Genomic DNA, 111,178 nt, shown 5'->3' on the forward strand with positions numbered 1-111,178 from the left:
CAGATATTCCTGAATCAGTTTGGCATCATTGTACTTGGTGGTGCGTGCAATGTTGAGGCTTCTGGGGCTCTGGTTTCGTAAAGATGCAGACGACATTTCGTTTCTCTGCATATTTTTGTTGCTGCTTTTTCTTTCCCAGGGGCGGGCTGAGCTGTGGATCTCAATGAGGCAGATAACCAATGCAAAATGATAGTGAGTAGAATGGGCTGCAGAAAACTTTCAGTTTATAAGACTTATTCTATAAGGGATTGTATATTCATTAAAGCATTCATGATTTGGGCAATGGTCTTTCGATCCTGCTCTGCTACCTCTATGTATGTGGTTGTGGAGGCTAAATGTATTTTTGTATCTAGTCTTTTCCAATATTCTCTCAGATTTGAACTTGGCTGTAGTAGTATATCTCAGGGCCATTATATAGTGCTGTTACTTACTGCATCACATATGTGGGAAATGCTTCTAGGAGTGTTTGATTGACTCTATATGTGGCCAGATAAAGCTCTAAAATAATGTGAATACATTCTACCGGTACTATTTGCTAATTAGGGTATTCAGTAAATATTACTTGTTTGCCATAATTTTCTACAAGGCTTTTGTGGTGCTTTTCTATGTTCTATGAATGTTACAGTGCAAAATATGCCTGCCTTAAACTAGAAAGTATGTATAGGCTTCTCACTTGGTCCAGCACTCATTTCATGCTGCTAATTCTGTATTTCAAGGCTACTGGATGGCTTGGGGCAGTCATTAGCAAGTCCTGCATCTTATTATCTGCAGTAACACTAGCAATTTGCTGGACATCCTGAGTTGACGGTCACTGGAGGCAGTAGTGCGAAGGCCAACGCCTGATGCAATACCCTATATTTTTCAGTTTGCATATCTCTACCAGGCTAAGTTGTTAAACTTTGGGGCACATCATAAGTCTTTTTCTTGAGGAAGTAGTGTGGAGAGGATTTCAGATAACCTCATATCTTGTATTGACAACTAAGGAACTTAGAGGATGCAAATAGATATGATTAATACTGAAATGAGCAGCCTAGAGCTTCCGGAAAGTGGTTATTAAGCCTCCACACATGCATATTACTCTAGTTAGTTTATTCAGAGAGATTCCCAGGTAAGAGCCAAAGGTCATGAAATGGCCCTTTGCTCTCCCTGGTTAATGATAGGCTATGGCCAATAGAACTCCCTGGTTCATCAGAAATATCAGTATTCCCATGTCCTGAAATACGGAAGGTACTGAGGCGTTAAACAATTACGCACAGTGGTAGGTGATAATGCAAGAAGAGAGGTGCGTTCCCGATGGGTTAATATCCATGCACTAGTCTATTACAGCGGCTGGAGAGCAATTTCCTATTCTTTTGTCTTGGCTATGGTTACTAATATCCCCATTTTTTCTGGTCTGTCTCACTTCGATGTCAAAAAAATTATTAAACAACTAAGTACCCCCATTTGGCAAATACGTTTTATAGGAAGTCTGTCCACAAATATATAAGGCTGAGAGTGAACGACAAATAAGTATACCTTGTACCAGTTTGTGCAGATTTGCTAAAATGCCAGCAGAAGCCCCCACAAAAAGAAACTGTTAATTGTCTGTTAATGGTCCTGTCCTGTCACAAGGAAGAATGTGTGTGTGTCTACAAAGTGTGAGTAATTTTTTAAAAGTGACCCACTCCACAAGAGCCTTCGTAACAGTTAAATGTGGTTTAACAACAAAGACACTATGGTTTAATGCCCAATTGCTAACATGGACTGCAAGAACAAATTGCACCTGCCAATCTTTATTCCGCAGTCTGGGTACTAACTTTAAGAAATGCAGTTATGTGCTTTGTCTGGTTTCTCTGTATTTTTGTTTCTGTAGAAATAATGCACTGAAGTATTTTTCCTCCTGGGCATAGTACAAAGACAACCACATACGTTCCGTACAAGTGATTCCCACTAGCTTGTTAATGAAGGGTTCACAGGAGCAAGACTCATGGGCACTGGAGGTGGAAGGTAGCACAGGGCCCGCGTGAATAGAGCCTCCGCTTGTACTGCTGTCTGCCCCAAACACTGCTGGAGGCAGTGCAGGGACACAGTGAGAATTTGGAATGCCTTTAGTTGATCTTGTCTGTTTGGCCATGGAAGGCAAAAAGCGGTGGCAGCGGCAGCCCTTGGGCAGCGCAAGGTGAAGACTTAGGGTGAGAAACTGATCTCACTGAAACAGCGGCAGATTTTTCCAAGTGACGCAAGCAGGCTCAGAAACCACCGCCTGAAGGTGAGCTGACTGTTACACGGTGTTCCAAAGCAAGCAGTCGTGTGTCTTGTCTGTCTGACAGCACCTTTTTTTTTTTTTTTTTTCCTTTTTCTTTTTGCAAATGTATAGGAGAAGCACTCACTGGTATTCCTGTGTATCTGTTCTACAGTTTGAGAAAATGCTTCCCCCTCCTAACTGCAGATTCCCCAGTACACCTACGTATGTCAAGACACTTTTACGCTATTACTTTTAGGTAAAGGTTTGAGTGTACCTGAACACTGAGATCAATGTGCTTTAAGTCGTCTAGGCTTATCAGAGCCAAAAGACTTCATCTGAAGTTGTTTCAGTCAAAATCTCAGTCCAATTAGAATATATCCATAACATCCACCTGAAGTTATTTTAAAAGATATATTGACTTAGACTGTGGCCATTTGAGCTCTGACTGTGTTAAAGCAGCAGGGGGGAAACATGACCACTGAAAAGGGTTTAAGCGCATGATTCTTAGTGCTCTTTCGTTTCTGTTGTAGCAGACCACGTATGCACCCCCGCTCTCTTCAGTGGCAGTAATTTCTTCATCTACTGTTATGGTTTGAAATTCTGATTTGGCTATTCCCTCGGATGAGAGGGAGGCATCAGAGTTTCAGAGGCAATAAAGTTTGCCTCTGGAAAAGCAAAAACATACTACAGGTTTTGCCTCAGGAAATGTAAGCTAGTTTTAAAAGGAAAAGCCAGTAGACTGAAATGAATAGGTGAACAGTGACGAGCATGTATCTGTACTTAGCATGGTTCATTATATAATACCCCTTTTTATTTGATCAATGAGTAATGGAAGGAAAGATAATTTCCTAATGTTACTGTTTTCATTGCAATTTTAAGTTTTAAAAATTTAATGATCGTATAACATTCTTCCTTTTGTTGCCTCAATCCTGTTGTTATTGATGCTGTCCTGTTGTTCAAGAAAACAGGACTGTTCTTGTCTAGAAACGCTTTACTCATGTTATTTTTTCTGTTAAAAAATGTCTACCTGACAAGATCAGATCGTTGGACGGCTGTGATACTCAGGTATGCAATTTGAACTATTCTGGGAGTGGCAGCTAAAAGGAGTTTGAACAACAAAGTCTATTAAAGACAAGTCCTCGTGGCTATGAGGACTAAACCAGCTGAGAAATCCAAAATAAAAGTAAACTCTTCACAAAATTCAATGAAGTGTGCTAATGGGACAGCTAAATTATCTTGCTTTCACTAACAGCTGCTCTTAATGGGCTGGGCTCCTGAGCACCCTACATGTGAACCACAGCTGTAGAAGACGTAGTCAGCAGAGCCTAATTGCCTAATGCAAACAAAAGCAATTCAATTCCAGCTTCTGACACAGATGTGAATTCCTTTTCGGTGTATATCGTAGGGGAAGTAGAAGTTCTGCGGTGTCACTCCAGAACTGTGGGAGGATGTAAAATAGAGGACAAAGACAGGATGGCAATGGTATAATAGCTGGCAAGAAATTAAGGACTGGAAAATTCAGTAAGAAGCCATTTTCCTATAGCATACAACAGCATGAAGATCCACTCTCTTGAAACTAACGGAGTTATAGTAAGTTAAAATTAATATAAATAAGAAAGAATCAAAGCTGTATGTATTGACTTTGGAAGCAGACTTTCCCTGCAGTAGAATACTGGTAGTAGTATAGTAGTTTTCCTACTAGTAGAATACTTAATGAATCTTGCCTTCACCTTAAAAAGAAAGTGTGATTTCTTGGGTCCTAAGAGAGTTTGCTGTGATGGCATGATCCATCAAATCTGCAAAGATACACACCTCCTCTTTTACATGCATGAGAAAGTAAAAATCCACCAAAAAAGAGAATTTTGGTTATTTCTCTCCCCCATCAATGTCCGATAATGTTATGTGCTCCTTCAGCTGCAGAACAACACTAAATGGATAACACTATCACAAATCTTACAGTGAAAGGGAAGGAATGGCAAAAAAAGATTCCTTCCCGTTGTGCCTTCCTCTGTTCTTAACTTCAGCCCCTTGCATTACAGACTCTACCATCACTGACCTACAGCGAGACAAGAGATTCATTCCAGACAGAAGAATCAGTACAGATCTGAGAAAGAAGAGTGCTGGTTCCAAGTAAGATAAAATTAGGAAGAGTCATCGTGACATGAAGTGTGTGCCAGAACCATGGCCCTAGGCCCAGTTTGCTGCACACATCTCTTTCTAATTTGGGGCATTTCCTTGCCATTCCACATAAAAATAACTCATCCAGAGTCTCACTGTGCTATTCTTTTGCCCTGTACACACCATGTCCCTGTTTTTCACCTTGGGCGTTTCCAGTTTTCTTCATTACTCTCACTGCTTCTACTGTGGCTTCGCTTAACACCTAAAACCAGGGTCTCTGACTTTCCCTCATCCATATCTTCTCTCACTGTTGGAAGTTTTGTAAGTGAGCATCCTGTGGTTACACCTTGACAGTGAAAGCTGGGGCCATTCGTGCCAAGAACTTTATCTAAAATTTGGGAAGTCAGAAAGTAAGAATAATTATATTCAGTTAGTCACATATATCCAAGCTGACAAAACCAGAAATGCCAGCAAGACCTTAGGACGGCTTGCCAGCTCTTCCCATACGCACTGTGTAGTTATTTCATTGTTAAATAATGACATTGTGATCATGTCTGCCCCCGTATCTCAGAGGCACAGTCACCATTCACAGGGGGTGCCCTGTGGTTGTTCAGTGTTTGCGGAGATGCAAAAGAAGAATAAGCTCACCTCCCCGCTGCCCGTGGTTGAGAGGAACAAGCGGTCTTCTCTCTTTCGTAGCGGCGGAGGAGCGTGCTGCCGTAGCATGCAGTTCCTGGGATCTCTCAGGGAAATTTCACACATTTCTCACTCCCTGGTACATCCTCTTCACGCTACAGTTAGGAACAAACCTTTCAACGAAACAAGCTCTTGTCAGAAAATGTTGACTTCTTGACCCAGGCCATCAAGACTTTTCTGTTTCTTTGCCACGGGAAGTCCTGGGAGTCCAACCTCCCTGCCCACCCCGGGGATCCTGAAGTGTTAGTATAGGTTTCACGGGTCTGCGGCAACTGGGTCTGTCCCCGAGGAGAGGGCTTGATTCCCACCCAGGTTGCTGCGGTTGCCCAGAGAAATTGTCATTCCTGACAATTCCGATTAATAATTTGTGAGAGGAAGACTGATAGCTACAGGAACTTGAAAGTCCCTGAGCAGCTGCAGGGCACCTGGGGCACTTTCCTTAGAATTTCAGGTTCTGGAAATACAACTAACTAAATAAAATGTCAGACCTTTTCAGACCAAATGTAAACAAGAGTAAGCAAACCCTGCTTTTCAGTGAACTTGACAACTCCTTGTGCTTCACACCTCCTTCAGCACGGACTGCGTTTTAGTAGACATAGTCTAGACACCAACTTTTTGAAATTAGCTCAGTCTCCGATACGCTAAACCTTAGCTCACTTCTTTCTTCATATGTTACTGTACCAGAATATTGAATTGTACTTGAATAGAGACCTACTGTAAATTGGAAGAATTACGGGATGTGTGTTAGGGGATTAACATTCTGAATTAATACAATGTAAGTTTGTTTTCCAAATATTTCTATTCCTAGTGATCAGTGTTATTTCATTTATTGTCCTGTGTATTACAATTCATAATAGGAAAACATTAGTTTCTACTATACCCAGTGGAATGATACTGGAACAATTTGATTCTTAATCAATTATGATTGCCAAACATGAACTCAGTACAGAGCAATCAGCATCAGACCAATTTATCCCATTCATCCAACGGTTACAAACAAACTAGTGAAAACAGAAATGGAACCTGGGTCCCAGTCAGGTGTTGCTTTGTATCAGAATCGACCTTATTAATAGATCAGTACTGAAAAGCCAACACTCATGGCAGGAAAAAAAAAAAAGCAAGCAATTAGTTGTGCTTTCAGATTCTTTTTTAGGGCAAATTATTTCAGCACTAATAATAAATCAACTCAGAGAGCAAAGACAATGATTACTTTGCATATGATGACCATTTCCATCTTTCCTATTTATAGTTAAATACAACATGAATTATTTTTAAAGCAAGTTCAATGATAACCATAATTCCAAGAGGGCTGAACTGCTTACTAGAAAATGTTTTACTTGAAAAAAATTGTTGAGTGATTAAAATATTAAAATGTCTGAACTATTGATTTGGAGAGATTCAGAATGAAATTATTTGTTTTCAACAGTAATTTTCATTTTGCATTTGTTTTACCATATGCAAAAAGCTGAGGCTAAGGAACCTGGAAAATAAAATTTTAAGGTAATTTTTTCCTAGAGTGAAGAATTTCAGGTTTATCAGAAATTACTATGGCTTTCTTTTTAAAAATTTTTTATGATCTTTTATTGGTATTTTGCCCAAACCAATACTTTTTTTGCTTCAATTCTAATGAGGTAGCCCCTTAATTAAAAAAAAAAAAAAAAAAAAAAAAAAATTTGCTCTGTTCTAAGTACATCCTTTCAGAAGCCAGTAGAAAATAAAAATATGAGCCATGAGTGTGTTTGCTGCACTTGAATTTCATAAGTTTTATCAGGCCACAAACAGCAAGTCAGGCTGAGAAAAAAGTAGCACTTTTGAGTTTGAACACGGGACATAATAAATGTTATGAATGTGCAGTTTGGCATTACTCCTCTCTACCGTGATGGCAGCCCTTAAGTCCTAAAGAAAATCATTTTACAAGCCAGTATGGGTGCCAGAGTGTCTGGCCAGAAGGGGTATCTACTTCAAGATCAAATTAGGCGTCTAAACGCACCTCACGCTTACAGTTTTGGATTAGGATGATCACTAAATTGTTACGAATTTAGGAAAATCCTGATCAGAGTGGGTTAAGAATTGCTGTGAGTTATGAAGATCTGGGCTTGAAATTATGCTGATGACAGTAATATCGAATGTGGCTAATGAAATCATCAGACAGGTAACGTGCCTACGGCAAACAGTGCTTTGCATCTACCGAAGTTGTGACCAGGTAATATGAAATGGAGACTTCCAAGCTGGTAGCTGGGTGTTGTGGTGCTGTGTTGCATTAGAGAACCTAGAAAATGTCTTCTGTCACTCCCAGTAAGTCTCTGACAGATTCAATTAAATGAGCCAATAAGTCTGTTCCTTATACTCAAGATCTTATATGCAAATTACTTACCGTGAACACGCCCAAGTGCAGACACATAAACAAATACAAAACATTGCTCAGTGATGTGCATCCTATGGTAATAATGTCATTTTGCTTATCCAAACATCATAATGTTTGTACTGTAACCTCTAGTTCATATTTTGAAAATAAGTTAAAAACTCTCATTTTGGCTCAGCTTTTGAGGTTATTTCCTTCATTGTGCTAGATCAATTGATTTCACGTAGCCCACTTGGGGATTTCAAAGAATTCCTGTAACTTACACTCATTCCTTCATGTATGATTTTAAAATGTTGGATCTTTCCCTTGTTTTGTTGTGGGTTTTTAAAATTTTCTTTAGCTATTGGAATTAAATAACTGCAAGCAAAAGCAAAACATTTCTTAGCAGTTGGATTAAAATAATTATTTTTCTTTTTTCAGTTTTCAATTTCTTGTTATGTCATTTCATTTGTTCTGTACTCCTTATAGAATCTTCCCAGGCATAGCTATACGCTATGTTAAAAAACCCAGAAGCATAGAAAACCCCTCTTGAGTGTGTTCAATGCCAATAAAAAAAAGGAAAAAAAAGCCCTAATTTCTAGATATCCTTATGATCCCAAGCAAAAGATTAATTACCTAATTCCACAAGTGAAAAATACTTCCCAGAATCCCAGGTGCAGAATAACCATTTGCTTTTCTGCCATGAGCTATCAATCTGCTTTAAAAACATTTTTTCCTATAGGAAGTATTTTAATGGTCATATTGGAATGTACATATATTTTCAATGCAAAATCACATGAAATGAAGCAAGTTTTCTGGGGAAAAAGACGTACCAGTAAAGTCAAAGTCTGTAGTAGTTTTTTCTTTTGAATGGAATCTTGTGGTTTCTGCTAAAACATTTCAAATATCCAGATAAAAATGTGACTTCTAAATGATAACATGCAGCAGGCAAAAAAAAAAATCTACAAGTAAACAGATCTTTTTGCTCAGTGTGTATTCTCCACTCCTCTGCAATATCGTTGGTGAGGTAGTCACTGTGCTCAATTTCCTAAAGCAATACAATTTACAAAGACCCCCAAGAGGGAAAAGAATGACCGAGATTATATTAAGCTTTGTGTTTGATATATGGGAAGTTACTCATAGCTGTAAGGAAGAACAACAGGTAGAAGTGGCTTTGTTGTTGTTGCATTTGTTACATTGCCAAGATTAGAGTTTACTGAGGATTATAGTTCAGTTTGCAAACTAAAGCAATGTCTTATTTGATCTAAAATAAGATCATACTCTCATCAGTTCAAAAGAAAATACCCGTCAGTTTTATATAACTGTGAAACTGCAAAGAGATTTTAGCCTTTGCAAGTAGTGCTTCTGAAAACAAGTTTTCAGCTGATATTGTTTTCTTGGTAGCGATTGACTGAAAACCTTTGAATCAGTAGAAATCAAGCCTTAATCTCCATCCTTAAGAGAAGTAAATGTGTATACCACTCTCTGGTTAAAAGATGCTTTAATTTCAAATGTATTTAAACTTAAATTATAATCACTTCCAATTTAATACACTTAAAAATATGCAGGTGATATTATGTTACATAAACTAGTCAGGGAAAGATAAAACTGTGAGGAATTTTAGAAGAACTGACTTAGCAATGATGAAAGTCAGTGTTGATTAAAGCAAAGTGTTTGACTGGGGATGGGGGGATCTGAACTAGCACTTATAAAACTCTGAGTAACTCCTATCATCTTCAGGACAGATTGTATGTAAATAATTTTTGTCCGCTCAAAAAAAACCCCAAAAAACCAAAACAAACCTAAACAAACAACCCTGGCAAGCATGTAGCAGTAATAAGGAAGTTAGAATTAAAAAAAACAAAAACAAAAAAACAAAAACAAAAAAAGAGAGATGCGGTATAGAAAAGAATGAGAAAATGACACAAGTTGAAATTACAATCTTATTTAGAATATTTTGTTCACTATCTGTAACTTCGGTCCATATTCTTCTTGCTTAATTGGAAGAGTATCATTGAGATAGCCAGATTATGAAAGTAGACCTCCTTAACCCTACTTTCAAAATAAAAAGCACAAGCAGGCAGCTCCAGAAGGTAATTCATTTTTATTTTAAACTGTCCAGAGTTTCCCTATGGACAGTCTCTGTGTCTTTCCATTGAATACAGAATGCTGAAGCAAATATGGTCCTAACTTCAGTGAGGTATGTAATGTAAAGTTAAATGAACCTGTATCTGAATCTGAAATACCGAAGTGGTAGTTCAGAATGAGGCAACACTGACGAAGCTAGGAAGCACGTGAAAAAATCTCGCACCTAAAGAACTTATATGGCTCAAGTGGAAAGAATTATATGGCTTAAGTGGAAAGTGAGTAAGAGGTTATATGGTAATTGTACAGGGTAAAATCACACGGGGAATAAGGCAGAACACTTTGTTCTTCCTATCATATAAGTGAAACAAGGAAATATTCTGTGAAATTGTAGGATAATGAATTCAAAACTCATGAACAGAAAAAAATCACTCAGTCTGTAATTACAATCCTAGAAATTAGAGGTAGGAACAACAAAGAAGTTAGTCGATGCTCATGGGTGCCACATTATTTTGAGTAAACAAAATCACTGCACGCTCTGTTCTGTAAATCTAACTGCTGTCTTTTTGGTTTTTTAAGAACTCTCCAGGCTTAAATGCTTACTTATTTTATGCAAATATCTCTTGCTTATATAGAGCCTAATCATTCCAAATATTGTGTAAACTCAACCCCTGCTGATGATTTGGGATATTTTTTTAAACTGTATTGTTCATCACTACTGCATTCTATTTCAGAAACTTTCTGACCTTTCAGAACCTTCCCCTGTAATGAGAAACTGACACTGTTTAGCTTCTTTTTCCTTTGTTAGATTATGTTCTAGGTCATGAAGTTCCACATTAAATGCTACTGATGAGCACCACAGCTAGAGCTAAATGTGATATGATCGTAAGAATGTAAGAAAGGTCACCCTGATTCAAACCAGTCACCTAGTTCTTTGACAGTGGTAAATACCTGGTGCCTGCGAGGGAGTTCAAGAACAGGATAAGTATGCCTCTGGTATTTTTTCCTGGAAGGAAACCGTGTATTTATCGCTGGTGTTTTGTTTGAATTTTGGTTTCCAATTCCTATTACAATTTTGAGCAGCCTGCAGGTTTTGAAGGTGCCTTGGAAGCAGCTAACTGGGATTGATGACTTCCTTCTCCATAGCTTATAGTCTAGAGAATATGAAAAGAATTTCAGTTACTTACTTCCACTGACTAACTTTCAGGCCTTTTCCTCTTTCCTCTCTCCCACAGCCTACAAACCATTATAAACCTACTCCCATTGATATTACTGAAAACTAAATATGATTTTATGAATAGTGTCTCATACTAATATCATCAGCTAAATTATGATACACCTATTTACATGTAAAGAGAGCAAAATTTAATCTGCCTCTGATTTCTGATGGGAGAGACAGAAAAGGCATTTGCTCAACAGAAAAATGAGAAACAGAGATGTTTACTAATATTTCTTGTAAATCTATCCCCATTGATAATCAAGAGTATTCAATCTTATCTAAAGATATCTAAAGAAATTTATAAATACCAGTACAAATAAGGAGATGATATGACAAGAGATTTGATTCATCCTTAAATCTAGTGATCAGCCTATCGTATTGAAGAATGCAGTACCCTTATGCAGTACGTAGATCCAAATTAATTAATTAACGCAATTAGATCATTTGATATACAACACAGATATGTTTTTATCTCACACTCTTTACATTTTGACATCTGCTTTTTAATGCCACTAGGGCTATAATGACTAATGACTATGTTATATATATATGTGTTGTGATGAAAATATCTATTTTCAGCATATATCTATATATACGTATATGAACATATATAATGAATAAAGTTACTTCAACATGGCCATGGTTATTTTCACCCCTGATCTGACATGGAGGACTGGGATAAGGGTGGTTGTTGCAAGGTCACTAGCACAGAATGTGACAGTGCAAGGTGATGCAAACGGATTTAGCAGAAACCAAGACTTTATTGCCTGCAGGTGTTTATAGACATTGATAATATCACCCCTGAGCCTTCTCTTCTCCAGGATGAACCGTCCCAGCTCTCTCAGACTTTCCTCATAGATGAGATTCTCCAGTCCCTTAATGTTAGGTGAGTTCTCAAAATTTCTGCTTCTCAATGGTGAGATGTTAGGTAAGCTCACCACATCATTTCAAACTGCAGGCTCCGTTCATTGAAGAAGCAAACCAAAACTTGATGCCTATTCTCTAATCCAACTCCAAACCTTCTCACCTATCTGAAAAATTTATAGGAAATCACAGTTCTTTGGCCTGGTCACAGTTCTTCAACCTCGTCATAGCAACTTTTGCTGACTGTGTGGTTTTCCCAAACTGTCATAAACTCTGATTTGGTTTAAAAATCCAAGTTTCATGAAGGCCTGTTTTTAAATAGAGTTGCTGGCTGTATGTGTGGACAACTAAATATATTACAAATTCAAATAACTGAATCTATTGAGCTGACAATTTTTAAAAAATGCGAACCTAATGAAAGCTGACTTTGTTTTAACTCAGCATAACTGTTTTAATTTTTTTTAAGCTAGTCATCATGGGGGAAATTTTGCCTTCTTTCTTAGCGTATACCATGCTGTAACAGCATTGCGTCTTCCTTCAGACCATATATAACTGGAAGTTTGTCGTGTATAAGCAGCAGAGTTAGAGGCACAGAGACAATGTTCATATTTTAGGACATGCAAATGTTTACCACGATTTCATGCAGGAATACCACATCACCAGTGTCCTGTTTGTCAAGGTGCTCAGGTTTTGTTTGTAGACTGCAACGACCTGTGGAGACAACTACTATCAAAAAAGGGGAGGGGAGAGAATCAGGCTAGAAGGAGGTCAAAAGAGGAATGCCTCAAGGTTACGCTTTAGGGTCCACCTTGTTTAATATTTTCATCAGTGCTTTTGGCATCCACAACCGATTTGCTGATCATGCAAAGTCTGGAGTCGCTATCCATACAGAGGAAGATTGTATGGAAAGGGCATGCTGACACTAATATTAACATAATGAAATTCCATGCTAGGAAATGAAAGTTGCAATAGCAGCAAACCAATCGTCAGTACGCTAGAAGCTCATTCATTGGAAACCAGTGGAAAAGAGTAGGACTTGGGTATATGACTTGATTTCAGTATGACTATTGTGATAGATTCTGGGATGTAGCCATTAAAAAGAAATACCATTCTGGTGTGTTTCAGGCCATACGTTTCAGAGGTGATGAGGAAGTATTGTCGCCAGCCTACAAGGCTTAGTAAAACCTCACCTGTGTGTGTCTTGGTGAGCTCTGTTCCAGAAGGATTAATTCAAAGCTTCTTTTCAAAGAAGGACTGCTCGGGTGGTTAGGGAAAGGGGAGCCTGTTGTATAAATGCAGACTAGCTTAGGTTCTAATTTAGTTTAGGTTAAAAGAAATGCTGAAAGAGGGTATGATTACTTTTATAGGGTAAAAAAAGATTAGAAGAAGAAATAATGGTAAAGGACAATGCTCACACAAGAATAAATAGGTTGTGAACTTTATGATGAAATCTAGGCTAGAAATTATATGAATATTCCTAACCAGCAGAAAGTATTTGAGATAACATTTTTAAGACAACGTGTGGTAAATTTATGCAGGAAATAGACAGTGTGATCCCTGCAATCCCAGGAGGCTGGATTTAGTGGCCAGGGCACCCCTCATAGCCTCATCTTCCTGTATCTCTCTTCAGCATTATCTGCATTTCCATGCATTTTTCTTCACTTTTTTAAGACTAGGGTACGGTACATAAAACTTGGTGATGTCCCGAACTGAAATTAGGCTGATGAGGACTTTTTAGAATGAGTACCTCTGATTTTGGTATCACCTTACTTCAGGACTGCAGTGGACTGAAAGCAGAAATGACTTGCAGAAAGGTCCAGGAAGGAAATGGGAGGAAAAGAGTAAGAAGGTGCAGCCATGTGGCAAGGGATAGGACTGAATCCTCGGTCCCAGACACATTCTCCAGCAGCCCCAGAGATGCGCTGCGTCCCTGTGTCATGTTGAACAGTGCCTCCGAGGTAGCTGCAGCAGTTAAAATATAGAAAGGCTTTCCAAATGACTTGTTTGCTGTGTGGATTCTTATTTTCATGTAGCAGATAAAATTAATAACTCTTCTTTGCAACTGTGCAGCTTATTCTTCTGTATTTCCAAAAGTGTGACTTTGTAGGAAACAGCAGTTTAAAATACATTAGTCTGACAAAACCTGCATCCACTGCATAGTTTTATTTGTACAGCTTCATGACAGTAATGTTCTAATCAGTTTATTTCTTGTTTTCACTTTAAAGTTATCATGACAAAGTTACTTTTTTCAATATATTATTTGATTCTAAAAAGAGTTCTTGACAATACAGTAATAATCTCTGACCAAGGCTTCCAGATGCCAGAAATTTGTCAAAGCAGATTGATGTAGTTAATTATTAAATACAATAGTGTCAAATTATTTTGCATGTTTAGAAAATTTCCCTCTTCCTGTTTATGCATTCATTTACTGATCATCGTCAGTTAGTTTATGGCTGCTATTTTGGTAATGTGGAAGTGCATGCCATGTATATGCTGCACCTTGTGGTCTTTGGAACTTTAGTGAGATAAGCAGCAACCCAGTTCAGATTCCCTCGATTCAAAGTAGAGAGTCCTTCTACTTCAAAGAATCTCTGTCACTTTTTACACCAGAAGCAAAGGACCATCATGTCCCGTTCCACTCCACTACTGTCCAATTGCCAATAAAATGTGTACTGCGTTCTTTTTCAATTGACCTTTGAAATACCACAGGCAAACTTCTTCAAATTGATTGCAACTTCTAGCAGTTAGTGCAAGGATTTGTGTGCTAATGTAATAAATATTTTCTCTAGAAATTGATGTTTCAACAATTGTTTTTGCTTCAGTACAGAACAAAATTAAATCAGGACAATTTAATTTCTTCTGAGTCATAATCAATATCAGGGCATTCATTTGAAATATATGAGATTCAAGATTATGTCTTTGCACCGAATGAGGCAGATTATTGGTAATATTATCGGCTCTGAAGTTTTTCCTGCCTCTGTGGCTTTGACCAGGAATACCATTCTGATCCTGTGAAAACTTCCTAAAGAAAGATTCATAAAAATATGTATGTTCTGGTTAACTGTTTTGATTTCCATAAACCGGAATTATCCAACAAAACTCCCCATCAGCTCTGACATCATTCTTAAATGTCTGCAGATTTTAAACTATTCATCAACAACAAGGAAGTACTGACTCTTATTTATGTCTTTTTTGTTGCCATAATCAATACCTTAAGCCATAAATTGTGTTGGCAGATTTTGTTTGTATTGTAATTAATTTAGTTATTTGACTCTTTGGCTTACCGGATTTAAGTTCAAAGTAACTGCTAATTATTATATGGTTATTGTTGCACATCAGCCAAGGTTCACTGTTTTCTTTATCACAATATAGATAAAGAAAAAAAAAGGGGGGGGGGGGGGGAATTCGCTCTCACAAAATCTCAACCGCCTTCTAAAAATATTTCAGAGGAAAGCTCCTTTCTGCATAATGATAGACAGAGGAGAGCCTTGCATTGGGTGTTTTGAGGTTAGGGGCCATCCCGAAGGTAGGAGCAGCCTTAAACAAGCCCCAGCCCCAAGAAGGCCCGTGTGTGTCCCCGTCCTCCCCCACCCCGGGGTGGCTGGGTGCCCCCAAGCCCTGCAGGGTCACTCCCACTGCTGGGATACGCTTCATATTGCAACAGGTACGTACATTTACTCGCGGTGCTGAGTTTTCACATACCGGTTAAACCTAGTCGCTCTGGGTGAAACCAAGTGGACTTTTTAATGGGAACGTGCACACCCTAAGCCAGGCAGGGGAGGCATTAACCATGGTGGTTGTGTGGAGAATCAGAAAAAGGAAAGATTCCCTCTCCATAGGTCAGCCAAAAATTAAGCTCAAGAAGCACCTAAGCCTAGATACAGAATGTAAAATTATCGTGCTAGAAATGGAAACTATTCTATTTAGCTGCCTTTGTTATTTAAGGGTCATTTGTTTTTCCTCTAAGCAATTCAGCAGCTTGGTTAAGCTACAGAAAGCTCAATACCTGTACATGGAAACAATTCAGAGAGATGCCCTTTTTTTTTTTCCTTTTTTTTTTTTTTTTAACCCACTTGATCTCTGAAATCTGTAGTTGTGGTTTCTGACACAGTCTTCCCCCAGCCTTTTTAACGTAGAGCAAAATGACAATTGACTTTCAAAGATCAGAAAATACAATCTCCCTTATGACTAGGAAAACTAGTAGTGACCTGTGTCTTGAGTCTAGTATATGCCTTGGTGTTGGTCAGGCTGGTGCAAGTACCTGGAAGAAGGATACGTGCTGAAAAATGGCAAAGCTGAATCCGAAGGGGGAGAGAGAGGGTCATGTGGGAGCTTTAAGTACTGGGATGAAACACCATACACAAATAGCATTTGGAGTGTTCCTTAGGTCTCAGTGTTTGGGATTTTTGGTGAGTATTGACAGAAGACATGCATGAAAAGGAAGGACGGCAGAGACCAGGAGTACAGAGAAATAGAAGAGGAGTGGGATGCCAAAAACATGGGAATGCGAACAGTGCAATAGGGAAAGTGTGGAAGATGCAGCCTGTCACAGATGAAAATCTCTGCGGTCACCTTTGACTAGTAGCAAGCCCAGAAGAGTCCCGATACACAATAGAAGAATTTTTATTGAAACTGGAACTTAAAGAAGGAGGACTTCTAATACATGTGGCATTTTACAAAAGTACTTTTTTTTTCTGAACATAAGATGATGAAATGTATTGGGTAGCTGGTGCTATTAACAGGTTCTTTCCCTGTTCCACTCCATTTTCAGCTGCTACATAACAGGTTCTTTCCACGTTCCACTCCCTTTTCACTGCTCGTTACCCTGAGAGCTCACACAGATATAATCCCTTATGGAGGGGGGTCATCCTTAACTGAGTCCATAGGTGGGGTAAATGTTTGTCACTTGTACCCTCCCACTCCTACTAGATTAGCTGCTAATCTAATATAAATGGGAGGTTCACTAAAAACAATAATAGCAACATTAACAAAACAGAAGAATCTCACAGTCTGCCTGAAATGTCTGCCATTTTCAAAAAGATGCAAGGCTAAAGATGAGAGATCTGGTAAAAATCCCCTCTATGCACTGTCCTTAAATTCAGTCATGTCTTGAAATGAGTCATGAAAAATCCAGCTAATTTCCTCTGCCATCCTACTTCCCAGCCAAATCCATTTTCACCTACCTCTCTGATTCATTCATCCTCACCCTAGTCTTCATTTTGTTCACTTAAACTGGTAGTAATGTGTGGGCTGAATTAATGCATTGCTTCTCAAAGTGATTTCAGAGGTTCATATTCATCTTGCTGTAACATAATGCTTTGCAACTTAGTCCAGCAATATTTGTCCAACTCCTTGCAGCATCAACTTGCACAGCTGCACTCATTTCACTTGGAGAGAAGTTGGCAAAATGTCAGCTGTTGAATCAAGAAAATTCACTATAAATTCTGCAGTCATCTGCATATAAGCCACATTAATTTTCACCAAATCATACAGTTACATTGGTGCAATGCCATTCACAACATTTACTGTTCTATTTAACTGTGTATACAGTTGGAATTATGGCATAAAAATATGTACTGGAACAATATTCCTTTCAAAATCTTACCTTAGCCTGCTTATGCATTTAATAGACATTAATACAAAAAGAGTGCATTTCCCCGAGGAAAGACAAGAATGATAATAAGTGATTTATGATGTTTTGTGTTGCATCAGGAGATATTTCACAGTTCATTTGCCAATTCTTCACTACTTAGATTTATTTATTTTCCTTTATGAAAGTTCTGGGTTCCACAGGAACATGATTCTTAATTTCATCCCAGCTTAAACACATTTGTTGTAAATGCTAATATTTAAAGTTAATTGTAACTTCTACCTCTAAGTTAGTACAACTGAAATACTGTGTGTGTTTTCTCGAGAAAACTAATACAATTTTAAAGTTTTCAGTTTATCTTTGGGGGTTTTTTTAACTGAAATTTTCTTTTACCTCAGCTTTAAAAAAAGCCCCAAGAAGTAATCTTTACAGGATACTGTATATGATACTACTAATTCTTTTCTCTAAGCAATTATTTATGCAACATTTCCAGAAGCAACAATGTTGGAGTCCTTTCAGGACACAAAGCCATTATTAATACAGTAAGTAGAAATCTTCCCTGTGCAATCTTTTTGGAGAGTCAGGAAATATCAGCTGTGGGGTGATATGATATCTTTATTGCAAACATAGTACTCAAGCTAATGCTTTTTGTTACTGATACAGAATGAGATCATCGGAAACTACATAAGGGCTTCCATAAAGAACCTTGAGGAAAATGGAATCTAGTAATAAATACATAAATGCAAATTTGTATTCTTGTGCAACTATATATGCTGTACATGAGTTAATGTACGTTCAGTGAACTGTTGGTTTAACACATACTCTTGTACCTACAGGAGATTCACGATTGACAGTTCCTTCCTCTGTCATACTAACATACTAACAACGAATTGCACAAGAATTCCCTCATATGTGCAGTCATTTGATATCCAGCCTACTTAAAAAAATTACATAAGCAGTTGGATGATAGGACAAATGTCACAGATACATCTTGAACCATTAACTTGTCATTGTTAAACAAAACCACCGTGTTGGCATTTTAACAGTGTTGTAAACCTTGTTTTGAGAAGATTTTGTGACAAGCCAAATTAGGTACTTTTGTAGCAGTTTGGACCAAGGCCTTAGAAAATATTTACAAATTCTACAATTCTCACAAGAGCCCTTTAGGGTAGGTTGCTGGGCACTATACTTTCACCTGAGGAGCATATTGAGGTTAGCTCGTGTGCCAAGATGGTAATTCCAACATTTTTTGTTGCTAATAGTGGCTTCCCTCCACCAGCAAACTCATCATTGTCTTGTAACTTGGTTGCTGTCCTCACTGCTGTCAGGAGTAGAACATTGCCTAAGGGCAATCAGAGGCGTGACCTTGGCTGCAGCTCCTCCAAGTCAAGTGTAAGACTCTGCTTATCTGTAGAAAAGATCTACTGGAGAAGGCTTTCTCATCTTTCTAGCAGAGCTGCAGGTATTCTTGATCTATGACACATTTGTCCGAAGAACACGGTCAGCTTCAACCCTTTCAACAGTAAGGTTTATTTCTAACCCAGCTATTGTTTTGTGGAACTAGGTTTGGGAAGAATCACCTATGTAAGATGGGACACTGTGGTGGTTGCGGTGCCCGTGTGTCAGCTGCAGCTGAAATGTTTAATTGTGATGTAATGGTACTTGGAATAAGTTGTGATAATAACACCAGTGCTGGCAGCTTGTCTCTACTAAAGTTCATTGTTCTCCTAATATCAGCAAATGGAACAGACATCATTAACAACTAGGAACGACTACTATTCACAGGGCTCAGCAACAGATTACACATCTGATCAGCAGGTACTTACTTCCAACTGTAGTTCTCTCTCTATAATGGCAATGCACAAAAATGTTGTTCTTGCATTGGCCAGAGCCATTTCTAGAACGTTTAAAAAACTTGGGAGCAAATTCTGAAGGACATTTGGGTGCCCAAGTCATATTCCAAACAAGATAAAAGTAACATAGATAGGATTTCAGTTGTTAGACGCTGCAATATTCTTCAGGTCTTTGTCTACACATTTCTTAAATGTAAAGAAAATATTTTGCTGTCTGTCATGCTTCCTAAAAAGAGTTGCCAACTCCATCTTCACATTGGGTCCTAGTTTTAAAAAATTCCTACACAATTTCCTTTCCCTTAAGTAATGAAGGAGCAGGGGAAATAAAAACCCCAAGACGCTTCCTTGTTTGAAGAGAGGGTCCGATGCAAGGCCTGCCCTTGCTTCGAGGTAATAATAACTGAATCTTCAGTGCCTTAACTCAAGAGAACTTTGCTCTTTGAGTTCCTTAGCTAAATAAGATTATTATGTGATAATGATAGACACCCTTTATAACAATGACATTCCATGTGAATTTATTGTTTAAATTAACCCGTTAATTGATTTATAGAGTGTCTGTGCAGGTCACTTAGACTTCGGAAATGCACTTTGCTTTTCTCCCAAGCGATTGAAACAATCAAACTAATGTCTTAATCTTCCAAACGTTTTAAAGGAGACCTTTATCATGTTCACTTTTGAGCTCTTGATCAAACCAACTGCCACGTAAGTAAACCAAAATGGTCACAGCCGTCAGTGGACTGCACGCGTGGCCAGCCGGATTGCTTCAGAGCACACAGCCGAGGGAGGACGGGAGCTGCTGCCCCTGCTGCTCCTTCTCCTGCTCCTGCTGCTGCTGCTGCAGGGTGCGCTCAGCTCTGTTTGCTGGGAAGATGCTGCTCTGCTGCCTTTTTACTGCGGGGTGATGATTATCAGGGGTCCACTTGCCTACTACACACCACATGGGCCGTCCCAGGCTGTATCAGGCAAATGTTATCAGCAAGAAAGAAGGTTTTAGGGGGAAAGTGAGAACCTGCTAAAGGGTTTCACGTTGCAAACATTAAAAAAAAAAAAAAAAAAAAAAAAAAAAGAGGAAAAGAAGCCAGGTAGCTCTTTTAATATGACACATCGTAGCGAACAGCTAGCTGCAAGCAGATCTAAGTGGGAAGCCCAAGGTTGCCCCCGGGTGTCGTTTCCCCGAGCAGCGGGGGAAGCAGAGGTGCCTGCTGTCCGGCGGGCAGGAGGAGAAACCTGTCGGATCTCCTCCGGCCAGCTCGATCCCGGGGCGACTGGAAGCTGGAAAGCAGAGCGGAGCGCTCTCCCTCTGCGCCAGCCAGAGGGACAGCGGCTCGGAGGGAGAGAGTCTGACCCACCGGGCTGCGCTCCCGACGCGCCCAAACCCGCGGAGCCCGCCGGGCTCTCCCCTCAGGCGGGCTCTCCCCCTCAGGCAGCGTCTCCCCCTCAGGCGGGCTCTGCCCCTCAGGCAGCGTCTCCCCCTCAGGCGGGCTCTGCCCCTCAGGCGGGCTCTGCCCCTCAAAGCGGCGTCTCCCCCTCAGACGGGCTCTCCCCCTCAGGCGGGCTCTACCCCTCAGGCGAGGTCTTCCCCTCAAAGCGGCGTCTCCCCCTCAGGCGGCGGCTCCGACCCGAGCGCGGGTGCCGGGCTCCGCCTCAGGCACGCCCGCCCCAGCCTCGGTCCCCAGCGCCAGAAGCCCAAAGCCGCTTCTCTCCAAGATCCCAGCCGGAGGGGCGTGGGGAGGTGGTCCGCCACCATCCCTTCCCCTCCCCTCAGCCTGCCGTCGAGCCTCTGGGCAGAACGAAGCTTCCCCCGCCGGCCCCGAGAGGTTGCCCGGGCCGGGCACCGCCGCTGCCTCCGCGCCGCGGGAGCGGCGGGAAAGCTCCGCCTCCGGCTCTTGGGGAACAGCCTGATAAAGGCAGGTGCGGGCGAGCAGCAGGACCCCGGCTCGGAGCATCTGCCTGGGGACGGAAGCCCCTGGCACCCCCCGCCCTCCCCACACGCCCGCCCGGCCGCCTTCCTCGGCCAAACCCGCGCAGGCGGCACCCTCCCCGGCGAAGCCGGGCGAGCTCAGCCCCCGTCCCGCGGTCCGCGAGTCCCCGCGAAGGGACAAGGACCTCTCCCCCCACCCGAGGAACCTCCGAAGAGGCGGGATTTCTCCGCGGGAAGGGGAAGCGGGGTTTTGTTGTGCGGCGTGGAGATGAGGCAGGTATCTGGAGTGGGGTTCCTCCTGGGGCTGATGGCTCTCCCAGCGGCGCTGGGACAGAGAAGCTCGGGAAGCCCTATAAATAGCAGCCAGCCTCAGAGCTTTGCCATCGTCTCTTTCAAATGGGATCACGTCAAGGACCCTTATATCATTACACTCTGGATACTCGTGGCCAGCTTGGCCAAAATAGGTGAGTCCGGAGTTCTGTCTTCGTGCGTGTCCTCTCCCTTCCCCGTCCCCCCCTTCCCCTTCTCCCACCCCAGCGCCAGTGAAGAAAGCTCAGCCCGCGCCCGCGGACCCGTTTTCGGGGTTTTTACTGCACTCCGTCCTGGTTTCATACCGCTGCCCTGCGCGGCGCTGAGCAGTGTGGTTTTTCACCTGCCCCCGGGGGGTGACCTGGCTCGTTTTCAGCGCCCGGGACGGCGGCTTCTGCATCTGCCTCCTTGCAATTCCTTGGAAGGCTGCTCCCGGGAAAAAAAAACCCCAAACTTTTTTACAGAAGCGAAACAGAAATGCACTGCTTGCACAATTCCTACTGCAGTTTACAATATGCTATTCTCCTCGTTATGATTGGTAGCTCTATTAGCGAGCACCATCAAAAACAAACACTAAACTACGCGGAGGAACTCGGCATTCTCTGCTTTGCAGTGCGTTGCTGAAGTAGCGAAAGAGCGTGGTTTATGGAGAAAGGGGACGCGTATTATCAGACCATCTGATGCAGCTGAAAAAGTACAAGCTTTATTTAGAGCACACAGAATTTTCTTTAAGAAATTGGAGTCAGTGAAAAGCAAGGACTGGGTCTAACTGCAGTGTAGTTTGAGTGAATTTATGTGAATGCTCTAACTCGTGTGTTCTGAACTTTGTGACTTTTCGTAAAGCAATCTTATATTAGTAACACTGTTTGCTGAACCAGAAGAGTCACTCTTTAATTGGAATGTATTCTATTTGCTTGATGCTATTATTTTCAGTCCTTTTACCTTTGGATCTAAAACCAGACCTCCAGGCTGGCTGATGTTGAAAATGTCATTTTCGATTTTCAGTACATCATCTCTAAAATCAGTCTCAACTCAGAACGTATGGTCAGCTGAAAATCCTACTAGTACTTTTCTGTACTTGTACTGTTAATACTAATTTGGCATACCAGAATCACGTTGCATGGATTTTGCATGTCACAGGGAATGGAAGATGTAAAAAGGTGTCCTTAGGTATATTCTGTCTAGCACGTAAACTAAACACAGTAAGAGCTGGGTGGAAAATGCTCTCTCCAAACCCAAATAAAGCGTTTTAAAAATGAGGATTAAGTTCTGTAGAGGTGAGATTGTAAAGTGTTTTTCAGTGATACCTTCATCTTGCATTTCGCTTGCTTAACCATAGATATATAACTAAATATTTGAATCACTGGTGGCCTACACCTTGCCAATAGTTTGTGTTCAGGTGGTTGCTGCATTACCTAGATTACATAAAAATACAGTTTTGTTTTAATTGACTTTTATTGGTGGGTTATATCAAGTAGAAAGCTGGGGAAACCAGATACAGGAAAAACCAGTGACAACCTTGAGTGGCTATAAAGTTGTGCTAACTAAACTAATACACAGGTTGCTCACTTGAACCTTCTTTTTGAGATACTCTTCTAAGTACATATTTACCCTCTGTTATTAAGGCTTTGCTGCTTTGTACATGTGCCGCAGTTGTACACAGTAATGTTAGTGCTGCACAACCATGTCAGTGTTGTGTCAGAAACTCAATGAAGCTAACAGGACAGTTAGATTGTCCTATATTTAAATTGCAGTGGCCTGGATTAAGATTAGTTTGTATTAAGAAGAGTCATTTTACCATGAAGTCTTCAGTATAAAGTGCTAATTGTCCCTGGAGTTCAGGAGCTGAATGCTGCTAGTTCTGTTTTTAAATTCTTTGCACTTCTTTCACAGCTGCACAGAGCCTGTCACTTACTAGTAGATAGTGTCTATCATCAGCTCCATCATTTTTGTTCCCCAAAGCTCGCAACTTCGCTCATTTCTCTCTTCACATTTGTAATTGCAATCCTGTACTACTCTGGATGTTGTCTCTGAAGAAGCAATGGACAACTGCTGTATTCCACTGAGGGCCTAGGAACACTCCTGCTTTCTCCACCAGTCACAAATAAAATACAGAAAAGCAGAAATGTACATTCATTGTTCAACAGCTTACTAATGAAGAAAGCATGAAGGTGTTCATATAAGTCAATGAGAAAGGGAACTGAAAAAAGCAGCTTGTCAGCCTTCTATCTATCTGCCTTGGTGTGGCAAGGGTTCTGGAAAGTAGACCAGAAATCTGTCAGAAAAGATTTTGAATGGCAAAAAGGCTATGCTGGATCAAAGAAGTTTTATACGTTCCAAGAGCAGACAGAAAAGAACCGAGGAAGTAAATATAGAACATCTGCCCTTGCGTCTCTTGCTTTACTACCTGAAGGAGGGCAAAGGTAGCAGAGTCAAAATGCTGGGTTTGCTGTGGGGTTTTCAGCAGGGGAGGAGCTGTGCTTACACGTGCAAGCTCACTTCATGGCTACAGGGCTTGGGAGAGCTACTTTCCTGGTGGAGGATAGGCAATTGGGTCAGCAAAGAGTGTTCTGGGAATTGCAGTTGGTAGCTGGGGATGAAAAGTGTAAGGAGAATACTTTGCCGCCTTTTGCATTAGAGTAACGTTAGGATTTTGTGGTTGTTTTGCTTTGTTTCTATGTCTTTTTGTTGGGCCTCTGTGTTTGTTCTTGTTTTGGTTTGGTTTTTTTTTAGTTTCAGTGCATGATGTTGTTATGTGGCTTGGGGAAACGTATATTTAATAGGAGATTCTTGTGGATTTTCTGGGACTCGATGTTGTGTACATTCAGAATGTAAATTCGTGCTGACAAGGTATTCTGCAACATAAACTATTGTATGTGAGATCTTGTAAGCATCCCGAATACATGAAGAAGTGCCTAGTGTTTTGGGCTTTGTGGGCAGGAAGTTGCTATTTTATTTTATCTTTTTCATGGGAAGAATACTTATATCTCTTGGGCAAGTCTAAGCATTGCTACAAATGAAACTGTGGAAGAAGAGTCTTCATACAGTTGGCTTTCATGCACTGTAGGAAATAAATTAATTTGTCTGTGTCTACTATGAAACTTCTGATGCATCCCAGAGTACTGTTTTACATGGTGTAATCGATTTGATTTGACCATCTTCATTTGAAATGTTCCAACTCTTCATTCTAAGGTACACAGTGTTCCACTTAGGCTAATTATCTTTATTTCCTCTTTTGATAGGCTCTCTTATCACTACAGATGAGTATCCTTATGGGATAAGGCTAATAAACTACTTACATGTGTAAAGCTAAGCCAGAGAAACATCTTATCTACATGAATAAGGTACATGGGGTACAGCTGGGAGCCTCCTGGTGGACTTCAGGTGTCCACTTCCTGGTACCTCAGTTCTCCAGATAAAAGAAGAGATACCAATGGAAAAAAAATATATACAAATACATACATGTATGTATATATAGTGATAGTTATAGGCTAAGGCGTTTCCTACTGTAACTACGTTGATGTAATATATTTGATACGATATTTTTAATCAACGTACTTGCCCAGTATAGTTCCGATTTAAGATTAAAGACACATGCACACTGACCAGCCTTGCACATGCTTTCTAAGTTCACTTCATCATGTGCTGTCCTCCTTCTTTATATGTCTTTCATAGATCACATCTTGAAAATAACCTTTTAATAAACAGACATGTAGAAGATACAAAGAGTGGCAGGAAAGTCTGCCAGAGAAAAAAGCCAGAAGTAGGAGGGAGATCGGAAAACAAGTTTGGAAACAAGTAGAAGGAAAGGAATAATCAGCTCAGGAGCTAAAAATGGGCAAGCAAAGAAATAGTTTAAACTTTAAATATTGGATACAATTTTTCTGAGGATATTTCTGAGGCCATACCTATTGCAAAAAAAAAAAAAGTATGTTTTTTTTTCTTGGGGCATATCCATTGCATGCTTCTATACTTGTTCAAAATCCTAGGAGACAGAGGAAGATTGTATTTATATTTTCATTGGAGGTTACATTGGGGAACTTGTAAAATTCCTACTTGTGGTTTAAATCCTTTTGTATACTATAACAGTCTTCAGAAGGACAGTAAATTGCTTGTACCAAAACACAATCAAAAAAACCCTACAAAGCAGTCTTTCTGTCTGTTTAGCCCCCTGAACTTGCTCGATGTGGAGCAGATAAGCAACTGTTAGAAATGGTGGGAGAGTGAGTGAGTATGACCAGGAATGAGGAAGGGTACATAGCCTTTTCATTATCTGCGAGTCAAACACTTGCCAACTGTTTTTGTTGGTATAGTTTATGCTGAGTCTAAGAATGTCACAAAAGCTGCTTTTTTTTAATGTCTGTGTAGTTGCGCACAAATTCTAAAGGCTTTTATATTAGAAGTTTAAAAGTGGGAGTGAAATTTGAATCCAGGGTAGCTGGTAAATCCGTCTTCAGGAATGCCACAATGTTTTGGAGGAGGGGGAAGAAGTGATTCAATAACAAGGAACAAACACTTAGGAGAAGGCTGGCCTAGTGATAGATATCTCAAGAAGATACTGTCAGATGGACTTGTTGAGTCCATCAGCTCTTGAGACCCCAGGAGGACATGAGCTGTAAAGCACACTGTATCTCTAAGCTTATGGAGATAGAGGTTCCTACGAATGCTCTAGTTTGTGCATTGTGCCCAGGCCCCTTCATATTGTCTCAAACTACTCTGAGAAAGGAGCTCTTCAGAGTATTTTGTTAACACAGACAATTGCTGTGGAGAATTTTAAGCATGTTAGGGATGGGCTAGGGAAGGAACTGTGAAATGCAGGTCTAACAACCCATCCAATTTAGACTCCTGGGGCAATATTTTCTTTGAAGAAATCAATACCCCTCCCTCCAAAGCAAACTGTCAAAACAAAAGCCCATTTGACTCCCCAAGTTTTTCCTCCTGGCCTTTTAGCACTAGTGAAATGTTTCAATTACTCAGAGAAAGTGATTTAGGGTATTGTTTCTATACATGGAAAAAATGTGAGAATAGCTCTTCTGTTGCCAATTCTTCAGTAAATAATGTCTTTAGGAAGAAATGTTGAAGGATGCTTAGCAGAACTTTATTGGAAGTATTTAATTGAAAATAGAGTCAGAGACTCAAATGGTGAGCATACTACTAGACCCTGCAAAGCTTAAACTACCCGCCCTGTCACGATTGTAGTACTTGTTAAAAGCTGCTAAAATGAGGAAGGCCTTTGTGTTGTGGCTAGGAAGTCTGGACTTGGCTACCTTCCCCCATATCCTGAACAAGATAACAAAGTAAAAACACATTTTTTACTTTTATTGCAAACTCAGTAGAAGCTGGAACAGGTTGGCATACTTATAAGGGAGGCATAAGCATTACCTTCCTGGATATAGCTCTTTTTTATCTGTCTTAATTACATGGAAATGCTATAAATTTGTCCTGGCAACTATGTTATATTATGGGGGTGTCTTCAGTAAGATGCTGTATTTCCTTTTGCAAAGTGTTGTTTAGAATATGCAAGAGCTAGAAACCGTTAAGTACTGTAAAATCTTTACCTTCTAGGGAATTACCTTTTGTATGCAACATTTTCGGCAGCTGAAAAGAACATTTCCAACATAGAATAATAGCTTAGCATTTCCAGTTCTAGGAACAACTGTGTAAGCCGTGTCTTTATTAAATTTATGATCTGTAAATGGATGCCTATTTCCACACTTCATTTCCATTTTACTCTTTTACCTCACTCATCCTTCTTCTGTCCTTCCCGCCTCCCTGAAACACACATCTCTCTTCTCTCCCCTCCCCCTCCAAGTGTTGCAAGTCTCAAGTCTTAATTATTTAGAGTAGGGAAGAAGATATCAGGACAGTATAATTCGACAAGATTCAGATTACATCCCCTGACGAATAGCAAATGTACAATGGCAACTTGTGTGAATTACATAAAACAATGGCATTTTGAGAATGGCCCTGAATTGAATACAGGTCAGGCATGCATACCTAAGAAAGGATCTCTGCCATCAATTACTTTCAGGCACCTGTGTGCAAAGTGCTTGGCGTTCTCTCTGGGACAATGGAATCCTTTTAATACTGTAGTCTTAGGATTGTTGAAACCATTGATTTACTGTCTTCAGAACTAAAGCCACTTATTACTAAGAGTGATCTACAAACCCTCCAAGTGACTGTAAATCTCTCCTGTGGTAATGCAGCAGACCACAGGCCTGCAAGTAATAAGTGCAAGCCAGCAAACCCTTTCGGGTGTACACAGGTTCTTCAGGTGAAAGGCTTTGTGAGGTCCCCTTTGTTTTTGTGGAGCTTTCTGTGTTAGAGATGCTTAGCAGCAAAGCTGGTATTAGAAATCCTGAATTATTACCTTGGCCTAGCAGTAAGAAAGTTGCTTTTCGAGTTGTTTTGACTCATACCACCAGAAGTCTATCAAAAGCCAGTGAGCTTTACCACCAGTTTGCTTAAGGAAATATTTTGAATTCAATTACAAAACCTTTTTTCCCCCGATTTACCATGTTTTAATTGCTCTGAAGTAATGAGCTAATGGATTACTGAGTTCTTCTGTACTTTCTGTATGGCTCATTCTATACCAAGGTGAAGTGTCGAGTCCAAAGTCATAGAAGGATATTTCTTACCTGAATGTTCTTTTTGCTCTTTCAGGAAATTGTCTCTGATTTTTCTCATCTCTCTGCAGTAGTGCAGTTAAACTAATGTCCCAGAGAACTAGGGTTCTAATTATTCCTCAACTTGCTAACAAGTGGCCCCCATTCAAAATCACAGACCATTAAAACAGTCTTGGTAAACTGCAGAGCATGGTTGGTTGGCTGTGTTGTAATATTTTGATTCCTTTTGTAAAACAGCTTAGAGAGTATTCATCCCAATGAAAGGAGTGACTTGATACCCAATTGGCTGCTATGTAAAGCACTGTAAAGTCATAAATACTGAAACTACAGCTTGACAAGGAAGAGCTGACTGAGATGGAATGCAAGACCTCAAGTGGAAACACTTTTAATTAAGGCACGAATATTTAATGTTTATCCATGGCAGAAGAAAACTGGAAGATATTATGAAAGGCCTATGCAAAAGCAGGGTGTTTAAGTAGATGGATCTGGAGAGTTTTCTCCTTCCAATAACTGAAAGTAGAAGAAGTCATTCTGGATTCATTAATATGTGCCTAGGTGAGTTCTTCTAACTACTGAAAGAAAAAAATGCCTTGGTCTTTTGTCAACCCCAAATGTTAAAGTAGCAGTAGTCAGTCACCAAGAAAGAAAATCTCTGAGTAGATTGTATACTGATTCTCAGAAACATTTGGTTATGATTTTCTCTGCTTCAATTACGGTTTTTTAAAAAATGGAAAAAAAGTGGAAGCTTTATGGATTCATTAACTTCCAAAAGTTGGCCTTTGAGGAAGATGTTAAATATTCAGAAACCTGTAAAAGCCTTGAGCCAGTAAGATTTCATAACGAAAATCTCCCCAGTGCAAACAGATTGTAAACTGATGGAGGGACTTGTGTAAACACAAGACTGATTTTATGTTAACTATTTTGTGACAGTTAAAACATTCTAACTCCTTTATTAAAATGAATATTGTTACATTGGTTTGGTGGTGTAATAGCATTCCAGGGACTAGATGACATAGGCTGATATAATATGGCTTTATGTGAATCTAAGTACATCAGTGCTAACAGTCGTACTAGAGGTATACTTGTTATGTGATCATACATAAAACTAAATATAGTTGTAGTATGGAGTTATTACAATCCTCCTACTCCAGTAGAATAGCAGTACTGATAAATATCTGGATGTAGATTTTCAGGCATTGACAGCTTAGACATATGCTTAACAAATTCATTTAATAAATGTTATTTAGTGGTTTAAGTAGTTACAATATTCATGCCAGAGTGAATGAAATAGTATTTGAATGCTTGCTCTTCTGTTCCGATGCATAGTCTAAAGTTTAAACTGCTATAGGACTTGGTTTGAGTTAAGTTGCCAGATTTTCCACTGAAATAGCTCTGGTCCTCAGCTATTCCGTCCTACTTAATTCTGGGGATTACTTTGGGACAGCAGCGAACTGGGGAAAAGTAATCTTTCAATTTTGGTCAGTCAGTGATAAGTGACTGTGTTTAAGGCTTAAGTCAGTGATACACTGCTCCTGTGATGTAACTGTCTCTGAAGCTGATGGCTAGGGAGGAAGAACACAGGAATACACACATAGTGTCCTGTAACACAGGCATCAGTTCGATATTTTGGGTCTCCTATAAAGTTCACAGAATCACAGAATGGTTGAGTTTGGAAAGGTACCAACTTCTCTACTCAACCAGGGTGACCTACAGCCAGTTGCCCAGGATCATGTCCCGATGGCTTTTAAAGATCTCCAAGGATGGAGACTCCACAACCTGTGCCGATGCTTGGCTACCCTCACAGTAAAAAAGTGTTTCCTGATGTTCAGAGGGAACCTCCTGTGTTTCAGTTTGTGTCCATGGCCTCTGGTCCTGTCACTGGGCACCACTGGAAAGAGCCTGGCTCCGTCCTCTTTGCACCCTCCCCCCAGGTGTTTATAGACATGGATGAGGTCCCCCTGAGCCTTCTCTTCTCCAGGCTAAACAGTCCCAGCTCTCTCAGACTTTCCTCATATGTGAGATGCTCTGGTGCCTCAATCATCTTCTTGGCCCTTCAATGGACTCTCTCCCCTATGTCCATGTCTGTGGTACAGAGGAGCCCAGAACTGGACACAGTACTCCAGGGGTGGCCTCACCAGTGCTGGGTAGAGGGGAAGGGTCACCTCCTTTGGTCCACATGGCAATACTTTGCCTAATGCAGCCCAGGATACCAGCAGCCTTCTTTGCTGCAAGGGCACATCGCTGGCTCGTGTTCAACCTGGCATCTACTGGGACCCCCAAGACCTTTTCTGTCAAGCTGGTTTCCAGCTGGGTGGCCCCCAGCATATACTGGCGTGCGGGCTTGTTCCTCACCAGGTGCGGGACTTCGCACTTCTCCTTGCCGAACTTCCCAAGGTTTCTGTCTCCCATTTCTCCACCTCATCAAGCTCGCGCTGGGTGGCAGCATGTCCCTCTGGCCCATCAGCCACTCCTCCCAACTTTGTGTCATCGGCAAACTCGCTGAGGGTACGCTCCGCCCCACCGTGCAGATCGTTAGTGACGATGTTGAGCAGGACAGGACCCGGTACTGACCTCTGGGGTACACCCCTGGTTACCAGCCTCCAACCAGACTTTGCACTATGATCACCACCCTCGGGGCCCGGCCGTTCAGGCAGTTTTCGGTCCACCTCACCGTCTGCTCCCCCAGCCCCGACGGCAACAGCTTGAGGGGCCACGAGGCTCTTGCGGGAGACAGTGCCAGAGGCCTTACTGAAGGCTGGGTAGACACCAGCCACTGCTCTCCCCTCATCTACCAGGCCTGCCATTTAATCATGTAAGTTAACCAGGTGGGTCAAGCATGACCTCCCCTTGGTGAAGCCATGCTGACTGCTCCTGATGACTTGCCCTTCATGTGCCTGGAAATGTTTCCAGAATTACTTGCTCTGTCAGGCCTGCAGATCCCTGTCTTTGGATTAGCAGTGTTCATATGTGGATGGACCTTTATCCACATCCTGCTTGGTCAAAGAAAGCAACACTTCTGCATGCTGTTTTGATGGAATCAGTGTACTTTGATTAACTGGAGCAAACCCACATGCTGATATACAGAGGCGAGAAGAATACACGGTGGCCACGATGGTCATGCCATCATGAATTAATGAAAGGAATGACAAGGTACCAGCATAAAGTTCAGCTCTCCTCTAACCTGGGTGCTTTGTGATCAGAACGGCTTCAATTTTCTGATCCAAATGACTTTCACTTGTATGTCACCCACTATTCTGCCTTCTCTTAGCTGATACTGTGTGAGTGCCATCTCTTATTTTAGACAAACCATTCCCCAGGATGAACTGATACCCTAATGATAGTGTTACTTGTTGGGAATGTGCAGTGAGATCTGGTGGTACCAGGCTCAGGCAGTAGCTACCTGATTCAGCAGGAACATGTATAAACCTGGAGGTGGTGGTTGTAGTGTTCCCTGCTTCCTGCAGACAGGATGATAGATCTGCTTCCTACAAGTCTCTCTTCTGCCCACAACTGTATGCCAGAAAACACACTTCTGTAGTCCTTCTCTGTAGCAGGTAGGTATTACTTCTGTGTCTGCCACTTACCTGAATCACAGCACTGGTACTTTGGAATCCTATCTCAGTTTCCCCATTTCTAATGGGATTCTTCTCAAGAAGACTGCCTTTGTTCCCCTAAAAAAAAAGAATCCCAAAACAAACAAAGAAAAAAAAGTAAAATACCCAACCTAACCAATGAACCAACCCACTCCCAAAAACCCCTCAGGCTAAACTATGTGGGTGGATATTCTATCATTACAGTTCTTTCCTCTCCTACAGGAAGGACAAGGAAATTTCCGAGTCCATGACAGTTATGGCCATGGTGGTCTCCTGTCGCTTCTTTATATGATACTCATTTGTCTCCTGTCTTCGTTTCACTTCACAAAACACTGTGCAAACTCTGACTCTGGATAGAAGGACTTTTTGATGATCGAACTGGTATTTTGTCAAGGTGGATTATTGGAGTGTAGACAAAGATATTTTGAGCTCAGTTATCTATTTAGATTAGTTGTCATGGATGATTATGACTGGAGGATAGTGTATACTTTTTCTAAGTAGAAATATTGTGTAAATACTGTGTTTATTCTCATGTTTCTTTAATACTTGCTACCACAGATGATGTGCAAAAGCAATCATAGATATTTTTATAGACAAATGACTCATTTAAGTTGCATGCACAATCTTTCTAGTGTAACAAGCTGAGTAGTATAGTCTACATTTTAAAAAGATGAACAGTTTTGTGTTGATCAGTGCACTGATCAATAATGAAATAAAGTAGGATAGGAATTACTGTGAGAGAAAAGGCAGACTGGAAGCCACAGGTGAGAGTGCTGTTATGTATGTTGCATGAAAATGATGTCATTAGATCATGAGGGGAAAAAGAGCAGAAAGTATGTACGTATTTACATTCAGTGTCTTAACAAATGTATTCATTATTATTTTCTTACTTTCTGTTGTTATCGTAAAGAAGATAAATGTTTTACTCTCGTCAGAGGTCTTCTGTTAACATATCTTCCATTCATTAAAAGGATTTTGTCATAAATTGCTGCCTGTCAGATTCTATCAGTATGTCCATTAGGCATAATATCTTACCATGAATTAGCAATATAAGATTTTTTTAGACTTTGCTTTGTAGAGCTTCAGGAGGATAGCTTTTTCTTGTGGGCAGTCTGTTCTCAGGAGGACTCATCCAGGGGCTCTATGTCTTGCCCTGTGGAGTACAGTGTATTAGAGGATGTTACCTTTTAGAGGTGTAAAAAGAACATGCATAGCAAGATCAGTTTTTTCCCCACTAACAAGGCATTTCCTAGACAAGAAGAATAGTCAGCATCACTCTGTTCTCTTCAGTGTTATGCTAAATATTCCTTCAGATCAGGGAGCCACCTTTCTGTCTGCTCCCAATAATCCTATAAATCTTCATTTCCTCCGGGCTTTTTAAAGGTGGATTATATATCTGCTGGTTGCTGCATTGTTGCTGGTCTGTACATGATTTACCTAACAGGTTTAAAAGAACCAATATGGTGCGGCTATCCACAGTTGCAGAGTTTTAAGTGGTTTTCTATTTTAGTTATTCAGCTTTTTTTTCTTTTTACTTCTGTGTTCCACAATCTTTCCTGCAATAAAGTCTGATGATTCAAGACAAGAACAAAAGATAGGTTGTAAAAAAAGGAAGGTGATAGCTCACTCAGACCAGTTATCTAAGTGGTTGTATAGCATCCATAACAGAGCCTGAAACTTGTATCCTGTAGTGGTGAAAATTTATGCAGTAAAAGTGTCTGGAAAGAGAAGACTGCTTTTGTTACTTTCTTCCTGATAATATTTAGAAAAAAGGTCTGCACACTTCCAAAACTTTTATTAGAAATAAAGAACATGGCAAGTTCAGAAACGACACTTTTTCTTTTCCTTCACAGTGTGATAGATATGGCGTTGAAGTCAGGGAAAGATAAATGCCTTATAATTAATTCCCCCACCACCCGCTCAAGTTAATTCAATCAATTTTCAGTCATTCTCTGATCTGAGGATGAGGTTATTACACTTCACGAGTCTAAAAAAAAAGGGCTGTCAAATTTATCATGGAGTTAAGGGGAGCAGCAATTCATTAGTACCTAAGACATTAATCTTATTTGCAACCTTATGTTCCCTAGGATTTCAGTAAACAGAAGTATGTCTTGTTTTCATGTCTGGAATACTTGTACTGAAGAAAATGGTAATTAAGTGAAATGCTAAAGCTTTTTGCTTTGAGACAAAACTATTCTTTTGGAGCACTCAATAAAGCATCTTAATTCTTCAGCGTTTCTGAAGGAATACAACATAGTTGACCTCACTAAAAAACATAGCTTTCAAGGCATGTTCACTTGAATAATACTGTTTTGTGTTTGAAAGTATGAGGATGTAAAAACAGCAGGAGGAAGTATGAAGTTTCCTTCTGTTTATTGTGATTTAGAAGTAAAGATTAAAACCAGTCCAAGATAAACCTGCCACTGTAGGTGGCAACTCAACTTGTGTATGGGTACTGAAGTTCTTATGTCAGGAAAGACCTACCCAAAAGCAAGGATGAATGGTCAATAGCCATATTTTCCTCTTACTGCCTGGTGTAGCATGTGTTCTCTGTCATGTGATGGAGGATGCCAATGTGCTGAAAGTCAGTAGAATTGTGTTTATATGCCCTCATCTGATACATGTTTTATGGTGATAGTCAAGTGAAGTAGTACTACTGCCAGCAGTAGTGTTTGTGCCATAGTGCCTAAAACACAATACCTGTACCTGGGGTTGAAAGAAGCCTAGTAAAGAGCCCCATACTTTGGGAACTGCTTATCAGTTAAGAATATGATGGAAGTACGGATAAATCATCAAGCAGATTCAATTGCTGACAAACTAAACTCTCATAACTGAAATGAAAATAGTAAAATATATCCTGTATATCACGATTACTTAGATGCTAGTGGACATGGCAGAAAGTGAAGAATCTGCAGATTTAAGGAAAACTCAGCTGAAACTTGGCTTCTGTCTTGACATTTGTTCATCTTTTTTTTCCTCCCTGTCAGGACTAGCAGTATATTCAGGTACAGGATTTCAAGATATTAATGGAAAAAAACAATATTAGCAAAAAATTATGAAGTTTGGCTGTTCACAACATTTTCTGTTTTAGAACAAAAGCAGGACTAACATACCTGCATTTTTTATTTTATAGTTGGTATAAAGCAGTGTCAGTTCAGCTAGGTCTTTCTGTCAGATAGATTGATGCTTTTCCACTCCAGCAGTTTTTTTCCAGGATCTATCCTGGCATTTACATGTATGTGAAGATGCTACACTAATCCTTCTAGAATTAAGTGTACGTATATATTTTTCAGTTACAAGCTTTCTCTCTCTTATGATTTATCTGTGTGTAAATAATTTAACTCCCTTTACTGGGGATGAGCCAGCAATGTGCGCTCACAGCCCAGAAAGCCAACCCTATCCTGGGCTGCATAACAAGAAGCGTGGGCAGCAGGTCGAGGGAGGGTTTTCTGCCCCTCTGCTCCGATCGAGTGAGACCCACCGGCGGTACTGCGTCCAGATCTGGGGTCCTCAGCGCAGGAGAGACGTGGACCTGTTGGAGCGGGTCCAGAGGGGGGCCACAAAAACGATCAGAGGGGTGGAACAGCTCTCCTACGGGGGCAGGCTGGGAGAGTTGGGGTTGGAGAAGTCGGAGAGTTGGAGAAGAGAAGGCTCCGGGGAGACCTTATTGCAGCCTTTCAGTACTTAGAAGAAAGATGGGGACAAACTTTTTAGCAGGGCCTGTTGTGGTAGGATGGGAGGTAATGGTTTTAAACTAAAAGAGAGGAGATTCAGACTAGCTGCAAGGAAGAATTTTTTTCCGCTGAGGGTGGTGAACCACTGGCCGAGGTTGCCCAGAGAGGTGGTCGATGCCCCATGGCTGGGAACATTCCAGGTCAGGTTGGACGGGACTCTGAGCAACCTGATCCAGTTGTGGGTGTCCCTGCTCATGGCAGGGGGGTTGGACTAGGTGACCTTTAAAGGCCCCTTCCAACCCAAACCATTCTATGATTCTCCTGAAGTTTAGCTCATACATATGTGGTAATAGAAGACAAAAAGAGGCACTACTGTGCATATATTAGGTGTAACACTTGATTCATACTGAATTCTTACTGCTCCCCAAAAATGAATTTTTGCATAGATACTTTTAGGAATATATGCAAAATCTTTATCCCATGTCAGAAGGGATTTGACTATATAAAAGGCATTTTGCTATATAAAGCAAAGAATCCTACATTGGTATGACTTTGACCATGCATCATATTTAGTCTATGTGTGTGACATTCTGGGTTGTTTTTTAGTTAGCAAGAGATTTGTGTCTGGTTTCTACCTTCCTTTTTTCTTGAAACAAGCAGTCATCTTCAGTAACTAAAAGGTTTGAGTTGTGAGGTACTTCAAATAGAGCTTTAGCCAGTTGTTTTTTTCCCTTCCTTTTTCTTTCTTCACTGTGGAAAATCAGTTTAAACTAATCTCCTTGTGAACTTCCTTTTGCATGCTAACCTTTCCCATTTTCCCTGTGTATGCACTACGAAACACAAATGCGTAACTGAAAAAACAGCTGTCTCATCATCACCTTCCTACCCCATTTTGAAACATCAGACCTATTTTCCATGTACTACATTTTGCAGTATAAGGACACTACTTAAACTATTGTTCTTCCTGCTGTTATCATCATGTATTTCACCTCTCAAATGAGGTAATGAAGGTATGAGAATTAACATATTACTTAATCAGAAAAGCTGTAAGGACAAAAATCAAAAGCCATGTGAAAGCGCATTGAATGATAGCAGTATCTCAGAGCCATTTGCAAGAAAAGATTAGAGTGATATAAATTAAGCTCCACTTCGCTCTTCTTAAATATGCGAAAAATAAACCATGTACCTGGAATTCAGAGCAAAATTACTTCCTTTATGGGCAGGAATGAATGCATTTGGTGAGGAACCGTGTGATGTCTTCTGCTCTCTATTGCCTAAGCCAGAAACTCCCAGGCTTGATGGTGAAAATGGTGCTTTCTTAACCTTCTGTGGAACAAATAGACAGAGTAGTGCGCAAGTATTGTAACATGAGAATCCTTGCCTATTTCTTTCCCACATATCACCTTGCTTAGTTCCTTACCATCTTCTTTCTGACTAGCACTACTGATGTTAAAAGAGCCATTCTGTCAGTAAGTAAAACTCCACAAAGGGATTTGTATATGGAGAAACAGGTGAGTGAGAAGTGATGTCAACAGCATTCTTATAGCAAAAAGCTTCTACTTGCTTCTCCATTTCCTGACAAAGCTTTGGAATCCCAAATCCTTCACCGAGGAGCTTCCACAGCCCCATAAAAATCTTAGGAAAAGACTGTATGCTTCACCTGTTGTCATTCTGGACACCTTCTGGCAATAGGGAGTGTTTCTCTTAAAAGCGTTTCTAATGTGTTAGTTAAAAATAATCTCATCTAGAAAATCTGAGATTACTGAATTCCTAGCACGTATAAACAACATACTGGAGTTTCTGAAATAACGTACAAGAGTTGTAATCCATCATGAAACTCTTCTCTTATCAAGCTGCTGGAGCCTTTCCTCCAACATAAGACTGGCAAAATTTTGAAGCCTTGCAGGGTGCACAGTAGTATTCACTTGTACTGGAAACTAGCCAGGTATGTTTTCTTAACTTCTCTGAAATTAAGTTTGTTTTCGGTTTTAAGCAAGAGCTACTTGACATTTGTGATTTTTTTTTTTTGTCTGTGGGCAGCACTGCTAAATTTGAATACCCTAATGCTTATTTAATTTACTGCTGTAATCGGGAATACCTCCACCATAATCCCATGCTATTCCAGTTGTACTAATTAAAATCTTGCCAGGGTGGAATGTAGGGGGCAGGAAGCAAGACAATCTACCAAGGCTTGAAAAAAAGTGCTTTCCTACCCCATGACTTGGAGCAGCTTTCATAGCTATTGCCCCTAGCCCTTAGGCTGTAATTATGTCCCGCATGCCCTTCCTAACGGGCAGCGATCCTTACTATGCCCTGCAAGAAGCAGTATTGGGGAAGAACAGGAAATCCCTATAGTATAAGGAAATTTTCCGAGTTTCAGCCTACCATTGGGATTCATTAAATGATTTCTTCTTCATCTTCTTTTTCTTCTTTGTCCAGTGGACTTGAACCAAGGAGAAGAACTGGTTCTGGTTTGCGTTCAGGCTTTGGTATTTCTTTATGCAATTTATCATAACACCAGAAGACCTGTTTCCATATATTACTAGTAATCCGTTTCTTTGCGGTTCTTTATCTGTATTAGGAAAAGACGGAACACTCCCGAAGGGAGATCTTTGTTTTAATTCATTTATCATATTAAAGTGAAGGTCAAAAGGAAAAAAAAAATTCTAAAATTCATAGTGTGAAACGAGTTAACTCAGCATTTCTTGGCATTTTCTTTCTTTAACTCAGTTCTCCCCATGTTACTGGAAAACAGTTTGGTATTTTAAAAATAAAAAATTGCTTTCACTCTCTGACAATAAAATTCAGTGAATTTTTGAAGTTAATGTTAAAGTTGGACCAGTTGCAATGTATACCATTAATAGAAAGTAAATTCTTCCTTGTTTTCATGCCCCAAAATGCTTTTTTAATTTATACTGTAAAATCAGCCAGATTTTTAGACCTCAAGCAATCATTTTAGTCCAAACTACCTTAGTGATCAGAAAATTACTGCTAATTCTACTTACAGTTATTGTGACCCTTTAACATATAATTGGAAGAGGTTATAACAGAAGCATACTATTTTTATTCCTTTGCATACAGAGTAGCTCTAGCATGTAATATCCTTCAGCTGTGCTTCTTTATATTTGTATTCAGTATGGAATATCGTGTACTGACAGCATCCTAAACACAGAAAACCCATAGTAACCCTTAACTGAGTTCAGTCTGTGAGGAGTATTAACTTGAGCAAGAAGATTATCTTTCAGACATAATTCTAATACCTTTGCATAGGAAATGAAGCAGTTTTATGATACTTTTGCTGTCCTGTTTTATATCCTCTACTATACTTCAAGGTGTTTCTAATGTGTACTTTGCTCTCATTTTGAAATATTATTTTTGACTGTTCCCATTTTTCTTTCAGTGCCGTTCAGTTCCATAAGGGCCAAATGCTACCACACTTGCACTGCAGTGGGACTGCTCCTTCAAAAAAGAACTATTTGGCATAATTATGATAAACTGTACCTGATTGTTTAAACTTCATTATGTTCTAAGTGCTTATAGAGGTAATAGTTGCTTACTCACACACTTCTTTGAATTTGGCTTCGGGCTATCTTGTTATGTTATGACCTATCAACTGGGAACCTTGACCTGTATGTTGGTTGCATTTTTAATTGCTAACATATTTTGTTAATTGTTCACCTACGAAGAACAGCGACCTAAAATCTCCTGTTTAATGAGCTCATTACAATGCTGTACACTTTGTAAATGGTGATCATTACATATGTGACAAATAAAGAAAGCTTTCTGGAGCTGGATAAAACCGAACTCAAACCAGTTCATCTAAACAAGTTAAATACGAAGGACTTTGTACCTTGCTTGGGAAAAATATGTCCAAGATTAAGTACGAATAGTATTAATAGTCATGTTCATGTACTATATTTTAAGACAGTACCCAGGGACTTATATAAAAAATGGCTTTTACTGCTTACTACACAATACACGTATATTATATCTCTGAGTTTCTTCAGATTTAAAATATCTCTGAGATATGAAATATCACTGAGGGGTTTTTTTAATAAATCCTTCAATTTTTGCTAGACTTGGTAGAAGCACAAGGTACTGATTAATAAAATAACTCAAGGTATTGTTTAGAAGAAATTAGTAAAAGCTTTTTCTTTAAGGGTTTTGTACCACTTGTATGTAAACAATACAAAATGGCAAAATCAATTCATAAGACTTGCAGAATACCATTGTTGCAAGGTCCACAGAACAGACTCTAAAGGACTATAAAATATGCTATCAGTCTCCTGACCATGAAAAAAAACCCCGAGCGCCCTTTGTTGATAAAGATTAGAAAGGCAAATACAAGTAATAATGATCAGCTTCAGCCATATCAAGTCTGCTCAAACACTTCCTGGACAGACTAGAAAACCAGTTCCCTAATGCTTTGAATCCTTGCTTCAACTGAACCGCTCGTAGAACAAATGGAAGATTTTTTATTTTTACTTGATTTAGGCCTAAATTCATCTGCTAATAAGACAGGGGGTAGAACAGTTACCGGGTGGGTAAGGAAAGGACAAGATAAAGTGTGAAACTGTAAGAAGATTATTTGTGGAAGTCACTAGAGTTTAGTTTTTGGACTGGTCTTATGCAGGGTTTTGGTTTTTGGTTTTTGGTTGGTTTTTTTTTTAATTACCACTGCACAAAAAGGTTAGGTATCCTACTGAAGGTTTCTGATGACACATTTCCCTAGGCATTGTCAGTACTTATGTAGATTTGGCTATTGTACTAGAAAAACCATATAATCTTGAGGACTGAGGGAAGGGGTGAAATACAGTAATACCAAGGGCAGTTTCCCTCAGGGACTAATGACAAGAATTTCTACATGAGGTTGTGAATGAGAAGAGAGGTACACGTCTGTATGAAGCGAATACAGGATGGCTGTGAGTCGCCAGTGTGATAATGAATCCAGGATGTAGCTGAACTGTAGATTGTGATAGGAAATTATTAATGCTGTTGGACCTGCTTCTGCCGTGACTCATGCAGAACAGTCTGTATTTCTGATGACTCTGAGTCCACAAAGGTGAACTCAGATTGAAACAGACAGAGCGAGCTGAAGTGAAGACTGGAGATAAGTGGTTTAGTTTAACAAACCAAAGACAAACAACAAAAGGAGAAGATGTTTCTCTCTCTGTGCTTATAAAATAGGAAATGGAGGATTTAACATTAGGGGAAAAGAACTATTTAAGAAAATTGGTATCACTGTCCCAAAGGAAAATGGATATGAAATAGCTGGGAAGAAGTTTAGGCTAGAAATCAGAATGAAGTCTCTAACTGTGTGACGAGGGCTGCTGGTGTGCCTTCACGTAGGCTTAGCTGGAGCAAAGATCCTCTAAGATGAGGATCATTAAATGTGGTGGTGGCATAACGGAGGGCCTGGCTACACAACCAAATAGCTCTTCTAGTTCTTACAGTCGTAATTAAAATTCCTGGATCCTCTGTGCAGGCTACTTAAGCAACTGTAATTAGTTGGAAGGTACGCCTACGGCTATGCAGGCAAGAAATGCTGTGTTTGGTAATGTGGCAAGGGTAGAAAACTTACGCAGTCAAGTCATGAAGGAGATCTTAAAAAACGAGATCCAGTACAACTGAGGTCAATGCACAGGTATGCAAAACTGGCACGTCATATGAAAATAATAAGAGTTACAGGATAGAGCCAAAAATGAAAGACATACGAGTATAAAGAAATCAAGTATAGCAAGTGCAGGAAGTTTATTAGAGAAGTACGAGGTGGGCAGGACTTTTGAGAAGTAAAGGGAGCCGTAACAAAAGATAAGAGAAATATAAATACAGGAAACTTCATTATGCAGGAAATTGTATCAAAAAGCCTCTCTTAGTAGAAGAGTGGAATGAGTAGAGAGTGGACATATCAGAAGAGCGTGCTCTTGAACAAATATATCACATAGGAATTAACACCAAATACTTAAGGACAAGACAAGTAGCAAAACCTCTGGAGAAATTTGAGATTAAAGCTGTAGAAGTATAAAGAAAGTTGCCCATGAAACAGAAGGTGGCTGAAGACTGGAAGAGAGCTACCCTTCCTTAAAAAAAAAAAAAAAAAAAAAAAAAAAAAAAAGAAAAGAAAAGAAAGAAAAAAAGAGAAACACTAATGGTCATTATTGTTAAGTAATTTTCTAAATAATTGCAACAGCGAAGTTTCCTAAGGGGTTTGTACTGTCTGTTGTTTAAGAAACTTTCACTATTAGTCAAGGCTAAGGTGATGTGCGGAATGAAACTGCTGTACATTGCCCTCAGCATCATGAGGGGACCACAGCAAATGCTACTGGCAGCCAATAAAGGTCAGGGATTATATGAGACTGTTAGTGAACCAAGAGTTAGAAGTAATTTTAAACCAGTGATTGTTCAGCTTCTTTTTAGGTGTTGGGGAGGTCAAGGTATCTGCATCTCCTACACATAGAGCTTAATGAGAAAAAATTGTCAAACACTAAGACTCTAAAATAAACTTTTAAAGGAGTTTGCAGATAAAAAACAGGGGAAAAAAGGGCAGAAAATACACAGTTCTCTCTGCCCCAGCATCTACACAGTGTTTCTATACCATGAATGCTGCAATTTCTGTCCAGCGGCTTGCGCAGGCTGTATCATGCATTTCTACAGCACCGCTGCTGCTCTCTTGGTGTGACAAACGCACCTGGTTGGTGTGAGCTGTGATGCACTAACTGGCTGCAGCTAATGCATGGAGATACGGAGCAAGAGAGCAGCCAGGGATGTGTGCTTTTCAGGGATGGTGGAAGCAAAAGGATCCCTTCTTGAAAATATATGCTCCGTATTATATTTGAGACTGTGGCCATTCCCTAGTCAGGTAGACCCAATATAATAGGAATCGATTGAGACTTAACAGAGGCTTTTGGACTGCGTTATTGCCCAGCTACACTTGATCAATTTAGTTCACAAACTGGTATTTGATTATACTTTGAGCTATTATACAGGCAAGGTAAAGCAGATTTTTCTGTGTGGGCTATTGGAATATATGTCATATTTATAATTTTTTTTAAAGTAATAACAGGAGACACGACTCAAAAAAAAATGCAGAAAGGGTAGAACCAAACAGTTTTTAAATAGAATTCCCCCTCTATAACACTAAGGAGAACATGAACAGGTAGATGAGATAAGAAATGAAAATTTTGTGCTTGCCAGTCAGAGTCCAACTGCTGGAAGATGTTTAGAAGAAAGATTTCCCTTTGGGCAGAATATTCTTTTGTGGAATTTATTCATGCCTTCTCTTAAGCAGTTTCTGTGTTGTGCCATTACAGGAACTGGATTATATAGTACCTTGGAGATACTATTATTTGCATTGCTGTAAAGTAAATGTAAAGAATCATGAAACAAAGTTTGCAGCATGTTGCTCTCGCTTTGGTCAATGGCAAGGGTTCTCACCAGTTACAGAGAATCAAGTATTGGATCTCAAATTAGAAGCACTCATGGCTCATTTTAATATAACTTCATCTTTATAGGTGAAAATAAGAAGTCAAAACTGAAAAATAGACTAATAGCATACTATCAGTGCATCTTTGACCCACTAGCAAAAATGCATACAGTAGATGCCATACCTGTCACTAGCTGTAGGAGGAGGAGTTGAAAAATGTTTGCAAATTCATATCTGTGCTTTTGTGGGAACTATGGAAGTGGTAAGTCTGAAAAAAGAGGTTGAAAATCTTTTAATAATCTAAATTATTTTCTGATTCCTTGGATTTTATCCAAAAATACATGGAAAAGAAACTTCAGCAGAGAATTACTGGCATTATTATAAGTCAGCTCTTGATTTTTCTGGATGACATGTTGCATACTGTGCACATGCAGTAGGTTTTGTGATTAACTGGGACAGTGATATTAGCTGAAAAAATTATTTCAGTGTTTTCAGGGCCTTGATTTTACACTAACAAAGTTAATGAAAGTGTCATTAGTCACTTGGGATGCCATTGAAATGACCATATAAATAATGAAATTTAACAGTATATTAAATAGGTAGTTTCAGATTTTTTTTTGCAGCGCTGTATTTTCAAAAGGTGGCAAATCTATCTAGAATTGTTCATTTCAGCTGGAAACAAAGCACAGAATTCTAGAACTAAGTCATTTAAGTGTTTTGCTTGATAAGCAAAAATCAGTATTCTTTGAAAACAGGTGATTTGGAAAGAAATACGGGAAGACCCTACTTCAGAAAACTTTTGTGTGTGTGTCTACAAATTTAAGTGATTTCAGCATAAATTGTACATTATCTCTTATTATTCTATTATTTATTATTCTTGCTCTTTAACCAGTCCTTTCATTTAGTGAATGAGAAGAAGGTTATTCTCTTGAATCACTTCTTGCAAAGCAGTCTCAGATGGCCTTAGAAAGCATCAGATAGTTCACCAAATGCTGTAAATTCCATTGAAGGATTTAATCTAAGTTACTGTGTTTTAAAAAGGTGATAAAAAATAATTTGCTTCTTCAAGTGTATTTCTTTCTTTGAGTCAAAAGAAACTGGTTCCAGCCATCAAATCATAGCTTGCTAATTTATTTTGTCTTTCTCATCAGATATGTTAAATGTCACAGTCCGTTTTCTTGGATCTCAAAGGAAGTGTCAGAAAAAAATGCACAGGAAGTTTATACTATGTAATTGTTTCTTAACTTTGTAAAAAGCTTGTAATTCAGCAATGCTCAGCTTGAATTTAAACACAGTTTACCCACTAGCCAGTCCAGCCCACCTTCAAGCCAGGTTTAACATGTACTGGATAGAAGGCATACCTTTAACTTTTTCACTAATACCGTGCCTAGACTTACATAAATAAATTCTAAATGATAAATGTTAAAATTTATAGATCACAAGATTGCCCTGTGCACTGTTTTTTCTTTTATGCCATGGTCTGTCTACAATTTTTCTTTCTTTGCTCTTTCCCTCTCCTCATTAAAACGTATCTGTACACTTTTTGTTATTAACAGCAGTGAGAGTAGACTCAATTTCATCTCTGGGTCCCTTACAGAGTAATTTATCTGAGCAGCACTGCGTGCTATCCTTCCTGATCTTTGTAATCTCTTTCACAACAGAATCAAACTAAACTCCTTGTCTATTATTGCTGGATTGTATTTTACTCCTCTGTCAGATGAAATGCTGACATGCTAGACATTTAGATGTAATTAAAGCTTCCCATTCTTCTGCTTTGTCATGGGGACATAATTCATTTTGTGGGACTATTCCTGGATCTCTGCTAAGCAAGTAAAGGCAAACTTTATGAAATGAATGTACTGTCGTTATGTCAGTTTGTAACACACTCATAATGTATTAATTAGGGACATAACTTCAGGATAATGAATTGTTAAAAAAAATTAAGGAGTGAATTTGGAATCAATCTATCTCTATCAATTTCTATAAATGTAATAACTACTCATAATTCACAATCTTGATTGAATACATTTATGCACGTAGCCAAAAAAAAAAAAAAAAAAAAATCACTGTAAGTGCAAATATCAACTCAAACATCGATCTATGTTCCAATTTCAGTTGTGGTATTTTCCTTGTACATACTTCTATATTTATAGACACCAGGATTCTCCTAATCATATTGCATACTATCTGCCTGCAGAGTTAGCTCAGCAGTTACCTTAAAACACATAAGGTCTACTGTTCAGATTTTGCTGGGGCCAAATGCAAAAAAGAGAAGAAACTTCTCCAGAGCCCCATTTCATGAAATAACTTTCCTGTCCACAGCCTGCATTCCTAAACTAACAAAGTAGAAGAATTTATTGCTGATAGTATTAAAATCTGGTACAGATAACCAGTCGGTTAGAGTTAAAGGGAACACAGGCAGATAGGATGTAGCTGATTCACTGGGAACATTGGACTTATAGGAGGAGACAGTGTTATAACCAAAATCAGGTTGGCTTCCCAGCACTCACTGGGGGAAACTGGTTTTGGTTGTAAAGGTGAGAATTCTACAAAACATGAATTTTTAGCTGGACATTGGGTTTTTTCCAAATGTCTAGTTCTGAAGAGTCTTCACAGGTTTATTTTAAATTTTTAACTTCTTGTAGTCATGGCTTATCTGCAAACATAGGAGTAGGAAAAACAGACTTGGGTTAGTAAGACTAGCTCAGCAACATTCATTTTCAGGGATAAGGAGATAATCCCTACTCTGTGAGGTGATAAATTAGTTGATAATTCACTGCCTGGAAATTCAAGGAATCAAGAATGACCAGTAGGAAGGACTTTTGAGAAGTTAAATGCTACAATTTATATACATGGAATAGTAGTTACTTTGTTTTTCTTAATTTAATTTCTTTTTCTTTTTTTTTTTTTTTTTTTTTTTTTAGTGCAAACCCAAGGGATTTTATTATAAAGAGAGGAAACTTAACTGGGAGAAACCACAGTGTGTGTTTCTGTCAGGTGTTACTCAGCTATTGATTACATGGCACAGATGATACAGGAAACTGGCATGGTTTAGCCAGCTTCACTGAATGCAGTTTGTTTTCACGTGATCGCTGTTCTATTAATCCCACCCTGAAACTATGTTCTAACATGGCTTAGTTTTCAAGTCTTGTCTACAAACACTTAGGAACATCTACATTCATGGTCATTGTTGGTATAGGCAGGCTGTTATCGTTTTTTCCTTTTGTATCTTCTATTCTGATGAGGCTGTGGAGGTTATACAACTAGTAGGAACCATCTTATGGTGGGGCTACTATAATGATGGGTGATGCTTCTAACATTGCCTGTGTAGATGCAGCCAAGACTAAGACAGACAGGTCAGGAATGAGGCCCTTAAAACACTCTAAAAGGTAACTAGTAAATGTTTGACTAGGACAAATACTTGGCTGGGAGGAAAAACAATGGTCTTTCAGTAAAGTAACCTGGTCTAAGATCTCTGCATAGTCATGGGAAAGATTCTTCCAATATACCTTGAAAGGCTGGAATTCTTAATGATGGCTTCTTGTCCAAACCAGTTTTGAGCTAATTTGCATTAGCATTGTAAAAGCTCCAACACCGTTCTAGGCTGATGCTCAAACCAGGAGAAGCTTGGTGGCTTTTAGTGGAATTGTCTTCCTAAAGTGAAACTCACATTTTCAACACAAAGCTATGTAAGTAAAATCCCATTTATTGGGTCAGCATCACAAAGTGCCAGGGTTCAGACCATCTGGGACACATCAATATTTAAGATAAACTGAAGGAAAAGCTCACAGAAATCCCAAGGAAGTCACTTAGCACACCTGAGCTTCCTTATTATCAAACACCTTTGTCACCTCCTCCGTTTTCATGTTCCATTTTTCTTTGTAGACTTGACTTGTCTCTGTTTTTCTCTCTGCTTTTTTCTTCTTTTATCTGATACCTAACAAGTGCACCATGAATGATGTTGCCACATATATTTGCAGTCTTACTTGTGTTTCTGTCGTCTTGAACAGTCTCTTTTTTCTGTCTTGGTCTCACCATCTTTCTGTCTTTTCAGATACACTCATAGCACTGTAATTTTCTCTCCCTCTAATTATTGGCTAGTTTACTAGTCTTACCACACTATACCGTTACATTTTTTTCTATAATGCATACCATATACTATTTGTCTTTATTAATAGATTTGACATACTGCTGTAAGATACAAAAGCAAGCAGCCTGTTGCAGAATCATTTCCCACAAAAGTATCTGTATATGAAGAAGGCACCACTAAAGCCCCCATTTCTCCAGAAAGTCTCTGAATTAACTTACTAGGAAAAGGCCCAAAAAGGATCTCCCATGATACCAGCTCCATTCTGCTCCTGCTGCAGGCTACATTGTCACGTAATAATCTTCACAAATTTAAAAAGAGTTGTCTTGAAATTAGTTATTCTTTCAGCATTTTTCTCCCATCCTCCAATAAACCTACTAGTACACTGATCATTTTTAAAGACAAATGTTGGGAGGTCAAATGTGTATTTTTAGATACAGAAATAAACCATAAAGCCATATATTTCCAGCACTTCTACCATTTCTTTTCAGTCTTGCACTTACTGCTTTGCACAGAACGCCACCTTTCCCTAAACAGATCTTTTATGGAGAAGAAAATCCAATAAAGGAAATAAATGTCATGGAATATTGGTTTCATAGAAATTGAAATATGCTGGATCAAATCTGAAAATCAACCATGTTACTGTATTTTGTAAGTGGCTAATGTTCTGACAGTGCCTGTATCCCATGCACTCCATGCATGCTTTTGGGTCTAATAACAATGAAAGCAGGAAGTTTGTGGGAAGTCAAAATTGCCAGCTAACAACAGTTGTTGCTCAAATTGTTTCTCCATTCCAACTCTAACAAACTGTTTTACTCTTTTCTTGCAGTTTTCCACTTGTCCCACAAAGTCACTCGGGTGGTTCCAGAGAGTGCTCTGCTGATCGTTCTTGGTCTCTTCCTTGGTGGCATCGTATGGGCAGCAGATCACATTGCCTCCTTCGCCCTTACACCAACCGTATTTTTCTTCTATCTGCTGCCCCCCATTGTTTTGGATGCTGGATATTTTATGCCAAATAGATTGTTCTTTGGAAATCTTGGCTCCATCCTGCTGTATGCTGTCATTGGGACAGTCTGGAATGCTGCCACAACCGGTTTATCTCTCTATGGTGTCTATCGGACAGGAATAATGGGTAAGTTTGATCTGTGAAGGCACAGTTGTGAATGCTGCTGTACGCCAGCTCTTAGGTGGATGATACTTTACGACGTAACAACTCTTTTCAGCAGAAAAATCCAATTTTAACGGGAGCAATTTGCAATATTTTGGCCAAATTTAAGAATGATCTGCGAAATCTTCTCTGAAGCAAGCACGAAAGGGAGTTGAACCTGTGTCTCTCCCATTTCCCTGCTCTAAATGTGCGCGTACACTCGGGGGATAAAGCTCAGGATTCATGCTGCTAATGGACATCTGGACACAAATACACTCTGAAGGGCTTGTTTCTTTCTGCTGTGATAGAAACCTTCAAAGTTACTGTGAAACGGAACTGTCTTCCTTCAGTCAGTTTTAATATTAAGTAAGCAGTGGTTGCTGAGTGGGTATGTACGGATGACACATCTCCCTTTTGTCTTCTGAGGCTGGAAATTGTAACTGAAGACTTACAGAGCCAAGTAGCACACTCTGTCTTAATTATACTACAATATAAGGGCATGAGGCTGCTAGAAGAGGCACAGAACAGCAATTCTTAATCTCCTCAGCAAGTGTGGCATGCACATCAGCCATGTACTGCCACCTGAAGAACAGTAATTCACATTGTGTGTGGATTGCATGTGTTTTGAAACAGGCACCCTATCTATGCTTTTTTAGTCTCTTTACTGAAGAAGCTCAAGAGGCCTTCTAGGACAAAATTCTCTTAGGTTAATGAGTTCTAGAAAGTACTTACAGGGCACATCTGAGTGCTGCTGAGAGCAGTACAGACACAGCGTGCTGCTGCTGCACCCGTGCACGCTGCCCATCGGTTCTTGGCACCCAGTGCTGAAATTCGGGACTGAGCGAGCAGTTCCAAGACCGCGAGGGGTACGTGGTGGCGTACAAAAGGCTCAACAGCTAGTCATGGGGCTGATCTCCAACCACAGTGGTCACAATTGGCTCAGAGCAGTTTACCGCAGACTTCCTTTTCAGCCCATATAAAACGAGTGCCTCAAATGGCAGAAGTTGCAGATGTTACAGAGAACATTTTTGTAATGAAGAATTAAACTATCAGCTGATTATTACAGAACATAACATGCTAGAGTCTTCCAGCCTCAAAAATGGCTCCCTTTGTCCAGCATGGGGAAGTAGGAGAATTTGGGGCTGGGTTCTTTGAAACTGAGCATAAGAGTGGGACATCTGTTCCATCCATTCAAAGGGAAACCTGTGTTGTCCTTACTGGAGAATCCCAGTCTGGAAGAACTAGGCTACAGACTTGTTCATGAGATTCAACTTAGGTAACTACAGATGGTTCTAATATAGACATATATGATAGCTTTAGCTTACATTTCAGATATTTACCTTACTATAGCTTACATTTCAGCTATTTACCTTACTATAACTTACATTTTATAAGTAACAATTTTTCTTTAGAAGATACAAAGGTGACAGCTCAGATGCAGACACTATTGACTTATATAGGTGGGTAAGATGTTTTATGTGCTTTCAGCCTGTAGGCACAATATATTGCATCCACAATTTCACATTTATAGTTAAACACAGGTCTTCAGGAACAAAAAAGATGACAAAGGGATATTGCTGTTGCAACAGATTGGACAAGGATTTCTTTCTTTAAATAACCAAGCTGCTTGGAACAATTTTAAAATATGACCAATTATATTTTATTAACATCCTGTTCTGGGAGATATAATGAATGATCATTACTTTTACTTTTTATTTGTTGATAAAACTCATTAAAGGAAAAGCATTGACCTCTTTATGACATGTGAAATGGAAAAGTCAATTGTTTTCCTCCCAAAATTTTATTTTAAGTGAAAAATCCATTTATCTCTTTCTCTCCTCTCAAATCCATAAACAGTTCTCAACTAACTGTGAAAGCTGGATTTGATGGCTGCATGTTCTGTCTGCTTCATCATTATGCAAATCTTTCAGTGACAGTATATAGTAAAACTCTGAGCTTACAGTTAAACAGGAAAATCGGCCCCTACCACAGGTCAGAGCTGAAGTTCTACAAGCTAAGAATAGGGATGTTAACAACGACAAACAATAAACTGACATGCTTGGTGAATTTAAATGTTTAGAATGAGCGTTAATTGGTATACTGTGGGGACCTGTCTTTACCACCAAGACATATTATAACCTCCTAGAGTTCTAATTTTAGCTATGGAAAAGGCCAGAGACGCCTGTCCCTGATTCAAACTATGTCATTCTCCAGCAAAGCTAAGTAGGACTTTAAAATATCTACATGACACATACTTACTAATCCACTAAATACATTGTGTTGACCTCCAAGATGCCAGCAAGATCTGAGCGCCATGCTTTGTGAAAAGCCTTGCTATTGTTACTTACTCGCTGAAGATAGGAGAATGCTGAGTTACTCAATTTCTAGAAGAGTTCATAGCAGCCTCTGATTGAAGTTCTATGGCGTATTTCTGTTTCTACCCCACTTTTTCTACAATTGGAGTGAATAATGCTAAAGGTTATGTCGTTATATCATTAAAAATGTAGGAATGTGTATCCTATAGACTAAGATGAACTAAAACCAAATTACTTCCAAATTTACCATTGAATGGGCCTTAAGTACTGTCCGTCAATATGAGAGTGCATAACCCAAACTAGATTACATAGATTTCCTACATAAATAAATACAAAAGCAGCTCTTTATTTGCATTCAGTATCCTTATAGATATTATAATTGCAAAAGAAAAAGAGAGAAGGTGATGATAACAAAGAAATCCTTCTTTAGAAGTGAAATTAAAAGATCAGCACCTTAACTATTAACCAACAGCCATACCAGTCTGCTTACACAGAATAGGAAGAAGTTTCTAATCCTGAATCTTTCTGGCTGATTGCACCTAGCTCTTCACCATCTGCTGGAGAACTAACACATGCAGCACTTCTCTGTGGAATAATCGTGGTTGTGACTAATGCTTAGAATAATTTTTCCTGTACAATCTAGGTTATAGCGACAACATGCTGAGTTACGTGAAGAAGTCTTAAACTGAGCCCAGCGAACTTACCTTGCTCAGATGTCACTGCTGGCAGCTAGTCAGTCCAGACTCTGGTGAGCTGGAGGAAGCGATGGTCATGTATCACTTGGAAATAACTTGCATTATTAGTCTAAATAAAAGTCTGATTTAGAAACCCCCTGCCTCTTGAAACTGCTTTGTAGGAATTAAAGATGTGTCCTAACCTTTCCATAAATATTTGCTCACTAGCTTTGCAAGTCTTCAAAGAATGTACCAATGATTATAATTGGTAACATATAAAAAAGATAAGCAATCTCAGTGAGCCAATTTATTTTAAAAGCTTACTTTCTATTGTACCCTGATATCTGATAGTTATTGTCATTGGGCTTGTTCCTTCCTTAAGCATGGCAGAGAAGAACAACATTTGATGGAACCATTACTTAGATTCAGGTTCAAGACTGTTCTCAGAATTTTTGGCACAGGCTTTAGCTCGCTGCTTCAAGCCCTCTTTCGCACTGAAATGGATAGATTCAGTCCTCATTCACAGCCCAATATGTCCAAGAGTGAACAACACTATTTTGCTTTTTGAAAATACAAAGTAGTTCTATGTCTGTGAAAACTACGAATTTCTGTTTACAGGGCCTTACCAAGGTCCCTATAAACTGTATGGAAAACATTGTAGATGCTCTGATTGGCAGACAGCAGCTAAGAGAATATGTACTTCTGCAGCTCCCCCAGCTTGTTGGCTGTTGTCACCACCCCAACAGGTTGTTGTCTACTCCTGTCTCTGGCTGCCCATGTAAGTGTCCTTCTCTTGAGTAAATACGCCCATGCCATTTTGTATCAACACTATTTGGAATCTAGCTTCTGTTTCAGTTACCCTCCAAGCACTAAACGTTCTGGATTTGAAAAATTGTCTCGTAAGAGTTCTTGCTAGAGGAGTGGCCATGTTGTTCTGGAAATACCTCACAGGCAATATTGATCCTTTGGCTACGGCTACTGACTGTCATTGTCTGACTCATGCTTCCAAATAATTTAATCAGATGGATTTCTCCCTCACCTGAGGGAGGTATATAAGGCAATAACGCCTGATACAACTGTCTGTTAATTTTGGGCATGGGCCTCTGCACTGTTTTCTAATGAATGAACTCTCAACATATTCCTTCTTTGCTCTTCCTCATATAATTTTGGGCTTCATCACCTCTTAATGAACTTTGCTTCCTCCTCCATCCTTCTCTACCCTTTCAAAAACCTGTTCCCCAGAAAAAATGACTGGGGTACCACTCTTGATTGCATGAAGAGGGTAAATTTTGCAAGATATTTAGGAAGCTAAGCACAGCGATCTTTGTGGCTCTCCCTTTTCTGTTACTTTTAAAATTACAGTGATGCTTGTCTCAGCCTGTTTGCATAACTGAACAGAATGACCTTAATAACTAAAAAAAAATTTAAAAAATTAAATAAATACTGGGTTGCTTTGTCATCAGAGTTTTGTAGTTCCAAAACTTTTGAAATTCATTGCCAAAATTCCTAAGGTGCTACAACACAAACATGTTGAGGTATATTTTAGTCCTTCACCTGTTTTTACGGTCTGCTTGCGGACAATTTAACAGTGGCCTCATGAATCATAATTTGGGAACAAACCAACCTACTTGAATAAGGTGGCCACAAGTGGTGTTTAACTGCACTGAGGGCAGTTAAGCCCCACTGTAGCAGTTCTTAGCAACCAAGAGTCCAATTTGGCCTGTGACCTAAAGTTTTTTGGAACGTTTACTTCAGGAGTACTAATATATTTCTCTTACTATCTTGACAGTTCTCAGTTATCGTGAGATAATTTACACAAGTTAGATAAACCATACCACACACAAATACAAAGCCAGTTTAGATCTGGAAATACTTCTCTCAGGTGCCTTGCCTTAAGAACCATGAGGACTATACTGCACCCAGAATCAACTTTGATCCTCATGGGCCAATGCTGGATCCAACAAACCTTGTAGGATACAAGGTGACACAATGCAGAACTTGTTAGGTAGTTTCTGTGCCATGCTTTCCAGTTGATGCCTTAGGATCCGTATTTTCAAGGATTTTGCATTATCTGTAATATCACACTCTGTCATTACTCTAGATAATAAAGAGCTGACTCCACTTATACTTTGCTTTGTTTTTGAAGGCCACCTGAATACTGGACTGCTGGACTTCCTCTTGTTCGGCAGCTTAATTGCCGCTGTAGATCCTGTAGCTGTTCTGGCAGTGTTTGAAGAAGTCCATGTCAATGAAGTTCTATTCATCATCGTTTTTGGTGAATCACTTCTGAATGATGCTGTAACTGTGGTAGGTAAATTATATATCCCAAAGTCACCCAAACTCTAGGTTTCTTCTGAGGTGTGTTTTGCCCTTAAATGAAATACTGTGTCATCTGTGTGTATCTACTCATGGGCTAGCGTAGCATAGCTCATGGTGTTCTCTCTGTCTTGCTTACAAACACTGTATTGCAAAGATTAAATGTTTGAGCCTGAAAGCTATTTGGAGCCTGTAAGTCACATAAAAATATACAGTCCTGGGTCGGATGAGCATAAAAACATTTAAAATTAAGTTTCAGGTGTGTATGTTTTATCTGCCTTTGCTGTTCAAGTAGGGCTTTCATGACTTACCAAAATTAGTTCCAGGGATTTTAAGCCTTTCTTTGCTGTTGTTTTTGATGCAGATACTCTTTTCTGCATGTTTCCATTATGCCCGTAATTTATATGCATACCTCAGATATATAGACAGTGAGAGAGAGAATACTCACCAAAGTGTTTATGCCTGTTGCCTCTTTGTTACTTCAATCAGATGTTTGTCAAACAGATATATAACAAAAAGCCAATATGGGAAAAATAGTGGGACATTTTAGGAAGTTTAGGTTGAGTTGGGTTTTTTTGGTAACATGTTAATTTCTGGTTGGTTTGGGTTTTTTTGTTTTGGCTTTGTTTGGTTTTCATTTAGGAAGAAAAGGAAAACTTAACAGACTTTAATAGACTTAAAACAGTCCCAAATTTCTACTATGTTTTTATTTTGATTGTAACAGCCTTTCTTTTCACACAAAATTTTTCTCAGAATAAAGTAGTCAATAGTTTTGTAGTACAGTGCTAGTGGGCAGGGATCAGGAAGTCCTATGGCAGAAAGATGCTGTGCACCTGAGTAGCTGTAGAGCTTCAGTTCGCTTCTTGGATCATCTCCTATTCCTGCTCCTGCATATCTCCAAAGGAGGGTAAGACATGTCCACCAGGCTCAGTGACTTAATTTTTTGCAACGAAGGCAGCAAGGCACTGCAAGGTCACTGGCAGCAGCCTAACTGTTCACGGGAGTTTGAAAGTGCCATTTAGGGGCTCCAGAGAAACCTAACTGCCTTTGGATATCAGTCTCATCGGTACTTTTGGGGTATTACCGGAAACAAATATTAAAATAAAGCCTTGATGAACTCGAGTATCAACATCACTGGCTTTCAGAAGGAAAGGAGGTTTTGTTACTGTGAAATGAACACACTCACTCTACAAATAAAAGGAAGTTTGATTGTTGAAGAAAATCCAGAAGAGAAGGGTAAGCATGATCAAGAGTGAGAAAGTTTGAAACGACTGCAGTTCTTACCTTGAAAAAGGAAAGACTGGCGGACAGAAGAAAGTGGATGATGTAGCATTCTTTAAAAGTAAATGTGTGAAAGACTACTGTTACAGAACAAAATAACCTCTATGCCATGACTGGGGTAAATATGATAAGAGTTAAGCTTAGCTGCAACAGGGAAAGCTGAGAAAGCCCTAGTGAAGTTCTCCTCCATCACTGGAGGAATTAAGAATAGATGAGACAGGCATGTGTCAAGAATGATGCTCATACAAATCTCCTTAGGCAGGGGTATGGATAAGATGAATTCTTTACTTTCAGCACTATCACTGTTAGTCAATTATTTTAAAAGCTTTAGAACAATTATTGTAGTTTATTGTCTTTTATGTTCAACTTATTTTATTTATGTTCAACGTATTTCAATCCAGTATCTTATTATTAGCAACTTATTATTATCTTAAGTGTCATACAGGTGATTAAATAAATCTGCCAAATATCTGCATTTTAGAGTGAAGAAGTGCTTTAGAAAACACATCTAGATATAACAATGCTCCTTATAGACAGAAATCATATTGAAATAAGGAATCATATTGAAATGGAAAGTTGTTTTCTTAAAATTTTTGTTTCTTCTTGCTCCACTGCATTTTTTCCATTTTGAGAAATTCAGAAATCTGCAAAATCTTCTCCCTCCACACAGACTTTCCCTCAATCATACATAATTTCAGAATTCATAATGTTGGGGCCCATAATGAGATTATTTTGATAGGCTTAATTCAGGAGCAATATTAAGTTAGTCTACTTTTCTTTTCAGGTGCTGTACAATGTGTTCGAATCTTTTGTTACAATAGGTCCAGAGAATGTGACGGGGGTTGAATGTGTCAAAGGAATAGGTGCGTAGAATTGACTTCCATATCACATCATTGATGTACATATGCAGACTTTTAAACAAAATATTATTTTTATTATGCTATCAGAAACTGTTCTTTTTCAGCCCTTTCCCTTGTCACTCATATGTCCATATATGTGGCATAGACAAACATCCTAAGAAAATAAATAAGTGAATATTCCTGAATATTTGGGAAACTTAATCAGATTTGTTTTCTTCTGAGGAGACTCAACAGATGCAGAGTTCAGTTGTTAAGACCACTAAACTTGACAGCTATACATATTTTCTTTGTATTTTATAACAAGTCCTTAGTTTCAGCCTATGTTGCTCCTGCATTCCAGGTAAGTTGAGATTGCATACAGGCATTCTCACTCCTTATCACTGATTGCCATCAAATAACATTTGCCAGTGACTATCAAGAAATGTTATTTACCTAAAAATTTAGTCACTATTTTCCATTCCAAGCGTGACATGATACTACATTATCTTATGAATCAACATTTTAAGAGTGACTTTGGCATATTCTATAATATGCTTTTGGAAAGCCATTTGTTTATAGAATGTGGGGGAAAAAATGTTCAAAGAAATGTAGTGGGTTTTGAATATGCCTAAAATGGTGAGGCTTAACAGAAAGTAACCTTGTTTTTTCTAGAGAATGCTGCATTCACATACCACGTGCTCAAAAGCCATTCATGTTGTTGCATTTTAGAAATAATTTTTGATGTGTCCTCCAAAATGTTCTCTGATTTGCTGGCCATACAACAGAAGAGAACTAGTTCAAACCATTGTATTTCTACTCTTTAAGCTGTGTTTCGTTTTGTTTTTCAGTGTCATTCTTTGTGGTGAGCCTGGGTGGGACACTGGTTGGCATTTTCTTTGCCTTCCTGCTGTCATTGGTCAGTCGTTTCACCAAGCACGTGAGAATCATTGAACCTGGATTTGTGTTTATCATTTCCTACCTGTCCTACCTCACAGCAGAGATGCTTTCTCTTTCCGCTATCCTTGCGTAAGTCTCTTTTTATTACTGCCTGTGAAGGGGCTGAGAAGGGAATATGGTTTTTAAAAACACTGAAAAGAAAGACCTAAATTATATAGGACAGCTATAGAAAATTACACTCATTAAACTTATGCTGAATATTACTATCTTCACACTGCAGTAGATTATAGTTTGCAAATACTGTCATTCAGCCTTGAAAAGGAATGCAAGTTTTCCAGTATCTGCTCTGCAACATGAGAACTTCCTTTGCAAAATACAGACTTGACTCTTTCCTCTTTGTGATTAATAATACTTCAATAACTTACAGTTGTCCATTTGTATTGACAACTTTCCCTATACTTTGTAATTAAAACAATATTTTTCTAAGGCATTATGAATGTCCATTGTTTGCTGCTCTCACTGTCTTGAATGGGCTGTTAAGTTTTGCCTGTCTTGCCTCTTTTGGCTTGAGTACCTCTGTGGTCTTTCTTCTTTTAGTATCCATTGATTCCTGGGATACTTTTCTTCTCAGTTTTGCTTGTCGTGTTTGTAGACGCTACAGTGAGTATATTCAAGATCTGAAAATCTTACTGCAAACAGATCATTAGTTTCAGATGATGTCTAATGTAAACAAAATTAAAATTTTGCATGTAAGGCAGTATTTGAGGTAAAGTAATCTGAAGAGAATTAAGGTCTGTTCAGATCTAATGAAATACTGTCTTCAGACCTCTTGGGGTGACCTCAGGATGAATGTTTGAGATATGCTTTTTACCTAGCTTTGACTCTACAATGGTTCCTGAGTGTGTTTTCTCTTAGGAATTAATGGTGGGGTTTTATCACTATGTGACAGACAGATGGAAATATTATTAAATGTTACAATGAGTATCTTCTGAACAATTGCTTGTTTTTTTCTAGGATAACTTTCTGTGGCATCTGCTGTCAGAAGTATGTCAAGGCTAACATATCTGAACAATCTTCTACAACTGTAAGATATACCATGAAAATGATGGCCAGTGGAGCAGAAACTATTATCTTCATGTTCCTGGGAATTTCAGCTGTAAACCCAGAAATCTGGACTTGGAATACAGCTTTTATTCTGTTGACTCTGGTCTTCATCTCAGTGTATAGAGTTATTGGTAAGGGGATGATCTTCTTCCTGTCCTTGCATTGTATTGTTGATGCAATCATATATTCTTTTGTCAAAAAAACAAAAAAACAACAAAAAAGAGAATTTGGAGTTCTAGACTTGTTCCTTTTAAAATATTCCACTTATTTTAGTTGAATTTATGGTTGGTTTTAGGTTAGGAGGGTAGATCTCTACAGTAAGCTTCATCATATGCAGAAAATATAGTAGGATTTCACTTTTGATCACACGTGACGATGTGACTAGCCCAACAGTTAACATGAATCACCCAGTGGCTAACCTTCAGTGACCCAGCACATGGTATTGGCAAAATCTCCCAGTGAAATGGTCTTTGTTCTTTAACTTGCAGCCTAACAAAAGATGTGAGCTCTGTCAGACATCTCTTTCCTTCAGCTCTTTCAATTTGGTAATAAAGAGATTGTCTTAAGCTAATTTTACGGTTGACTTCAGGTTTGAGACACACAGTGATGTAAGACCATACATAATTACACCACAGGTTCTCTGGCTTAAGAAATAATTCTCAGGGACTGGTGAAAAACTGAGTAAATAAGACTGTGGCAGGTAGGGATTACCTACTGTCAATTTAGTGGGCTTATATAAGTTTGCAAACATTTCAAAATACCAATGGCGATTTGCCCAACTATGTAGTTCTACTATTTAATCACTATTTTGTGACATAGCAAAGGGGCTAAAATCACAAAAAAGGCATAGAATGAAGTACTTCTAGAGAGTAACACACATAGTGATTTGGTGTATGTACTTACATCTGGGAATAAATTAAATGGGTTTGTCTTGAATTAAATTCAAATAAAAGGTAACACATCTACCTAGCTAGCAGTTTTCCTTGACTCTGTATTCTTATTCTGTTTAGAGATTCCTGTGCTGGATGAAGGGCCTAGCCCCATGTCCTCCCTTCTAAATCATCTGTAACCACTGTTCATTTAGCCACCTCTCAGTAAGCACTGATGTGCATGAGGTGTTTAAACAAGTTTTCAGTATCTTGACTTTGTCGCTTGTTGTATTCCTGGAATGAGTGGTTAACAATCCTGTAATAAGTGTGATCAATAATTAAATAGTAAATATTTAGCAATAACAATGTGTACCCCTTAAAGTAATTGAGCTTAGACATTGATAAATTACTAAAGACCTGATGATATTGGGTCGTACATAGTTTCAGCTCTCATACCCTTGGAGGAGTCAGATTAGTGGCATGAATTCATATTCAAGGTCCCTTCCTCCAGAGGCCTTGCTTACAGTGATACACACAGGACAGTCTTCCCTTAGCACAAGTTCAGTGTTCTATAAAAAGAGGAATCTCTCTTCTGCACTGGTTGACAGTCTTGGCTTGCGGCCATGGGACACACACGCTGTGCCGCTCTCAGAACGGTGAAGCTGTTTTCCTTCTGTGTGGTGGGAGCTCTGGGAGACGTGATTTCTAGAGCTTTAGGTCTCCTACAGCAGGCAGCATCTCAGTAGGCCTGAAAGACAGTGTCAGCAAAACTACGCAACCCTCATGACACAAATGTCATTTTTAGTGATGTGTAAAGAGTGACACACTTATCCCTAAATCAACACTGTTTCAACCCGTTTCTCTTTCTGCTAAAAGACCCAGTGGGTATCACCGACTAGGATGCTAGAAATGTTACCCTTTCTCAACGGTGAATTTCAAAGGTCAGCACAAAGCAGAATTTCACCTGTAGTGCCTTTGCCAGCGGGCAGCGCGCTCAGAAGAGCCGCTGGCTCACAGAAGAAGCTTCGTCTAATTGCTCTGGCTGAACGTAAAGGGGAAGGTACCAGGTGGACCTGCCCTCCTTGGCAGCCTAGCAATACAGAGGGAGAAGTAGGTGGTGTAGAGAATTTGTTACGAAAGCAGGCTGGCGGTACCGTTTCTTTTACAGGTGGGTGGGATATTGACATTTTGTAAGGGTATTTCTAGACATGCCGGCATTTGTTTTTTATAGGTGTGGTTTTACAGACATGGATTCTTAACCACTACAGAATGGTCCAGTTGGAGATAATAGACCAGGTGGTGATGTCATATGGTGGACTACGTGGAGCGGTTGCTTTTGCCCTGGTTGTACTTCTGGATGTGAACAAAGTGAAAGAGAAAAACCTGTTTGTCAGCACAACTATCATTGTTGTGTTTTTTACTGTTATTTTCCAGGTAATTCAACTTCTTAAGCATGCTTCTTGCGAGGAGAAGGCGTCCCCCCAAAGTACCGACTGCTTAAAGCAGTTCTCAGCTGAAGGTTGCATATTGTTTCACTGAACTGAAAGCATAATTGAATTTGTAATTTTAGTAACAAAGATCCCATTTTATGTTTTCATATGGCACCACAAGGGACAAAACACAATTTCCTCTGTGCTAAAAAATGTTCAGTCTTAGCTGCTTGGTATTAATAGTGCTCAAGTTAATATCTGATTAAACATCCTTCACCTCGTGTGAATAACTTTAGGGAACAGTCCTTTTCATGGGCAAATACAGTCATTAAGCTGATCTACCTGAGCCTAAGTCCTCATTTTAAAATATAATAGTAAGCAGTGGGACAAGAAAGTATTTAGCATGAAAACAAAATAGCACTTTCTGGATGAAAAAAACAACATTAATTTAAATGGGAATATGTCAGTATATACTAGCTTGGAATTTTTTCTCAACTTTATTATAGAGAGTTTAATTGTGATCACAAACTCCTGATATGTGCAGAAAATACCACATTCAATGGCATAGGAAAAACTTTAACCCTTCCGGTACTATATTTTTCTTATAGAAGATATATTTTTCCACTGTTTTGTGTCTTTTCAAGACTTTGTAACAGGACCTGAGGGTACTGCATTATTTTATCATCAAAAGGGGACGGAGATCAACTGAGGAAGTATGAGAACCACCATATAACATACAAAAATGCTCTATTTCTCTTTAACAATGACCAGCTAGTATTCTTTTTAAATTCAGGTTTTCCCTTCAAAGAGAAATAGCAGACTCCTGCCAGCCAAATCACTGTTTTTCCTAACCCCTTTTGGAGGAAAAGCTATGCTGTTGTCCATAAATCAGGGATAGATGACATGAAGCAGGGAAGAGTTAAGCAACTCACTAAGGCTTGCACATTGAAACCATCCTTGAAACAAAACAGTAATAGTGATAATAGTAATAGTGATAGTAATAGAAATAATTCGTAAGTATTTATTATCATGTTTCAATCCTTAGGGACTGACTATCAAGCCTTTGGTACAGTGGCTGAAAGTGAAGAAGACGGAACACAGAGAGCCAAAACTGAATGAGAAACTTCATGGCAGAGTAAGATATTTTTAAACAAAACTATGGTATCTTTTGGATTTTTACAGAGTGCATTAAGAAAAAAAAAACTAGAGAAAATTTATTTTTGGAAGGGAGGGAAGAATCAAATTTCAAATGCAAAATCCTTCAAACATTTCAGAAGTTATCTGTAGGTTGTAATTTGTCTTTGGGTTGAGTCCTGTGAGGGGATACTCAACTGAAGGTTCTGGTCTTTTCACTTGAGAATTCAGTGGGGCTGACAGTACTATGGAAACAGCATGGCTGGGATATGCTTCTTTCTCTTCATCTAAAAGAGGAGGACATTTGACTGAAGATCGCTAGGGCAAAACACGTGGAAATAAGTTTATTTTTCCTTCTTAAATATTCTTTATTTATGGAAAAGATATGAAAGCAGGCTTTGTAGTTTGCATAGAAATGTAGTCTGCTGCCCAGTGCAGATGTTAATTATATACTGAAATTCCACATTAATGGTAATAGTTTTAGTTCAGTGTGAATGCTGTGTGTGCTTGCATTTCTTTAACCTTTTAAAAGACTTTGAACCATGTTCTTTTCCAATTCACTTTCACACAAAGTTATGAAGTTTTTATTCAGTAGAAGAAAACATACAATTTCAATACAAATATAGGTTAGAAGACGGAAGACTTGAAGACATCTTTCATGGCCTTCTTTAATCCATAAATTTTTCAGATTTACACAGCTATCCTGCATTGAGTATTTTAACACATTCTTGTATGAGCTTCTAATCTTGTCTGTTTTCATGTTGGAGGTTACCTGAAGTGAATTAACAACTTAGTGATGGACAGGGTTTGTTTCTGAGGAATTCTTTTACACACTACTGAATAAATACATTATGCCTTTGTTATCCAGCAATTCAAATTCCTATTTCTGTTCAAATATTTTACTATTTGAACATCAGGATTCTTCCCCCCAGGTGAAGAAATACAGTCTGTCTACATTTATGGGATATACCTTTACATGTCAGTTAGTACTGCAGGCCGAGCAGTAATGTTAATCCTAACACTTTGTAAAGTTTTATGTACCGATTCACCGCTTCCTAGAATAATCTAGCAGATACTGTCTCAGGAGGCACAGTGCTCCTAGAATGGTATAAATTGCATCCTTCAGAGAGAGGGAGCACTCTGTGTGTTCTCACGTGGTAGGAGGGAGACAACTTCCTTATAATATAATTTTCTCCACTTCCATGTCAGGTATCTCCTGAAGACAGTAATTAATATTATATTCAGGAATAATCCATATCACCCATGTTGTTCTAAACATAGAGTGCTCTATATTCTGCAGTAATCACTCCAGTGTTCAGAGAGAAATGTTAACAACCATATACAGAAAAAGACTGAATTCTACCTGCAGCTGCTTTGGTTTGAATCAAGAGTTATAAACCTCAGAAATTCTATCAGCCATCTAATATACCAAGTATGGGATTTTGCCCTAGATATGAAAAGAATGGTGCCTACTTCTATTCTGAGGGAAGTATGAATTCCTGAAACATCTAGAAAGAAACACTAGGGAAATTTTTCAACTCACTTAATCACCAACAGTAATAGTGGCTGATGTACTTCATAGGGCAGAAATGGAGGTGGTAAAGTGAGTCAATAAAAGAGTCTTAAAACTGAACGTTAAAATGGGGACTTAAGTACCTTCTTGCTGAGACCCTTGTAATTCAAGAATAGTTAGTGAATTTGTAAAGAACTGGTTAGAAAGCGCAGGACCTCCGAAGAAAAGCATATAGTAGTTAGTATTTCTGTAAATGAGAAAAAAAAATCTGCTTAGCAGCAAAAAAAATTATTCTGCATAGCCACCTGGTCTAACCTGACATAAAGTGAGCTATTTTTTAATTATGCCTTTTATTTCTGTAAAGATATTAATTCCACTTCCACTTTTCTAGGCCTTTGATCACATTCTTTCTGCTATAGAAGACATTTCTGGACAAATAGGACATAATTATCTGAGAGACAAGTAAGTAGTAACTAACTTGGAATGTTGAAATACCACTAGGAAATCTTATCTGTAAATTATGACTTTTTAAACCTGTGAGTTTAGGGACAACAAGGATGTCAAATGTAGTTTAAAAGGTTATATACTGAAAATACTGGAAATATAGCAAATGTGAAAATAGTTTATTTTTGTCCCCTAAAACCAGAATCTTTTCTTTTTCTTCACAGTTCAGATTAGGCCTTTGCAAATACCTCAGTTCACATCCAGGGATCAGCTTCTCTCAAGATTTGAGAACTGCCCATTTGCACAAAATGTTAATGTTGGTCCTTCTCTGTAATACTCCATTTCATGAACATTATTTGTGTGTGGAGACACTAAAAAAGCTTAACTATGACTGCTAGTTGTTTCTTCTATTTCTACAAAGGATGCGTTCAACCCCTCTGAAAGTGCTGGCAGAGGGTGCTTTGAAATGACTCAGATAGTTTAAGCCTATTTGTTTGAAACCAAAACCAAAAATTATGGATAATTTCCATCCCCCTCTGTTTATAGTTGATTCATCTTGAGAGAAGCAAATTACTCAGCTGAAAGATACAGACACCATTTTCTTTAAAGTATATGTGAAGAGTTACCATTGTGATGGCCAGACTTCCATAATCTAGAGGAATAAATGTGAAAAAAAGGACATTAAATCTGGACATCTCTAAGAGCGTTATTTAAGGTTAGGCAGTTCTCTCCCTGGAGTGAGGTCATTTGTGCAGACAGTCACAGTTCTGACCTGCTCATGTCCTGCTGACTCAGCATGTCAGTTCCATGCCAAAAGCCATGTGGTTGTGTTAGTTTTCTGCCGAGCACTCCCCTGACCCTTGCTGAGAAGCTGAGTATATTAGCTTAGGTTGAGCATTATGCTCATATAACTATACAACTCCTAGGCTGGAGCTAGATTGTATCTGAGCTCAAACGGAATTGCTCACCTGTCTGTACCCAGTCATAGGGACAGTTTCTTTCCTTTCCTTCTGCTCTTTGTTCATTTATGCAGTGAAGAATTTTCATGAGGCACCCCAAATAGAACATCCTCTTTCTTTTGGTGTAAATTTTTAGTTTACTTTTTGGGAATGAATTTCAGCAGGCTATAATACAGGGGAATACATCCCCGGTTTTGAAATACTGTCTTGAAGATGGAGCTAAATATTTTTAAAGTGGCAGGTTGGAGTTTGACTTCTTAGATGTCAGAAAGTAATCTCCCTGAGTAACAAGAGAAGGAGTAGCTTAATGTAGATTCATGGTTGAGTGTGTGGTTTGATGACTAATGTATTTTGAATGAGACCGCCTTAAGTCTGCTTCTTTTGGACTACTTGTACATGAAAGTGCTGCTTCCTCAAAGAAATGGCAGCCCCTAGCATCCTCATTGATGTGCTCAGGTGTGGCAGCCTGAGTTAGAGACTGCTTGTCAAATGTCCTGGCTAGAGAAGAGGAATAGTTATCAACTCTGTGAATAATGTTTAACAACAAAAAGGTTTCAACAATCTGATTAAAAAGTCGTAAACTCAAAATAGCCATTGGGCAAGATGGATAGAATCACTTTCAATAGTAGTCTCCAAAGTTGCCTCATGCCCTCTAGAGAAAATCTTGAGGAAGGTAGATGAAAGTAAGGCAGCCTTTATCTGCTGGAGTATGAAATGGCAGATATCCTAGCATCAGACAAGCTTGGAATTGTACATCACAGAAAACACACATTGCTTCTGTCCCCCAGAGTACATCAGTGGCATGAATAAGGCCCTCTGTAAGTGCTTTTGGAAAGGCACTGTTGTTGTGAACTGATTTTCTAGGCTGGCTGTCCTGCAACACAGCTGGGGAAAAGCAGATTCCCTTCCAAAGGAGGAAAGAAAATTAAACTTTTAGAATGAAGTTATTAAATATAACTGCATAATCAGAAGTGGAAAAATAAGGTAGTATGATCTCCTGGAGTATAAAATGTCGTAGTGACTCTGAAATGGGATACTGTAATCATAGCACTCTTGCTGTTGTAGTAGTGTTTGGTAAGTGAACCTATTAAATGCTTTGTGACAGCTGCATAACCCTGTGGCAGGCTTCTCCTTAACTTTCTTTAAATGCTAATTGAAAAGCTTCAAAACACAAATCCCTCACTTTGCTATGTTCACCATTTTTTAAAAAGTGCTTAGCTCACAAAAATATCATTTATGCTAAACTAAAAATGCTGTGAAACTAAAATTGCTTGTTGCCATTAACACAGTTTGTTTAAATTATCAGGTGGTCCAATTTTGATAGGAAATTCCTCAGTAAAGTACTGATGAGAAGGTCAGCTCAAAAATCAAGAGACCAGATCCTTAATGTTTTCCATGAACTCAACTTGAAGGATGCAATTAGCTATGTGGCTGAGGTACTTTTGAACACTTGTTGACCTATTACAGCATCGTTTGGGTTTTGGCTTTTTTTTTTTTTTTAATTTATAATATAACCTAAAGTTGATATATTGCAGATGTTTAAAAGAAAACTATTTTCATTTCTGCTCTGCTTTTTTTATCCTAAATGTGTTTTGAGTCGCAATATCACCTGTTTGCATGGCTGTAGTTCTCAGTATTATTCCTGACTCCCAAGTATGCGTATATTGCACTATGTTAGTGTACTTTTCTGTTGGATTTTACTGAGTAACTTTGTTTCTGTACTCATTGCATGAAAAAAACCTATAATTCCAAACGGATCAGGCAAACTACCGTCGTTCTAAATGTGTCAACAGAGTCTGGCTCCTGCAGAACAGTGGTTCTACGTGATGACAAATCTGATTTGAAGAAGCTCACTTCCAAAAATGGCGTGGATATATGGCCAAAGTAGTGGACTGCTGTAGTCTCATTCTGCCCGATCACAGTAGTATAAAAAAATTGGGAAGGGTAACTTTAATTCAAGGGAATCATAACACCCACACTTCAAAAATGAGGGTTAAAGTGATACACTACAGCTATCAAATGCAATCACAGAATGGTGTAGCTAGAGAAACTTAAGACTTGCAACAGGAGAATTTTTTAAAGTTACAGAATGGAAGAAAGTTACTGGCCTTCTGCAGGAGTACCATTCCCAGACTGGAGCAATGTTAACAGATTGTGTAAGAATTCCTAATCTTCTTCAGTATGAAACTGGCTACCTTAGTTCAAATCACCACAAATGTGCAGTATTCATACAGTGTAGAGGATAGTTTTAAATGAAATGTGATGTGATGAAAATGAAATGAAGTGATAATCTATCTATGCCCATAATCTCCGGGTGAACTCATTCTCACAGCTAGGTGATATACTGGTTAATTTCTTTAATTAAAACAAACACTATTACTATGACTGATACTACTAATAATAATAATAATAATATCTTTTCTTTTTTTGAAAATGAGCTACAGCCAGGCAGACTTCTTCCAGTAAAACATGGAATTTCAAAGATCAAATTCAGAAAATAGGATGAAATTCAGAAATTATGTTAGTGTGGAAAATGGGGAGTGGTTCACAAGATAAGCAAATACTTCCTTTTGAGATTTTGTAAATTACCCATTCAGTTTTCAGACCATTTGAGCTCAAGAACTAATTTTCATTCTCGTGGTGCTTTCTGGGTCACACCTCAGAGGAAGAAAGTCAGATAATGACTTTGATGTTGATGAGCATAAGACTCATGTTCAGATTCACTGCTGAATCTGTTCAGTGGATTCATTACAGTATTTTTTTCTCTTTAACAGGTGCAAAGGGTGCTATAGGTCACTAAGCCATGCAGATTTAGCCCCAGAATCTTTACCCAATAATGTCTTGAATCCCATATAGTAATGTCAGATTAAGTTAGATTATTAACTTTTTAGCAGAGTTTACTTTTTCATTATATCTTAGTACAGTTCATAACACAAGGAAACTCACTTTTGCTACCCTAGTCCAAATACTATTAGTGTATATTGTGTCTTGCAGACAAATTCTATTGGCAAATATCTACTAATCTGATAATAATAGACAAAGAAATTAAAAGTTCTCCAGGTTCTACAAGAGATTTGCAACATGGTTTCTCCCAGTGGAAATTAGTTACGTTAATATGCCTGATTAGTCATGAGTTGTGAATCCTAAAGTCATTCCACCTTTCTCATGTTAATATTTGCTTCAGTGATAAGCTGCTTTAACAACTTTTCCTTAACTTCTGAAATACATCTTTGAGCTAAATATCTGTGAATTACAAGCTGGCATTGAAATTGAAGCCGTTTCTTCCAGGCGGAGTAAAGATCTGCCTCCCCCAGCTACTCACTCTCTTCTCACTTTTAAGAAAATGAGGAGTTTAAAAACTATTATAAATTTTTCATTTTTCAGCTCTGCTGTTATGCTGCATCTGTACAATAAAAAAGAGCCTGAGAGAGTTCAGTCTAAACCTAAATAAATTCCTTACAGTTGAGAGGGGACAGCCTAAGCCAAGCAAAACGGAAATAATCCAGAGCAAGGGAATAGAAGTGACTTAAAATACTTAACAGTTCATAACTTCTTCTGGCTAAAATTCCTCCACTGATGATATGATATGGTATGATGTATGTATGAAACAGTAAACTTGATTTGAAAAGAAAGACAAATATACTTAAGGCAATGGACAGGATTATGCTGACCCAGAATTTCCTTTTTTTTTTTTCCTGAAGTTTTCTTAAGTACACACTTAAGATGCCAGAGTGTACTTCTTAATGCCACATACTACTGTAATATGTATGTGGGCTACCACAGTAAAAGGAAACATTTGCTTGATTTGCTCTATAAATATAAAAATGTAAAGGGGACACAATGCAGTTGAAGTTGGAGAAATGTAGATAAAATCTCTTTCAATATTCTGCAAGGGAGATGGTTTTTCTTGGTGTATTCTTTGTTACAGTTTAAAATGTAGAGACCTGCTATGTGATTTCTCTCTGCTGTGATTCAAAACCATAGGTGGATTCAGCCAATGTAACCACAGTGTCATTCAACAGCTACCTTTCACCTAAACAAGAGATTACAGAAGCAGTAGGGAAAATGGTGAAGACATAAATCTGAGCTTTTGCAGCAATTCATCTCTGTGACACTAGTTTCAGAACTGAAAGCAAATCTCATCTCTTCAGTATCTTGTCTCTTCATGCCATAACCGCTTTAAAATAGTCTTGTAGACTTCTACCTTAATAGTTGCTTTTTACATTCTGGTAGAGAACAGAACACTTAGGGTTGTATCTTTGAGAATGCTAATGTAAGTGCAGTGATGTGTTGAGTCACAAAAATCTGCATAGGTATCACTATGTACTTGGTTTGCAATGTGGTACAAAGTAAAAGGTCCACCCCTGAAAGGATCTGTGAAGAGAAAAGAGTTAGTCTGCAAAAGTGCAAGGCTATAATTTGCAAACAGAATGACAGCTAAGAAATCACTCACCTCCTCAAAATCAGTTTACGAGAATAGTTTTTCTCTGAGCTTTGTTCATTGGGCTAACATCACTCAACATAAAGAAACCATAAAACCAAAAAATGGTTTGTATTCATTACCTAAATACAACTTCTCCCCTGCTTCTTGTGCCATTTGCGTACAGCAGTCTCACCAATTATCCGCATTTTCTGATACACATTTTGCCCTAGGTTTTTACAGCTGTAATATGTCTTGTTTCTTTCTGTGGCCAGGGAGAACGTAGAGGTTCCTTGGCATTTATACGTTCTCCAAGTACAGACAACATGGTAAATGTGGATTTCAGCACTCCACGCCCAAGCACTGTGGAAAGCTCTGTCTCTTATTTACTGTAAGTAATGTGGACTGGTTGGGGGTGTTTGTGGGTTTTTTTATGTTATATGTGAGGAATTGGAAGCAGTCTTATAAATTTTGAAAAATGCAAATTACAGGGGCTTCATTCACTACTTTTTGGATCTTCAGTTAATCTTTTCTCCCGCATAAAATAGGTATACATACAGTGATACTGTTGCATTTTACACACAAACAAATTTTTGCAGTAAAGGCTGGTAAGGTGAAGCAGATAACCACATTAGAGTTATGTGCCTTTTGGTCACCAACTGCTGTAGACAGGGCTAGATGTCATTTCCTCCAGAAAAACCCAGGAGAGAGGCAAGGAAAAAAATTGCTGCTTCCTTAAGTCTTTCATGATTCTTTCACCAAACAGACTGTGTGTCATGTAAACTGAGAAATTAATGCTACATCCACCTGAAGGACAAAAACCAATAATCTTTTCACATTTCCCATTAGGTATTTACTCACTCATTTTCATTTAGCTGATTTTGACCTTCCCTTTTTTTAAAAAACTTCATTTCTCCCTCTTGTTCCCCATTTTCCTGTTTTTTCTTCCTCTTCAGTGATTACTGATTTTTAAAACTGCTCTTTGTATATTGTATTCTTTTTCAGGAGAGAAAAAGCTGGACCAGTTTGCCTTGACATGCAAGCTTTAGAGCAGAGGAGGAAAAGTATCCGGGACACAGAAGACACAGTTGCTCATCACACCCTACAGCAGTACCTGTATAAACCCAGGCAAGAGGTGAGAGCAGAAGGCTAGCATTGGACTGGTTTTCCAGTCTAAAACTGGGAGACGTTGGGAACCAAAACTTGGCAGCGAAACTCAAAAGGAAAGAACCCGTCTGCAAACTCTGCACCCTTGAGGAAGATAGGCTCTCTGTCTATATTCTTCCTCATTTATGAACATGCCTCTTTAGCAGAACTAGTGCCTTTGATTTCACTGGGGCCAGTGGAATGCAGAACTGGGTCCAATGTAGGTTCTGAAGCAGGATTAAATGGAGCGTATCAACTGAAGTGATTCAGACACTTAGAGGGAGAGGCTTACTTTGAATGACAGTCATGTATTTAAAATTCCTGGACTTATACCTGTTTCAAGGTGAAGAAAGAGAAAGAAAAATAGGAGTTTCATTAATGACTTCAGAGTAGTCTTTGGCTCATTCTTTTTTATAGAGTTGTTTACATTTGCATGACACTGATTGAATGCATTGACTCAGGGCTTCCAGCTGTATTTCTAAATAAATGAATATTGTCTTCCCTTCCTGTCCACAGCACAAACACCTGTACAGTCGACATGAGATCATGCACAGTGAAGATGACAAACAAGACAAGGAGATTTTCCACAGGACGATGAGGAAACGCTTAGAATCTTTCAAGAGTACCAAACTAGGAATAAACCATTCCAAGAAGCTCAATAAAATCCACAAGCGAGACCGGGGCCAAAAAAGGGTAAAATACTTTCACTAGGACCCAGGTGTAGCTACTTATTATACAAACTAGGGGGGCGGGAGGGCAGGGAGGACTCTGAAGGGTCCTGTGTTCTGCATTGATCTCTGTCCTATAGAACTTCATGAACTTGAAAGGGCCTAAGCAAGAAGAGATTAAACTATGAGATAACTCAAAGGGCATCTTCTCACATGCTGCTTTTCTCTATGCTTTGGGACCCTTCTGGATGAGAGATTTTTGATCACTTGAAAAACAACAGACCTTGAGCAATGCTAATTTCAGAGGATGTCACTGCCATTGCTATCTGATGATAGTAGCGGTTTTGGTAACTGTGTTTGTTTTATTTCAGCGAAACAGCAATGTTATACCAAATGGAAAAATACCTTCAGAAAATCCAGTACAAGATTTTACTTTGAAGGAAAAAGGTAAAAAGACTCTTAGACCAGTTTCATTAACTGCATTTTACCAGCTCCATTGTCAGTAAAGCATAACTGAAAAATTTTGTGGTAGGCAGCAGTGAAGCTGGTATTAAAAAGGGATTTCTAGTCATAATTCAGAACTCAGAGTGGGGATCTGCTCCATGTTTAAATGCAGTGTCTTGATGATTTGGAAGTTGTTTTTCTAGGCAGCTGGATAACAACCCAAATTTTAATTGGCCTTTTTACTCACAATTTTAAGATATCACATTTAAATTTTGGAAACAAAACAACGCAGTGGCTACAACGTAGACAAACTTCCAGCTTCCTTTTGCATAAGCTACACAGAGCAACTTTTGCTAGCACTTTTCTTTTTCATCACAGCAGGATATGTCTGCCCAGGACACCATGTCGTATAAAATTCAATAGTTGAGATGACATTCTGATGTGAGTTGAGGTTCATTTGTTTAGAATGGTCTGAATCAGAGTTGATGCTGAGCAAGCACATTAGAACCAGAGGAGAGTGTAGCTTTGAAAGGAACACATCGTCAGAGGCCAGTTTCAGCACTGATTCACTCTTCACGCACAAATCTAACCCACAGGTCAGCCTTGAAAGTGTAATTGGAAGCTGACTTCCCTAGGGAGCAACCCTAGCAAAAGTTGGTTTTGCATGTAAAACTCCAAATTCTTTTATCTCATGTTTAAACCATCATTTGGCATCGATGTCAGTCATAGCAAGACGTGATGGATCCTAATATGTTTGTTATGTAATTATAAAGTATGTCACTTAAAAGACACTGAATTTATTGTCTTATTTGTGTTCTTCCCTCTGTTTATGCATGCAACACCTTGATCTCAAAGAGAATTGAAGTAAAGCAGAGAGGGATTCATCTTTTCTCAATAGCTCCAAGCAAAGATATTTTTCGTTATGTATGTTCTTTGAATCATTTTCTGAGCATCATTTTTCTTTGACTGATAGGGGCAACACAGACTGGCTGTAAATAAGTGTAATATTCTAGAACCTTTTTGCACGGGAAGAGCTTTCCGAATACATATAAGTAGGTCATTCAGTGCTGTCTTATGAAAGAACACTGTGTATAGACGTCATCCTCTACTTTAAAAAAAAAAAAGCTTCATTGGAAGACAGTCTTACCAAGTGGTTTAGCAGCTGTTGTAGAACTGATTCCACTGCAGTAGAAGTAGCAATGACCTCACCAGATGTGAAATCAGTCCAGGATACTAATGCTGTCAAATGATGAAAATGCAGTGGCAGGTCATTGTAATGGGATGACATTTGTCAACACGTGAGCATTTAAGACACAACACACAACAGCAGCAGTGGTGCCATGTCATAGGTTGGTTTGCTTCAGCACCAGGAAAGCAGACAATTCTGTTAGCCGAAACCTAAACCAGAGTGTGAAATCTCTCTCTATCATAGCACCAGTTAATAATGCAAGCTGGATACCTGTGCTTGAGTTTCCTTATGTAACTGGTATGTAAACTGCAAACTCTGTATACGTTCACATTCGCATTTCAGTGCTACAACTGTTGATTAAATTTTGCCGTTATCTAGATCCTTGTTAAAGATGTGTCTTTGATAACTATGCCAGCATGAAAACAGCATGAAATAGCATTTTCTATCAGAACTGATAAAAATCTTGAATCAAATTGGACTTTCTTTTCTTTTTTTTTTCTTTTTTTTTTTTCAGATTTGGAGTTTTCTGAATCAGAAGAAAATAATGATTATGAAACTTTGCATCTAGGCAAAGGAGTTGATTTCCTGGCTAATGTGACGAAACAGAATTTCACAGATACTCCTACTGGTAAAATTATTAATTACCTACAGAGGGTTTTTTTCTCAAATGTTAAAAAAAAAATACTAGAAATGCTGCTGATTTAGCCTGTATTTTTTGTTTTGTTTTAATTTGATGTATTCTATTAGAAAATATATTTGCTTAATATTAATGTTAACGGATAGCTTCAAATTTGCTACTGATGGAAGTTGTGAGCATGACTGCCTAAACCAGACGTAAACCCACTAATTATTTCTAGCAACAGAAAATGTTATTTTAGAGTTGTCCTACCTCAGAAGACGAGTCAATACTAGTCCTTTGGAACTATTTTCTACTTGCATTTGAAGCACTTTGTTGTGATAGATTTCATGCTTCTTCTTTCAGGCAGGATTTCTCCTTTTAAATTCATAACTCCCTCAGATCCTTACAGGTTCATAGAAGTCACTGAAAAGGGCAGATTTGTAGCATTCCTGGAGCATTCATTGAACTTCATTTCCAGCCCTGAAAGGCTCCAAAATACCAGATTGAAAGTGTATCAGTCTATATAATAGAAATTATATGATATGATTTATGAAGTTTTAAAATTTAGTATTTCTCTTTAGCACTTCTGTGTTTGAATTTTCAGCACACCACTGTATACTTCATATGTAACATGGTGCGTCCAGTGAAGAAAAATACTTGTGGTTTTGTACTCTTTTGGCAGATGTGCTGATACAGCCTTTCCCCTGTTCCATGAGAAATTCTATGTTTGAGAATGTATAAAGACATCCAGAAATCGATCCAGAAATAAATGGGTGGCAAGATGCAGACCTAGACTAATTTTTAAAATTTCTTTTTCTGTTGAAACACTACGGACTTGAAATCTATATTAAAAGGCTCCTGTAACTTACTTTTGACTGTTCTGTGGCCTGCTTTAGCTCCCTTACCCACATCTCATTCCTTTATGGAGTTGTGCAGTTTATGCTTTTGCATTTTTTTTCCATCATTTGTTTCTTTTTTATGGGTTTGATTTGAATTTTCTGCAGTTATTTTAGATTTTGCTTTATTTTGCTTAAAATTTGCTGACTGATTTCTTCTTTTATTGATTTTATTTTTTGTCTCCACATAAGCCAAACATAACTGCATATTGGATCTAATACCCAATTTTTGTCTTTAATAGAAATCCAAAATGACTAGCAATAACCAAGGTAGAAAGAGCAACCTATGTGTGTATAATGGTCTGTGTATTGGTCTAGTCACACCCATACTGGCGTGTATCAGGCTGTTTTTTTCCCATTATAGCCATTCTCCTTTTACAAAGCATCTTGCTGTATTACCAAGAAATTATTTTGATTAATTGTATTTGTCGCTTGTGAACTTTTTTAGGAATTGATAATCCAGTATTTTCAGCTGATGATGATCAAAGCATCTACATGAAGTTCTCACCATGGTTATCTAGTGAAGATACTGTGGTACCATCACAAAGGGCCCGAGTGCAGATCCCATATTCTCCAAACAACTTCAGACGGCTCACCCCATTCCGGCTCAGCAATAAATCAATAGATTCCTTCCTGCTAGCAGATGGCCCAGAGGACCGACCCAGATCTTTCCTCCCAGAATCAACACATATGTAATATTTTAAAAGATATTATCACCTTTATTTTTAATCAGCCTTCCTATCAACCCTGACTACTGACAAGTAAACTTACTTTTCTGATTTTTCTTCTTCCAGCGCATCTCTTTCCTTCCTGATTTCTTTGTACAACTAAACATCTTCTATTTTCCTCCAGGTTGAATAACAAAACATCTTTCTATTTTCCTTCTGCAGAAGAGCTGTCCAACTATTTGCGGTCCAATGCCTTGCTTTTTCACAGCAGATAAGGTCCTGCTGTTTGTTTTGGCTTGAATATTTTAAACGCCAAGAAAATAGTATTCCAAATACCAGAATATTGTGCACCCATTGTCAAAGGTTCCAGGTTTCTGGGGTAGTCAGTTCTAGATGATAACATTTGTATCTGAATTCCTTAACAGGAATCGAGTAATTCTGATTCAACTGCCTTAAACACTGATTGGTCTTTCCAAGTAACATTGTCACTACTGTCTGCAGATGTAAGCAAAGTAGTCTGAAGCCCCAGGAAGACATCCAGTTGCTGATGCCAAAGGACAGGGTTTGCCCATAAGAGGTCAGATGAGTTGTTTAACCCACTGGACTCTATTGCATTCGGATGTACAACAGGAGCAGCAGGGCTAGACCAGCAGTGAGCTGGGCTAAGTCTCTCATTCTTAGCACAATTAGAATATTATTTTTGACTCTATTGCTAAGAAGCCTTGAGTCAGTTCTGAACATTTGTCCAGGTTATTTATCCAGTGCCCAGGAAGGGAAAATTGTCCCACTGCTACAAATACTCAGTGACACTGCTGATGTCATCATTAAATTACATAAGAAAGGGTTTAAAAATGAAGCCTGTTTACTGGAATGCATCAGAGTGCCCTTGCACAGGTAGTGATAATTACACAACAGCCAGACTGTGCAGAAGCAGAATTCCAGTTTGGGTTAGAGCTTTATCCTCCTTAAACTGAGAGTTTATCTTAATCCATACCTTATTTTGAAACTAGAAAAAAATGCTTAGCTTTCTGATGCAGTAAATAACTTGTTGCTTCTAATGTGTTAGAGGCTTAAAATTAAACTGTCTCTGGGTTTAAATGAATATCCTAGTTTCCCTTTAATTCTCACTTTGTGGAAATTTTCCACACCATAAAAAGCAGCCTTCACTTCTATAATCAACACAGTCAGTGCTGTAAATGAGGTGAGTCAGGTAACACTTCAGACATCATAATTGAATAGAACATAGGGCACTGCGGGGATTATGCAATGAAATGCAATAGTCCATTTCATCATGAATTCACTTTTGTGGAATCCATGATCACAAATATATGACCTGGTGTCCTCTACACATCAACAAATAAAGGAATGTGCTAAGCTGAAAGTATTTCTCCAGTTAGTTGATGAAACTTTGTTCAGAGAAAGACCTCAGAATAAGAGTGAATGCTGGTAATTTTGATTTGAGAAGAACTTCATAAACTTTTGAAAAGAAATAGAAAAGGAAGTTCCATTTTTTCTAGTTGAAATGTAATTACAGGAAGCACATCACTTTCTTTACTGGAGTGGCATGTAGGTCTGTGGTTGGTTCTAGTACTCAGTTCCTTATTAATGCATCTTTGATTATTTTTTAAATGATGTTTTAAAATGAACGCTGGATTAATTTAAGAACTGTGAATTAAATTCCAATATCCTGATTAAAAATTTGAACAATGAACAGCATTCCAAAAGGCAAAGTTCTCCTTGACACTTAGCCACATTGAAATTATCTTCACCTTTTTTTCCCACTAAGAATATTGTCAGAAAATATTGGCATATGACTTGCTGAACATTTTCTTGCTAACCTTTGTTCTTTTCCTCCCTTCTGTTGCTTTATTTGACTTTATTCTTAGGAACTGGTATGTGTAAGTTCTTGCGCAGGTATCTTTGATATATCAAAATCACTGGGGTTTGACTGCTGTGTTTCTGAAGAAGTGTTTTGGGAATTTAGACCTTGATTACTTCTGAAACAGTCCTCTGAATTATTTCCTTAATAAAATTCTCCTAATAGGAGAATGATGTTGAAATTTCAATTACAAGGTTTTAAAAACCAATGTAAATTGGAAGGCAAGGGTGGAAATGTGAAGTTTCTCTACCTAGTCTGAAGTATACAGAAAACTGATCATAGGCATTGACTCCCTGGTGATACCCTCTGCTACTTGATTAAAAGAGCACAATTTCTTTCAAAAGTTTCTGAAAGATTTCTTTGCTCAGCATCAGGACTAAATGTTTCAAGATAAAGGTACACCTTAATGACCAGATGGCAGCTCCATCTCCTAAATATCTGAAACAGGCAGTTGTTCATCACAAACATTGAACTAAGAATTGCCTGATACTCAGCAAGGATAAGCTCACTTCGGGTTGTCCAAGATAGAAATTGGGACAGGGTACCGTTCCCCAGCAAAAAAAGCCATCTTAAACCACTCACTTTAATAAGACTTTCATAAAAATAGCCAAAAGCAAAGCCCAATAGCCAGCACACTAGTATAGAAAGTATGTTTCACAAATGTTTCTATTTAATTGTGCTCTCTAGGTGATATGGACCATGATGTTGAAATGACAGAATACTCCTCTTCAGATGACCAACTAAACGAAAACCAAAGTGTTTCAGTGACTCCCCTCCACTTCTTCCCATCTTGCCTTCAAATGCCTTGGACACAAAACTATTCTTCATTGGAAAAAAGAGGGAATATATCTCTTTCTACTGTCTCTGAGTATATAGCTTCTTGTGACCCAAATGTACCTGATCTCTTCTGGGAAGCAGGTACAGATACGAATAACAAAGAGACAGTAAACTCAGGTTATTGTTCTGAAGTTAGCTACAAGTCAGAGAATTCACAAGAAGAGAATTCTCTACTTATGTTTGAAGGGCTGGAAGACTCTTATGTGAAGGAGCCCCAAGAGAAGAAAATGTTGCTTGATGTACAAGGCAATTACAGATCTGCTGCAGCCAGACGTGTACAAAGCCGACGTTCTTTTCACAGGCCAAAACCTCTGCAACACCCTAAGCTTCAGAAGCTAGCGTCTCTTCCAGAATCTTGCCATGTCCCTCCACATTCTTTGGAACAAGAGGAAACACAGTTGTGAGCCAGGACTTACTTGAAAGGAGAAGATGAGAGAGAATAACTTGAACAAAGGGCTTCTGTAAAAATAGAGCAACCTATCGGTTCGTGGGATCTGCTCTAGAATGGTCTCACGTGGAAAAGGAGTGGGGTCCCATGATGTCAGAAACACTGGAGCTTTTCTGCTGCACTTACATTTTTAAGTTCTCATTCATAATGAAAGGCTGCATAGTGAAGGGGAAATATGCCTCCTTGTTATTTTTTCCTGTAGACTGTTACAAAAAAAATCAATATTATTTTTGGAGGGCTAAACCAAGAATCTTTTCAAATGGTAAATCCTTGTTGTTTTTTTACGTGGAAATGGTTTATTATGCCATTATGCCATAAATACATTTAAAGAAATAGGCTGCATTTGCTGCTTCAGTAATGGAATTCAATATTTATGATGTATGAAACTAATGTAGGAGAAGCCAATGGTTAACCTCTTTCCTGCTAAGTCTACTCTGATTGAAATGGATCAGTGCCTTTTATAAGTGCAAGCTAAAGAAAAAAACTTTCCTGCTCTTGAATATTTGTGTCACTGGGTAATTGTGGGATATTGACTCTGGTGGAAAACTTTCCAGGGAGAGGAAAGTCCTGGCATCTTGAAATTTAATCAAGGACTCCAGGAAGGCCATTTCCTTCCTTCACCTTCATTTCCTCTGCTCAGTAGCACTGGAATGAAAGAACAACCAGAATTAGCTCAGAATGTTAGTTTGTGTGGTCACAAGCAACTAATTTCATATTCTTAATTAAGCTGCTCTATTTTAAATAGCCTCACTCAGACAGAAGTGTAAATATTTGTCATTTTGACTGCTGCTTTGGAAGACACCTTCCAAATACTCTGTTATATTATCATCTTGTTAATTTATGTATCACTTTCAATAGCTGATCAGGATAATGGTCTCTCAGATGCTATCCTGTGTTTTGCCACATGGTTTAAGTGCCACAATGACTCAGGATGTTGATGGTTCATAGTACTGTACAGAGTTAGTTTGGCTACTGTGTATGTATATACCTGCTTGTGTTAGGAACTTCTTTTTTTTTTGTCCCCAGTTTTCTTTTAAATAATAGTAAAGATTGCACTAGATGCCTATGGCATATGAACCTGATCTATGTCACCTTGAAGATAGCTGGAGACATCAGTGAAAGCCAACTCAGATGAAGACCATATAAAAGTGAAAACTCTGAGACCTTTCACGGGTGTATAATGCTCCATGCAGGCATACAGTCCTCTGGCCTATCTGTATTTTGCCTTGGATGATTACAGTCCTGAAATTTTGGCTTGAAATCTTCAGTGGTATAAGTTGCAAAGCTTATGTGACATCAGTAGAAGATGAGTGCTTAGCTGCTTGTGTGATCCTAATGTGTACCTTATTTCTATTTGATATCAGCATAAAGCCTTTGTAAATGAGCTAAGTCACCTTCAGGGAGGTATCTGAATTGCTTAAGACTGGATCCAATGGAGGCTTTATTTGGTAAATTTTACTTTATCTATAGAAATTAGTTGTTGTCTCATTCTACCTACCTAGATTTTGAACAGGTTCTAGGTGATTCTCTGTCAGATATCAAATTTGAGATTTACCCAGACACCCAAAAAGAGCGGAGCGATGTGTGAGAATTTGTGCCCACATCTTTTTCCTTTGTCCTCTTTGCTAAAACTGCCTGTTAGGCTAGTGCAAATTGCAGAGATGTGATGTCATATATGTCATATATATATGTCATATATAAACCTAGATAGATACATAACATATGCCTTTAGAGACTAGATTCAGAGTACCGGGTTTTTTGATCTCAACCCACAAGCAGCTGCCTGGCTGCAGTCATCTTGAGCACTGATTCAAATCAGTGTCCCTAATTGGAAAGCTTCATCACCCAGAGCTAGTCTTGTTAATGAGGGTCATGAGACATAAGGCTGTCATCAGTAGGGATGCTAATTTTATAATTAAATAATGTAAATAAACTTTTTGTGAACTGAGTACATATGAACATACTATTTTGGTGAAGTAGAGCATATTAATGCTGTTCCAGATAATATAATTGGAACAAGTATTTTAGTCATTGGCATAGATACATAACAGGACCGTGACTGATCCCAAATATTAGCACAGGTGAAGTGGAATGTGCCAAAATCTAACCTCCAGTCTCATAGCTTAATGCTGAAGTACCAACACCAAAGTTGGCAAGATGCTTATCAGGTGTTGGCTTTGAAATAAAACTTTTAATTTCTTATTGCTGTTGTGCAGAAGACGTGTTGCAGTAGGAAGAAGAACCACACTGTGGACTGTTTTCTGCTTGCTTGTTAGAGCATTCCTAATCTATTTGTGTACAGGCTACCTCAAGAAAACATTTGTAAATTTTCATCAGCAGATGGGAGTTTTCACCAGATAAGTGTTGCACACACAAGAGTATGCGATTTTGAAGAACGCAGGATATAAGATTTTAATGTTCTTGTATGCTTTTATGCTAAGCAAGAGAGGATCAATGGACACCACAGTGTTTACAAATACAGCAGTCTCTGTGAAAAGTCAGCAGGATCCTGTATGATTTTGAGAGGGCTGTGGGCTGTAGGAGTTTTTGCAAAACAGAGAGGAACATTATGCCATTTTTAGCAACAGAAGAAATGGAAAGACACTGTGTACAAAGGGCTTAACTCTCCCTTTAGTTTCAAAGGCCTTAGGGTTTGTCTATATGTTGTGTTACCATAGTTGAACACATGAAGGATAAAATGGACAATTTTGATAGCAAAGAGACCTTTCCCTGGAATAGCTTGCATAATTTCTGAAGCTCTTATGCCTTGGAACATGTTTTCTAGTATAATTGCCTCTACAGAAAGGTTTTGTTTGGCATAGTTTCTCAATTTGAAATGTGATGAAAAAACACCTTCATGTCTCTAATTTCTATATTGAGAACATACTCTTATCTAGAATACAGTGGATTATAATTCCTTATTTTTTTCCCAAGGCAATTGCTCCCAATATCTACCGGGGTATATAAAAAAAAGCAGATTATAAGAGTTCAATATCTGTCTCACTCTTTTTTTCCTATACTCTTTCTATGTACTTTCACATTTCAGTACACGTCCCGTGGATGCAAGTGTTTGGTTGTTCCTTCAGCACACTTTAATCAGTCAAGCACCACTAATTCCCATCACAGCAACATAGATTAAGAGCTGCTGAGGATCTGGCTGTATGTATCAGCTTCTTTTTTACCATGTGAATTAGATTGGAATGATCAGTTGGTAAATCAGTTCATCTCTGGTGAGGCCAGTTCAGTTCTTGCTTCCCTGGCTGAAAACTGTGTCTCTAATGTTCTTTTGTGTCAAAGAAAGGCAAGTTGGGAATTCCACAGTAGCTATTTATTGTACAAGTAAGTATGGCCTACCTTGTTGTAAAAAGGTGAAATGCAGAAATATTTGATGTCTCTTCTATACATTTTGCTCCATGGATAAGGTTCTTTTTAACAATGTTTATTATGCTGCACTATGACCTAGCAATGTTAAAAACCAGAAGTGTTGCCTCCATTCAGATGAATTCTGTCTCTCTGAGCTGTGAAGCTAGTTATTGAAATATATGAAATTATGTTTTACAAATATATGGTCTAGCCAGAGATATATGTAACAAAGGTTGCAAAGTAATCACGTGCCTTAATTGTCACTCTTTGGAGTGCTGCTGTTTGGAGATTTTTGTGTGTACTTTCCAAAAGGTGTCAACTTACTGCATATATTTTTAAACAAGTCAAGTTGTTCTGCTAATGTGTCTTTATAGAAACGTTTTAATAGTATATTGTAATGAGAAGTTTGGCAATAAATTGTATCACTTTGGTGGAATCACACTGCTTTGGCAAGTGATTTAGAGAAACATTTATTTAGTACATTTAGAGAAGACTTTCCATTCAAGACTTCTGAGAAGTTTGTATTTCTGCTCACAAATCAAAGTTTAAAAAGGCTGATAATTCATGTCATTTATAAAATGCAAATCATTAAAAGCAGCAACAGAAGTTGTAGAAGATCTCCTGAGTCTCTCTCTGACAACTGTGACACTTTTTGTATAGTTCTAGCTTTACTGCGGTCAATGACGGAACTCCCGTTGACTTTATAAGCCAATATTTCCATCCTTAGAACAGAAGGGTCCATATTTCGTCAAGATATATATAGAGATACTGTCATTATAACAACACTGTAACTTAAAAACTTTACATATATGATCATATATAGCATCTCATTATAATCTCCTTCTTTTGATGCAAAGATTCAAGCAATCTTTGGGGGTTTTGTTTTACTGTGCAATGCTTTTTGAAGATTTGGTAGTCACTAATGCCAGCCAGCTTGATTTCCTACACAGAAACCAAGCAAACTTAATCTAAGCTGTCTTGTATTGGATGAATCAATTTTCCCTGAAAGCTCTGTGATCCCAGTGATTCCTGTTGTCATCCTGCTGTTAGGATGTTTCCATAGCATTGCTTTCTACAACAGATAGGAGGCATGAGCTGAAAAAGAAACTTTTAATAAATATATTTATAGTGTAATGGACTTAACTATTTAATGGAGTTAAATAAACATTATTTTCTAAATATCAATTTGAAGAGATTTAAAAGATAGCACAGATGACCAAACCATGTGCTAGCAAATAAAATGCTGCAATAGAAAAATTAGAACTGGTTTTGTGGTATGCCCATGCAATAGCTAATTAGCTAATAGTTCATTAAATCAATGGTGAGGGGAGCATCATCCCTTGTCACCTTTGTTGATATACAAAGCATAGAGAAGCCATGAACAGCCATTTCTGTTGGAAAAATTAAACTTTTAAATGAGCACTGAAAGCTATCAGTAAGGATTCTGACAGGTCAGACTTAATGGCTGCTTGGTTTAACGAGCCAAGAGGTTCATCACACTGAAACAGATCACAGGCTTTTGCAAAATGATGTGCACAACGCCACTGGCCCAAAGAAGACGAGAGAATTCAGTGCTGTCTATTGCTTAGAAACGCAAACAAATACAAAGTTGTGGTCAGCACAGTAGACCTAAGCAAGGTGAAGAGAGAACAGTCCAAGAGGTTTTAGATAATACTTCATGTGAGCTCTAATCCATGATAAAACCAGTGAGATTATAAGTAAGTTTCAAATCCCAGCTGTGTTTTCATTTTTTTTAAACAGTGTTGGTGGACTGAAAACACCAGAAAAAGCTTTATATTCTTTCCCCTTCACATCTGCTTCAGGCTCTCCTCACATTCTGAGGGCCATTCCAAAGCTTTGTACCTCTGAGCTTTGCACCTCACGGATCCGGAGGTAGAGAAAGGCTCAATGCTAGTTATTAGTGATTTCGGCAGAAAAGAGCAGAAATATGGAGAGGCATATAAACACTGGCTTTTGGCACTGGATCTGACTCGCTTCTCAACTTGAACGGAGGAGGGTGGCTTTTGGGAGCTACAACATTCGTGCTATGAGAAAGTCGAGCTTGGAGTTGGGGCACACAGCATCTATTGCAAAGTTGCTGCTTTGCATCTTTTTGTTTGATTGTAATTTTGTTTGCCATTTTGTTTGATTTATAAATTGAAGTGTGTTTTTTTCATTGTAATTACATTTGTTTCAGCTTATATTTTTGGAGCATTGGAGCTCTATATTTAAAAGATGTATCTTTATCTACTGGTACCAGTTCATATCAGCTCCTGCTATGATACAAGATAATGGTTATTGCAGTCATCATATGTCATCACACCTATCATAGCCCATCTCAGAATATAGTCTTCTACCGTTATTTGTGTGTTTCATGGTTTTAGCAGATAAGGCCGGAAACCCCACCTTCACCCCAGACACTATCCTTCACAGGAGGATGGAGAAGTTTTTGTTTCAGAGCTTTTACAAATTGGGTTTCATGTCCAAACCAAGACATAAAGTGAAGCTCAGTCGACAAAGGGCCTTTTGCCTACCTAGAGTCAAAACTATGTATGCCTAGGGAGTTTTCAATATTCTAACTCACTTTGAAATCCTAACCACACCTGGAGTTCAAGTTTCCTTACCAGTATTACACCCCACTATGCTCAACAGTTAACGGAAAGGGTAGACTGGAGGAGAGCAGGCTTTCAGTGAATTGCATTTGATACGGTTATGGATCTGAGCGCTATCACTTCTGCCTCACAAAACAGGTCCTTCGGTTGGTCGGCTAGGTGATGTGCCACACAGAACCTGTACTTCCATCCACTACACATGAGTTGGTTGGCCTGCAGTGCCTCTGTCAACAAGAGTCTGAAACACATAACCATCCAACATCGCTCTTCTTAGAGCTGCTGCATTCTATTGCTTGCAAGACCTGATCCTTCTCATTTGTGTGCATTTACCATTTACTTGCTGTTCTGAAATATTGATGCATTCATCTTGAATCCTGAAAGTGTCAGTATTACACCCACGGTGTAATTCAAAAAAATCAAATTTGATTCTATCGGTGTAACTTGGCAGTGAACTGTGGGGCTATGGATGAGTGAACATTCGGCTGATAATGCATAACACAGAGAATCAGAGAAGAAGTTAAGTTGGAAGGGACTTCTGGAGGTCATCTAATCCGATCTCTGAGGAGCTAGCAGGCTAACTAACTTAGAGCTAACCGGCCAAAGTCAAATCAGGTTAGAATCTGGAATGATAGGGGAATGGCAGGGTTCACCTCTTTTCGTACACACGCTTTCAGCTCTCAAGGCTACTTTCCTAGCTCACCAAAAGAAAACCTACCTTCCTGACAGAAGGCCACCAGGGTATCCCCAAGAAAACTTTCCAAGCGCCCATCATCCCTAATGCCTAGAGGCCAAGAGTACAGACTGCAGAAGGGCATGGTATGGTGTGCTCACGAAAGAGTGGGCTAGGATCAGTTCGCCAGCCAAATAAAGCCTTCTGCATATACTAATCCTCAGAATGTGAGGTAGAGGGGTGTTCAGAGTGCTGCTGTGTGACGCTAATTTTGAACCCATGCCCTTTTCCCTATAAGCACTGACTTACCTTGCTGCATGAAAGACACTGCCCCTCTATCCCCCAGAGGCAGTAGCTACAAGTATGATCCTGATCATAAGATTAAATATAGGTAGCCTTTGTTTTCTTTAGCTTTAACCAGCACTGCAGGAAGCTGCGCTGGTGGTGCTGATCATGTAACTTCTCTGCAGCAGTCTTGTATGTGGCCAAGACTCCGCATGCGGTAGTGAATTCTGCTTTTCAGTAGTGTTCACCACATAAAAACAACTATCATCTAAACTTTGCACTTCCTCTGGAGCTTTCTTCATTCCTGAAACACAAAAAGACCCCAATAACCTATGTACCCATTTTTTTCCTAGTCGTCTTCCTTTGAAAGACAGCTGCACGAAAGCCTGCTATCTGAGGATTTTCACCTGATGCAATGTCTGTGTGCTGTATGCAGAGAAGCATGGGGTGGGGGGTGAAGGGAAAAGGCTAGAAAAGTGGATCACAAGATGGGCAATAGAGCCTGAAGTTGTCTCAGCCATACTTCTTGTTGGAGTATTCAGTGGAGCATGTAGCCACTGAAGCTCTCCTGAGAGCTAGATGCAGGACTTGCTTGTTCCTGTTGCAGAAGGCACCTTGGGAGCAACTCAGAAGTTTGGATGGTCAGGGAAGCAACCCAAACTAATGGTGTGTACAAAGTCAGTGGCTGGTTTCTACACACCAACAAGAGTGTATGGTCCATTCACGTCTTCATTTGTGAAATATATTCATTTCTACTGAAAGACTTTTTTTTTTTTCCTATATAAAATGCAAATTTGGGAGGAATTTTAAGATCTCTGTTAAAAGTGATGACTTTTTTATCTCACAGCCATACACAGGCTGGGAACTGAAGGAATGGCTTGAACTTGTCATAATCTTCAGAATGTCCCTCATTCTCAAGGGGTGATCTCCACTCTGTCATTAAATATGCTGCAGGAATAACAACTGTATGGACACAGCTGTGTGGGACTGATGCTGTTTCCAGTTGGCTTTCTGGGAGAAGGGTGTTGTACTCTAAATGACGCTAAGCAGAGAAGGACACTACATCTCCTTCTGCCTGAGCATAAGGACAAGGGAGATAGACCATCTACATTTAACAAAAAAAAAAATATTCTGGAAATATCTTAGAAATGTGAGGCAATCAAGATCTCTGATCACAATCAGCTGTCAGGCGTTTGATTATTTCATGTGGATTCTGGTAGCTTTCGGGGCCATTTAAAAGTAATAATATTCTAACAATGGTGGTCTCAAAATGGATGGGGTACAGGCATCTGGTATCCATTTTTACATTTACCATGAAGCTGACAGAGAATGCGTATATATATATGTGTGAATAGACACATTGGTTGGTTGTGTTTGTATGTCGTTAACAATACAGAAAGATGACCATCTAGAGTTAAAACCAAACTACAGTTATAGTAGTAATCTAGAAAAACTGCATTGCATATGAGGGAGTTGCTTAACCTGATGCAATGAGAACATATTTCTTAGGCTCAAGCTAATGACTCTGAAAGATTTTTGTTTGTTTGTTTATATCATTCTCCAGCGATTGGGCAGTGTGAGGAGTTCATACTCCTCTGGGGAAAAAAAAGAACTGAAGTGTTTCTTTGTGGTAAACTCAATTTGTGTGTAATTTATTCCAGCTGACCAGCTAGCTCCAGTCACTCTGTTGAAGGTGGATGATTCCACTCACTTCAACAAGAAACAATTATGACAATGTCCTTCTTTCTTTCTTCTGTTCCAGTCTGTCAGGGAAATGACTTAATTAGTTATCGCTTGAGTGAAGAAGTTATCCAGTGGAGGAGAATTAAAAAGATGAGCTGTCTGCTTGTTTCCGTCAGTGGCAGTAGTAACTGTTAATACTAGTGGGAGTAAATTCTGTAACTAACCTTTTGCTTAAACAAAACATATCATATTGTAGTTACAAGTCTGCCCATAGCAGGCTAGCTGGAGGTCCTGTGTTGTGAAACAGTTTATTCTGAAAGCTTATACTGTCAATGCCAACTAGAAGCTAGAATGGGAACCAGGCTTTCATTGTTCTCCTGAAAAGGCAGATATGAGGTCCCTTCAGAATGAAATTTTCTTCCTTACTTCTACTTGCTGTAATTTCCTCAAGCAACAAAATAACAGATTTATCCCAGTGTGCCATAGCAGCTCACTGTAAGCTCACATTTTCTTGCTCACTGGCTCCAAAAATGTGACTAAATTTTCACATCACAGCTTTAGATCCCAGTCCTGGAATATAAGCCATCCTTGCAGCTGTGAGCTTCACTGAGTCAAGTGCAGGTTTGGGGATGAACCACTCAAGGGAATGGCCACAATGGTTCAGTTCTAGGAGTGGGATATTAGCCTTCATTTCAGTGAGAAATTTTCTTTACTGGGTAATTTCCCCCCCCCCCCCCCCCCCCCCAGCAATTCTTACTTCAGAGTTTAGTCAACCTAGACTTAGTGCATGCTGAGCCAAACCAGCCAAAGAGATTTTCAACATTTCTGAGTTTACAACAGCAAACCAAGAATTCCTCAGGAAAGGTAAAGCTTCAGAGAAGATTGTAATGCAGGTGCTGTTGGTCTGCATCCCAAATATTTAACCTAAGATTTATTACCACCTTCAGGGTTTCCTGTAGATCCAAAAGCAATAAAGGCATAGACTTTGATTAGCATTAAACCACTGAAGGATAAAACATTTACTATCCTCATCCCATTCCTGGAGCTTTCTTTGCCCCACGGATCCTGGCAGATCCCCCCTGCCTCACAGGTGATAATGAGCACATTAATGCCAGCTCTAGGCTGCTAGCACTAGTGGTCACCCAGGAGCACATTAATGCTTGCCCTACCGTGTTAACTGGCAGCTTGTTCTCCACCTTTCTCCCCTCGGCAGTGACAAGCAAAATAATCGGCCCTTATTTTCCCCACTGTAACAGCCGTTTACTCAGTCACTTTGGTTTGGACAAGTTTTACCTTGTTGACAGGGATTCTTTGGGCTGGGTATACACAAAGTAAGAGTAACTGGCAAATACCTATTGGGTAAAACAGCTGTGCTGTACAAAGCTATGCCTGGAATCACTGGCTTTGAAGAGGAAGGCATATGGGAGACTCGTGCTCCTCCGCGCAGGACCTAAACTGGGAGGCACTGACGCTGGAGACTGGGATGGAGACACCTGGTAGAGTGCCACCTCCCCAGATCCATACCTATCGGAAAGCCCCAGAGGTATCCTCCTGTACGCTGTCTCTATGCCTGTGGGCTGGAAGTGCTGAACAGAGAAGTGGAACAGGCCTGACGACTCCAGGGAGCCTGACAGTGAACTCCTCAGAACAGGAACCTTGAACTGCAGCGCTGCTCTGCAGGGCAAGTAAGTCTTCAAAACCCTGGGAGGAATGGTTATAACGTTATTGTAAGAGCACCTACCGCTCTGCGGGACTGAGGAGTCATGTCAGTATCAATAGAAGACCTACCGTCGATGTGTCCAGAGGGAATTAAATGCATTGCTGATGCAGAAGAATGAAAGTCCAAAGAAAGCCTGAGAAGAATGGAAACCCAAAGAGCAACATGCTCATAGATGACAAAAGCAAGTACCGCAACTGCAAAGTGTAAGCTGAACATGCACATAAATTGAAGTTGAAAGCATATTCTGACATTATGCGGACAGCAAATTCATGTTCTTCACCTATAGTAACTTTTGTTCTTGCCTTAAAAGAGAAATATCACAGTTGCAATGAAAGAAGTGTTTATTTTCATTATTATTTATTAATTTCACTTATATGCTGTTTCAGTGTATTCCTCTTCAGATTTTCTCACTATTAATCACAGATGTGAATACTAATTAGCTTGAAAGCGGATCACTAATGTCAGCAAAAGGAAAGGTGTTTTCTTCCTTAATTCATGGGAATTGATAAACTAGCACAGTACAAGTTTCTAAAACTTTCCTGGATTAGCATTCTAATTCTGTATCAGGGGTTTGTACTTTTTCTTGAATGACTGTGTTCCTATGAAAAGCCTGACTTAAGTTTTAGTTGGTTTTAGAATTTAGGTAATAGTTCTATTGAGCCATAAACTCATAACTGCAAACATAGTATGTATCCTTGATTTAAAGTGGGATTTTATCTCACATTTCAAGTTTAAAAACAAAAAAATTGCTTTATTTTAAGAACTCCTTTCATTAGCTCAAATCCTTTTGACTATGACATTATAAAGGTGAGTTGTACCTCACCTTTAATGAAAAACATTACACCCTAGAAGCGCAGAATGTCATCAATAATGGTAAGCCATTTAACTTCTGTCTGATTCAATTATTTAGAAAGGTAGTTATTAGTACTGTTTCCCTGCAATCTTAGTCCTTACATACTTCTGCTGATGTCAAGAAGTTATTCTACTTCGTAAGAAAACTGAATTCCAGTTTTAGTCAAATGAAGACATAAGGTGTTTCTAATTGGTTTTGGTTGTTCGTTTGTTTTCCTGTCATGCTGTTATCTGTTTTGTTTAACAGTAATTCTAGGTCCCTGCACCTGCAAGTCACTTATTACATTAAACTGTGAAGTGTCCTTCAGGCAGTATAGCTGTATTTGTGACTGAAAACAGAGATGAAGAAAAGCTGAAACAGAAGGATCGCCTTAGTACTGCTAAGATGTAAGTAGCATAGAATGGGAAAAAAAAATATGTGGGCTAAGTACGTGCATGTGAATGTTCAAGATGATAGAAACAATGAAGACCAAAATGGGTAAAGCTGACCTCAAAGGAAGAGAATGTAGATATGTGCAAAAGACACCTATATCACCTGTCTAATAACCAAAGCTTAACTCCTACCCACACATACGTATTTCCAAAGGTTATCCCTATAATGCACAATTTTAGCTGATGTGTTAATACTGACATTTCCTTCAGTGTAAAAGCAGTAGAAATACCAATTAGTGTAGTTACAAGTAATCCTGGATTGACGACTCAGGCTGTGAGAAAAAATTTCACAGAAGCTGACAAAGAACTGAAAGTGATGCTCTCAAGTATCGACAGTAAGGAACATGGATTGTATCAAGAAACAGTGTGATGATTACAAATCTTGCTCTTGTTCTATACTCACTGCCTCAGAACATTACTATAGATATGATAGCTTCTAACTGGCGGTTAAAATATAAACGCTTATCTGTTCATTATAAAGAGAAGATAGAACTATGTAAAATTAATTAAACAAGGAAAATATGTAATTTTTTAAGTCTTAGCTTTCCTTTCCATGGTATGAAGTTGCTAGACCAGGTATTTTTGCATATTTCTTTAATAAGTTCAAATTTTAGTAGAATAACAAATCTGACATAGGGATTCCTCTACTGTTCTGAATTTTCAAGCTTAAGTCAGTCCATCCCTGGTGAAAATGATGGCCAGGACTAAATGTAGTTCTACTGCAAAGGGAATGAAAGCTTAAGCCAAAACAGATAAATCCATTTGCTCTGTGTTTGCAACCAACAACATCTGATGTCTTTGAAGTGTTAACACTATTCTGATGAATCTACATTCCTACATGCTCTTAAAAGCACTGATTCCAATTTTTAAATAAGAAAAGGCTTTTAATTGGCTTATTCTTGTCCATCACCTGGCATGCATAAAGATCAATGGCACCTTCACAAAATAGCAATTATGACTTAGTTCATTAGCCATTTCAGATGAGTGTTTCAGTAATACTGTAACATCACTCCAGCAAACTCCCACTTTCTTTGAAAAGTTTAAAAGCCGGATCAAACTGGCAGGTAAAGTACAAACCTAAATTTAATCCACTGAACACTGCCTACATTTCTTGGCTTAATGAGGCTATTCAGGCATTCTGTGATCATAGAATCTTAGAATCATTTAGTTTGGAAAAGACCCTTAAGATCATCGAGTCCAACCATGTCCCCAAGCACCACATCTACACGTCTTTTAAATACCTCCAGGGATGGCGACTCAACCACTGCCCTGGGCAGCCTGTTCTAATGCCTGACAACCCTTTTGGTGAAGAAATTTTTTCTAATATCCAATCTAAACCTTCCCTGGCACAACTTGAGGCCATTTCTTCTCATCCTATCACAGAGGAATGAGGCCACTATGCTGAGCTACAAAATGTACGAGACAGGGATGTGTTAGGGAGCATCATCAAGTTTGGGATGATTGTAAAGTCTTATACCAGAACACAGGTAGCTCAGCTGTAAAAAAACATGCACAGGACAAACAGAACACCCAAAAGTATCAGTGGAAGAAGATCTGTGTTAGATTCATCATTGGAGTGATTCCTGAAATATATTGGATAAGTAACTATGCCTTCTTTCTCTTTCTGCAGTGAAATCCATAAAAATTAATCACATCTTTCCCTAACTACTTTGCTTGCCTTCCTATACCTCAGATACCTTCCCAAAGCCTGCAAAACGAAACTTTAAAAATGAATTGCCCTACATAAAGGTTTCTTCTAGAGCAAGAAAGACCTCTTTAAAAAGTCATATGTAAGTGATTAAGTTTTTCTGTAATGAATCAAGCACTTGTGAATTTAGGAGCCGATGAACTAGTGGAGACTACAAAAACTTTGTATAATAGCTATGTACTTTACATATCATAAACTGCCAGGTCTCTACACTGAAATGCTGAGTGCTAGTGTCCTGGGTTTGGCTGGGATAGAGTTAATTTACAGAAAAAGCTGAGAGGGACCACAGCCAGGATAGCTGAACTGAACTAGCCAAGGGGATATTCGATACCGCACAATGTCATGCTCGGTATCCAACTGGGGGACAGGCTGTGGGGTGGGTGGAACTGCAGCTTGGGAAGGGGCTGAGCATTGGGTTCCAGGTGGTGAGCAATTGCATTGTGCATCACTCAGTATATTCTTTTATTAGTAGTATTGTTATTGTTTCTTCTGTCCTTGTGTTGCCCCAGTAAACTGTTCTTATCGCAACCCATGAGGTTCTACCTTTTTTTAGTTCCCATTCTCTCCCCATCCCACTGGGGAGGAGTGAGCGAGTGGCTGAGCAATGCTTAGTTGCTGGCTGGGGTTAAACCACGACAGTCCCTTTTGGCACCCAGCGTGGGGCACGAAGGGTTGAGACGACGACGGATCCGAAGAGAGTGTGTTAAACCAAATCTGTTAAATGCATTTCATATATTAGCTAGTCACCGGCCACAGTGTTGGCTCATTTGTTCACACGGTGGTGGTATGTAAGTTCTTACATGCACTATGTATTCCCTGCGGTGATGTTTATCACCTCTGGGCGAGGGATCATTTTGCTGAAGGGCAAGGTCGACTTAGAACACGATTACATGACTGGTGATGAAGTTAAGCTGGTGTGAGTGTGCGGCATTGATATCATTCCTGTACCTCGGGCGCCTTCTATCGGAATTTATTAGTAATCGCACCCCATCTGTGGGGAAGACAGGCCGGGGATCCTTTCTCCCCCTTTTCCACCTCCCCTTTCTCCTTTAGGCTAATTACAGCGGCTTTTGAGAATTTTGAATATCCTTGGGATGCTCACGCCAGCATGCTGTTATTTCTATGTCTCCTGAATGTGTTTCAGGTCTTGTTTAGGGCTACAAAATTTTTTTTTTTAAGAATATTACACAGAGATCTGCCCCAAACTGGATAGTCATGGGTGGCGTAGCATGTGGGAGAATATGGGCAGGTATCTAGAGAACTCACTTCCAATGGTTTGGAACTTGGCTCCTAAACAGCTCCAGGACCTTGATAAAGTGATAGAATATTTGAAAGGAAAATTCTGTGGTTATTCCAAGGAAAGAGGCACAACTTATCACACTGTGCCGGGCCCTGGCCAGTATCTAGAAAACACTGCTCGATACTATGCAGCACCCTCAGGGTGAAGGCTGGGAAAACAGACCGACAGGCACTGCGGCTCGTCGGTCAACTCCATCCCTCATGACAAGAGGGCTGAACCAGAGAACCAACCTGTGCCGGTGTCAGTCACCCCTAAACAGAGGAAGAAACACACACAAAAAAATCAGTTCCCTTAGTGAGGGATGAAGGTGAACCAGGGTCATCACAAGGACAGGAGGAAGAGACCGAGATCATCACCCGATCCCTATCCCTGAGTGAGCTGTGGGATACGCAGAAGGATTTCAGCCACCATCCAGGCGAGCACATTGTTACTTCGCTGCTCCGCTGCTGGGATAACAGGGCCAGTAGTTTGGAATTAGAGGGTAGGGAAGCCAAGCAGCTGGGATCCTTGTCTAGGTAAGGGGGAATTGACAAAGCAATTGGAAAAAAAGACACAAGTCCTCAGCCTCTGGAGGTGACTTCTGTCAGGTGTGAAGGAAAGGGACCTCTTCAAGGAAGATGTTATGTGTCACTCAGGCAAGTGGACCACCATGGGGAGAGGTAGCCAGTACCTGAGGGAATTAGCCGTGCTGGAGGTGATTTATAATGATCCAGGTACCAAGCAGTTACCCACAGATCCAGATGAAGTGCGAGGCACACAACCCATGTGGCAGAAGTTTCTACTAAGTGCACCAGCGTTGTACGCCAACTCGTGGGCAGTGATGTCCTGGAAAGAAGGCGAGGGACAAACGGTGGATGAAGTGGCTGGCTGACTCTGGCAATATGAAGGAAATCTCTCTTCCTCCCTACGGGCCTGCGTCTCGGCTGTGGAGAAGCTGTCCTGGGAGTTCCAGCAATTCAGAGAGGGTATGTCCTACTCCCCAGCTGTACAGGCCCCTATCTCAGCTATTAGGAGTGAGCGTTCCTCTGCTCAAGAGAGAGGAGATGATAGAAGGTACACACCATGGGGTACCCTGTGGTTTTACCTGCGTGACCATGGCGAGGACATGAGGAAGTAGGATGGAAAACCTACCTCGACCCTAGATGCACAGGCACATGAGTTGTGAAGAAAAAACAACCACAAAAGGGGGTTCCTCCTGGAAAAATGCTGCTCCAGTTTCCAGCAGGCAATTCCCCAGACAGAGTAGAGGGATGATCTCATTTCTGATCCTCTTGAAGGGACTTCTGACTCACATTTACAAAAAGTGAGTAATGAATACTATGATCTGGATTAGAGGGGCCTTCCCTCCAACCAGGTGGAGGAAAGGGATGACCGAGTTTATTGGACTGTGTGGATTCGATGGCCTGGCATGTTTGACCCACAGGAGTATAAGGCTCTAGTGGACACCAGTGCACAATTTACCCTAGGGCCGTCAAGATATAAAAGGGCAGAACCCCTCTGTATTTCTGGTGTGACAGGGGGATCCCACCAGCTAACTGTATTGGAAGCTGAAGTGAGTCTAACGTGGAACGAGTGGCATGAACACCCCATTGTGACTGGCCCAGAGGCCCCGTGCACCCTTGGCATGGACTACCTCAGGAGAGGGTATTTCAAGGACCCCAAAGAGTACCACTGGGCCTTTGGTATAGCTGCCTTGGAGATGGAGGAAACTGAACAGCTTTCCGCCTTGCCCGGTCTCTCGGAGGACCCTTCTATTGTGGGGTTGCTGAGTGTTGAAGAACAGCAGCTGCCAATTTTTACCACGACGGTGCACCAGCAGCAATATCGCACCAAGACTCTCTGATTCCCATCCATAAGCTGAGTCGTTGGCTGGAGAGCCAAGGGGTGATCAGGAAAACTCACTCACCCTTTAACAGCCCCATATGGCTAGTATGAAAGTCTAATGGAGAGTAGAGACTAACAGTTGACTATCGTGGCCTGAATGAAGTCACGCCACTGCTGAGTGCTGCCGTGCTGGACACGTTAGAACTTCAATATGAACTGGAGTCAAAAACAGCCAAGTGCTACACCACAACTGACATTGCTAATGTGTTTTTCTCAATCCCTCTGGCAGCAGAGTGCCAGCTACACTTCGCTTCCGCTTGGAGGGGTGTCCAGTACACCTGGAATCGACTGCCCTGGGGGTGAAAACACAGCCCCACCATTTGCCATGGACTGATCCAGACTGCACTGGAAAAGGGTGAAGCTCCAGAACACTTACAATACATTGATGATGTCATCATAGGGGGCTACACAACAAAAGAAGCTTGTGAGAAAGGGAGGGAAATTGTCCAAGTCCTTCTGGAAGCCAGTTTTGTCATAAACCAAAGTAAGGTCAAGGGACCTGCACAGAAGATCCAGTTTTTAGGAATAAAATGGCAAGACGGGCATCATCAGATGCCAATGGATGGATGTGATCAACAAAATAGAATGTCTCCACCAACTATCAAAAAGGAGGCAGAAGCTTTCTTAGGCATTGTGGGGTTTTGGAGAATGCATATTCCGAATTACAGTCTGATTATAAGCCTTCTCTGTCAAGTGACTCAGAAGAAAACCAATTTCAAATGGGGCCCTGAACAATGACAAGCCTTTGAACAAATTAAATGGGAGATTGTTCATGCAGTAGCCCTTGGCCTAGTCCAGGCAGGACAAGATGTTAAAAATGTGCTCTCTACTGCATCTGGGGAGAATGGCCCTATCTGGAGTCTCTGGCAGAAAGCACCGGGGTAGACGTGAGGCCGACCCCTGGGGTTTTGGAGTCAGGGATATCGAGGCTCCGAGGCTCGCCATACTCCAACTGAAAAAGAGATCTTGGCAGCATATGAAGGAGTTCAAGCCGCCTCAGAAGTGGTTGGTGCTGAAACACAGCTCCTCTTAGCACCCCGACTGCCAGTGCTGGGCTGGATGTTCAAAGGGAAAGTTTCCTCTACGCATCACGCGACTGACGCCACGTGGAGTAAGTGGATCGCACTGATCACACAATGAGCTCTCATAGGAAACTCCAGTCGCCCAGGAATTTTGGAAGTGATCAGGGACTGGCCAGAAGGCAAAGATTTTGGAATGTCGCCAGGGGAGGTGGTGACACATGCTGAAGAACCCCCACCATGTAATAAACTGCCAGCAAATGAGAAGCAATATGCCCTGTTCACTGATGGCTCTTGTTGCATTGTGGGACAACGTCAGAGGTGGAAGGCTGCTGTATGGAGTCCTATATAAGTCACAGAAGCTGTTGAAAGAGAAGGTGAATCAAGCTAGTTTGCAGAAGTGAAAGCCATCCAGCTGGCTTTAGATATTGCTGATTGAGAAAAGTGGCCAGTGCTCTATCTCTATACTGACTTGTGGATGGTGGCAAATGCCCTGTGGGGGTGGTTACAGCAATGGAAGCTGGTTTTAGTTTTGTCTTTATTTCTCACCATCCTACTCTATTTTTAATTGGCAATAAATTAAATTAATTTTCCCCAAGCCAAGTCTGTTTTGACCATGATAATACTTGGTAAGTGATGTCCCTGTCTTTATCTCAGCCCACAAGCTTTTTCACCGTATTTTCTGCCCCTTGTCCTGTTGAGGAGAAGGAGTGAGAAGGCAGCCAGCCAAGAGCCAAGATTAACCCACCACAAGTACACTTTCTTAAAGTTAGCTATACTTACAGATCAGTTAGATAATTATGCTTAGAGAATCTTGAGAAAGTGAGCACTTAAATTCAGAACATTACAGTTATGATACTGTCTCCCAAGAATGGTGTCTCCCAAGAATGTCGTCTCCCAAGCCTCCTCCTAGATCTGTAAGTGAGCTGTACAATGCTCCTGTTAACCACAGAAAGGTCGGAAGGGGCCTCTTGGGGTCATCTGCTTCAACGCCACAACTCGCTTCTTTATCAGCCAGTAGTACAGATAGCATCTAGGTTAATGCTTTGACTTCATCAGTCATTTGCTAAGCATTTGAGTCATTTGCGAAGCATTTCCTAAACGTTTGACTGTGTAACAAAGCACGTACAGAGTTCCTTGAATTTGGAGTTTATTTTACAAATACTTTCAGGCTGTAAGAGTTAGGAAGAATGAATTCTTCAGCATTTGTCTGTTAGGGTAGGCACAGCTGGAATTTGTGAGACCCTTACAAGGTTAGACAGCCTGCTGAAGCTGGGTAGTTTTTCGTATAGAAATGCCTGGCTAAGGACTTAAAGCCTGGTCTACTTGCTGTTTGCTTTTACAGTGTTTTGACTGTGGTAGGAGCATAAAGGTCTTGTTTTCCTTAGCTGTGTGTTTGAGCTTTGCAAGATAGTTTCTGGAAATGAGTTTTTTTATGAAGATAAATTATTTTCATGTCATCACAAAGACCACCTGGAAAATGTAAAAGCCATCTCATCTCATCTCATCTCACAACATTTTCTTGCCAGATTGCAGCTTTCTAGACTGTCATTTCAGTGGGTCACACAAATCTGAAAATGAAAACATGGAATCATAGAACATTTTAGACTGGAAGGGACCTCTGAGGGTCCTAGACCAATGTTCTCCTCAGAGGAGGGCAAATCTCAAAGCTAGATCGTGTTGCACAGGGCCCTGTCTAGTCAAGGTTTGAAAATCTCTAGTGATGCGCATTACACAATAAACGGAAATTTATACGCATCTTTACCAAAAAATGTGATCTTGGGGTTCTATTTTATTTTTCTTGTGTAAATAGTTGCCTACCTTCTTATGTCATTAAAATGGTCTTGGATTAAACATAGTGACTTCAAGTTGCACGTTTAGGGTTTTTTTCCCCCTTTTCTTTCTGAATCTACTTCGCTTTAATATGTTTCCTCTAGCATGTTTTGAAGTTATTGTCTGCCATTATATGCTTGTATTCAGATGGCATTATGTGAAAGAGCATAATGAGGCTTTAGATAAAAACAAGGCATCAACTTTTATGTGATATTGTGTTTAGTTTGTCCAAATAAATCTGCATAAGTACTGTTAGGGAAAAGAACAGCCTAGTAACTGAGACTACATTTGTTTTGAAATAAGTAGATGGTATGAAAAATGAAACTTTCTTTGTTTGTTTGAATTATCTCATCTGGAAATTCAGTTGTTACTTCATTTTTCTCATGGTGACTAGGCCAGAAAGAAATCTAACTGTTTTGCTTCTGATATCAGGATGCCTTGAAGGCCATGTGCAAAACTGAAAAACTCTTGTGGTGAACTGACAAAGAAGTGAGTTTCAGTTTCTGGTTCTTCTTCTACATCATCAGTGTATGATGCAGAGGAACAGAATAGGAATAGTCTTTTGTCAAGCTGTTTGGAAAAATCACTGTTGTGCCTCTTTCTGAGATATCAAGCCTGAAATTATCCTTAATGGCATACTTATTCCTATTTGTCACCAGGAAGCATAAACACACCTTTTCTAGATGATCTGAAGGAAAAGGCACGTTCTATTTATGAAAGAATCTGGACGAACTGTATGTGAACTGTGGAAGCTGGTTTCAGCCCACTGTAATATTTACAGTAGATGTGCTAGTTTGCATGGCAAGCATTTGCTGACTTCCCAAAAGCACTTTCAAGAAGCTTTTGGGTGAAGCCTTGCCCAATTCTGTAGTTTGTGCTTTGTTTAAAGGACTGGTCAGACTGATGGCTGTTGGTGTTCATTTGCATTAAAGGCTCATGCTTTGGATACTTCATTTCAGTATTTTGCATATAGTGCTTTTTCTCACTTCCAGCTTGGACTAAAGAACAAAATTATTTTAGCTCTTAGTACAATTAGGATTACTCTGTTAGGAAGAAGTGGTGGTTGTTTGCCTACTAGCTATATGAATGCTCTGAAACAGCCAGTTTGACTTTTCAAGCTGAAATCTTAAGGTTTTCCTTTGCAGAAGACAGTTAACTTTGAGCTGTATGTGCTTAAGATTGAACAGTGCCAACACTTTTCCTTTTCAGGAGAGCGACACGGGCAAGAATTTAGTCATTTATCTGAAAACATTTCTTGCCTTGCTGAAATGCTGGCCTTAACGTTGACAACTCTCTCCTATCTACACATCTCACACCCAATTATTTTTTTCTTTTTTAAAGAAAGTGGATCAAAGCAAAAACTGTTACTGCCGAATCTGCAGAAACTGGCACTGAACCCACATAAAGGCTTTTAATGGCCTCTTTTGTGATGTCACGAATTCGCATTCAATCTGTTGCTACAAGATAACGTTACAATCTGTAGCACCTTCTGAAATAACTGGAGTGGTTGGGTGTTACAGCTTCAGTTGATGAAGGAACCAGGCCCTTTCACAAAGAAGATGGAGTTGTAGGTATTGTTCACAACCCTGCTATTTGAGAGCATCATGTTTGGGTAGTTTGGAGCCTCTCATTACACTGTATTTGCCACCAAAAGAAAAACACACGATCCTTTCCTCTTTCCGCACTTTGTGCCTCTTTCTAATCATCTAGTACCAGTGCTTCTAGGACTGGCAACAAGCCAAGTTTTTCTCCTTATAATATTAAACACAGGAGAGAATTCTCAATTCAAGGTTTGGCTTCAACCCACTTTATGTAAATGTTGAGTTTAAGTGGTTGTTTTAAGTGACAAAGTTGCTGTGATGTGGCTATGGTTTTTTCTCTAGCTTAATTTTCGGCCTGTTTTAATTTTTCCTCTTAAATATGCACTCCATTGCTTTCTCCAGTATGTCTGGGCTACTACCTTGATGTCTGAAAAAGTGAATAGGTTTCTGCTGACCAGAAAGTATCCATTTTGGTGAGGTTCTTGACTAGGAGGCTTCTCACAGCTGAGGTGAACTCTACGACTGCTTTGCACAGAAGTGAGGGGGATTCAGACTGAAAGCCTGGCCTTTTAAACTCCATTCTGTTTTATAAAACGTTGAAGAATGTTTTTATTCTGAAAAATGAACTGCAGATCCTTCAAATGTGCTGCAAGGTCAAGTTTTCCTTCTGCAATGAGTTCAAATTTTTCTTTGGACTTTTGTATCTTCTGGAGTAATCTTCTTAAGGATAAGATATATATGAGATAATGGTGGTCAACTCAGAGCTAAAGCAGCTAACTCCTGGATACCACCAAGATAAAGTAAAAGTGATTTCAAAGTCCTTGCCTCCTCTTGTCTCCAGAGGAGTGAGATAAACTCTTTTTTTTTTCATTTTGGCTTATGCAAAAGATATTCAAGCATCTCCAACAAAAATGTTTGGCAGTTCTTAACAGTCACTCAAACATTCTGTGAGCACAGCGGAAACAAGAAAGGCAGATGGTGAGACTTCATCAGGCATAGGAAAATGCTGAGGTCTTCTCAATTTGATGACACGAGCAATGTCGCTCTTGTCCCGCCTTCTTATTTTTCAACGTTTTGTAGCACTGGTTTCCCCCTACCCTTCCTTGGCTCATGCTTGGTAAGTAGCCATGAGGAGAGTTGTTCTATGCCTCTTCTCAGTTTTTCTGCTTGTGACAGGAGGAATGTCAGTGTCTGCGTAGGATGGTTGATTTCAGGCAATGTGTTGTGGTGAGTATCAGCAGTGATCTTCAGAGCTGACCTCTGGATGGCTTTCCCAGAGAACTTGTTGTTTGGTGAGTGCCAGGAGAGGGAACCAGAATAGGCTTTTCTGCTGCATGACATTTCCAAATTGTATCTTCCCACCTACCTACTGGGATCAAGTTTTTTTCAGCTATTGCAGACAGTCATGTCTCGCTACTCAGCAAGTCTCTAAGCAGAGAGCGAACAGTCATTTATCCTGGGATCAGGAGTGGGGTAATGCTTTCTGCCCTTAAAGTGGCTAAAATGTGCCCTGTCATAGGAGCGATTTCCTGAAGCTGCCTACAGGACTGTCAGTGTCGAGAATGCTTCTTGTATTTGGACTGTTACGGAAAAAATGCTTGAATTTTGGCCTTGAAGCAATCTGTTCCCAGCTCAGGTAAGCCATGGTATTTTCTCATTAGACTATTTCATTAGCATTAATAGTTGGTATGTTCTTCTGCTAGAATGACAAAATAGGGGTCAGGGAGAGAAGAATACAATCCTTTAGTGTAATTGGGAGCAATGGAAAGGTTTTCTCTGATGATGTGAGTGAATAAAAATGCTGATGCAGGAGCTAATCATCACGGGTCAGAACCAGTTTTTAAAATAAATTTCTCTTTAATTATTATTAGAAAATCTGGATTTAAAAAAAAAAAAAAAACAAAACCAAAAAAAACCCAAAAAATAAATTATTTCTGAGTGGGGAGGTAAGATTTTTGCTTTACCTTTTCATGATGTTTTCTTTCTTAATGGGAGGAAGGAGTAATGAAGTATACATAGGAAGTTAGAGATCTGAAAGATGCCAAAAAATGTTGTGCTTTTTATTTGAAAAGGACTATAATCCTTTGCTCTGATTTTTCATGATTGTATTCTCTAATCAAGTAGCTATCCTTCAGTCTTGCAAATACCTTTAGGACACAACGGTGTCAGTTGGATTCACAACAGATAAAAAACGGATGATGGAAGATAATAAACTGTTTGTGTTTGTCTCTTGAAAGCAAACCCTTCTTGCTGTATTTCATTGCTCAGGTTGTTTTACGAAAGGAAGATCTGTTTATTTACCTTTGGATGATATGTTTGAACATTTTTGTTTAACGGTAGGAAGATAATCATGTGTTTCCCAAGATGGGGGGGGACAAACATTTCAAGCATTTTTTTCATTCAATGTTCTAAGCAGATGACAAGAGAGTTTCCCATGATCCTGCTGGAAGTTGGGCAAGCTGTCTCTTTTTCTCTCTCATTCTTTCTCCTTTCTAGGGAGCTTAAAAGAGCCTTCTGTTAAAGTTTAGTAGCCCTTAATTTGGGCATGATCCCATCTTCTCTCCAGTGGACTACTGTGCAGGGAAGTGTCCGTGTTTCTGTCTATGCTGCATTCAGCAGCTGAACTCCTTATAACTCCTGCAGGTTGTTAATGCTATGAGACATTAGCCCATTCTCATATGAATTTTCTGTACTCATATATTAAAGAAATTAGATCAGGTAAATAGGATGTTAGTACTCTTTTAAGAGTAACCATGCTGGTTAAGAATTTTGATATTGTATTAGCTTTTGGTCAGAAAAAATGAAATACCTATGACTGCAACTGCCTGGTTTTACAGAGTGTTGGATCTGGAAAGGCTGATGCCTATAGAAAATTAAGTTCCCTACATATGTAGTCCTTCCTTGGCTGCCCTGCTAATGTCTGGCTGGATAAAACATCAGTACAGCTACAGTTTAGCAACAACGTCCCTAAATCTATATGCAGACTATTTATTTATTTATTTTTGCTTCTTCTAACTGGAATAAATCAAGTGGTAGAAAGGAACTGATTAGGAGAGAAGTAGCAAGGACTAACAGCATCTTCTCTGGTTTTTTAGGAAGAACAGATGGGCATGTATGCGTTGTACAGCACGAACAAGCCACGTGGCTGACTTGCTACCCAGCCATGGAAATGCCTTCTTTAAAGTAATTACGGTCTAGTAATTAGAATTAACTTCACGTGAAGTTAATTAGATTAACTTCACGTAAATTATGTGATCATTACTTGTTGATTTTATAGTTGTTTAGGGAACATAGCTTAGCAGCACTTACCCATTTCTGCTAGTTCTGCCAAATAAGCAACAGAAGCTGGGTGCTAAGATGGATTTGTCCTCCTATTTGTTGAAGCCCATTCAAAGAATGAGCAAGTATGCACTTTTACTGAAGGATATGGTCAAGGAGTGCACAAAAGCCCAGGAGCAGAAACTCAGTGATCTGAGGACTGCCGAGAAGATGGTGAAATTCCAGCTACGGCATGGAAACGACCCGCTTGCTATGGATGCTATTCAAGGACGTGACGTAAGCTTTTCTCCACTGCTACTTTGCTTTTCACTTGACTTACCTGCCGTGGTTTATCTCCAAAATAGCATGTCACCAAGAGAAACAGAAAGGAGTGCTTTAACACCTATGATTTATCCTCCTCTGGAGCTGGTAAGACTTAGTTATGGAACAAAATCCTGGAGTGCCCGGTGCTGTACACCATAATTTCGAAAACAGTGTGTAGGGGGAAGATATGCCTATCCTAAAATGCTCCTGCTTGTAGGACATGTGTGCAGCAGAGGGCCTAGACATGCTCTTTGGCTCTGGAATTGCATGTGAGCATGATGAAGAGATACCTGAACCTTTCAGTTATCTGATAGATCTGAACATGATTCCAGCAGATTCACTTTGCTCTGTTTTTAATCAGCAGTACACATGCTGCTGTGCACCCAGAGTGACATGTTCTCAGAATGTTATGCCATGTTTCCCTGTAGCTTAGCTTACTTTCAGCTCTGGAGTAGACATTCTCTCCCCTCCTCCTTCCTTAGACATGACGAAATCAATGCAGCCTTCTCTTACCTGTCAGAACTTTGTAATTTTCTCTCAACAGGTTAATTTGAAAGAGCAAGGGAACTGCAATGTCAGGATGATTTTATTGTTTGCTGTGGAAGAAAGAAGTATTTGAAGCATGTCTTCCTCTTTGAAGATCGTACCTTGCTTAGCAAAACAAGAAAGATTAATGGGGGATGTGACATCTGTGTGTACAAACAGTCATTCAAGGTAAATTAAATCCTGTTGTGCTATTAGGAAAATTATATAACGCTCAATGCTCCTTTCTCAGTAGCCTGCCCTGAACAGGAATGTGCTCTCTTTAGCACTACTGGGAGAATGAACCAGCATCTAGCTGTAAATTACATTACAAATTATTTTTTACTATTATTTTCTAGGGAAAAGATTTTAAGCTGTTTTTTTCAAAGTTTGGAGGTGGTCTGAATAAGCAAAATATGGATATCCTGTTTTGCTATGTCGTAAGTGCGTAAGAAACACAAAATGCTTAAGGGTCTTACTATTTGGACAACGAGGGGTGAATATATGAAATTCTAATTTGCAGTCACTTGGATTGAGAATACAGACATGTCCACTGTTGTTTGTGGATTGCCAAAATACTGATACATACGCTTAATTTAAGTGCATGTTTAAACCGTTGTAGCCCTAGAATTAGAACCGTAACCGGAGTTCACCTTGCACATGTGATGACAGCTGGTGTGTCTTCAACTGGTAGAAGCTGAATAGTGATTCAACTACTACCTCCTGTGTTATAGACTCAGTTTAACTGAATTCACTTCAATCCTCTGATCGCGAGAGGATGCATGCTATCTTCTAGCAGCAACACTGCTGTGTCCCTGCACTCTTTAGAAGGAAATCATACAAGACAGACACAAACTGCTGACTCTTCTGAAAACAAGTCTCCAGCTGGAAGCACTTGCAGGTTCATAACCAAGAAATCAAGGTGCTGAACTCTCTCAGTTGAGATGTATGACATGTAGAAATTAGTTTGCTCTGTTTGCAGTAAACAGCAAATCGTTTTGTATCTTTCAGACAGCACAGAGTGGAATGACAGAGATGTTGGAGATAGTGGTCTGAGGTTTGAAATCTGGTTTCAAAGGAGAAGATCATCCCAGGACACATACATCCTTCAGCAAACTCAGCAGAAATTAAAATTACATGGACTGATATCATAGCAAAGTTTCTTTGGAGACGGGCTCTAAGGAATCAAGGTATGCAGTCTGTAAAGATGTTTCAGTTGGTAATTTCTTGTTCTGGAGAGGCAGGCTGACCCCTACCAGAGTGAAATAGATCTTACGCATCTTAAGCCAACAGAAATCTTCAGGTTAAGCCAGACACACTGGAAAACAGCAAGCGTGTAAAGTAGAAGCTTAGTACTTCCACGCGAAGGAGTGATGCTTGTTAAGGAATTTGGTTGTATGCGTGTTATATGCAAGCTGCAGGACCATAAATTGATCTGTTAGCGTTCATTTGGTTCTATGTTGTCTGATGAAGATTTATTTTGGAGACAAAATGTATGGGCTGGCAAAAGTCAGGGAAGTACCTGAACTTCGGATGTATGTGAGGGCTTGTTCTTTCCCGGTGTTGGTGATCTCAGGTATGAAGGGGAGAGACTTCCCCCTGTTAGCTGAAAGACAGAGATTTTAAATATCAGTTTGGGGAGTGAGATTAGACAAGATAACCATGCTGGTTTAGCACTTCCTTCCCTGGAAAGGAAAAGGGAGCCTCAGTGGTCTGCTGTAGCTTCTCCTTCACTCTCCTGCCACGCTCCACACATTAGTATTGCTGCTTATCTGACCCCTCAGTAAATCAGTACTTCTTTGATTCACAGACTGATTTTCTGTTGGTTTAGCCACGTTGTGAGATGTCACCATAATTTTAGAAACAAACACCCTCTTATTTTCATTCTCACTATATAGTATTGGTGATCCTGTCTGTTCTGCAGTCATGCATACTGTCTATTAGAAAAAAATAAGGCAAAAATAAAACTTTAAAAATTCAGCCTTTTCTCTTCTCCTCCCTTAAACACAAAAGCCTTAAACAGGGAAATGGGACACAAAATGTTTCTCGAGTTTTAAGCCTTCTCTATAAGGAATAAGAAAGTGTATAACATTTCTGGAAATAAACTGTTAATCAGCAGTTAAATGTTTCACTTAGGAAAAGAAGAATATTTAAGAAGTGATCTGAACGTGCTGAAACTTGCTGGACAAATACTTCTCTGAAAATAGTCAAGGGCAATATTTAGTTTATATTAGTCGTCTCACCTTATCAGCATAGCATCTCTTCATAAATGTTACACATCAAGCATGGTTTCATGATCCTTGTTCTCTAGGTACGTTATTCTCTAGGGATTTTTAATGAATTGTTATATTAAGGATGATCACTTAGAAATCTCTGTAGAATCCTAAGACTCTTCCTTTGTAGAAGCCTTAACAGAAGACTCCTTTAAGTTAAGTTCCCTGGAAAGGTGAGTGCAGAAAGGGAAATCGTAGAATGCTACAAAGTTTTCTAAGTGATCGTAAAAGTTTTGCATCATACTTCAGCCAAATAATTTTTGTTAGCCTGTGTCCTGTCATTTAAAACTGAAAGTCACTACTTATTGTAACTAACTTGCCTATTCCACATTTTTAAAATGATCACATCTGTTTTCACCACTACAGGTTGTCACTGCCTTATCTGACTAATTTGCAGCTTCTTTTCTGATCTGTCAATAAAGCAGATGCAAAGACATTTTTGTGCATGCTGACTGAAACTAAAGCAGTAACTGTAGACCTTTCGGTGACCTGTGTTACAGCATCCATGCACAGTGAAGGTGGCCATAAAATTAATGCTGAAAAATATTTTTTAGATTCCTCCAGGTTATTTTGAAGATAAGTTAAGATTTATTTTTAAATTTAACCGTTTCTGAACCAGACCCCGCTGAAAAATGTTTGCTAAATGCTGCAGGTTCAAGAATAGAATCTTGCAGATATACCACCTTTCTTAGATGAGAATTTTCTGTACCTTTTTTGCTTCTGAAGGGTATAACACAAAATGTAAATTGAAGGAGCAGAAGAAAGGTTGAAGAGAGGTGCAAGAAGATTCACTAAAGCCAGTGCAGCAACATGTAAAAACAATGAAATCATAGCAGTTTCTGTTTTGTTTTTCCATTTCACTTTGCTGTTCTGCTGGCAGCTGACTTTAAAAGTTTTTGTTCACAAAAAGAGAAAAATTCCAGTGAGAAAACAACAATAAACTTGAAACTGCAGTGAAAGAAGTAAATATATTCAAAGAGATATTGTATAGATATGTTGCTAACGCTGGTGCCTCTTTCTTTTCCTCCTTCTGTCCTGTGAAAATTTTTAGCTACAGGACAAATCAGGTAAATCCTTCTACGTTCTGGTAGTATGGGGTATTACCTTACAGCTTTGCTGAATCTAGTAGTGTTTTTCTGTAGGTCTCCACCACCTCACAGTGGATATACATGCTCTGTCTTGGTCAGCTTATCTTGTACTTAAGCCTCAGTCTCCTATCACAGGCAAGTGTCCTGGTCACCAGTGCTCTGAGCTCTTCTGGACTCTTTTGTCCTTTCCACTGGAGCCACTGTATTTAACTATTCCTTGCTGATAGGAAGGGTAAAATGAAGGGACATTGTGTCCTTGCGGCTATAGTTTTTAGGAGCAGCTCTATGCTAACTCTGAGAAATCTTCCCCATTGAAATCAGCATGTGAATCCCCAGCATATCATCTCTCATGGAAGAAAGTGGAATACAGATCATGTTATGTGTTTAAGTTGGAACCCAGAGTGCCTTTTTGTACGGCATAGGAAAGATACAGAAATATTCTCATGTATGTGTGCTGCCCGGATCTTATTCTTCCTGCTGGGCAGTGATCTATACTTAGCTGAGTCCGCTTTGTTATGAATATGAGGGTTTAGATGCATAAATGCTCTCTGACTAAAGATCTCACAGTTAATTACTGCAGAGTCACAGTACAGCTCCAAAATAGAAAGCAGAGGATCAGCATGTGACTCTTCATTCTGCCTTCGCAGCAAGGCTTCCGTTAGCAGCAAACAGCAGCTGCAGATAAAAATAGAAGGTGATAAGCAACTCGGATCTTCAGTTAAACGCAGAAGTCACTCTCCATGACAGCAAGGAGACCAGAGCAAGAATGAAGTCTCTCCGATTCATTAGCGCCGAAGCATTCGTGTCAAATGCAGAATTTGCCAGGAAGAGTCTCCGCGGTGTTGCACATAATCTTTTTCCTCTTCTTTTTAAAGCCAGCTATTTACTGGAGCAAGGGGAAGTGATTCATGACTTGGTAGAGAACTGGCCACTTGTTGACTTTAACGTGGGAAAACTCTTGGGAACTACTGTGGACTGCCAGGAAGACCTGAGCCATAGAACATGCTCAGTGTGCTTGGAAAGCTGTCTGACAGGGCTGAGAGACTACGTGCTGAATCATCCTTCTCCCTATGTGAAAAGATTGAAAGTGGTCGACCTGACCGGTATAAAAGATGTTGAAGTTCAGTTTTGTGAGTGTAAGAAGACAATGGGCAGGTGGGCCAGGACCCAGCTGCTCTCTAAGCTTTGTTTAGAACTGCTGGTTTACCTGCAACAAACACAGTGCCACCCAGGTACCCTTGAAATCAGTATCGATGTGCTAATTGACTTGTTTGTTACAGAGCGGAACTATGAGCTGGTAGCCCAGGCCCTGTTGAAGAAATGCTATTGCCCACTGAAGATCCGCTGCGTGGCATTCAGATCTGACAACCTGGCTTTGCAGAAGTTCTTCTATATCATAAAGCTCACTGATCCCTCGCTGCTGCGCAAGTTGGAAATCGTTCACAATGTTCGCTTGGAAATGGAGCACTTGGAAATACTCTTCAACAGTATGCACTTCCCTCTACTGATGTCCTTGACCTTGCCGGCACGAACATTTAATGTGCGGAGGTTCACAGCCACAGATGAACGGATGCTTACTAACATTGGAGAAAAGATGGGTGAAATGACGCAGCTCACCGAGCTGAGTATTTCATTTTCTATACTCACAGGAAGAATACAGAAACTGCTCAGGTAATCTGGTCATCCTGCTTTCAGTCAAACTGTAAAGAACAGCCCTTTGTGCCATCAGCAAGCTGAGAATCTCTGAGAATAAGGAGAGTGAGTATATCTCGGGGGGGGGGTGGGGGGGGTGGGGGGGGTGAGACGGGGCTGCAGGAAGCTAGGAAAGAGTATTTGTCGGGGAGAATTGGGAGCCAATGTATACCTAATACACTTAGAAGAACTGACTGTCCTTACTAGTCTTCCACAGCCCATCTGACGAGCATGATCAGAATATACTTTTGGCTACCACGTAAGAGAAGGGCACACCCAGGCATTTTTGATTTGACACAGTCTTGAGCTTCTATCTCCATCAGCCTGGGCTGGCCTTTGGTGCGAGACCCGAGTCGTACTCCAAGTATTTTTCAGGGTCTCTAATAAATTATTGTCCTCTAAAAAACAGGCAGTGAATATACTAAGACTCTACAGATATTGTATTTTTAGGTGGGCAGGGGGATAGTAGACTTTGATTTGAGTTTGTTGTGTCTGTCTATCTCGGGGCAAGAGAGATCTGATGCTTTTCTGTACTGCAAATTAAGGTAATATATGAATATTCATGATGAATTCCTGGGAAAAATTGGGAATTCTCAGAAGGATAACAAGCTGCCAGTGAACAGTGTTCATATTTGAACAGAAAATAAGGTAACTGTATGCTTTTCAGAGCATCTAAAAAAATAAAGGCAGACAAAAGTTGCATCGAGACAAATCACCTTGGTCTAAAATTCCTCCTGTACAAAGAAGTCATTTCATTTAAAAGTTGTGAATGGCACACTGCTTATATTGATAGAAATAAATTACAAGTTTCTAACCGTGATCTAGCTGAGACCTGTGGCAGAAGTCTCACTAACATTTAGCATGTATGAAAGGGATCTCTTGATTTTCATCTGTTTTATATTCAACTAGAATATTTGCACATAAGCTCAGGTATGCTTCTTTCAACCTTCTTCTTCATCAGAAAGTCTCTTTGCAACCCAGAACAATACAATGTGTAAACTTCTTGTGTGTTTAAAAACACAGTAGGAAAAAACCTAGAAAGAAAAGCAGATGTCTTGTTAGCCTACCGGTTGGCTTTCATCTTGGAATTAATCCTTCCTTAATGGAAATGATCTAAATCTCTGGAATTATAACAGCTTTCTACAAGAAGCAGCCACCAATACTTTTATGGTAGTAATGATCTGCTATTAATTCAGCAAGTAATAGACACCTGACAACATATAACTGCTTACAAAGCAGACAAAGAATGTTACCAGATTAATCCCCGTTAAAACAACACAGTGGGCCATGTAAAGTAGGAGCTCATTCATGCAACCGATTTCAGGAGGAAAATATACTTGTCAATGTTGGCACGTGCTTCTGTTTCTCAAAAGACGTTAGAAAAAATAACGCATGTGGCAGATGGCTGCGTTCATAATGTGGATAGTTGTATGAAATTTTGTAAATGCAGGTTTTCAATGTTTTATGCCATAAAACTTTTTTTCTCTTTAATTCTGCAGCCCACTAAAAACTCCACTGAAGATGCTGGATGTTTCTAACTGCTCACTGAACCATGCCGATATGGCCTATTTAGCCAATAGCTTCCATGCTCATCACTTAGAAGCCCTGGACCTGAGTGGTCACAATATACCTGACCTTTACCCATCAATATTCTTTAAGCTTCTCAGCCATTCCTCTTCAGTGCTCAGGAGTCTTACCCTGGAGGACTGTAACATCCAAGACACTCATGTCAACATGTTGATTTTAGCTTTAAGCCCTTGTCAGAAACTACAGGAGTTTAAGTTTCTTGGAAACCCACTGTCATCCCAGGCACTTAAACACCTTTTCACGTTTCTCTGCGAGTTGCCAATGCTGAAAAATGTGGAGTTCCCAGTTCCAAGGGACTGCTACCCTGTTGGCATCACCTACCCAATTGACGATGCCAGTCTTTGCAGGTTTGATCGCCAAAGATATGAAAGTGTAGCAGAGGAGCTTAACCTCATTTTACTCCAAGCAAATAGGGATGATGTGAAGGCTTCGACTCCGCTCTTTGGCAGTTACGACGCAGCTGTTCAGGAGACAAACAATGAACTGGGAGCTTACTTGATCAAGTCCTTCAAAGAGACTTTAGAAAAGTTCACTACTTCTCTTAACAAAATGAGTTAAAGGTGTAACTTAGTGGTGACGAGATGCTCTGTCAAATCAGAAATTAGTTTAGTCTTTTCTAGAACTGCGCCTTCATTGATCAGTCTTGAGTTTTCTTTAATTTCTCGGCTGAATTTACTCCTGTTTGAATAGCCTCTGCTCAGCTGAGGTATTTTAACTATGCTCTATCTATTGTATACACCTTACATAAGCACTACGTGCTCTCAGAAGAAGGGAGGACCCTTAATAGCTTATTATTTTACACAAAAGCACATTGTTTCTTATTAAAACAATAGGTGTCTAAGCTTGGCTGATTTCTTACATAGTTTCCTCTGGATTTGGCAGTGAGGCCTGTAGCCCTACAGAAAAGACAGGAATGTCCTTTCCCAAGTCCAGCAGGGTGTCCCAAAGAGTGTGCACCTATCCTCACCTATGGGTCCCTAAACCAATTTTTGGTTTTGCCCTTGGCCTTCCAGATTCACCAGTCGGTTTTATCCAGTACATTCCCAATAGTGGGGGTTGCATAACAGCCGCCGTGTCCCCTTGCCTCCCTTTTTTCTGCAGAGGCAAGCACGATAAACCTCCTTTTGTGTGGGGAATCACAGAGTTTGGCTAATATGCTGTGCTGGTGAGGAGTAAAGTTCCATACTGAGGAGGCAGCAAACCAAATGGTTGGCTGACAGCAGGGGATTTCTCCCCACTTGCCCCAACAATACGAAGCAGCCCGTGAGGACTCTGCTGAAGCTCTTGCAAAGTGTATTTTACAACGGCGTACCGGGACAGTGCTGCACGGCCACGCTTGTGATGGCAGCAGGTAAGTGCCTCAGGCTGCTGCCTTTGTTGAATCAGCTTCTTGGCTGGTAGAACGTACCCTGCCGCTTTCAGCTGTTTTAAAGAAAGCCTCGGACAGTGGTAATAATGCAAAAAAAGGCTAGTGTTGAAAAATGAATTGTTGCTGAGTAACTAGAAGTTCACCTGCAGAAAATACTGCTCACTTCTGCCAGGACTGTGTATTGTAGCTACAGAGCTACAACCAGTGCCTGGAAGAATCCCATTTATTTGGCAAGCTCCAGTGCAAGAAATGTATTTGAGTGATGGAGTAACCGGAATCACAGACCCCCACACACACTGTTTTGGAACGTGGGTAAAGGGGCCAACAAGGTGTCCGGCTGCAGCAGTAGGGTCACAAACCAAATCTGGGGAGAGTACTATAATGGGGGAGGAATCCCTGGGTAGTAGGCAAGTGTCGTCATCTACTTGGCTTCTCACCACTCTGCCATTAAATATACTTCAACAGTTCACGAAAACTCGATTAAAGAGCACTGAAAGTGAAGGCTGCAGGAGTAGTTGAGGTATCAGTGTAGTTTTAAAGATCATTATCAAAGGCAGCTTACTTGAAAAAATGCTGGATGTCATCATGTGAGAGTAAGGAAGAAACTTTCTTCATTTAGGCAGTGCTGGTTTGTGAAGCTTTCTGTTTATCCACAATAAGAATATGCAAGCAGCTACTACCCTAGTTTACAAAAAAAAATATTAATGGACTGAGTACTAAGCTGAGCTTACAGGTTCCACAGCATGCATTTAAATGATTTTTTGATGTCTTCTTAGCACATGTTCTTCCTTCTGACATGTTTTACTGATTAAACATATGATGGTAAAATTGAAAGTGAATGGACATGACCTGTTTATGTTTACAGAGCACCGAAAAAAAAAAAAAATAGAAGTTATCATCTAAGTTGCCAAGCCAAGCAGCTGTGATTTAGAAAATGCCAGAATTGGGTTCTATATGGTCTTGGTTATATTTGGAGAGCCTTTCAAATGCTCCCTTGCTCTTGCCTCTACTCTTTACCTTTCCCTCCCTCTGACCTTGCCATTCTTTCCACCCTAGACTTGACCCACGACTTCTCAGCCAGACGTAAGTGGTTTGAATTGGGCTAGGGCAAGGATCTACTCCTTTGGGATGGGCAGTGGCAGTTCCTGTTGCTGGGAGAGGACATTCCATGTACAGTAGCTGCAAACCCTTGCGTAGTGATTCCTCCACCCTGGCAGCAGGGCCAGCTAACAGGTTGTACCCGGAGGTGAAGGTTGGCCGTTTTGGAAGCGTGTTGTGCTGCAACAGCCAGCCCCTGCCTGTTCCAGTACACACGGAATAGGCAGCTTGTTCATAGATCCGCTTTTTTTTCCGAAGATTTAAATGCCTTATGAAGACTGCTGCCTATGCAGCTAATCTCTCTGC

The 111,178-nt window shown here is 39.5% G+C and overlaps 2 protein-coding genes across 2 annotated transcripts in view; both read left to right on the top strand.

Moving 5' to 3' along the window:
- The first annotated feature begins 21,179 nt into the window (after positions 1-21,179).
- Positions 21,180-73,623, top strand: SLC9A3 (solute carrier family 9 member A3). Its single transcript, XM_049823729.1, has 16 exons — positions 21,180-21,375; positions 47,453-47,755; positions 52,906-53,066; positions 55,141-55,219; positions 56,044-56,221; positions 57,107-57,327; positions 59,297-59,499; positions 60,541-60,630; positions 62,534-62,604; positions 64,852-64,981; positions 68,241-68,356; positions 68,971-69,100; positions 69,628-69,804; positions 70,151-70,226; positions 71,927-72,040; positions 73,376-73,623. The coding sequence occupies exons 1-16, from the start codon at positions 21,180-21,182 to the stop codon at positions 73,621-73,623; spliced, it is 2,493 nt and encodes an 830-aa protein (XP_049679686.1).
- A 32,234-nt stretch (positions 73,624-105,857) lies between these two features.
- Positions 105,858-111,178, top strand: part of LRRC14B (leucine rich repeat containing 14B) — a 12,877-nt gene continuing 7,556 nt past the window's right edge. Inside the window, exons 1-2 of the mRNA XM_049823738.1 lie at positions 105,858-106,797; positions 108,318-111,178. The exon at positions 108,318-111,178 is cut by the window's right edge and continues 7,556 nt beyond it. Coding sequence (XP_049679695.1) covers positions 105,893-106,797; positions 108,318-108,963 — 1,551 coding nt within the window. The 5' untranslated portion in view covers positions 105,858-105,892 and the 3' untranslated portion in view covers positions 108,964-111,178. The remainder of the gene's footprint in view (positions 106,798-108,317) is intronic.

The sequence above is a fragment of the Accipiter gentilis genome, chromosome 20 (genome assembly GCF_929443795.1).
Source record: "Accipiter gentilis chromosome 20, bAccGen1.1, whole genome shotgun sequence".
Classification (NCBI taxonomy): Eukaryota; Metazoa; Chordata; class Aves; order Accipitriformes; family Accipitridae; genus Astur; species Astur gentilis.

Coding starts and splice junctions, on each gene's coding strand:
- SLC9A3 (XM_049823729.1), top strand. CDS start 21,180: ATGAGGCAGGTATCTGGAGTGGGGTTCCTCCTGGGGCTGATGGCTCTC. Junction 55,220..56,043: donor TGAATGTGTCAAAGGAATAG/GTGCGTAGAATT, acceptor TTTGTTTTTCAG/TGTCATTCTTTGTGGTGAGC. Junction 56,222..57,106: donor TCTCTTTCCGCTATCCTTGC/GTAAGTCTCTTT, acceptor GTTTTTTTCTAG/GATAACTTTCTGTGGCATCT.